We start from the raw sequence: 144,179 nt of genomic DNA on the forward strand, positions 1-144,179 counted from the left end.
ACCGAGGCATGGAACTGGCAGGCAATGTGCCCACGTTCTGCAAACTACTCAGAGTTAGACTTGGTCTTCAGTAGCCTTGCTCCGAAAACTCCTGCCCTGTGGGGCCTCCCTGGAGCTTTAACATAGAATGAGAGGCTCAGAATCACCAGATCAGAGCGTTGAAAAACAGAATCACAGAATCCAGGAATCTGATTATGGAAATTCTCAACAGTATTACAGGATCTTGTAATGAAATCAGATTCTTAGATTCCCTGGCTCATCACATTTCATTGTCAAAAGAGACCCTAAATGTTCTATGGTCACCCCTCCTTCTCTGCCCCTTCGCCAATGCATTTCCTTGCAACCCCTAGCACAGGGCTCCCCCAGCCCGCCCATCCTATAGCACTGTGGTTAGAATTGTCTTCCTGCCTCCTCCACAGCCCCCCTTCCATCTTTCAGCCCCCTCTGCTCATCTCTCCTCTTCCTACTTGCCTGCATAAATTAGCACCCCAGCTTCTGAACATCTGGTGACAAACAGTGGCACTGATTCTAAAAGGCTGTGTATTTCTTGTATGGATTTCACAGGGCCGTCTCTGAGGGATGGATGGGGAAATTTCATCTTCAAGCTGTTTGTTTGGCTCAGGGTTGCTCTAGTTCCCCTAAGCAGGCTCTGGGAGAGGGAACTTCAGCTGCGAAGGAACCTCATGCAGCTCTCAGCCAGGATCGGCCCCCAAAAGTTTGTATGAAAATAAAATCTGCTAGTGGGAACAAAAGACAGGTCATCCTGGGCACCCAGCGTTCGATGGAGAAACCCTGCCTGCAGCATCCTTGTGGGTGGTTGTCTGAAGCCCCTTGCATCCCTCCAGCAAAGGAAAGCTCACTACCTCCCTAGCTCTATGGGGTTTATCCAGGGCCCTGGTATAGAATGCACAATGCTCCAGCACCCAGGTGCTGACACTCTCTGTTGAGTAGAGTCAGAGGGGGCATTTCTTTTGACAGGGAATCTAACAAAAATGTAAAAGCCACCACTGTCTGGCCCCTAAACCCCACTTCTAGGAGCCAATCTTACAGCAACACTTGTGCAAAAGATATGTTCAGGGATCTTTGCTACGACGTCGTTTGTGATGGTGGCAAACACATGGAATCTCATTCAATGTCCATAAATAGGAGACTGATGAAATACATTTGGATACCTTCAGGCTGTGAAATACTCTGACTGTTAAAGAAAATGAGGTGTGTTTACTTGTGCTTCTTCTGACGTTCAGAAAACAACTTGTAAAACAGTCATATAATGGGAATATGTATGTATATGTTTATAATTCACATAGGCAAAACTGGTCATAGTGGTTACTTCTAGGGAGCAGGATTTTGGAGGAGATGGGTATATTTTAACCCTTCACTTTAGATACTACTGCATGTTTTTAAACTATGGAACATGTATTACTTTTTAAATAAAAATATAAAGGATATGGCGGGGCACGGTGTCTGACCCCTATAATCCCAGCGCTTTGCGGGGCCGAGGCGGGTGGATCACTTGAGACCAGGAGTTCGAGACCAGCCTGGCCAACATGGTGAAATCCCGTCTCTACTAAAAATATAAAAAATAGCCAGGTGTGGTGGTGCATGCCTGTAATCCCAGCTACTCAGGAGACTGAGGCAGGAGAGTCACTTGAACCCAGGAGGCAGCCATTGCAGTGAGCCGAGATTGTGTCACTGTACTCTAGCCTGGGCAACAGGGTGAGACCCTGTCTAACAACAACAACAACAACAACAATAACTATATATATATATATATATATATAAATACACACACACATATATGGATATTACTTCTTTACACTAGAGGGAGCACAGAAAGGCAAGGGCTGGCTCAGTTCATCCCATCTATGGGTTCACTCACTGAGATCCATCGGGCACTGGCCTACTCTGGTTTCCTCCTCCAGCGAATGTGAGGGACCTGCCTCGATGTCTCAATCCATGTTTTAGTTGGTTATTCCAGTTGCGGCTAAACTGAGGTATCCTGGTGGCCTAACACCATGGAGGTTGATATCTTGTGTTTCAGCAGCCCAGGAGGGCATGCAGGAAGGGGGTCCCCATGGGCAAGGTGGGTCCCAGCCTCCTGCCACCTGTGGCTCCTCTATTAAGCTGACTGTCCAGAATAGAGGTGGGCTAGGTCCACCTGCTTCTCTCTACCCAGGTCTGGCTGTGGTGTGTCTCCACTCCTGCTCACAGTTCCCTGAAAAGAAGCCATCCTACAGAACCATTGTCTAGGTGCATGGGGCTGGGGGTGGGTGGGAGATCCATGCTGGGGCCTGCAGGAGGTGGCTGTGCTCTGAGGAGGTGCAAGCACAAATGCACTTGGCCTGTCTGCCTCCACTGCCAACATCTTTTCTGGTGCTGATTAAGCCGCCATGCCTTAGGAGCAGCCAGTGGAGAGGTATTAGGTAGAATCTCATAAATGCCAGAATTTAAACAGCCCTGGGCACTACGTCAGGGCAGGGTGGGGAACGCACCCGGGGGCCTGGGTTCCTGTAGTGAGCAGGGACATCAAGAGTGCTCAGGGTCAGCTGGGCCAGAGTGGACCCTCTGGCGATGGTAAGGAGTTCGAATTTTATCCCAGTTGTGAAGGGAACCCAGTGGGTGAATGAGTGAGGCAGACAGGTGAGCAGGGGTGAGGATGTAACACAGTCCCTGCCTCCGGCTGGGGAGGTAATACCCAGGGAACTATGTGAGTGCAGAGAGCCCAGGACACTATGGGTTAGTGCAGGCTTCTGAAGGAGCCAAGGAGGCTGACCAGATGGGAAGCTCAGAGGAGGTTTTTCAGATAGTGGACCCAGTGGAAAAATGCACCAAATGTATAAACCAGCAATTTATAGAAGTGGAAACAGAAAAGGCCAAACAGCTCAGGAAGAGATGGGCAAACTCATTAGTAACCAGAGAAATGCAAATTAAAATAACAATGAGCTATCACCTTACATTGATTAGACTGGCAGGAATTAGAAAGCTGGGTTATGCCAAGTGCTGGCATGGGTGTGGCATAGAGAACCTCTGGTGTCCTGAGTGGGAGTGGTCACCAGTGGAACCAATCAAGAAAGCCATCTCCTAATCTCCCGGTTCTTATGCACGTGAAGTTACACACTGAAGAAGCAACAATTCTGCTTCTGGATATTTATCCTGAGACATTCTCTCAGGTCCCTTAGGCCACATGCAGTGTGTGAGGATGTGCTCTGCAGGCACCTGGGTGCCCACGACTCAGGTGCAGATGGACCTATTCTCACCAACCATCACTTGCCGGCTGCAGTGCAAGGCACGTGACCTCATTCCTTCATTGAAGAAAGAATCCCTTATTAATCCCCATTTGACGCTGAGGAGACAGGCTTCTCGGCAGGTGGGAGCCCTGGCCCAAGTCATGCAGAGAGTCAGTGGCTAAGGTGTGTGACTCTACCTCACCAAAGGCAGCCAAGGTCCCAGAGGAGCCCAGTCCTCAGTGGTTTTACTCTGCTCCCCATTAAGAGGGCAGCTTCTGCAGAGATGGAGGCTGTAAGTTCGAGTGGAATGTGGTCTTGCAGCATACACCCTGGTTATTTTTGGGAGCCCAAGTGTGAATCCTGGCTCTGCCACTCAGCAGCCAGTGCTTGGCAGGCTCAGGCTTCCCACCTGTGAAGTGGGCCCTCATGAGACCTGCCTCAGAGGCTTTGGTGAGGTTTCTTATGCCAAGCTTCTGGCATAAGAAATATGTTTCTTTCCCTTCTCCCCACTTTCCAAGTTCAGGGGGAAATCAGCCATCACCGCCCCACATTTAAATGAGGAAGACTTCTCAGATGGGGTGTGTCTAATCATGGAAGCCAGTTTTGCAAAAGTGAAATCTGGGCAAACTGAGCGCTCGTGCCTGCCGTGCAGCCTCTGCTAAGCGCCCATCCATCTCGGGGCCTCCAGCCCACTCACTGTTAAATGCAGGGGCTGGACCAGTTGGTCCAGGTGAGTAGATACTCTATGACCCAACCAATGCTACTTGGTCAGGGACCAGGAGCACTGGATGCTCTTGAAGAAATTGCCCAGAGTGGGGAAGAGGGGAATCTCAAAGAAGCATGGGATGATCCACACATTGACTCATGTGAGACATGTTGAAGGATTCCAGGCAGCCAGAGGCTGCATCCTGGTGCCTGCTACACCTCCAGCCCTGCTCTGACCCAGAGCCCCTCTCCCACATAACCCCCTTAGCAAAGCCAGCTGGAGCCTAGCATGCCCTGCCCTCCACCTGGGCCCAAATATATCCAACAGGGAAGCCTGGCACTGAGCTGCAAGCCTTCCTTGGATAGCAAGCTGGAAGCTGGGATGGGGATGGCGAGAACCTGAATCGTGAGAGAGGCAGAAACACAGAGCCACCCGATGTGGGGCTCACTTAAAAGAGTCCAGGCCCTGGAGCTAGCCTGCCTGGGGTAAGTCCTGGCCCTGCCATCTCACAGCTATGCACCTGGGCAAGTCCTCTTGCCCCCTATGTGCCTCCAAGGGACAACAGCAGTAACTGCTCGCTGGATTGTGCTGAAGATGAAGTGGGGCAGTTGCGGGGTGGTCTACACACAACACAGATAAGCCACTGTTACTATGACACCTGTGAGGCCACCCTCCCCAGTGCCAGTGGTGGGCAGCAGGGGCAGCAAGCTCTCAGGGTAACACATAGACAAAAATTGCAGATTCAGATCTATCAGGACCAAAGAGCTTATTCTGTTGGCATCAGTCAGGAGAGGCGAGGCTATGCTGTAGTGACAAAAGGCCCCAAATCCCAGTGGCTTAATACGACAAAAGCTTATTTCTCATGCATGCCACATGTCCAAATGGGCTAGCAGCAGCTTTGCTTTGTGCCATCCTCACTCGGGGAGCAGACTGATGGAGCAGTCACCATTGGGAACACCGCCAATCTTTGGGCAGAGGGGAGAAGAGAATGGTGAGTCACATACTTGCTTAACAGCCAGTTAAGTGTTGGTGTCTCATCACTTCCCCTTCCATTCAAACTGGCCAAGGTGTGTCACATGCTGAACCCCAGTGGGGCAGGAGGCACAGCTCAATTATATACCTGGAAGTTGGACAGACAAAATATCTGTGAGCAGTTCCAATGACTGCCACGCGGCCCAACCTCCTTTATTACATTATTTTTGTTGCTATTGTTGTTCTAAGGATGAGTATGCAGGAGCTCAGAGGGATTGAGGAGTTGGCCCCAGACCACAGAGCAGTCAGCGCAGAGCAAGAGCCATTTTCTCATTCAATAAGTATTTATTGGACACTCATGTTAGACACACACTGTTTTAGGCACTGGGGAAATTACACGAAACAAAGATCTGTGTTTAAGACAATTGTTATGCTGGTGGCAGGTGGGACACAGATGATAAGTGATAAACATAATAAGCAAGTGAAAGGGATCGTAAGTGGGAAGGTGGGAACAACAAAGCAGCAGGGAGGGGAGTTTGGAGTCCTGGAAGGAAGCAGGTGCTTTCAGTTCAAAATAGGGTGGTCGCACCTCCTTGAGAAGGTGACATTTGAGCAAAGACTTGCAGGAGGCAAAAGGGAGAGCCATGGGGATGTTTGGGGGAAGAGCATTCCAAACGGAAGGCCCATTCTGTTATTCCATCAACAAACATTTATTAGGGTCTGCTCAGGCAAGGCCAGTGCTGAGAGCTTGGCACACAGAGCAGAATAAAAGAATCTTTCACTTTGAATCCTTGGAGCCCAATGAGGAAGAAGAGAAAGACCTGATCATTAATGAATTTGTCATTTATTAATTCCCTCATTCATTGAATTCATTGACTCACTCACTAAGCATTTATTGGTATCCACAGTGTGCCCTCTCTGTATGGGGTGCTGGGGCCTTGTTGCAGGATCAGATATGGTCCCTGTCCTTGAGGAGCCCCCAGTCTGGTTGGGGGAGGCAGGAATAGATAGGCAGCTACTAGCCAATGGGAGAGAGAGAGGGGTACAGCGGTCAGAGATGCCCAGAGAAGGACTGTGGCTTGGAGAGCTGGGAGGCCTGGCCACATTTGGGGGAAAGACTGGGGAGGCCTGAGTAGGTGATGACAGTGGGGAGCGGGGAGATTTGGGAGATGGGATCAGCGGGACTTGGTGACTGATTGGATGTGCGTGCTGGGAGAAGGGGGAACAAAGATTGACTTTGTATGGGGGGTCCCACCTTGAGTTCTGAAAATCTGGAGAAGGGACCATTCTCTGGGATCGCAAATAGGGAATGCAGAACAATTCTGGTAGAAAATGCTGAGTCCAGACTCGGCCATGTGGGGAGTGAGGAGTCTGGTGGGAGAGTGTGCTGTATTATAGCAGGGAACGGGGTTCAAACCTAGGTCTGCCTTTGCCTGGCTACGTGATCTGGGACAAGTCAGAACTCAATCCCGTTCTGGGTCTTACTTTATCATCTGTAACTGGGAAATGATGAATATCTGCCTTGCAGAGTGCTAGGGGAAGAGGGCAGTTCTAGGGAGGTCAAGTAAGTGCTGCATCTGTGGTCACCAGCCCCGGCTCCTCCCAGGCCCAATTCAATCCTAGTTCTGGGGTGGGGCTGGGTTCTGGGTTTCTGTCTTCCCCAAGCTCCACTGTGAGGCTGGTGTGCAGCCAAGGTTGGGGACCTCTGTGGCATCTGCTGTGCCTGGTGCACCGAGGGAGCCTGATCAGTGGAGTTGCTTTTTTATTTTTATTTTTGATGCTACTATTTCTTGTACTATTATTCAGATGGCAACATCTAGGAGGCAAGTAGAGAGCTAGCTCTGGAGTGAGGTCTTGCTGGTGGCTGCAGACCCCTGATCTCCCATCATGTGGGCCACTATATTGCCAAGTGGGAGTCATGCTGCCTTAGGGCTTCTTGAGAAGGGGTCCCTGTGGACATCTGCTCAAAAATGGGTAAGAAAGGAAATAGATTGTGAAAACAGTCTCCACAACCCCCGTGAAACTAGGGGCTTTATTCTTCTCTAGGTAATTTAAAAGTTTTGCCCCCTGGTTGGGCGCAGTGGCTGTAATCCCAGCACTTTGGGAGGCCGAGGCAGGTGAATCACGAGGTCAGGAGATCAAGACCATCCTGGCTAACATGGTGAAATCCCATCTCTGCTAAAAAATACAAAAAATTAGCCTGGCATGGTGGCACGTGCCTGTAGTCCCAGCTACTCAGGAGACTGAGGCAGGAGAATGGCGTGAACCCGGGAGGCGGAGCTTGCAGTGAGCCGAGATCGCGCCACTGCACTCCAGCCTGGGCGACAGAGCGAGACTCTGTCTCAAAAAACAAACAAACAAACAAACAAACAGACAAGTTTTGCCCCAAATCAGAATGAAGTGTAATTACAAAATACAGGCCAGGCACGGTGGCTCACGCCTGTAATCCTAGCACTTTGGGAAGCCGAGGCAGCTAGATCACCTGAGGTCAGGAGTTCGAGACCAGCCTGGCCAATATGGTGGGTGGTGCACGCCTATAATTCCAGCTACTTGGGAGGCTGAGGCAGGAGAACTGATTGAACCCGGGAGGCAGAGGTTGCAGTGAGCCAAGATTGCACCACCGTACTCCAGCCTGGGTCACAGAGTGAGACTCGTCTCAATAATAATAATAATAATAATAATAATAACAAAATACAGGTAAGCAAAAACCCCACAAAACTCATAGGCCCACCACCTGGGAAAACTACTGTATACAACAAATTTCATGTAAATAGATTCATTACCTAGGCATATATATATATATATATATGCACACACACACATATACATGTATGTGTGTGTGTGTATGTAAGTATATCCACTCACAGCTGACCTTTGAGCAACACAGGTTTGAACTCCTTGGGGCCAATTATCCTCAGAGTTTCTTCTGCCTTTGCCACCCCTGAGACAGCAAGACCAACTCCTCCTCTTCCTCCTCCTCAGGCTACTCAACGGGAAGATGAGGATGGAGACTTTTATGACGATCCACTTGCACTTAACGAATAGTAAATATGTTTTCTCTTCCAATGAATAGTAAATATGTTTTATCTTCCTTGTGATTTCCTTACTAACATTTTATATTTTCAAGCTTACTTTACTGTAAGAATACAGTATATAATACATATAGCATACAAAATATGCATTAACTGAATGAGGATGGAGACCTTTATGACGATCCGCTTCCACTTAATGAATAGTAAATATGTTTTCTCTTCCCTGTGATTTTCTTACTAACATTTTATATTTTCAAGCTTACTTTACTGTAAGAATAAAGTATGTAATACACATAACATACAAAATATGCGTTAACTGACTGTTGATATTATCAGTAAGGCTTCTGGTTAACAATAGGCTATTAATAGTTAAGTTTTTGGGGAGTCAAAAGTTATACATAGATTTTCAACTGCAAGATGGGCCAGTGCTCCCAACCCCCACATTGTTCCAGGGTCAACTATACTTATAACTATTATATTTTTATTTCCACAAAAAATGAAACGAAACTCTTAAAGCCTGGATTCACAACCACCAAACTGTGCAGCAGGCGATTTACCCTTTCTGTCTCTCGTTCTCCACATTAAAATGATAACCTCTGCAATAGGCTGGTATTTATGTTTAAACAGTCAGATGTGGTGGGGCGTGCCTATAATCCCAGCTACTTGGGAGGCTGAGACAGGAGGATCCCTTGAGCTCAGGAGTTCAAGACCAGCCTGGGCAAAATAGTGAGACCTTATCTCTAAAACTACATTTTTTAAAAAAGTCGATTCTTGAAAGATATTTAAATAATATAAAAATCATCTTTTACGTCTCTCCATGGAATTACCATTTCCAATGCTCCTTGTTCCTTTGCATATATCCACGTTTCCAGGTGGTGTCATTTTCCTTTTGCCTAAAAGGCAGTCTTTAGAATTTCTTGTAGGTAGTGTGGGTCTGCTGATAATGAATTCTTTCACCTTTTGTGTGTCTATAGAAGTAACATCTTGTTTTCCTCTGGCTGTTTTTAAGATTTTCTCTTTTTCACTGGGTTTTGAGCAATTTGATTATGATGTGCCTTGGTGTGGTTTCTTTCATGTTTCTGTGCTTGGGGTTTGTGGAGCTCTGGGCTCTGTGGGTTTATGGTTTTCCTTAGATTTGGAACACTTTTGGCTATTAATTTTTCAGATACTTTTTCTGTTTCCCTAGCCCCTTCTCCTTCCCAGATCCCAATTCCTTGCATGTTAGGCTGCCTGAAGTTGTCCCACAGATCACTGATGCACTTTTTTGTTTAAAAGTTACACTTTCTCTGTATGTTTCGTGTTGGATAGTTTCTATTGCTCTGTCTTCAAATTGCTAATCTTTTCTTCTACAATGTCTAATCTGCTGGTAGCCCTGTCTAGTATATTTCTTCATCTCAGAACTTGTAGCTTTCATCTTTAGAAATTTCATCTCTAGAAAGCTTTTTTCATATTATATATATCTCAGCTTAACTTTCTGAACATATGGCATGCCGTTACAATGACAATTGTTAATGTCCTTCACAGCTAATTCTACTGTCTGTGGCAGTTCTGGCTTGTTTGGGGTTTTTTTGGTGGGGGGAGAGGGGAGACAAGGTCTCTGTCTCTCATCCAGGCTGGAGGGCAGTGGTATGATCATAGCTTACTGCAGCGTTGACCTCCTGGGTTCAAGAGATCCTTCCACTTCAACCTCCCCGGTAGCTGAGACTACAGGTGCAAGCCACAACCCTTGGCTATTTTTTGTATATTTTGTAAAGACAGGGTTTTGCCATGTTGCCCAGGCTGGTCTCAAGCTCCTGGTTTGCCCACCTTGGCTTCCCAAAGTGTTGGGATTATAGGCATGAATCACTGAGCCCGGCCCTGGGTTGGTTTTGATTTTTCTTATCGTGGTGTTTTCCTGTGCAAGCCTGGTAATCTTTGATTGAATGTCAGACATTGTGAGTTTTTCCTTGTTGGGTGCTGGGTATTTTTGAGTTCCTGTGAATCTCCTTGAGCTTTGGGGTCTTCTCTTTCAGAGAAGTCTGAAACCTTTTCGGGTGCCCAGGCTAGGACTAATCATTCCCCACTACGATGGCAAGACCTTCCTGAACAGTCTACCTGCTGCCCTGGCAATTGTGAGATTTCTCAGTCTGGCTAGTGGGAACATGTACTATCCCCAGCCCTGGGACTCTACAGGCAACCTTCTCTCTAATCCTTTCAGATGATTCTTCACTAGCCTCAACTAGTTTCCTCACACATATGCCCTGACCAGTGCTCTGCCAAATACTCAGGGGGACCCTCTGCAGGTCTCCAGAGCTCCCTCTCTCCTCGTCTCCTCGTTGGCACTTTGCTCTCTGAACCATGGCTGCCCCCGTCTTCCTGGGCTCCCAGGAGTTCTCTGGGCTCTGTGTAGCCCCACCTCCCCGGGCCACCACCTGGAAGCTCTCAAGGCCATAACTGTGTGACCATTGCATTCTTTGTTGCCTGAAATCCAGTTCCTTGAAAATCACTGTCTCAGGGATTTTGTCTGCTTTGCTTGTTTGTTTCATGTAAAAGCCTAATTTTGGCTGCCATGACACCATCTTCCCCAGTGATTCTGTGCCTTATTCACCTGAATTAAATTGAATTATTCTCCTCTCCTCCCTCTTCCCTTCTGCAAACTGAGCCTGCTAGGTCCCCTGGTTCGGGCCCTCCACTGCGCCTCAAGGGAGGCCACAGGAAGGTGGGATCACAAGGTTTGGAGAGCCTTGGGCATCAAGGGTCCCAGCAACTGGGAAGAAAGAGGAATGACTCATATGGCAGCGCTGTCCCAATGCCCAGTGGCATGTGCTTAGGGGGACATCTGGGAGCCCATCGGAGCCTGGCAGCAGACGTCTGGGGAAGGATTATTACCCAATCAGAGAGGAATGAAGTCCCAACCCCCAGGCCACAGAGCCATGAGAGATCAGGGCTGCATTTGAACCCAGGTCTGGCAGACCCTCATATTAACAGCTAGCAGGTACTGTTCCAAATACTTCATAGGCCTTATGGCATTTAATGCCCAGCACAGCCCTACCGAGTATGACTGCCTGGCTCAGTTTTGAGCAGGCAATACTGCAGAGTGATCGAGAGTGGCCTGGGTTTGAATCCTGCCTCTAGCTCCCTGATGTGGATGACCTTGAACCCACCACTTTGACTTCTCTGCCTCAGATTCCTCAGCATGACCAGGTGTTATGGGGTGAATTGTGTCCCCTGGAGAAAATTCCCTAGTTGAGGTCCTAACTCCTGGTACTTCAGGAAGTGTCCTTATTTGGAGATAGAGTTAATCAAGTTATTTAGAGTTAATCTAGTTAAAATTAATTTTAGAGTTAATCAAGTTAAAATCAGGTCATTTATAAGGATATCAGTCATAGTTCAATATGACTGCTATCCTCATAAAAAGAGGAAATGTGGACATAGAAATGCACACAGAGGGAAGACAATGTGAAGAGATGAGGATAGAGGGAGAAGGAAGCCTTCTGCAAGCCAAGGGTTCTCCCTCACGGCCCTCAGAAAAACCATCCCTGCCCAACCTTGATTTGGAATGGTGAGGAAATAAATTTCCACTGTTGAAGCCACCCAGTGTGCAGTACTTCATTACAGCAGCCCTAGCAAACAAATGCACCAAGGCTGACAGTAGCGCCTCCCCCGTAGTGTTACTGTGAGGATTACAGGAGTGCATATGTGCGGAATGGTTGGGGTAAGGCCTGGCACGCCCTAGCATGCAATCAAGGATGAGGGGGCTGAGGTCCAGGGAGGCTGAGCGGCAGTGTATGGATCACACCGCACGCAGTGTGTGAGCCCTGATCCTATGCTCCTGGCCACTCTGCTGCCCTGTCTAGAGTCTAGTCCTGGCTCTCTCTGAGGACACTTTGCCAGGATCCCTGCCACCTGTGCCCTTCGTGCCCTTGGTTGGTGCTCAACCATGTTAACTGAACATCCTTTCAGAGATCAAAGGAAAAAATGAACTAGCAGAGAGAGGCCCAGGCTGGCGGGAAAAGGATGTTACCCAAGGAGGTAATTACATATTAAGTGAAAAAGTCCACCCGAATGCTCACTGATTCTCTACCCGCATCCCTGATGGATGTGTGGCCCTGGCTGCCTTCCAAGGGCAACAGCTATGTCAGAACGTCTGCCACGTGAACACTGCCGCTGTCCAGGTGTGCCGGCCTGCAGGTGGGGACCAGCAGAAGATGTCCTTATGGAGAGAAGGGCCCACCTGGCACCTAATTAAGTGCTAAAGGACACATCCCGGGAGCTGAGCCTCAGTTTCTTCAGCTGTAAAATGGGTATCACTATTTTACAGATGGAGAAACTCTGGGACCTGCAGATGTTCCAGATCCTGTTGTCAAGTGGAATCTCTGCAGCCCAGTCCTCCTGGAGAACACTTGTGCTCAGAGAGGGTCAGAGCCGGGCTGCACAGCACACAGCTCTCCTTGGTCGCCCAGGGTGGGGAGGCAGAAGGAAGACAGAGGTCATTTCTGGGGGATGGCAGAGGGGAAGGAGGTAGGGTATGCAGATTCCACCGCTCTAGGGACAACCCCTGAAAGCAGGCCTCACTGGCTATGAGGGGAGGCCGAATTTGGGGGAAAATGTTGCCAGAAAGAAAAGTGCCCATAATCACCACAACATCTCAGCTGCCCACCCTGCCCCCATCTCCGCCCTAGAGAGAGGGACAAGAATGCCTCCCTCTGCAGCTCAGAGAGGTGGAGGCACTGGCTGCAGGGTGCACAGCTGGAAACAGCTGGGCAGTCCTGCCTGGACCAGAAGTCTAGAAGGTAGGGGCCTGCCTATCTTATTCAGCATCCAGAGCGCCTGGCACAGTTAAGGTTGCCAGATTTAGCAAATAAAAATATAGGACACCAGTGAAAATGGGAAATTCAGATGAAATTCAAATGAAGAATTTTAGTGTAGGTATGTCCTGTGGAATATTTGGAACACATTTATACTATATTTTGTTACTGTTGCTTATCAGAAATTCTAATATAACTGGGCATTCCTAGGTACAGGGAGAGACAAGAGCTGGTGGGGTTTGGGGTGGGGTGGGCGGGGATGGCCTCACATCAGACTGCCTTGGTTTGAGTCCTGATTCTGCCACTTCCAAGCCCATGACCTCATCAAGTTGCTGGAAACTTAGCCTTGGTTTCTTCCTCCATATTTTTTTAAAATAATAAATTTAATAGTTTCTATTTATTTATTTATTTATTATTTCAATAAGTTTTTGGGGAACAGGTGGTGTTTGATTTCATGAATAATTTCTTTAGTGGTGATTTCTGAGATTTTGGTGCACTCATCACCCGAGCAGTGTACACTGTACCCAATGTGCAGTCTTTTATCCCTCACCCCACTCTCACCCTTTCCCCTGAGCCCCCAGAGTCCATTGTATCATTCTTATGCCTTTGTGTCCTGATAGCTTAACTCCCACTTATTAATGAGGGCACACAATGTTTGGTTTTCCATGTCTGAGTTACTTCACTTAGAATAATGGTCTCCAATTCCATCCAGGTTGCTGCATATGCCATTATTTCATTCCTTTTTATGGCTGAGTAGTATTCCATGGTGTATATATCTATATTACATCTTCTTTATCCATTCGTTGATTGCTGGGCATTTGGACTGGTTCCATATTTTTGCACTTGTGAATTGTGCTGCTATACACATCGTGCTGCTATACACATGTGTGTGCAGGTATCTTAATAGCACCTACTTTACAGGGCTGGATTCCATTCAGTAACTCTTCTAATGCCCTCAGAACAGGGCCTGATGCACGGGGAAGACCTGAGGATGTGCTCCTTATTTTTATTATTTACTAAATTAGGGTGATCAGGGGAACTATAATTACTTGCTAGCAGTGTGTCTAAGGCAGCAGTTCTCAAGCTTTTGGATCTCAGGACCCTTTAACGTTTAGAAAAATTAGTGCAGGCCTTGAGCTGTTGTGTATGGGTCTGTCGTATCTATCCATATTTACAATAGTAGAAATTAAAACTGTGAAAAAATTATGTATTAATTCATTTGAAAATGTTAACGAATCTGTTTACATAAATAATACATTTTTCATGAAAAATAGCTCTATGTTTTAAAACCAATAAAATAATATGAAAGTGAGAAGTGACCTGATTTTACATTTTTGCAAATCTCTTCACTGCCTGGCTTAATAGAAGTCAGCTGGACTCTCACATCCACTGTTGCCTTCATTCTGCTACAATATCATGCCACGTGTAGCCCTGGGAAACTCCACTGTACACCTGTGAGGGCATGAGTGTGAGAAGGCAAATATCTTCCTATTGCTATGAAAATAGTTTTGGCCTTTTGCTCTCGTGATCCTCTGAGAGACATCTTAGGACCTCACTTTGAGAATCACTGTCTAAGGTCTATTTAAGGCAGGGGCCTCTCCAGCCCCTGATGCCCTCCTGGCTCCTGCTGGGGCCGGGGCTGAGTCCAGGCTTGCAGAATCTAGTGGTGGCGGCGTGGTTAGTTGGTGGTGTGCATTTGCAGCTGCTCTCTGATCCAATAGCACTGGAGAGGCATGCGTGGGACTTCCCTGCACTTTACAGTGAGGACACTCTGGCTCAGATGGTGAAAGGGCCAAGAGTGGGGGCTGTGCAGGGCGCATGCTGCTCTGCGTGAGGCAGGAGGGAGCCTCAGAAGGGTGCTCTCTTGGGCCTCAGAGGTTGTCTCTCTTCATGCTCAAGTACCTCTTGCCTGATGTGGCCTCTTGGGGGAGGTGGCATTGGGTGTCTCTGCAACCTACACATCCCCAAGTCCACGCCATCACCCTGCACCCAACACACCCTCACCCGCCTGCCTATCAGCCCCCCGCAATCCACACACTGGGGCCTGCTGCCAGGCAGGTGCAGGGACTGCAGGTGAATGATGAAGGTCAAGCCACGGGCGCCTGGGTGAGACAGGTTTGCCCTGGCCTCCCTGAGCCCTGGTCTGTGGCCTGGGTCTGGATGGGTGTGCATTATGTGCATGTGACCTCTACCCCTGGGGGTGGCCCATGTGCGTCTCTGAAGCCTCTCGCGGGGTCTGTCAGAGCTTTGTCCCTCCTTTTGTGAGCGTCTGCTCACTCCCGGGGCTGTATGGCTCCTTCTGGGTCTCTTGCTCGGTGACTCTCTCTCTTTCTCTCTCTCTCTCTCTCTGTGTGTGTGTGTATGTGTGTGCACTGCACATGCGTGGTGTGACACTTTCTCTGGGTCAGGGCAGCTTGCCATTTCGGGGGCTAAGCTGGGGAGTGGCTGCAGAGCTCTCCCTTTGTCTCCAGCACATTCTTCTAGGGCCAGAAGCGTTGTTGTGGCAACTGGTGGCTGCCCTGTCAATGGGGCAGATGTGCCTGTGACCACGTCGAAGGGGCTTGATCTGTGTCCACTCCCCCACTGGCCCCTGGGCAAGCAGGCAGCCCTCAGGACAGACCCTCCGCTTGTCCTCCAGCTCCTCCACCCAGACGCCTGCCCAAGCCCACCGCCTCTGAGCCTGGCTGGGCCCAGGCAGGGGGCCTGGCGAGTCTGGGAACAGGCTCCGATCTCATTCATTCTCATTCAACAAATATTTATTAACCCCAACTGTGTGCTGGCACTGGGAACCCAGCAGCCACAAAGACAGACAAAGTCCTGCTCTCATGAAACTTAATGACCATATTAATACGCAAAGCTCACACTTCCACACCCTCACGGCATGCCAGGCACTATGTTTAGCAACTTACATATATTAACTCATTTAATCACTGTGATAATCCCATAACTCTTCCCATTTTACTAATGATGAAGTACAAGCACAGAGATCTTAAGTTATTTGCCCCAAACCACACAGCCAGTAAATAAAGCCAGGAGTGAATCCAGGGCATCTGGCTCCAGGGTCCATGCTCTTAATCACTATACTGTATAGCCTCTAACAAATTAGAAGTATCATTTCAGATAGTGGTAAGAGCCACAAAGGAACAAAAATAGTGGGTGAGGGGGTGCTGGGAGCCAGGTTGGTTGTGAGTATATCCTGAAGTGTTGGCATTTGACATGAGCCCTATTAACAAGAAAGAGCCAGCTATTTGATGATGATGAGCACATGATGCTGAGGGAGCAGCATGTGCACAGGCCCAGAGGCAGGGTGGAAGCTGGCTTGTTAGAGGAACAGAAGGAGGAGGGATAGGCTGGATCCTGGATAGAAAGGGGCTCAGTGCTGTACCAAATGAACTGCCGGATCCCACAGCCGTGTATTTCTTGCCTGTGGATATTCCTGACCAGCAGGTTGACTTTCCTCCAGGTGGTGAGTCAGGGACCCAGAGCCCTTCCTTCTGTGGCTTCACAGCTGGCACCCCATGGCCCACATAGGTAAAGAGTGTTGGGGATGTTGACGGGCCAGGAAGTGGAGTGCATTGCCTCTACTCCATCATCCAGAACCCAGTCACATGGCCCAGAACGAGAGGATCTGGGAATGGCAAAAAGCCAGCCAGACTCAGTCCCATAAATGGCTGGTGGTTGTGCAGACAGAGAGAGCTCAGATTTGGGTATAGTTTGAGGTTGAATCAATGGGACTTGTTGATGGATGGAGTAGAGGAAGACAAGACCCATGACTGATTCCAGGACTGCACAACTGGCAGGGTGAGCAGCTGAGGCTCGAGGACTCCACACAGCAGAATGGCTGTGTCCCCACCATAGCATCAGTGCTAAGGAGCTCTCCTTTTGTCCTTTGATTGAGTTCTGGGAAATCATTCCCCTCCTTGTCCTCACACCCTTTGCTATGTAGCTGGGCAGGTCCTGCTGGGAAGAGGTGGCATCTGCTTCCCTACACCTTGAATCTGGACTGGCCTGGACTTGCTTTTGCCAGTAGGACATGGAGAACTAATGTAGTGGTGGTACTGAGCTGGGGCCTCAAGAAGCCTTGCAGCATCTGCTCCCACTTTTGGAGTCCTTCCCCTCTGATGGAAACCAGCTTGGGCCAGCCTGCTGAAGGATGAGACCATGTGGAAGAGGCCCTGGTTGTCCTAGCAGAAGCCACCCTAGAGCAGCCTATAGACAGCTGACCCCAAAATATGTGGAAGATTCTGCTAAGCTCAGCAGCGCCACCTACTTGACCCACAGCTGACCATAGGTGTGTGAGAGAGCCCAGTTGAGACCAGAAGTGCCTGGTGCACCCATGGACTCATGAGCAAAGATCAATCCATAGTGTCTGGAGGTAGTTAGTTTGGGGGTAGTTTGTTATTCAGCCATAGCTCACTGACACAATTCCCCAAGCAGAAAAGTAGCCTGGTCATCGAGCCTGGGACATGAGTTCCAGTCCTGTGCCTGTCAGTGAATTTTCATGTGGGTGGGCCCTGTAGCAGGCTCTGGAGCACCATCAGGGAGTGTGGTTCTGATTCTAGCAGGCCAGGAAGAGAATGTGGGCAAGGGCTGCATGTGGGTGGCCCTGGGTCTCATCCTCCCTGCAGCAGCATGAACAGACTTTTCAGAGGAGTCTTCAGAAGAGTTTGTCAGGTGGGGGAAAGACAGGTGAGTGCTCTGGGCAGAGGAGACAGCAAAGGACAAGATGTACAGACAAATGGGACCACAATAATTCTGTGCTGGAGACAAATAGGGTGTGGTGATGAAAGAGAGGGCATGAGAACTGCAAGAACCTCATCTGGCAGCGTGCTTATCTCCTAAGTGGCACCATTGCTACTGCTGTGCAAAAGCCTGCCAGCATGGCAGGTGCAAGGTCACTGTGGGATAAGGAACTTGGACTTTACTTACAGGACAATGGGGAGCCATGGCTGGTGGTAGGTATGGTGTGAGTTGGTCTGGCCAGAGCTTGGAGGCTGGCTTGATGGGGTATGAGTGGAAGCAGGAAGACCTGGAGGAGGCCTTGGCATTCTTTCAGATTCTCACCTGAAAGAGACAATGGTGGCCAAAGAAGGTGATGGGCAGTGAGAAAACTCATGAGATGCCCCAGGGAGAAACTGCCAGAGCTTGGCAGCCTGTTGAATGTGCCTGGTGACGGGGAGGATGTTGACTATGGCAATCTGCATCTGGCATGGACAGCCTGTGTGGTCCACAGCCTGAACCCTTTATCTCCATCTTCCTCAAGCCTCTGTTTGAGGTGGTGGAAGGCTCAGGTGATGATGGCTCAGATGATGTGTGACAGCCCAAACTATAGCCTTCCTTCCCTTGCTGGGTGGTGGGGCCTTGAAGAGGTAATTTCTCTTCCCTGAGACTGGTTGTCATTTGTGAAGTGGGAGCAAGAGGCTTCCTAGGGTCTCAGGAAACATGTCTTAGACTTGCCTTGAAGTGTGCAAGGGACAGCCCCACCTCAGGTGGGAAAAGCCTCCACAGGACGGTCCTGACCTCAGGTGGGAAAAGCTTCCCCAGGGGGGACTGTCCTGAACTTGGGCGGAAAAGCCTCCCCAGGACTGTCCTGACCTCAGGTGGGAAAAGCTTCCCCAGGACTGTCCCTTGGTCTCATCCTCAGGTGGCCCTGGGTCTCATCCTCCCTGTGGCAGCATGAACAGACTTTTCAGAGGAGTCTTCAGAAGAGTCCCCAAAACTGTCCTGACCTTGGGTGGTAAAGCCTCCCCAGGACTGTCCTGACCTCGGGTGGAAAAGCCTCCCCAGGACTGTCCTGACCTTGGGTGGGAAAAGCCTCCCCAGGTCGTTCTGACTTAGGTCTTGCTGAGGGTGCCTTGCCAATTGGCAGGGCACCCTCTGCAGAGAGGTTCAGGCACTGGTTCACCTCCTCAGGGCCTTTGGGAAAGTCCAGTTCCTGCTCCGTGAAGCCCTGAGCTAGTTTTAAACTCAAGTCCAGAGGCTGCGTGTGTGTGTGTATGTGTGTGTGTGTGTGTGTGTGTGTAGGAACTTTATCCCTCTTAACACTTTCCCTCAAATTATTTTGCTGCCTCCATTGGTGCACTATGTTGGTGCAAGGCCATCCCTGGGAGACACACGTCCTGGACTTGGTTTTCTCTCTGCCAAATTTGCTGTGTGGCCTTGAGTAAAGCCCTGGCCCTCTCTGGGCCTCAGTTTCTCCAGCTCTAAAACAAGAGATGGGTCCAAGTCAGAGACTGTACACTGGTGGGATGAAGGCCAAGTTCAGCCTGCAGTCATGTTTTGCTTCATCCTCATGGTGTTTGTCAATGTACTGAAAAAGTGGGATATTTTACTTAAAAACCTGGATGTTTGTTCTTTCTTGAAAAATCAGAGGATCTGACCATGAAGAGGCCCACAATCCCATGTGGCAAAAATGCCCTTGTGTTGAGCAGCTTACTTTCTGAGACTGGGTTCCTGCCAAGACCCCAGACATCTGGTTTCTCATCACTATAGTCCTGAGCTTTCTGATGTTTTTGGTTCAGCCTCTAACGATTTTGGCCTTTGTAATGTCAGTTTTGTTGAAAAGCCACTTTAGGAATAGACCAAAGGGGCTGGTGGATACCTCTGCCCAACGCAGAACCAAATATTTATTACCATAAGCCATGTTTGAAGAATCCCATAGTTGTGGAGAGAATAGTGATAATAATAATTAATAATAATATTTAGCATTCGTCCATTGCTTTGCAACTCAAAGTGCCATACAGTCATTACCGGGAGGATCCTCACAACAGCCCTGTGAGGTAGGTGTTATTATTCTGATTTCACAGGTGGAGAAACTGGGGCTCAGAGCACAGCTGAACAGGGCACCAGAGAGAGGGCAGGCCTCAGAGCTGGGAACCCACAGTGAGGGAGGACACAGGGATGACTCTTCTGAGACTGTGTTTATGTAACTATCATTGAACACTCATCTGGGGAGGCTGGTCAGAATCTCCCCCATTCCCAGGTGCCAAGGAGGCCAGAAGCAGAAGGGTTGCAAGGTTGGGAAGCCATCCTGCTCATGGCAGATCTGGTAGGTTTTCCAAAGCAAAGATAAAATGGGACCTGCGGACTCCCAAGAATCTGCTCACTTACCTATCTGTAGGTGTAACTACCTCACTCACCCACCCACTTTCCTATCTATTCATCCATTCATCCACTCACTTATCTATCCATCCACCCATCTGTTTATCCCTTCATCCATCCATCTACCCATCCATCCATTTATCCATCCACCCACCCACCTACTTATCCATCCACACATCTACCCATTCACCTACCTTCCTACTCACACATTCATCCATCCCTCCATCCATTCACTCCATGGTCCCTTCACATGCCCACTCCTCCAGACACCCAAGTAAAAGAAAAATGGAAAAAAAGTTCCAAGGGAAGAAACGATGCAACCATCCAGTCACTTTTATTTGCCCATGCTGTGATCCAGGCTCAGTGTGGACATTGAGGAGTCAGACACAGCCTAGATACTGAGGGGCTCCCAGCAGGTGGGGCCATGGGGCTGTGCTGTGGTCTCAGAGGTGTCTGGTTTTCACCCATGGGTGTGGGGACAGAATTTAGAGGTGTCTTCTCTTGGTGGTTCAACACAATCACACACAATCTCTGCTGTCTGCCTCATACCACCAGCCCTCACATGCAAGCAGAGACTCTGGGGAGCAGCAGATGCAAAGGCACTCAGCTCCATGCCTGAGACCTGATCTCCCAGGCACATGGACAGAAACAGACACTTGGGTAGCACAGAAACACACAGACACATACAAGTAGGGCGGAGGCGCTGCAAGGCGCAAAGTCACGTGACTACACTCAAGTCCCTAAGGAGATACAGTACACACACACACACACACACACACACACACACACACACACACACACACACCGGAAATGCAAATGGAGACATATTAGAACACCCGCAGCCTGCTAGAGGACAACTTCCTAGGCTGAGGCTCTGGGTGTAGCTGGACCCAAAGCAAAGTGGCCTCGTTCGAACCTCTCCCTGCTGCTTGGCCTTGGGAGTAGGATATCCAGGAAGCCCCACTGGGCCCAGCTGCTCATCGGCCCCTCACCCCACCTGCTTTGGGTCCCCTCATCTGAGGGCTGCATCTCACCTTCCAGGACATGCAGGCAATGGCTAGTGTCTTGGTGAGGTGTGGGGCTCCCTGAACTGGCCTCTGCTGCATGATGATGGTCAAGTCCCTGTGAGGGGCACGATGACCACCCACCACAGTGACTCATTTCGAGGCCCCCACTCAGTGGCCCTGCTTGAAAGGCCTCAGCTTAACAGGCTGAGGCTGGGGATTTGATTTCTTTCCCGGCAAACATGGATGAGATGATGCCTCAACCCCAGGCATCCAGGGGCAACTTGTGCCCACTTGGCAAACAGAACTCAAGAATCCAGCTGTGCAAGGGGCCCCATGGGGCCTGACGCCACAACCAGGCATCGCCCCTCCTTACCCCGAAGTGAGTACCAGAATTAAGAAGAAGCACAGGCCGTGGAATGATACAGCAGACTCGATATAAATAAAATATTCATATAAAAATAGTCTCTTACAAAATATTCTCTCTTATCCGGTGGCTCACTTTCCGAAAGATGGAAACTGCTGGGAATTTATTATTATTTTTCCTCTCTATGTATTCCAAACTGGATTTTTCTAATGGTGAAGTTTGAACTGGGGAGGGCAAAAGGATGGAAAACATACTCTGGAAAAAACGTCTCCAAATCTGGACCAGCTTACATTTCTGGATAAGTAGCAGCAAACAGCAAAAAAAATATAAATGTGTGTGTGTGTATATATCTATATATGTATAAAAGATGTCTGCTCTTGTACTTAAACATCTAGTGCTGCAAGGGGGGGGGTACTTGCAAAATCAACTAGTAGAAATATGTGCATAAAGAATAGTTATGTACACTTCTACATGGCTCCTTGTCCTAGCAACAAAATCATCCTGCTAGGAAAGCAAGCAGTCCACTTTGATTGCAGAAAACGGATCCCGACGAGGTGGAAGAATTCTTTTTAATTAAATAAATTAATATTATTTTTATCAGAATAAATTGTTAAATATTGCTATGATGAGGCCCAGGGGTCCAGAGTTCCTGCTGCAAAAGGCTTCGCTCCAGCCGCGGAGGGACCTGGGCTGTGTCTGGGGAAGGGTGGAGCAGCATTGGGTGTGGAACAGAATAGTTGAGGGCTCTGAGAGATTTTTTTCCCCCACAGATGCCTGCAGGAAACCCAGGAAAAGTACCCTCCTCAGCAGAAAAGACAAGCTCAGCATTCCTGCGGTTCCCTGTGAAGATCCAGGCAGTGACCTGCCAGGGAGCCCGCAGCTTGGTAACGGTCCGGTCCTCCCAGCAATCTGACTTGCAGCGGGAGGGTGGTGTGCACACGGGGCTCACTTGCACGTGTACATCTCCGTGCGCTCGCTGCACGTGTTGCACTTGACATAGCAGCACCAGTGGAACTTACAGTTGCACTGCCACACGCGGGCGTACTGGTGGGTGTTGTAGCCACGCCCACAGCACATGAGGTCACAGCCGCTGGCCTGGGGAGCCGTCTTGTTGCAGGCGCGGCCCTGGGTGCCTACACTGCCTGTCACCGGGTCCTCTTCGCAGTAGTTGGGCGACTTCTCGATGTACACCAGGTCCGTGTCCATGGGCTTGCGGTACGACAGTGGCTTCTTGATCTTCAGGAAGGTGGGCCGCTTGTTGCGGCTGGCACGGACAGGCTCCACGTGAACGGCCTCGTTGTACTTGTCCTTGAGCACGTAGCCCAGCTCCCGAAACTGTGGCAGTGTGGTCCAGCATGTCTTGGTGGTGCACGAGCCTGACACGCCGTGGCACTTACATTCCAGCTTCATGTTCTCCTCCAGGATCTGCAGGGGAGGGCAGGGAAGAGCACAGCACATGTCACTGCACGCCAAGGCCAAGTGCAGCCCCCAGCTCCCCCCCACCCCTGCCCCACCTATCTGGGTCTGGCTTTAGTTTTTTCTTTCTGGCGTAGGAAACTCAGACCTGGATTCCAGGCCCTCTCACTCCAGCCTTTGTGCTGTGCAAGCCACTTCAGCCCTCTGTGCAGCAGTTTCCCCATATGTAGAATGGGGATAACGATAGTGCCTAACTGTACTCATACAATGAAATACCATACAGCAAGGAGAAAGAATGAATTGCTAACACATGCACAAAGAATGGATCTTTAAGAGGTAATGTTGAGGGAAAGAAGTTGGACACCAAAGAGGACATACTTTATGATTCCATTTATATGAAGTTCAAGAATTGAATAGCAGATGTTTTTCATTTAAACTTTATTCACCTACAAAGACAGTGGACTAGAGTTGGGCCATAAGCCATATTTTGCTTACCTTTGTTTTAGAATAGCCCAGCAATAAGAGAAGGCAATATTTTACCCAACACCCAGAGTACAGCATATTCAGGTTATTTTCAGTGTACTTTAAAAAATTGTTTTTATTCCTTTCTCTCACTTTTCTTCCTTCCTTCCTCCCTCCACCCCTTTCTTCCTTTTTCAACTATAAAGAAATATCTTTGGGACTAAAGCTTCTCTTCCTTCCTCCACCATCCTAAGTCACGAATTGAGCTCCTACTGTGTACAGGCACAGAGATGGGGATTTCCCAGTGAGCACAGTTGCTGGGTCACCGTGTGTGAGCATTTTTATTATCCTTCATTCAGACTGTCAAATTGCTTTTGCTTGTTATATCATGAAAGAATGAATGGAGGAAGGGGTAAGTGAGTGGACATTTATTAACCCTCTGCACACACACTGGGCCCATGCTTTTATGTATGCCATCTTATTAATTCCATGAAGCTAGTATGATTGACTCCTTTTTACAGAAAAAAAGCCTTGAGGCTAAACTAAGTCTCAGAGCTGGTCTGTGAGACATTCTGAGGCAAGGAGCTTGGAGCTGAGGGGCGAACTGAGTGCCTGCTGGCCACTTAGTTCCCATGTGATGCTTCTTCTCCAGGTCTCAGTTTCCTTAACTCTAACATATAGTGAAGACAATTCCATCTTTTTTGAGAAAATCAGGGTGCTGGAAGAGAATCAGACATTCAAAAAACTCACTAGTCTTGCCTCTAGCCCTGGGCCTGTTCAAGATGCTGGGGATAATGAGGTGACAAGATTAAGTCCCTGTCTCTGAGAATTGGGTCCGTGTTCAGGGTCCTCCTAGCCCTAAGAGCTCTGCTTCCAGGAGAGGTGACCAGTGTTTGGTCAACGGAACCACCAGGGAGGGACAGCCACCACATTTCAACCTCAGTATCTGCAATCAAATGAGCCAGTGATGCCACAGGCATCCAAAGTGTTCAGGAACAGGACCGGCTGGTTGAAGGCTCTGGTTCCAGAACACCTGGCATCACAGAGTACCTCCTGTAGGCAGCAGTCTCCCAGGACCCCCCCACATGCAGCCCATGCTGGATGAGCAGCCACTTCAAATGCAGGCTGCGTTCCACAAATCTGTGTCCCCAAAACAACACAGATATCTCTTTTGGTTGTCAGTGAGGGGATAGTTCCCAAATCTCCAGCCTGCCTTTCTGCCTTGGCTTAAGAAGCAGGAGAAAGAGCAAAGGCTTGGAGGTGTGATGACACAATTGGGGGCAGAGTGAGGCAGGTGTTTCTGATGCACTCAGGCCCAGTTGAGCTGGAGGCTTTGACATAGAGATACCTGGGAGATGCTCAAAATGGATTCTGACAATACTGAGTGTTGGCGAGCATACAGAGCACCTGGAGCCCTCAGACACTGCTGGAGACATGCAAACGTGGTACACGTATGTTAGAAAACCGTTTTCCAGTATCTACTAAGGCTGAGGATACACATGCCTCTGACTCAGACCTTCCATTTCCAAGACACATACCCTAGAGAATCACACTGTGTAATCAAAGGAAACAGGTTCAAGAATGTCCACACAGCAATGTTCATAATCGCTCTGACCTGGGCACCATCCAGATGACCATCCACAGTGAGTGGATAAACCACAGCGTGTGCATTTCAATGGAACACAATAGAGCAATGACAATGAACAGCTCTAGCAAGCCACACTGACAGGGACTAACTCAGAAACACAGTGTGGAGGGACAGAAGCAAGCCAGAAATGATTTCCACAGAGTGATTTCATTTGGATCAAGGTCAAAGGCAGGCAAAACTGGATAGTATTGTTTAGGAGCCCATCCACCAATAACAAGACAAGGTTATTCCCAGGGCGGAGAGGGGCTGTGGTTGGCCAGGGGCACCCAGCTGTCTTCTGGGGGTCCTGGCAATATTCTACTCCTTGATATGGGTTATGGTTACATGGATCATGCTTTGTAACTATTCTTTTAAATGAACAGGGATGCTTTGTGTACCTTTTTCACATAAGTAATATCTCAATTTATAAAAATGCAATGGATACAATCAATGGCCAACAAGCACATGAGAAGATGTTCAGCAGCACTGGTCCCCAGGGAAAGGCAAATCAAAACCACAACGACGTGCTCCTTTACACTCACTAGGAGGCTAAGACAATAACAAGTGTCGGCGAGGGTGTGGAGCCATCAGAACCCTCCTGCACTGCTGGTGGGCATCTGAAATGAGGCAGCCACTCTGGAAAACAGTCTGGCAGCTCCTCAGAATGTTGGACACAGAATGTGTGACTCAACAATTCCACCCCTAGGGGTATGCCCAAGAGAAATGAAAACATGTCCACAATAAAATGAGTACATGATTGCTCATAGCAGCATTATTCATAACAGCTAAAAAGTGAGCAGAATAACTCCCTCAACTATTAATGGATAAGCAAAATGAGGTATACAGTGGGATGTTATTCAGCCATAAAAAGGAATGAAATACTGACACACGCTACAACATGGATGAACCTTGAAAACATTATATGCTAAGTGAAAGTAGCCAGATGCAAAAGACCACATGCCTAGAATAGGCAGATCCATAATGACACATGGGAGATTAGTGGTTGCAGAGAAGAAGGGAAATGGGGAGTGGTGGCTAATGGGTACGGGTTTCTTTTTGAGGTGACGAAAATAATGTAAAATTCATTGTGGTGCTTGTTGCACATATCTGCGAATATATATTAAAAGCCATTGAATTGCATACTTTAAGTGGTGACACTGTATGGCATATGAATTATACCTCAGTAAAGTTGTTTTCTTAAAAAAGGCAATGGGAAGCCCCTGGAAGGTTTTCGTGGGAAAGTAATACCAAGGCTTGAATGTATTTCTACGTCTGTGATACTGAGGCCTACTACTGTGGTGGGCACTAAGCAATGGCCCTAGTGCAGAGAGTGGCTCCTGTGTCCTGGATGGGGGTCGCTACTCCTTCTGCCCCTCTTGGACCCCTGAATGTGGCCTCCCTGTTTCTCTGAGGCCATTGATGGCCTGACGCCATGGTGGTATTGAATGGGTCCCGATCAGCTGACATCCAGCCTACTAGCCCTGCACACTCTGCATTTTGAGAGCTGCAGTGACTGCATTATGTCCACATTAAGCCAGGCATAATCACAGCTGCCTGGCCAGGGCTGGTCACCAGACGGGCACCCAGCCCTCTCCCTAAGGCAGGGGACAACAGCAGAGGAAGTGTGTGAGGGACAAAGCTGCACTCTGCACCCTACTGCTTGAGGCCAGGCTTCTGAGCTGCCCGAGGGGACTTCTTCTGAGCTGACTTCCCCACTTGAAGAGCCTAGCCTCTGTGCTTCAGTGTCAGGAGGTCTGAGGGCTTTCAGGCTCAGGCTCTAAGATGACTCAGCTCCATGCAGCTTCCCAGTGACTGGCACACAGGAGGTGCGCAGAAAACGCCCGAAGGTAATTCACCAAGGGGGTGCATTCAAATCACTCCACAAGCAGTATGCCCCAGGCCCAAGCAATTGTCAGTGAATGTTCAGGGTCCCACAGGCCCTGCCAAGCTAGCCAGGCATCAACCCTCCATTGCTGGATATAGGTGAAGTCGAGAGGATTCAAGGAAAAGCCACGGCAAAGGTGGGGGACAATCGAGGGGCTTGGAGCAGCTGTCAGAATGTCAGTATTTTATATTGGTGGCTGCACCATTGGGTTGCAGGTTAAAGACCAGCTGCATGAGGCTGCTAGAGTTTGCCATTTTGCCATCTTGTGATGCTGAGATTTCACAATATATGAGAAAAATAAATGAGGAAGTAAATCTGTGAATCCAGGGTCTGGCCTCAGTAGGCCCTTCCAGATGGTTTGGCCAGTGGAAGGCACTGGCAGGAAATCAGAGGGCAGGAGGAAAGTTCTGGGAGATATTTCCCCTGCTTTCTCCCTGCTGGGCCCTTCAGGATGTCTGCACACCCCTATCAAAGGTCACAGCTCCTGTTGGGAAGTCCTCTCTGTACAGCCCCTTGATTCTAGCAGCTCAGCCTTCCCTGTCTTCAGGCGTAAGGAGTAACTGCTCCCCAGTGTAGCCAGCCCCAGGGTGCTGCACCAACTCTTTGAGTTCCTTTACTTTTGTCCTCTTTTATTAGCAAACTCTTTCTTTTTTAAAACAGCTTTACTGCAGTACAATTCACATACCATACAATTCTCCCATCAAAAGTGTACAATTCAATGGTTTTTAGTATATTCAGAATTGTACCACCATCATTACAATCGAATTCTGGAACATTTTAGTCACCCCACAAAAGAAACTCCATACCCATTGCAGTCATTCCCCATTTCCCCTTTTCCCAGTCCCAGGCAGCCGCTAATCTACCTGCTGTCTTTGTAGATCTGTCTGTTCTAGACAGATCTATTCTATAAATGGAATCACACAGTGTGTGGCATTTTGTGTCTCTAGCTTCCGTCACTCAGCATAAAGTTTTCAGGGTCTGTGCATGTTGTAGCATGTGTTACAATTCTTTTCCTTTTCATGGCTGAATAACATTCCATGGTACAGGTATGCCACATTTTATCCACGCATCCGTCGGTCATTGGACAGTGGTCTCTTTCTAAACTCTCCTTAATTTCCCAGTCTGAATGTGCCTGTGGCACCCAGCCATGACCACAGTGGATACACCTGGCTCCTCTGCAGCAGGGCTGAGCCGAGCCCCACCCTTCTGGCTCCCAGGCCCGTGCTCTTTCCACAGCAGCTGCCTCCACTTGAGCAAGCTCACCCCTTCCATGCCTCTTGGCCCTGCACATGCTGTTCCTTATCTGGAAGGCCAATCTTTATCACCATGACAGACGATGGCCCAACAATTCCACTACTGAATATGTAGCCTGCGGGGAGGCTTGTGCTTGTGCAAAATGTCAAAGAGCCTCACAGAGACCTTATCTGAAATATCCAAAGGCCAAAAGAATCTGAAGATCCACCAGTGGGGACTGGTTGTGTAAATTACGGCACATCTATGAGTTGGAATGCCCTATAGCGGCTAAAGAGAATGAGATGGCTCTTACTCACTAACCAAGGACACTGTGCAAGGTCCATGGTTAAGAGAGCAAAGCAAGGTGTAGAAAGGCTTACAGCATGGGAGCTTGTTTGTATGAGAAAGAAGACTCATACATGTATGCTTGTAAGAGCACAGGGTATTTGTGGAATTATATGAGGGGAATTGGTAAGAGCAGCTGTCTCTGGGGAGGACACCAGTGCCAGGGGACCAGGTGGACAAACAGGAGTCTTACTTTTCATGGGATTGTCTTTTGTAGTGTTTGAATATTCTGCCATGTCAGGAAAAAAGTCACCTCCTCACAAAGCCTTCCCTGATTGTCAAGATAGACAGTGACTCCTTCATGGTTTCCATGGCTGGCCTGTGCTGTTAGAGTCCTTGTCTCCTTAGCACTGTGATGACCTGCCTATACGTCAGCAGTCCCCCCAGGCCAATTGCCCTCCAAGGGAGGACTTGCTTCATAGCTACAAGTAGTAGTATGTTGCTCAAACTGGCTCTCGAAAGAAAAAACAAAAAGCCCTGTTACGTAGTGTTTCCCAATTTCTGAGAAATAAATTAAACGTTCCCACCATGGCTGACTTTAAGCTACCAACAGTTTAACAATTGACAAATCCTGAATATTTAGTAGTGGGTCTTCCAGCCCATAGGAGTGAGTTACAACACATCACTGGCCTGGGAGTGTGATTAGCACATAGCCTCTAGCTGTCAGATCCTTCAGGGTGTGGGGCCCTGCATCTGGGGACCAAGAGAGGCAGGGGTATAAAGGTCTGGCCATTTTAGCCAGAGGCAATCCAATGTAATGGGCAGGACCGAGTCCAGCGCTCCCCATCAAGGCTTTGCTGGGCCAGCATCCAAGTGTGAGCTCCTCCTCTTCCCCTTTATTCCTTTATACAGATCCCCAATAAATAGCTGGGACCTGAAACTCCATCTCAGCCTCTGCTTCCAGAGAACCCCACCGGCCACACTCCTCAGGCCAGGTCATTCACCTTGAAATCTCCCGCCTCTGATGAAGAGCCTTGTGTGCAAGTGGTGCTGCCTGGTGTTTGCAAGGGGAACAGGACCTAGGGCATGTCTGTCCACGTATGCATTCACTCATGCACCTGTTTTACAGTGAGGACCTACAGTGTGGTATTTGGCGTCACCTGTGCTGGGGAGTTCCCAGGAAGAGTATGACACAAGCAGGTGCTTCTCCGGTTTTCTCTGAGCTTCCGGTCCCCACCTTCCCTGAGTTTGCAGTCCTTGCCACCTCCGAGCTTGTGATTCCAAACCAGAAGTAGCTGTGGAATTAATAATTCCCCTGAATCTAATCATACATTGGTAAGTGCTATGAAGGAGTGAAAGCAACAGAGAAGGAAACTTGAACCCATGAGATGCTCCTGTGTGCATCTCAAGGAAGCCTCCCCCAAGAAGGCCAGGGCTGAGCTGGAGTCAGATAACAGGAGGGATAAATTAGAATTGGCCAAACTTAGGTAGATGGGGAAAAGGCATTTCAGATTGGGAAACAGAAACAGAGAACTGGAAGAGGGAGCAGGCTTAAGGAAGAGCACATGTTGAGCACATAATGAGGACATTTTAGGCATGGTGAGTGGCCAGAAAGAGGGGCATCTGGGGAGTAAAATGATCTTTTGGTGTTACCGAAATCTGACTCCAGTCAGCTCAGGCATCTACAGAGGATAATGTGAGTGAAGGGCCAGGCAGACTTCAGTCCCTTCTACAGAATAAAACAGTGGCTGAAACCAGCCAGAAGAGGGCTAAACATCTACAATTTTTGATATCTAAAAAATTGATTGCAAAATCACAGTATGGGAGAGACTGAGAAAGATTGAAAATGACCACAAGTTCAATATGAGCTAGGAGGCTACTGAAAAGCCAACACTCTGGGGCCATATTAACTAAGGCCTAATGCCCACAATAAAGGAGGGGATGGTCTTCCTATACAGTTTTCAGAACTGGACTATGCCTCAGCAGATGGAAAGAAACAGAGCATGTCTAGAGGACCCACAGTGAATGAGCTGGAGCTGCTCAGCCTGGAGAAGGCAGTTTCTGGGATCCCTAGTCACTACTCCACAGGGCCTGCAGGCCTGACCCAGGACAGAGTGAGCAGGAAGGACTGTGTATCCAGAGCACAGAGCTGGGACCCCAGTTGATGGCAGGAGTCACAGAGCAGTAGATTCCTGCTCAGTGAGAGGCCAACCTCCCCAACAAAGCTCACCAGGGCTCAAGAGGGTTGCCGGTGAGGTAATGAGCTCCCTGTCCTGGAATGTGTGTAAGCAGCAGCTGGGGTCTGTAAAGTGGACTCCTGCACCAGGTTGGGTGGGGCTGCAATCCAGAGCCTTCTCTGCCTCCCAGCCATGCCCCAAACCTGTCTGGAGCAGCAGGAAGGATTTTCTGCACCACTGGAGGGAGAAAAATCAATCTCTTTTTGACAGGTCCCCCAGGAAGTGCCAACAATGTACCAGGTGCTGCCCAGAGCCCGGAATTACTCAGGGTGGGGTTCTCAGGCCTGGGAGGGGACTGGGGAGAAACTTGGCTCCAGAAAATTCCTTGATTCATAATGCCAAATAGATACTATCGAATTTGGCACTTCTGGGCCTGTCCCAGACCCTCGGGCTGCCCAGGGGACCTGGGGGTGAACTTCCTGGAAGAAGGAAGGATCCTTGGGAGGGGACGTCAGACAGCAACCTCTGGCTCCCACAGGGTCCATGCCACATGGTGCTCCTATGACTGGAAGTGTCTGCCACCCTCCATAGCATTCTGAGGGGCATCTAATTTTAAAACCAAAGGCTTCCCAGCGTTGAACACACTGCTCGCTGTCATCCCTGCCCCCAGCACCCATGGCAGGCACTCTGAAGCACTGGGCGCTCCAGGATCGATCCTGCACTGCCCTACTCCAGGAATGTGTTCCCATTCATCTCCGCAGGCCCAGCCCAACCCAGCCCTCTACAGCCCTCCACAGTGCCACAGAGCCACCTGTCCCAGCCTCACCCGACCCCAGTCCTTATCTTGGTGCCTTGTTTTCCAGCAAGCCCAGTGAGACCTTGGAGCTTTGCAAACAGTGACTCCTCAATGAGGCCTTCCCTAGCCCCTGAAACTGAAGTAGCCCCACTGGTCATTGCTAAGGATGGGTGACTCAGACCAGTCAGGGCCAAACTGAAGTGAGTCCTGGGGATTCTGCGCACACAGAAGACAAGAGCTGTTGGTTATTTCCCACCAGATATGAACAGGAGGGAATGCAGGAGCCAGAGCTGTGGACAGGCATCGTGCAACCACATGGGGCAGAGAATGGTATCAACTAGGAAAGCAGAGCTGAGAAATAGGGGGCAAGGAAAGGATGCATGCGGCTGGGTCCTGGGAATATCATTTGCACCCTGGATCAAGCCAGACCTGAATTCATTAACCCAAGACCACTGTGTTCCAGGAACTAATGAACACCCTTTGCTCTTAAGCAAGCTTGAGTTGGGTTTCTATCCATTACAGCTTAAAGTACCCTAACTGGAACAGAAATCCTTTCATCTGGGTGGTGGAGGTGCCCTTTGTAAAGCAGATAGCCAGCCCCTAGTTGATGGGTTTTAAGCCACACATGGCATGGCACAGGTCTGGGGAGCCAAGGACTGGTTTGCCTAAAAAGCCCTTTGGAAGGCCAGGACCTCGAGGGCTGGAGCTCAAGACTCTGGGTTAGTTGAGTATCTGCTGCTTCCTCCCCTCTGGAACCCCTCTGAGGTTGGCCAGCCTGGCTCCTCTGCAGGGAGTGGTCAGTTCTGGACTACTTGTACCTCAGGTTATAAGCAGTGACCTGGGCAATCAGAATCAGTCTCCACGAAAGTATGATGTGGCCAAAGGCAGCCTGAAGCAGAAGGGCAGGCACTGTGGCAGAGTCAGGTCACCCAAGAAGCTCAGTTCAAATCCCATCCGTGCCACCACATGCTGGTGATGGCAGAAATGGCCCAAGGGAACATGGCACATGCTCTGGCTCTCCATTTCCTCATTGATGCTGGCCTACCTCTGACCACGGAGGCCGAAAACACAACACATCACCTGAAAAAAACAGAGATCCGGAAGAGCAACTTCTCCCTTTCTATCTTTGGATGCTGTGGTGTAAGAATGTGATTCCTGGAGCTTAGGCAGTCATCTTGTGACCATTAGGCAAGACCTATGAGGCTGACAAGGTGACAATGGCAGAATGGAAGGGTGAAAAGAGCTGGGGCCCAAGAAAAGACTATTGAGCCTCTGAAAGAAACCATATCCAGATTTTTATATTGCAGGAAAAAAACAAACTCCTATCATCAAAACCACTTTTGGCAATAGTAAGGCATTCTGTTACTTGCAACCAATGCATCCTAAGAGATTTGTTCCTCATTGTAAAGTAGGGACAAGTCCTCTGAAAGGGAACAGTGGGGATTAAATAGGAGAAGGCTCTTTGAGGCCTGGCACCATGTATCTCACAGAACTGGTGCCCAGCCTGTGGGAACTTTTCTCATTTTGAGCAGTGGATGCTGGGATGAGCGCGCACAGGGCTGGAAAGGCAGGGCAGGGAGAGCGGCGCTGTGGGGCAGAAAGAGCCGTCGGATGGAGGTCCTGCTTCTGTCTGTACACTGCTGTGTGCCTGCAGGCAAGTCCCTTTCCTTCTCTGAGTCTCAGTTTTCCCTACCAATGAAGGCACCACAGGGGGATCTCGGAGAGAAAAGACGGGGACAGAGGGAGACAAGGAGGGCAGGGGGAGGAGAGAAGCAGGTTGGCTGAAGTTGTCCACACTCTCTCAGATGTCCCTGGAGTGAAAGCCCATTTCTGTGCAGTGTAGCAGCTGCAGAGATGAGAGGAAGTGACCATTTCCCCCAGAGGTCATTAGGAGTTCCTGAGAGCCCTGCTGTTGAAGCCCCAGCCCTTCATCCTTTCTCCTGCCTTCTCCAACACCCAGGTCAACTCACCCCAGAATCCCTGTCCTATTGCAAACACCCTCCCAGCGCCAGAAGCATGTCTGTGCTGCTGCCGCCTGGCATGGCAACCTCAGGGCATCTTTAAGCAGCCCCTGCAATGGCTGCCTTTGTTCTCCCCTCACATGATGTGCTCCTGGTCCCTGCAGCGTCTTCTCCCATCCACATTGCTGGTACTGCTATCTCCTATGCTCAGACCCCAGCCACCCTCCCCCAAGCAGGAGGCTCGTTCCTGAACCTTCTCCAAAAAGATCCAAGCTGGCTGATCACATGGTAAAGGTAGGCCCCGGTCAAAAAGATGCACAGAAAGCAGGTGGGAGCTTTGCTGGGTATGGAGGCCCCTCACCCTCAGGCTGGAGGGCTGATGGCTTAGTTTTCACAGAAGGCCATGCCTGGGTCAGACTCCAGAGACTTGAGGCAGAAGATGGTCACCAAGTTCCGCTGGCTTCCTCTCCTGTGCCCCATGCCCCATCTGTTCATGTTTCTTGTCTCCAAGCACCCACCCTGCACCAACCAAGTGAAACACGGGTCCATCATCCTCTGTGTGTGGTGGAAGGTGTCCCTGGCTGCTGCTCACCCCTGCTCTACCCCGAGAGGCTGAGCTGTGTCCCTCCTTGCACTCCAGCTTCCCAGTGGCGGATCCCATAGGGACTGGAGGGCAGGAGAAGATACAGTCTGGATTTTTACACCCTGGACTCCCTGTCCATGTACCACATGGTGGCTGTGACTGTCTCCCTCTGCCTAGAACCACAGCGCCTGCCAGGAGGCTCCTTTTCCCCAAGCCACACTTTCTCCACTAACACTGCCCTCCAGGGCAGACAGAGCTCCCCACTGTTGCCAGCCCTAAGGCCTTTTTAGGATTCCTTAAATCCTGCCCACATCCCTGTAGTCATCCTTTACCTAAACTTTCCTCTGTTACCCCTGACTACACCATCTCCCGGACTCTGGCGGGCACACTGGGTAAGGGAGTCCCTCCTTGAGCCCCAGCTTTGTCTCCTCATGACATGGCCTCAATGGAACACACCTGGTGATGCAGCATCTGGGTTAAATGACCGAAGGTGGAGTTCCAGGGGAAGGAGGCGCTCATAATCACCGCTGTGATTATGTAGGATGGTGCCATTGTTCAAGGCTCTGCAGGAAATGTTGGTGTTGGTGTCGGGATCAGAGTGAGGACAATTTCTCGGCCTAGGGCTCAATGCCGGCCTCAAGCCCAAGCTGCTCAGTGTCATTTCTTCCTATGTGTATGCCCAAACCTCTCAGCAGACTGAGCGGTGCAAGGGCAGGATCCGTGCCCACCTCTAATAAAAGCCGCTGCCCCCAAGGTAGCTGCGGTGTCCAGTGCCTGACATGAAAGCACACAGAAACCTTATGAGGAAGGTTGACCATCATCAGCCCATTTCGCAGATGAGCAGACTGGGGAGCCAAGGGGTGGCAGTGCAGGCCACAATCACACAGTCAGGAAGCGTGGAACTGGTATTGGAATCCAGCCGTCTGGCTCTAGAGCTGTGATGTGGCCGAACAGAAGGAAGGTGGGTGGGCTAGGATGGCCTTGCTCCCTCGGTGATGGTCACCTGGGCTGGCTTGTGTAGTGGACACTGTCACATGCCACTGGGATCTGTCCTTCAGGACCAGACACTCCCTCTGCAGCTGCTGGGAGTGTTGCTGCTGATGGCTGGCAGCTGAGTTCCTCCTAGGCACTGCCCTCCCCTGATGGGAGCTGTCTCACCCAAGACCACTCCCCCTCCCTGGGCAGCCCGCCAGCCAAAGACTGGTTGGTGCTGGGTACAAAGGCCCATCTCCCTGCCTCCATGGGGCTAACCCAGCTCCAGGTTTCTCATGGGACCAGCATAAGTCCCTGTGGCTGCTGCATCACTGGCCAACTTCTCTTGATGCCCAGGGCTGCCTTTCTCACTGCCTTATAGGTGTATCTCCCCAGAGTCCTGCCCAGAACCCATCCTGCTTGCAAATGTCCAAACCAGGGACCCTTTCCAAGGCACTGAATAAAGACAATGTGGAGGTCAGTGGGCAGGCAGCCTTGGACCCCCAACCCCGGGAGACAATAAGTGTGGATACCCACACCAGGATAGGTGCTACAGGCTCCCATCCAGAGCTGCCACCACCTGCTCCCCTCCTGTTCCTGCTCCTGCTTCTCCTGCTCCTGATGATGTTCCTCCTCCTCCTCCTCCCCTTCTTCCTCCTCCTCAGGCTCCTCCTGCTCCCCCTCCTCCTCCTCAGGATCCTCCTGCTCTTCCTCCTGCTCCTCCTTCTCCTTCTCAAGCTCTTCATGCTCCTCCTTCTCCCCCTCCTCCTCCTCTTCCTCTGCAGGCTCCTCCTCCTCCACAGGCTTCTCCTTCTTCCCAAGCTTCTCCTACTCTTCCTCCTTCTGCTCCTCTCCTCCACAGGCTCCTCCCACTCTTCCTTCTCACAGGCTCCTCCTCCTTCTCAAGCTTCTCCTTCTTCCCAAGCTTCTCCTGCTCTTCCTCCTCCTCCTCCTCCTCAGGCTCCTCATACTCTTTCTCCTGCTCTTTCTCCTCCTTCTCAGTCTCCTCCTGCTCCTCCTCTCCCTCCCCATATCGATCCATCTTAGCAGAAAGCTGCATTTCAGCCAGCTGCAGCTGTATACCTCTGGGCGACTCAGATGAAAGAGCAGAAAAAATGGCTTTTTTTTCCTGTAAACATTTGAGGTATTTTCTTTTTGGTGCATTCTTTAAGTCATTCTGGATGCACCGACTTCAAGCAAATATTCCTGCCTGACATGGAGGGGATGGCAGGGAAAAGGCGCACCCCATAGGACAGGGCCCCTGGAATGCAGCCTGGGAGGTGCAGGAAGAGAGGTTTCCACTCAAGCCAGAGAGAGGTTTTCTGGTCTATACTGGGGGCCTTCTGAAACTCAGTGTTTGCCAGGTTACAACTGCTTAGATGCTCTCTATGGCTCCTGAGGTTAAAGCCCAGATTCCTCTGCCTGGCTTTCAAGACCCTCCATGAACTGGTCTCTGCCCCACTTTGGGGTATCATAGGAGCCCGAGAACTGTGGACACACAGCCCCTCACCGCAGACTCATCTCTTTCTAGGCTCCTACCCACCCAGTAACCTGTGCAGCCTGCACACAGTCACCCCCACCATGTGCTTACCCACACACAACCTCCCCAGGCACGGCCCCATGCAATTCCCCACAGGCTCACACCCTCACACTCATCAGCACACTCAAAGCACACACTCCTACACCTGTGCACACACTCATACACTCCCTCACAGGTATGCACGACCCATGTGCTCACACACAGGTGCTTCTCATGCTGTCCATCCCTACACAACATATGCACAGATAGCCCTTCACACACAGTCCTGCCCACATACTTCCCGGCACACAAGCTCACACACACACACCCCTTCAAACATGAAGGGAGCCCATATGGTGGTGGCTAGCAGATGGACCCACTGAACACTGGCATGGGGGGCCTGGGGCTAGGCCTCAGCTTTGCTCCCCTGTAAACTGGGGCATTTAAAGTAGCAAACCCATTTAGAGATGGAATAGTCGAGCCCCACACGGTGCAACCCCACACAGTGCAGCCTCTCCTAGATGCATTCTGGGTGCCTCTCTCTCATAAGTGACCTCCCTGCAGGCTGCTAGGTTGACTACGGGGCAGGGGTTGCCTTGGGCAGGCCTGTCCCAGAGTCTAGGTTAGTGGGGACTGTAGACTGTGACCTGGGGTGAGGCAATTGGGTGACCCCAACCACAGCATGAGGGGCAGGGACGCTGACAGCGGGGACATGGAGCCACTGAACCTATGTGCTTCTCCCAACTGCTGGAGCATCCTGAAATGGCCTTGGCAATCAGTCATACATTCACTTATTCATTCATTCACTCATTCACCTTTCCACTACACGCTAACTTAATCCCTTCCCTGGCTAGGCACTGAGGTTGGTGGCCAGGTGAGCAGAAAGAGGCAAGCCCCCAACTCCCTTGAAGCTTAAGCTCTGGATGGGGGAGGTGGCTGTGCTGTCAACTGTCACACGGGCATGAGGCTGATACCATGGCCCGGAAGGAAAGCGCAAACTTGCTCCCGTTCCTGTGGTCACAGCTCCCAGAAATTTCCCCCACAGCCTGGCTGGAAAATGTTTTTAAAACAATTTGAGAAATCTGAATCAGGCAGGGTAATAGACAGCATTGAGCAATTGTTTATTTTGCTCAGGGCGATAATGGCACCATGGTTTTTTTTCAGAAGTCCCTATTGATTTGAGATACACAGGCATGTGTGGGTGAAATAACAAGTTGTCTAGGGTTTTCCTTAAACCTTTCCAGTTGTGGGGAGCTGAGGAGAGAAAACGAGGTAGAGGACTTGGACCACAAGCTGGGGCTGCTGATGCTGGGGGTCGGGTGCACACTGGAGGTCAGGGGTACGCTGTGGATCAGGTGCACGCTGTGGGTTGGGTGCATGCTGGGAGTCAGGTGCATGGGGCTCCTTTTACTGTTCTTTCCATCTGTCCTCCAGGCATCCCCTGCTGCCTCTTTGACTTCATCTCCTATGCCCTCATTCACTCCATGCTGGTCACAGTGGGTTCCTTGCTGTTCCTCCAGCACCCCAGGCATGCTCCTGCCTCTGGGCCCTTGCACCTGCTGCCCCTCTGCCTTGGGGTACTCTTCCCCACTCTCCGCATGGCCCCTTTCCTCAGTGCTTCTAGCCTTTGCTCAAATCTCACCTTCCCTATGAGGCCCTCCCTAACTTTTGCCCTGGTCTTTCCCACCCCTGCCCTGGCTTGTTTTGCTCCCTAGCTTGCGTCAAATGTGACACAGCACACATTTTAGTTGTGTTTATCATGTCTCCCTCCAGAATGTCAACTACCCAGGGGCAAAGACCTGGTCTGTCCATCCCCTGTGGTGTCCTCAGCAGCTAGACCAAGAACATAGCTGGTGCTCAATAAATACTTGCAAATGAATGACAGAGCAGTAAGAAAGAAAGCGACTGGAGTGATCAGGTGAGGAAGTGACCTTGAGCTGAGAACCAGACATTGAAGAGGAGTCAATGAGACAAAAAGGGAGGAAAGGGCAGGCCAGGCAGAGGGAAGAGCATGGGCAAAGGCCGAGGGCAGAAAGAAGCAGGGAGCAGTCAGGAAACAGGAAGGAGGGCAGTGGGCCAGGCTGGAGGGTCGGCGGGGTCTTTGTCCTGATGGTTCTCGCTGGGGTCAGAGGAGCACATGTGGAATGGCATTGGAGAAGCTCGCTCAGGCGTCCACACAGAGGACAGACTAGAGACCTGAGCATAAAGGTCCTGCGATGCAGGAAGACGCAGGGTAGGGGCTCAGTCAGGCAGAACCAGAGAGAGAACGGGGAAGCATGCAGAAACCAGAGGACCGCCCGCCTGGCCAGCTCCCAGGGCAAGACCGCTGTGAACCCCTTTGGTGGTAAATCAGCTACAAACTGTGCATCTGATGAGGGCTGAGCCAGCGTCCACAGCTCCTGCTGGCCTGCCTGGCTCTGGCCAGCCTCATGGGGATGCAGAGCAACGGGACACAGAGCTAGAAGACCCAGAGCACGGGCCCCCTACATCAGTCCAGACCCTCCTCTCTTGGCCAGAGACCTGGGTTCTGTCAGGGACAACCCCAAAGATGGTGGACTTCAAAGAGGGATGGGACCTCCCCACGAGGCTAAGGGAACAGTAACACCAGAAACACACTCACACACAAATTTGCCCACGAATGTCAATAACAGCATTATTCATAATAACCAAAAGGTGAAACAACTCAAATGTCCATCAATGGATGAATGTGTAAACACAATGTTGTCTTTCCATACAATGGAATATTATTCAGCCATAAAAAGGAATGAAGTACTGACACATGCTGCAACATGGATGAACCTTGAGGACTTTATGCTGAGTGAAAGACGCTGGACACAAAAGACCACAGCGTGTATGCTATGTCCAGAACAGGAAATCCATAGAGACAGAGAGCAGAGGAGTGGTTGCCAGGGGCTGAGAGAGAGGGAATCAGGAGTGACTACTAGTGGGTATAGGGTTTCTTTGAGGGGTGCTGAGAAGTTTCAAAATTGATTGTGGTGACGGTTGCACAACTGTGAATACCCTAAAAACCTTGGACTTGTGCCTCTAAGAGGATGGATTGTATGGCATGAGAATTATATCTCAGTAAAGCCGTTTTAAAAAAAAAAAAAAAAAAAAAGACCAGAGACCCCATTGGGCCAGTGTCCCTAGGAACTTGGGCCATGGAGCACAGCTGCTTGTGCAATGCAGGGGCGTCAGCCCTCATGTGGGCATACAGGGCTCAGCCCTGGCTTCCAGATGGGCACAGCAGCATCCACACCCTCTCCCCAGGCTCTGCTTCAGAGTCACCTGCAGAGTCCCAGGCTTAGAATCTGCTGATGCCTGGACCCCACCCCCAGAGGTTAGGATTTCACTGGTCTCAGGTGTGGCCAGGTGTCTGCTATTTTAAAAAGCTTCTCAGGATTCTCATATGTGGCCAGGGGTGGAGAGCCCTGGTCATGTCCTCCATCCACTCTGGCAGTCCTGAACCCTCCAGTGGAACCTCCCACTGCAGGGCCTGTGCTGGGTGCCAGTAAAGTGAGGGTGATTGGACAAAGTCTCTGTCTTCAAGAAAAACCCAGGTAGTCAGGGAGACAACCAGACCAGTAGAAGGAAGACTGGTCCAAAATAAAGGCCTGTATGTACTGCCATGGGGCCCACGAGCAGTTGGAGGAGGTGACCTGTGGGGTTTGAAGGATGAAGAGGAGTTCACCACTGGAAATTCGAGGGAAGGGTGTCACCTGTGCCTGAGCAGGAGTGCAATGCCCTGGGGCTGGAAAAACCAAGGGAGCGGGTGTGGGTGCAGAAGAGAAGCTTGGTGCAGCAGTGACAGCCCCAGGTAAGAAAGGAAGGCAAGTTGGGACCTGAAGGGAGGGCTGGATGGAACTGCCATCAGACTGAGTGCTGAGAGCCAGGGGCCTTGCTCCTCCTGGCTGGAGCCCAGCACACTGCAGGGCATTACTGGGGGTGTCTGGTTGTGGGGGTGTGGGCAGTTACTGGAGGCCAAGTGGTAGCCTCTGATGAGAACGCCATTCTCTGCCTTGTCCCCTGAGGCCCCAGGGCACCCACTGCCTCTCAGCCCCGCCAAAACCCTTCTGTGAACACTTAATGTCAGGTATTCCAGGACCACACCAAGCCCATTCCTGCCCCAGGACTCCACAGCAGCTGATCCTTCTGCCTGTGACACCCTTCCTCCAGTTCCTCAGCTCTGGCTCAGCAATGTAAAGCCACCCTGGATAGCCCCCTCTCCACAGTGCCCCGCATCAGCCCCTCTCACATCCCCCTGTCTCACATCCCCCCGGCCACTTGAGGTACTTTGGGATGACTTGCTTGCTCTCCCCTCCCCTCCTGAATGTCAGCTCCAGAAACACAGAGCCCCCATCTGCTGTATTCGGGAGCATCTAGAGGAGGTCTGCCTCTCGGGAGACACCTAGCCAGCATTTTCTGAGTGAATGAATGAATGAATGAATGAATGAATTCACCCTTGCTCAGGAGTCTAGATAGCCATTCTTTCATGGTGGGTTATTGTAGAAGAGGCCCTGACTTAGTCCGCAGAAGATCAAGGCTGAAGCATCCCGGAGAGTCTCTGGGGCAGGGACACAGGTGACGATGCTCTGGAACATGGAGGAAGGATCCAGGAGCCGGCTCACACCTGGCTGAACATCCTCTGTGCCCTTGACCACCTCCATCTGAGCTGCCTGGGCCCCAGCAAGGCCCTGCCCAGGTGGCCAGCTACCGAAGAAGCCCTATGAACTTCCCATCCCAGACAGGAGCTCCCTGAGACATGAGGAGCAGCTCTGGCCTCTCCCGACTTGTGTTGCCGTCCAGCGTGCAGGAGCTGGTGTCCAGGAGGCTGGACTGGCCTGAACCAAGGTTCCACGCTGCCCTGCAACAGCTCCGGGACATGTGTGCAAAGACACCTCCTCTGAGATATTCTGTTCCTGCCTCTGGTAGGGTAGAGGTTTTCCAGCCAGGCAAATGGAAATACACCCTGGTTATCTCTATGCGTCTGCAGTTCCCAGCTGAGGGTGTGGTGGGGCCTCTTCCCCTGGGCAGAGCAGGTGGAGGGCATGGTTGAGAAATAACCAATTTCTCAGTGCTCTGAGTTACAAGGAGCTGCTGCAGGAGTGGAGACCCAGGGCCCAGAGGGATGTGGGTTTCTGTCTCAGCTGTGTGGCTTCGGGTCCTCACCCTCCTGCTGTCCCTGAGGTACTGTTAGCATTATCTAGGCCTGCTGGCTGGTGCATGTGTGGAGCAACAGTGGACCTGAAAGGTCCTCTGAAACCACGGTGTGCAGAAGGAACTGAAGCCTCCCACAGCAGAGGAAGAGGTTTTAAAGTCCCTTCTTCAAGCCGCAGCTCTGCCACCTGTTGGCTGGGTCACCCTCAGGATACCACTTAACCTCTCTGAGCCTGGTCCTTCAAGAAGAAAATCAGAGATTATGAACTACCTAAAAAACCATCTCAGGGCTGCTGTTGGGGCTGGCTCAGGCAGAGAACGGGAGGTACCCGACTCACAGGAGGGAGCTGGGAGAGGGCTTCAAGGGGACCTGGTTGGAACCCCCAAAGTTTTGCAGGACTGCTCTGGGCCAAGAATGCCAACTGGCTTAGGGACCCAGAGAGTAAAGCTGGGTCTCCCCAGCTAGTCTCAAAGGGCAACTCTCAGCTCGGATTCTGTAGATATGGAGTGGACTTTCCAGAAGGTAGCGAGCTCCCTATCACCAGGGTATTCAAGCTAGATTTAGATCTGCATCCTCCAAAACGGGAGCCATGAGCCCTATGCGTGCTTGAACTGTGGCTAGTCTGAATTGAGATGTGCTATGAGTGTGAAACAAATGCCAGACTTCAAAGACTTATTACAGAAAAATTAAAAAGTATCTCAGTATTTGCATATTGATTACATATTGAAATGATATGTAATCAATATCAGATAGATATTTGGGATATCTTAGATGAAATAAAATATCTTATTAAATTTAATGTCACCTCCTTTTACCTTTTTGATGTAGCAACTAGCAAATGTCATATGACCCATGTGTTTGGTATTATGTTTCTACTGGATGGTGCTGGTTGAAATCCTTGCTGCTCAAAGTGTGGCTCCTGGACCAGCACCATCCACATCACCTGGAAACTTGTCGGAAATGCAGAATCTCAGGCCCTGCCCCAGACCCACACATGGAATCGGGAGCTGCATTTCCACACACTCCCCAGGTGAATTTTGAGAAGCTCTGAAGAGCCTGAGGCTGGGGGTCTCAGAGGGGAGCCCAGATAGGGGGTGGGAGCAGATGGCCTGAAGCCCAGCCCGTATCAGGTGAAATATTAAGTCATTGATGCCTTTGGCCCTTAGTCATACCCTCAGCCCACGGCATCCTTTAAACCTAACCCTCACCAGGAAGTGCACACAGCTTTTAAGGAGAAGAGGGCAACTTTGCAAGGGATTCGGCTCTCTGGCTTAGCAACGAACGCTATCAGGGAATACACCAGGAGTTGGTCCACCTGTGGCTTTTTAAAGCCTGGGAAATAATCTCAGAAAACCACTGAAAAATACATCTGTGTGTTTTAAAAACAAACAAACAAAACTTAACCGACCCCTTCCCCACTCCACCACCAAATTCCTCCTTCTTTTTCTCTCTGAAAACTTGGCCACAAGCATTAAATGGCACTAAATATAGAAATGGTGAGCAAGTAAATCACTCAGAGGTGCCACATGTTGCCCAGGGCCTGTTTTACGGTTGAGTTGTAAACCATTGAGAGCGTGGAGCTGTAATTAAAATGCTGACAGCCTCCCAACTGCCAAGCAGCCAGGAGGGAGCAGGGCTGGGAACCAGCAAGCAGGGGTGCAGAGAGGGTGGTGCCCTTCCTAACGCTGATCAGCCCAGGTTCAATGTCCTCTGCAGGCTACCAAGACGCAGGCAAACCCTTCTCTTACAGGGAAGCAGGGCTCTGCACTCCCCACTTTCTAACACATCTCTCTGTGACCTCCTCTCCTCCCTGAGAGCCACACTGGCCTCTTTGCCTCTGGGCTCTGACCTTGCAATTCCCTCTGACTCAAATGCAATTCCCCAGATGGCTCATTTCCTCACTTCCTGTTCAGAACTTACCTTCTCCAGGAGGCCTCTCCTGATCGCCTAAAATAAAATGCCCCTGCTCCTGACATCTGTGCCCTCTCATCCTGCTTTGTTTGTTCATCATAGCATTTATAACTCTCTGGCAATAGATTCCATATATATATTCTATTATTTGTTTGTTGTCTCCCTTCCCCCGGAATGTCAGCTCCATAAAGGCAAGTACCATGTCTAATCCCAGAGCCTAAAACAGTACCAGATGCATAAATAGGTGCTTAATAAATATTTGTTGAATGAATGAATGAATGAATGCATGGATTTCCATCCTTTCTTTCAGCTGATCTGGTGATCTCACTGGGAAAATGTCCAACTTTCCAGTAGTGAGCTCAGCTTTTTACTCATCCATTCACCCAACCATCCTTCCAAATAGCTATTCATCCATCCATCCATCCATCCATTCATCCACCCATTCAGCCATCCGTCTATCCTACTACCCAAACATCCATCCAACCATCTGCTAAGATCTGTCCTTTTAACCATCCATCCATCTCTTCATTCATATTGCATTCATTCAACCAGCCTTCCCAATACTATCTATCCAGCAAATATCCATCCATCCATCTATCCATTCGTGCATGCATGCATCCATCCATCCATCCATCCATCTATATATCCATCCATTCATCCTACCACTCAGCCATGCACTCATCCAAACCAATCCCCAAATGGTTAGAGCTCCTATCCTGGGGTCCCATAGTCCCCTACACACTCGTCTACCAAATCCAGTTCATGTTGTCATATTTACATGCAGTAATTCACGCTTCTCCCTCTGTCATTAGAATGTAATCCCCCTCAAATTCAGAAATGGTATATTATTTATCTCAGACCTCAGTGCCTAAAACAGAGCTGGCATATAGGGATTCGGCTCTCTGGCTTAGAAATGAACACAATCAGGGAATACACCAGGGGCTGGCCCCCTCTAACTTTTTAAAGGCTGGGAAATAATCTCAGGCGTCAGTGAATGGTTGCTGAATGAATATGTTTTTCCTTTTCCCTTATTTACTTGTTCAGCGTTTCCCACTAGACTGAGCTTCCTGATGGCAGGAACCAGTTTTTAGTCATCTGTTGGTCTCTAAAACCTTGCACCTAAGGCAAAGAAGACACTCTATAAATTCTTAATGAATGAATAAGTGGATGAATACACAAAAGAGAGGAAATAGAGCCAGAGTGCAGCCTCTGGAGCTGGACTGCCTGAGTTCATATCCTGGCTCTTTGCTTATCAACTGTATGACCTTGGGCGAGTCGCTGAACCTCTCTGTGCCTCAGTTTCCTCATTTGTAAAAGGGAGACAATGCCAGACTGACCTCACGGAGTTCTTATGAGAATTTTAGGAATTCATGCATATGAAGTAATTACAACAGTGCCTGGAGTAAGACAAAAGCTGTACAGGTATAAAATATTCATGTGCTGCTGGCCCACTGGAATGAATATCGAAGGCACAGAGGGAAAAAGTTGGGAGGGAAGCTTCTGTCTGGGCCTGTGCTGTTCCCACAGGAGGCCTTCTACAGCAGGCACTCTAACTTTTCCCAGCCACACTGGGATCACTTGGCAGAGTACCAATATTATGTCAGGTGGCCATGAGTGCTACGCAGAAAAACAAAACGTGGAAGGGAACAGGAAGCAGCGAGACAGACTGGAGGGTGAGCTCAAATATACTGGTCAGGAAAGGCCTCCTTGAGAAGTGATATGCGAGCAAAGACTTGAGGAGGTGAGAGGGTGAGTGTCTGCAGGGAGAGCATTCCAGGCAGAGGGAACAGTAAGTGCAAGGGACCTGGGGCAGGGACATACCCAGTGTGTGTGAGGAGCCTCAGGGAGACTGCTACAGGGGGACAGAGAGAGCGAAGCGGAAGGAGACAGGGGTGAGGGAGGGGCCTGTGAGCCACCGTGAAGGCTTCTGCGTCTACTCGGGGTGAGATAGGAGCCATGGTGAGATCATAAGTGAGAGAGGCAGGGTTTAACCGACATTTGAAAAGCCTGCGGGGGCCCAAATTAGTTGGCTGGTGTGTTCCTGCAGGGAAGAGACGCTGACCCCTGGGGTAAGGGGACTGTCATGCCACTGCAGGGAAGAGATGCTGGTGGATAGGACTCTGGGGTAAGGGAATTGTTTTGCTACTGCAGGGAAGAGATGCTGGTGGGTAGAACCCTGGGGTAAGGGGACTGTTGTGCCACTGCAGGGAAGAGATGCTGGTGGATAGGACCCTGGGGCAAGGGGACAGTTGTGCAATGTCAGGGAAGAGATGCTGGTGTATAGGACTCTGGGGCAGGGGACTGTTGTGTCACTGTAGGGAAGAGATGCTGGTGGCTTGGATCATGAGCTCGGGGGGATAAGTTATTAGGTGACAGACTCTGGACAGGTGTTGTAGGTAGAACTGACATGTTGGATGTGGGGTGTGAAAGAAAGAAAAGTGTCATGGCCAAGGCCAGGGCCAGGGTTTGGCTTGCACAACTGGAAGGATGCAGATGCTATTTACTGAACCAGGGGATGGAGACAAAGGCACCAGCAAGTTTGTGGGAGAAAGATCAGGAGTTAGGCTGGGGTAGATGAGTGCTCATGGGCCAGTAGACATCCTGGAGCAGGGAGGCAGGGTGGCAGCTGGATGCACAGGACTTGTGTTTGGGAGGCAGGTCTGGGCTGGAGACTGGACTTTATGGACAACTTTAAAGGTCCTGGAATGTGGTGTGTACTTGGGTATGTGTGGCATGGGGCTGAAAGGACAAGGGCAGAGGCCCCCACTGGAAGTGGTTGCTCACAAGGACTGAAAGACCTAGGTGGACATCACCTATTTTGGCCCTCCCTGCTCAGTGCAGCAAAAAATCTCAATGGCGACCTGGACCGCTCCTTCTCTTGAGTCTGCTAGTACACTCTATAGCCAGCGAATGGACAAAACAGAGTTTTAGAGCTAGAACTGTCCTTTGGAATAAGATGTAAGAATTAAAACTTGACCATGGCTTTAAAATCACTACTACTACTGATACTAACAATGATATTCGTAACAGCAATGACTGCTTTCCAAGCACTCATCGTGCCTGACAGCATAGGACGAGGCACTCCAGGGGCATTATCTCATGCAATCTGCACAACAGCTCTGACAAGTACAAATCCTCACTGCCTTTTTTTCAATGAGGAAACTGAGGCTTGAGAAGGGTGACTGCCCAAGGGCACACAGCAAACAAGTGGCACAGTCAGGGCTCTGATCGGAGCCCTTTCCACATCCAGGTCATTCACACCCCCCTGCATGGTCTGGCCAGGAGCTCCTGACCTGCCTCCCATCCAAAACTCTCAGCCCAGCAGAGAACACCTCCGGGGGACTGAGCAGTACCCAACCAGAGCCTCAGCTGCCTCACCTGCAAAATAGGCACAATTACACTGCTCACCTGGAGGACAGCTGTGAGACTTGGCCAAGAAAAGATGTTGAAAAAAAAAAGGTCTTGCAAATCATAAAGTGTTTTACCAATGTCATGTTGGAATCTTTTTTTTTTTTTTTTTTTTTTCTGAGATGGAGTCGTACTCTGTCTCCCAGGCTGGAGTGCAGTGGTGCAATCTCAGCTCACTGCAACCTCTGCCTCCTGGGTTCAATTGATTCTTCTGCCTCAGCCTCCCAAGTAGATGGGATTACAGGTGCCCGCCACCTTGTCCAGCTAACTTTTGTATTTTTAGTAGAGATGGGTTTCTCCATGTTGGCCAGGCTAGTCTCAAACTCCTGAACTCAGGTGATCCACCCACCCTTGGCCTCCCAAAGTGCTGGGATTATAGGCAGAAGCCACCATGCCTGGCCTTGTTGGAATCTTTATTATTTCAAAATGCTACCAATCCATCTAGGTCCAAAAATACACACACACCTGCACACACACACAATTGAGAGCTAACAAGAGGCTGCACCAAGGATGAACAGAGCTTGGGTTGCAGAGTTGGGATGGCTGGAGGGAACCCTGGCTCAGATGCTTTTTACCTGGGCAACCTCAAGCACACCACTGAACTGCTCTGTGCCTTCAGTTTTCTTCATCTGTTAAGTAGGAATGACAATAGGCCCTTCCCTGTGAGATCTTTTACAAAGAGCACTTGGGATGGGACCAGCACATGGAAGGGCAGGCCTTGAGAGGGGCACACAGTGCCTTGCAGTGGGCAGCTGAGTGCTGGCCTCACTGCCCATGCCCAGCTGGCCGGGAATCTGTCCCTTCCCCACCATGGCATGGGGAGGCCCTGAGACCCTAAGTCCAGCTCTCCTGCCCAGGAGCCTGGGATGCTGCTCACATTCACTGCCCGGACCTCAGCTGCCCATCTGAGAAATGGAGTTACCAAGGGTCCCCAAGGATGTCGGGCCAATCAAATGGAGTAACCCCGGGAAAGCACCTAGAACCCCACCTGAGACAGAGCGAGAGCAAGTGCTTGCCACTGGGAGCAGCCTTGACAGTGTCTCAATGCACACTGAAAGGAGGTAATTTAAAGAAGTGCCTTTGTCAGGCAAGGAGTCCTTCCTAGGGACACAGTTGCACCTGGATTTCTCTTCAAAAGACACAAGTGTTGAGGATTAGGAAAAGTGACAGCTGCCAGCTCCTGGTGCCAGACCCTCCAGAACACCTCGTTTCTCCTTCCCTCCAGGACCACTCCTGCCCCTCTCCTCACCCGCCTTCCTCCTATCACTTGGCTTGCCTCCCTCCCTCTTCCCGGCAGATTTGATAACACCCAGGAGTCCCAGTCCCCCTCCTGAGGACAAAGGCGGCAATTGTCCCGGTGTGCGCCTTTTGACTTGGTCTCACCGTGGTGTAACTGAGCCCCTGACTCTACCTCACTTAGGGGGCTCTCAGGGCCTCGCCATGCTGCCCCCTCCCCATCTCAGGTGCGTTTCAAATGAGTTCCCAGCTGCAGGGCCAGCAGCCACACTGGGAATTCCTTCCAAGTTAAATCAGATGGCCAGCATCTGAGACCCCCTTGGGCTGGCAGGAGGCCAGGGAGGTGACAGGATGAGCTTCCACTGCAGCTAAGATCTTTTCAGGCCCCTTAGTAGTAGTACCAATGTCTCAGCCCTTACTGTGTGCCTGCCGCTCTAAGACAGTGATGTCCAACAGACCTTCCTGCCACCACGGAATGGTCTAGTAGGAAGTCACGAGCCACAGGTGGCTATCAAGCACTTGAAACATGGACTGTGAAACAGAATTTTTAATCTTATTTATTTGTAATTCATTTAAATTTAAGTAGCCCCATGTGGCTTGTGATCATATTGGACAGTACAGCTATAAGCAGTTTAAATTCTTTTAATCATGTAATCTTCATAATACTCTATAGCGCTATTAAGTGTCCATGGAGAAACTGAAGCACAGAGAGGCAGAGTAACATGGCCAAGGCCACACAGCTAGCAAGCAGCAAAGCCAGGAGTGGACTCCAGAGCCCACCTCACAGCACAGGGAGCACCTGCCTCTTGCCTGCCCTCTGTGCACGCCTGGGAATGAGAAGGCAGGGACAGATGCACCCAGCCCTACTGCCTGCGGTGCTCTGGTGGCTTCTTGTGACACGGCCTAGGATGTGTGCCACTTTATGTCACCAAGAGTATGCCAGGCCCAGGCTGGGCTCTGGGAGACACTGAGGAGAGTCTCACGACTGCCTGGAAGGATCGGGGGAGAAGAGAAGTCTCTCCCACTGCCGTTCATCAGGCTGAACAAGTCCAGAAACTCTGCTAAAACAGGAGGTGCCCTGGTCCCTGCACCAGGTGTGGGTATCTGTCTGGCCATCTCCTTGTCCAGTCTCATCCTGAACCCCCATGACAGTCTGGGGCCCCTCACCTGCCAAGGTGGTACACAGAATCCCCTCTTCTCACTCACAACCGGGTTCCTCCCTGGCCCTGATGTGTCCTCTCCCAGGCAGAAGGTGGTGGCTCAAGGACTGCCCCAAGGCCACAGTGACCAGAGTAGGAGAGGATGCACGTGTGCGTGCCTAGACAACCCACAACCCAAATGACCACATAGCGGGGCCTTCTGGGGGCTGAGGACTGTAGTCTCCAAATTCCTCAAATCAGAGCATCTGTGAATCTCAGGGTAACATCTTGGAATCACAGGGTTTCAGGATCAGGAGACTGTGGGGATAAAGGCATCTGAGTCCAAGACTCCTGGGGGTGGTAGCATAGTTTGAGGTTAAGACCTGGATCTGGAGCTAGGCTGCTTGGGTTTATATCCCAGCGCTGCACCTGCCAGCTGTGTGACATTAAGCAAATTTCTTAACCTCTCTGTGCTTCCGTTTTCTTATTTGTAAAACGGGGAGAACAGGGAATGTTAATCTCATGAGGCTACTGTGGGGATTAAATTAGTACATATATTTCAAATGCTGATATTAGAATCATGTCCATATTCTCCCAGCAAATGAAAACCTTCCCTCCACCTGTACCACCTGCTCTGACAGGGACCACATCCTGCTTCCTGATAGTAAGTTCCTTCTCACTTGAGCTGCCTTTTTCCCATATTCTTCCATCCCATGGGTCCTGGTCCTACCTGCCACCCTCCTAACCATACCACCCCCAGTCCTCAGGGACTGCAGGATGGTGACACCTTCCTGAGGCTGCTCCACTCACGGCTGAGCTACCTGACTCCTCCCAGGCCTGGGTGTTCAGCGCCTCCTCAGGGCCTGTCCTGGCTGCCCACGTCCATCCAGGTTGGGGGTGGGGTTGTCTTACCAGCCCAGAGAAAAGTGGGATGCCAGGGACCAGGCCGCATGAAGCTGGGGTCACAGACGTTTTCAGTCTCTGTGGGAAGGGCCGCCCCTGCCCCTACCCATGTGGCTTCTCTTATCTCATCCCCTTCCTCCCTGGGTACTGTCCACTGCTATCACTGTGGCATCACTGACAGGACCTGGCTGGGCTCTGCCCTTGCTGTGTCATTGGAGAAAACTGGCAAAACCTCAGGCCTCGTGGGCACCCTCCGCCCCAGCCTGGGCTGGTCCCCCTCCAACCTGTCCTTGGTAGCTTCCTCTCTGGTCTCGTCTGGGCTCCTTCCTCTGGGCCCATACACCCTGGCCTGGTCATCCCACTAAGATTTTCTCAAGCCCACCACGGACCTCCTGGCCCCTACCTCAGCCTCTCATCCAGCTCAGCTCCCCGGCCCTGGCCAGCTCTAGGGAGTGGAAGGGAGGTCTGAGCCAGGAGCCAGGCCCTAGGTGCAGCTCTTGCTTCTCCATTCCCTTGGTGTGTGGCTTTGGCGGGGCCCCTCCAGGTCAGGGTCTGTCTCTCATTGTTTAAATGCCCACAGAAGAGAGAATCTCCAGATCTAAAACAGTCTTACAGCTTTCCTTGGCACTGTCCCGAGGCCACCGTCCTTGACAGTGGAGGCTAGGGAGGGTTCCTGGATGTAGCACATAAATAGGCTGAAAAATGAACCCCGACCTAAACTTACACCGCATAGAAAAGTTAATTCGAAGCAATTACAGAACCTTTCAGACATTACGCTAACTGAAATAAGCCAGACACAAAAGGACAAAAACTATATGATGCCTCTTATGTGGGGCACCTAGAGCAGTCAGATTCAAAGAGACAGAAAGTGGAAAGGTGGGTGCCAGGGGCTGGGGTGGGGCGGGGGGACATGGGAGGTGGTTGTTTAACAGGGACCGTCTTCGTTTGGGAAGACGGTAAAGTTCTGGAGATGGAAGGTGGGGATGGCAGCACAACAGTGCGAGTGTGCTTAATGTCACTGGGGTGCACACCTAAGAATGCCTAACATGGCAAGTTTCATGCTAAGTATATCTTATCACAATTAAAAATAAATAAAAATGTAACATACAATTTAAAAAATAAATAGCATTAGGAGATATACCTAATGCTAAATGACGAGTTAATGGGTGCAGCACACCAGCATGGCACACGTATACATATGTAACTAACCTGCACATTGTGCACATGTACCCTAAAACTTAAAGTATAATAATAATAAAATAAAATAAAAATAAATAAATTTTCGTTGTTTTTTTAAATTAATGAATTTTTAAAAAAACAGGTCACAGAGTTAAATGCTAAACATAAAACTTTTAGGAAAAAAAATATGGCAAAATTTTTGGGATCTAGGGCTGAGCAAAGAGTTTTTAGATGATACCGAAGGTACAGTCCATTCAAGGAAAAATAGATACATTGGACCTTATCAATTAAAACTTATCAAAGTTAAACACTTTTGCTCTGTGAGAGACCCTATGAAGATGATAAAAAAGACAAGCTACAGACTGGGAAAATATATTTGCCAATCGCATGTCTGACCAAATACTGGCTGCTAGAATATATAAAGAGATATGCAAACTCACCAGTTAAAAAAGTAAACTACCTACTTAGAAAATAGGCAAAAAGACATTAACAGATGCTACACTGAAGAGGCTATCCAGATGGCAAATAAGCACATGAAAAGATATTCAACATCATTAGCCATTCAGGAAATGCCAATCAATACCACAATGAAGTATAACATACATCTATCAGAATGGCAAAAAAATTTTAAAAACAGTGATGTCACCAAATGCTGGTGAGGATGTGGAGCAACTGTATCACTCACACATTGCTAATGGGAATATAAAATGACACAACCACTCTCCCACAAAATGGAAAATGGCTTGGCACTTTCTTACAAAGCTAAACATACAGCCACCATACATTTGTGCTCTTGGACATTTATTCTAGGGAAATAGAACCTTACATTCACACACACAAAAAAACGTGTACACACATGTACACAGCAGCTTTATTTGTAATAGTCAAAACCTGCAAACAACCCAGACATCCTTCAACAGGTGAATGGCAAAACAAACTGTGGAGCTTCTGTGCCCTGGAATACTATTCAGCAAGGTAAAGGAACCAGCTACTGATACACAATACTTGAAGGAGGCTTGAGGGAATTGTGCTGAATGAAAAGAAACTCGTCTCGAAAGGTTATACTGTAAGACCCACCTATGTAACATTGTTAAAATAATGAAAGTATACAAGTGGAGAGCAAATTAGTGCTTGCTGGGGATTGGGAAGGGGAAGGGAAGTAGAAGTGGCTATACAAGGGCAACCTGGGGACCATTGTGTGCTCTGCATCTTGACTGTCCTAGCATCAGCATCCTAGTTGTGACGTTGTCCTATAGTTTTGCAAGCTGTCACCATTCGGGGAAAATGGGCAAAGGGTACACAAGATCTCTTCATATTCTACAATTGCATGTGAATCTACAATTATCTCAATATCAGCTCAAGTCAAAACCACGAACTCGGTTAAATCTGAATTTGAGATAAATGGCAAATCATTTTTTAGTATGTCTTGTGCAATAGTTGGGACGTACTTTTGTTTATCTCAAATTCAACTCTAAGTGGGAGTCCTGTATTATACCTTGCAACCCTGCTCCTGGAAATCCCCTCAAGAAAGAGCAAGAATTTGCCATATCATTTGTTCACTCAACATATATTTCTTGAGCACTTACTATGTGCCAGGCACGGTTCTAGGTTTAGGGGTGAACTTAGGCCATCACTACCCTGTGGTGCTGACCCTGCAGTGGGAGGCAACAAGCAATAAAGACACAAAGAGCTGTGCAAATGAGATCATTCTGTGCAGTGGTTTCACATGCAAGTAAAGTAGGGTGATGGAGAGAGATGAGACAGACAGCGGGGGAGGGAAGTCAGGAAGGACTTCCCCGTTAAGGCAACATCTGAGCCGGGAATTGAAGGAATACAAGGAGCTAGTTCTGCAAAGATTCAAGGAAAGAGCTTTCCAGACAGAGAAAGCAGCCTGTGCAACGGCCCTGACGTGCAAACAAGCTTGGTTGACTGCAGGAGTGTGTGGTTGGAAGGTGGTGTGTGTGGGCGAGAAGCTGGAGACAGGGTTGGGGTACAATGGTCCCAAGAACCCCATGTCATTCCCCAGCCCACATGTCAGACCTGGAGACCCTCCTGGGAGCAAAGGAAAGAAGCCCCTGCCATGGAAGAAACCAAGGCCCTGAAGGGCTGAGATGTGTCCAAGACCATTCCTGCTCCAAGTCCCCTGAGTCCTGGCTGCAAGTTTTTCCATTCGCAAGGGTGAGAACCCACACCTGTGCCCAGGGGCGGGGCAGGAATGGAGGGCACGGCAGACTGAGGATGCCTCCTCCCAGCCTGGCCTGGCCAGTCAGCTTCGGGCTGGGCGGGGCCTGGCTCCTCAGGCCCTCGACATGCCACCACTGGCCACTCTATCTGGTCAAATATGCAAGTGGCCCTCGGGACAGCAAAGAGGAGCATAGCTGAGCAGGCCTTATCTGGGCTCCGCCCCAGCTGCCAGGGGCTGGTCCCTGGTGTCCCCTGACTCACAGGCCTGCCTGCAGCCAGGGCAGGGGTGGGAATCCAGCTCCCAGGAGCACCCGGACCAGACGGGGCAGGGCAGGAAGGGACGAGACCGACACCCCTCCGTGTGCAAGAGGCTGGGCAGGGACTGGGAGGTGACTTTTCACTTCGGTGGAATTCCATCCCCCTGAGCTCACCTCCCTTGGAGCAAGCGGCGCATTCCAGCAGGGGCCAGCCCCGTCCCAGCTGGGCCCGCATCCCCAGGGCTGCCTCTCCTGGGCTAAGTCACCACACTCTCATGAAGGGGTTGCTGAGGGCCTCCACCCTCCTCCAGGCCTCCGGAGCTCCCTGGTGCACGTCTATCTCTGTACAGTTAAGGCCTCGAAAGCCTGGCCTGCCAGGTACAATATTATCATGGAGGCTCGGAGACCCCTGGCCCTTGGCTGGGTTTCGCAGCTGCCCAGGCTTCTCTGCACTCCTGCAGGAGGATGTCTGCACGCACTCACAAATGCACCCAGAAGGCCCAGGTTCTTCTGGTTCTCCTCCAACCTCCCTGACTGTCCTTCCCTTCCCATAGCCCTCCTGTCCCAGTACCCATTTGCCCAGGCTATGGCCCAGGCTCTCTCCTGCTTTTCCCCTTTAACCCTCCCATCAGGCAATCCTACAAACACCAGGGCTTCCATTACGACCTGCTCCTCCATGCCAAACACACCTGACACAGCTACCTATTATGCTTCCTAAACAGCCTCCGCAGCCATGCGCCCCGAGGCTCCTGCTGGGTTTAGGCACCAACCGTGGCCACAGCCCCTTCACTCTGTACTCCACTCTATCCCAGACAGGGCCAGAAACCTGCCCAAGCACTGCCCCACCAAAGCCTCTTCTGGGCACCTCTGGCCTAAGACAAAGTCCCACTCCTTGTTCTGGCATTCAAGGCCGTGTGTTAGGATCTAGCCCCCTCTGCAGCCTCGTCACTTGTCCTCCCCACCCTCGGCCACACGGAGCCCCCACAGCATGCTTTGTTAGGACTTCATGCTTTTGAACATGCCTGTGCTGCCTCAACTGCCCTCTTCCTTCCTGATGCCTCGTCCACCTGGACTCCTTATCCTTCAAAGCCCTGCTAAGAGTTCCCTTCTTCTGCCTAGCACTCTTCAGACTTCAAGAGGAAACAAACCACTCTTCCTCTGACCTCTTTTCTTCACTTTCTATATCACGTTTCTCCTACAGTATGTAACCCTGAATCACAATTTTTGCTTCTTGTACCTGATTCTCTCACTAGACTGAGCATCTGGTCTTGAGGGCAAAAACTGTGGGTAGTTAATTTCCTTGCTGCCCAAAAGGCAGGAAAGAAATTATTCAAAGCCGCAAAGATTCCACCATCCAAAGGTTTCAGCACAATGCTTCTGACTCTTCCCTTCCTCCCAGCTGAGGAGTCTATGATTCCACGCATCACACGCTAGGATGTGAACTTCGTATTCTGGGACCCCGACCTGAGCGGCCACTGATTTCAATCCAAAGTACAAAGACCCTGAAATGCCAATAGGGGAAACCATAATTCTAAAATCACCTCGCCAAAAGATATTGGCACCTAACCATTCTGATTCGGCCTGCAGACCACACAATTGATGAGACAATGAGGGAAAGAGGGGGATGTTCCGCAGCTTCCTTGCGGTGCTGCCCCTGCCCCATGGCCCACACCCTGCCGGGCTCAGACTTAAACTGGGGACCTGTGAGGGCAGGACGCCCCTGCAGCATTTATCCTCCCTCGACTGCCAGGGGAGTTGGGGGCTCCCATGCAGCCCTGGGGCAGCCCCTCATCAGGTCTGCAGAAGCCACATGGTGCAGACCCCCCCACTCCGGCCTCCCCGCTTCCCCTTCTCCCACACCAGCTGCCAACAAGCCCCAGAGCCTGTGGTCAGGTTGAGTCTTGTTTCCTCACGGCAGGAGTGAGGGAGCGGGTGATAAACACATCTGCGGGCCTTTCCGAGGCGCTCAGCCAGGAGCAGCAGTAGGCTGGCCCCTTTGCTCCTGTCGGTTCCCCAGCCCCGCCATGCGTGGAGCCCATGGCAGCCTGTTGGGAGGGGGCCTCTGGGGTGGGGTCCCATGCCGTCGAGTAAATGGCGTGTTGCAAAATCCTGGGGAACCAACTGGCACCGGTCAGAACAAGGAGTGGGTCATAGTCCCAGTCGACAGATGTGGAAACTGAGGTCGCAAGAGGGGCTGGAACCCACAGCAGCTGGCGGCTGTCTTTGTTCCTGCCCTTGTCGGGGCCCTTGGGGTGTCCCATGGCAGCAAGTGAGGGTCTGGCCACTTGGGGCTAGGCTGGAAGACCATCTCGCCGTGCTCTGGCTGAGTGGTGTGTGTGGTCACTGACCTAAGTCCCCACGGGTCAGCTGGTACCCTCTCTGAGCCTCCATTTCCATCCCTACAGCACAAAGGGGCGGGATGGGTGTGACTCAGGCCTTTCTCTGCATACACCGGGGAGTCCACAGTCCCACCTCTTCGCTCAGGAAATACATAGTGTCTGTAGAAGTGCTTTTCTAGAAAGCCATCCCCAAGGGTCCTCCCTAACCAGAGAGCACTGGGCAGGCAGGAGGATGTATGGCCCTCCACTGGGCTTTCCTGAGCTGGGAGGGCTGTTCCTGCTCAAAAACATCAGGTCAGGCCTGGCCTGCACTCCTCTCACACCCAGCTCCTGACCCCACTCAAGGTAGCCCTCTGCCTCCCAAGGGTCTATGACTTCTGCCCCTCTCCTGCCCCAGAACCATCAGAGGCTCCCCAGCAACCACAAGGCACTCATCCATTCACTCCATATATATTTGTAGAGTGCCTACTGTGTGCCGTGCTCTGCAGTGCTGCTGTGTCTGAGACAGCCCAGGCCTCTGTCCTCAGTATGCTTACAGTCTAGAGAGGGGAGAAAGCCACGGAACAAGGCAACCTCGGAGAAAAGGCTAGGAAGGAATGTAAAGGGAAACCTCTCTGGGGAGAGGACATCATGGCTGAAACCTGAAGGACAAGGACATGGCAGCCACAGGCAGATCTGGGGGCAGAACCCAAGGCTGCACTCTTTGGCCCCATGCTGCAGGGGTTCCCTTTTCAGGGGCTCACAGACTAGCCAGTGTGGTCCCTAACTGGCCCCCTGCCCCTACCTCTGGGTCTGTGTCCATTCCTCCCCCACTCACCAGATCTTGGCTGCTTCCACCTCCTTTCCCTGCCTAGCCAAACCTCACTCATCTCTCGAGGCCTGTCTCCTCCAGGAAGCCCACTGAGATTGGTCTTACAGCCTCTGGCAGTTCCCAGTGTCTGTGTTGCCCACAGGCTCACGGCAGTATGACAGAGCAACAGCTACAAGCCTCATGCCCAGTGGAGCTGTGTGGTTCACAGAACACACTCCCACGGGATCCACCCTGACCCTGTTTTGCTGCGGGCCACGTGCTATTCCCTCCCTTAATTCTCACCATGGCCCAGCCAGGGAGCCGTGGGTGAGGAAACTGAGGCTGGGAGAGGGAAGCCACATGTCCTCCTCCTGTCTGCCTTGAGGAAGTGAGGGCTTCAAGGCAGGAGGGAGCCTGGGACCTGGGACCTGCAGGGTGATCTGACCACAAAAACAGGGAGGAGGGAGCAGCTGGGACCACTGCAGGAATGTACCACCCTGGGCAGGAGCTCCCAGCCATGAGACTAGACAGGCAGGGCCTGGTAATTTCCCCCAGGACACCATCCTGGGGCAGACCAGGTGAGCAATCCCCCTGTGTGACTCACCAAGGCCACCTGGGAGGCTCTGACACACAGGATGTGGCCAGAAGCCTGAGAAGAGAGAGGAAGGGAAGGAGGGAGGGAGGGAGAGAAAAAAGGAGGGAGAGAGGCAGGAAGGGAGCAAGGGAGAAAGGCTAATTTGGTCCCTCCCAAGGATAAGAGTTCACATCTGTCCCTCTTTCCATCTTGCTGAGTAACATTCAATTCGTCTTAAGGGAGACTCAATTATCCAACCTCTTCAGTAACTGACAAGCTTCGTGCCATACACAAATCCTGACCAGCCACAAGCTGATGCCAGCACAAGCAGAATGAGGCTGAGGGCAGAGCCCTGTGGCTCCTCAGCAGACACCCAGCACCAGATGTTACAAACAAGCCATTTTGCAGCATCTCCGCGAGTGCCGCCCAGCTGCCCTCCCTGGCTTCCTACCTTTCGGCCTGCCTCGTTATTGTGCAAGTTCATGAGAGTCCGGGCATTCTGCTTGATCTCCCGGGCATCCACAAAGACCTTGGCGAAGCCGATGCCGTAGCGGATGTCGGCAGAGCAGCCACCCCACTTCCAGCCCTCGTCCCGGTGGTACTGGCCTTGCTTCTCTTTGTCACAGCCACAGTCGCTCAGGTTGCCCTGGGTACAGGCAGCTGTGATGGCGTGGGCCACGCCGGCGGCAATGATGGCGTAGGTGAATGCAGCCTCCCGGCTCCCTGTGAGGAGGAGAGAAGAGGAGACAAATTGGGGTCAGGTCCCAGGCATCTGAGAGGAGGCTGGGCCTGACTAAAGAGTGAGGCTGAGCTCAATGCAATGGCTCTCCAAAGCTCGACTGAGTACCCGTTCCTAACTTCCAACAAAGCTCCCTCTTAGGGTGATGAGCTGAGCACCTCCCATTACGCACACATCCATTCAACTCCAGAACCTGGGGAGTCAACTGGGCAGTAAAGGAGGAAGGTATGTGGGCTGGTTGCCCAGGATCTTGAAGGCCAGATGTGGGGGACCCCTCTAGCCCATCAGTCCCCACTCCCCACTCCCGAGCACACTTGATGTAACCATGTAGCCTGCACACGTGCATAAAGCTCACAGCATCGTAAAGCAGCGTTTCCCCAACACCCACAGAGGGCACTGGCTCTGGGGCCAGAAGGCCTGAGTTTAAATCCCAGGAACATCAATCCCTGGCTCTGTGACTATTGGTCAACGACTACTCCTCCCTGAGCCTCAGTCTCTCTGGCTGTAAAATGGGGACATATCATTGGTACCTTTCTCATGGCAATGAGGGAGAACAAGAGTTTGTCCATGGAAAGCTCTTGGCCCCATGTTTCGTTCATGGAACCTGACTGCACCCCACCTCTTGTTTTTGTGGCCACTACTACTCCTTCTGTGTGTCAACTGCTATTTCAGATGTCCATCCCCTCCCTTCGTCTGTGGCCCCCTCACTGGACTGTGAGTGTCTCCAGTGGAGGGGCAGGGTCCTGAGCATCTGGGGGGCAGTAGACAGCGTGGGACAGGCAGTCACTCAGAGCTGGCCTAAATATGGTGCTGCCACCTCGCCTCTTAGCCTCTTAGCCTCTCTGGGCCTCAGTCTCCTCACCTGCAAAATGGGTTCAAGGACTATGTCTGCTTTACAGGGTGAAGACTGACCAAAGCAACCTATGGGAAGCCCTGTGTGTGGTATAAGCCCTGAGGAGCACTGGGCAAGTTCACTGTCATGGAGCCTGGGTGGGTTTCAGGGAAGGCACCTGGAAGAAGAGGCCCTGGAACCCAGAGCACGCAAAGGGGGGCCAGAGAAGGTGTTTCAGAATGCCAGGATGGAGACGGCTTAAGCAGTAAGTGAGGAGGTGGATGACTTGCTCCAAGTTGCTTCCAGCCTCAGGTCACTCTGTCCCATGCTCAGGGAGGTCCTTCCCCACCCACCTTCTCATTCGCCTTGGGACCTCCCTCCCTAGGAGGGGGAGACAAACACAAACAACTTGTCCCCCTACCCCATCGCTGCCCTCCCACCCTGCAGAAGGTAGGCCTGTCCACCTGCTGGACTGGACAGCTTCCCCATGCCAAGGCTGGCTTTGCCATGGCGTGCCATGCCAGCCCACCCATGGCGTCCCTGCTAACACAGAGGCTCTGGAGCCAGAATGCTTGGGCTCAAGTCCCAGCTCTGCCACTTACTGACTGGGACTTGGGCGAGCTCCTTCTCCTCTCCCCACCTCAGTCTGGAGAGTGCCAGTGCCTACCTGACAGGAGCTGCTGAGAAGGTACAGGAGAAGGGGGCATGTCAAATGCAGAAATGCATAGCCAGTGCCTGGCTCCACAAACATGAAACTTGGCACCAAGGGGAATGGAGCCCCTAGGGAACTCAGCTCAACTTTGGGGACCAGGAAAGGATATTATTTTAGCACCTACTGGGCTTGCAACTCTCTGCATTTGTCATTTCCTTAGTACTAGAAAACATCTCTGAGGGGGCCAGGCATGGTGGTTCATGCCTGTAATCCCAGCACTTCGGGAGGCTGAGGTGGGCAGATCACTTTAGCTCAGGAGTTCGAGACCAGCCTGGCCAACATGGTGAAACTCTGTCTTTGCTAAAAATACAAAAATTAGCTGGGCGTGGTGACACATGTAATCCCAGCTACTTGGGAGACTGAGGCAGGAGAATTGCTTGAACCTGGGAGGTGGAGGTTGCAGTGAACCAAGACTGTGCCACTGCACTCCATCCTGGGTGACAGAGCGAAACTCCATGAAGAAGAAGAAGAAGGAGAAGGAGAAGGAGAAGGAGAAGGAGAAGGAGAAGGAGAAGGAGAAGAAGGAGAAGGAGAAGGAGAAGGAGAAGGAGAAGGAGAAGGAGAAGGAGAAGGAGAAGGAGAAGGAGAAGGAGAAGGAGAAGGAGAAGGAGAAGGAAGAAAACATCTCTGAGTAACACATGCCCATCAGAGGGACTAGCACAGGGCAGAAAGGACAGGGGAGCCATGGGGCACAGGCACAGGCTCGACTTCTGGTCCAGCAATAAAACACAACAATGCTTTTGCTGCATGAAATCAAGAAATGCTGTGTAAGATCTGCATGCTGGCCGGGCCACAGGAGGACAAGGGAAGCTGTCTCAGCCGCAGGTTGAAGACAGAACTGCCAGCAAGATAGGTGGGAATAGACGCATGTTGCTGAGCTCTGCCAAGGAGGGAGCTTTGGGATTAAGCCCATGAGGTGTCAGGAGACCAGGCTTTGAGTGCTGCTGAGGCAGGGCCTTGGAAAAGAGATAGAGCCTCATGGATAGATCCTCGGGCAAAGAAACGGCAGACAGACAGGAAAAGTCTGCACCTGTCCCCACCCTCCAGCAAAGTTAGACAGGCAGGCAGGTCCACACCAGCCAGCGCAGGAGGTGGGCAGGCGGGGTTGGAGGAAGCCAGAATCTCCCGGAAATCAATCGCCACTTCCTGCATTTGCATAGATTTGAGGCTCAAATATATCCCCCTGCATGCTCCAAGGGCTCCAAGGCAAGTGGGAAGACTCACCCCTGGTCCAGTGATTCCCCGGGACCCTAGAGGAGCAAAGAGAAAGCTCTCCAAGCCCAGGTACCAGCTCACACTCGAGAGTGTCAAACTCACAAGAAAACCAAACCCTCAGGGAGACAGTCAATATCAAGAATAGACCCTCAAGGACATGAGATAAAAGGACAATCAAATGGATGGCAGGGAAGAAATCTGTTCCACTGCTTTCTAGCTGTGTGACCTTGGGTGAGTCACCTAACCTCTCTGTGCTCCAGTTCCCCCACTGTAAAATGTGATGATAAAAATTAACACTGGTAGAGCACTTAGCACAGAGGTTGGCATGAGAAAGTGGCCCCAAATGCTCCAATTATAACAATTCTTATCTATGATGGAGGTAACAAGTCTCTACAAGTACAAGAGGGCTGAGAGGTAAGGAGTAGGGCTTTTCATTTACAATTGAAGACACAAAGGCTTTTGGCTTGCCTGGGACACCCAACATGTGGGCAGCAGAGCTGAGCTGCAGACCCGGCCTCTGGGCACCCCATATAGACCAAGAACTGCCCCCAGGGATGAAATGATTCCCAGGTGCAGTGGGCAGGCACCACCGGCAGGCTCCAGCCATTGACGGGAGACTGTGTCCTCTTTATCAGACCAAGAATGGAGTGTGCGAATTGAGGCGGGGCAGAGAGCCTGGCCTGTCCTCAAAGACTGGCCCCTCTCCCTTGGCTTCTCCCTGGGGGAGGGGCAGGTGGCAGAGGAGGGGGCTGCCAGCCCAAGACTCCTGTGGTAATTTCGTGTGTCCTCTGCTCTACAGCCTAGTGGTGACCGTCCCTGGGTCTCTCAGTCTCTGGAGCAGTGCATGATGGTGCAGATGGTGAGAAATGGACAGCTAACCGCTGACGGCTTCCACCCACTCATCCTTTCCATCCCACCCCTGAGTTGGGAAGGGCAGCTGCACCTTGGGGCGCATTTCACCCCCCGAGCTCCAGATGGACAGCTTTCTTCCCCACAGCCCAGAGTGAGGTCTTATCAAGTGCCATGGCCTTCCCCTCCCTACCAAGCTGGGCTTCCTCAGCACCCACTGACCCTGAGAAGTGAAGGCTGTAGTCAAGGCGCCGATGAGGGCCAGTCATTCTTGGCTTCAGAGCTTTCAAGGACCCAGGTACTGGCTGGTAAAGTCCAATCCTTCTGGATGTGGAAGAGTCACTTTTGACTCTTGCCATTAACTTTGACGTTGGCCTTACCCGCCCACATTAGACTGGGATGATCCAATCCCACTCCACCCCCACACTACCATGGAGGAAACTATCCTGAGCATCCAGCTGGCAGTGTGACTAATGTCAGGGCTGTTAACCTCTTTGACCCTTCATCGCTTCCTCTGTGAAATGGGTACAATTACACAGCATCTATGTGTCTAAGTGAACTGAATTACAAAACAAGGGGTGCTGAGCAGTGCTGAGCACAGTGCCTGGCATGCCGCGAGTGCTCAGTAAACATCAGCCATTGCGTTGCGGTTTTGTTGTTGTTACTGTCACTGAGTCCCATTTCACAATGTCCTGAAGGTCACAACAGAGAGGCAAGTATGTGAGGCTGATCTAGTGTTTGTCTGCCCAGCCAAATTTAAGGTTTACAAGATGACAGGGACCATATCTGTCACTCCCACTGTCTCCAACCTCCTCCAAAATGTGTGAGGGGTGAGACAGACCTGAGTCCTAATTTCAACCCTGCCAAAACTGTGTGACCTTGGGCAAGTCACTTAACCTCTCTGAGCCTCCATTTCCTCATCTGTTATTAGCACCTACCCTGTAGGAAGAGGTAGACATCACCTGGCACCTAGCAGGTACTTAAACAAATAGTAGTGAGCATTAAAATTATAATAATTGATGAAATTATAGGTGCCACTGGGTGGTACAGAGAGGAACTTGCCCTGCATCTGTTTTATCCATGGCCCTTATTGCTCCCTGCCATTTTAGACTTAGCTGCTGATTATCTGTTCCCCATACCAGCCCTACCACCATGACCCCTGCCCCTCTAGGATATAATTGCTTTGAAGATAAGCACTTTGTCATGGCCCTTGCTGTGTCCTTGGGGCCTGGCACACAGTAGGTACCCAGTAAATAGCAGTGGAATGAATAAATGAATGAAAGAAAGCTCTGATTTGGTCTCCACAGACTGTGTGCCTTCAACCACATGGTCTTTCTTGGGTGCTTTTTGTTTGCCAGACTCCATGCTCAGCACTTTAGAAGAGGATGCCCATCTATTCCCTAGGAAAACAACCCTCAAGGGATGTAATAACAGCCTTTCTGTTTTACAGATGGGAGAACTGAGGCTCCAAGAGGATCCAACCAGGCAAGTGTGGAACCTGTGATAAACTCCAGCCCCTTATAGCCCATCTCCTAGCCCATTCATCAAAACAAGACTGCCCCAAGGCATCAGCACAGAGTTAGCCAGACACTTGGGTTTTTTTTTAAGGAAGATGGGAAAGAGTAGACAGAAGGTAACATTTGTTGGGCACCTACTAGGTTCCGGACCCATGCTTGGTCCTCTGTGAAGTGTTTCACAACATTCCCCAGTGTAGATGTCATTCCCCATGGTTTTACAGTTGAGGAAATGGAGGCTCTGAGTTAGAGTGATTTGCTGAGGTCACCCAGCTAGAAACTGACCAGAACTGGGATTCAAGGCCCAAGTTGGGCAGTGTCCTTCCTCAGCCCCACCCCAGCTCCCTTCCTGGCCCACCAGTGCATGGAAACCCCAAGGTTAGAGATTCTTCTGGCTTAAGACATCAACTCTTGTCAGAATGCACTTACTTCTAAAATGAGATGGCATTCAGTTGTTATCAATTAAAACTTATCAATAAATAATTTATCAAAACCATTCAAATCAGATGGCTTGCTGAGCTGAGAACAGGGTTTGATGGTAGAAAGTAGAAAAGCCCCCTGGAATCTTAAAATAAATCTCAGACTCCATCCATGTCTGCCTCCTTTATTCATCCTAGGTAAGGTAGGGAAACTGAGGCTTGGGGAGATGAGGTGACTTGCCCAGGAAGAGTTAGGATGCAAATCTGGAGGTCACCTGCTGTGCCTAACCACTCCAGAGAACTCCCTTGGACCCTGGTCATGCTCACTGCTCCGAGAACAGCCCTTCTCTCAGCTGTATGGGGAAGCCCTTTCATTCAGGTGGGTAATTTCCCGAATGCCATCTCATTTATCTTAGGAGATATCTGCAAGGGTGGTCTGTTCTATTGCTGTGGAAATGGGATGAGATCATATGTCCAATGACATATAGTACATAAAAAGCTGAGCAAAGACATACAAAATGTTTCTTATTCACCAGGCTCTGTTCTAAGCCCTCAATATAGATCTACAATATATGGCAACAACGTGTGAGGTGGGGGCCGCTATTATCTCCATTTTACAGATGCGGAAACTGAGGCCCATGTGATACAACCTGTAAGGATTCAAACTCGTACAGCTGGCCCCAGAGTTTGACCCACTCCCTTGCCTCAAGGTCTTGATAACCATTCCAGTCCTACTGACTCCAGGCCTACATTCTTGCTCAGATCATCCATGTGGAGCCTGTGAGTGAACCCTGGGCTTGGCCACCATGGCCTGTGTGCCCTCCAGGATCAGATCCTCCACCCCCGGCAGTGGGGACAGCCTGCTGTGAAGGACCTGCCTCTCCCTCCTGCCCAGGAGCAGAGGAAGAACCTCCCTCAAATCCTGCCCTCCCCTCCATCTCCCTGAGCAAGCCGTTTGTTCCTTCACTCATCAGATATTTTTTGAGCATCTACTATGTGCCAGGCACTGTTCTAGGGCATGAGGAAACTCAGATGAGGAGTTCAGACATGGCTTTGCCTTCGTAGGACAGGCAGTAGGATCATGCCACTCCGTGGCAGCCGAGGACTTTGAAGAAGGTGACACAGGGCAGTGATGGGAGTCGGGGACATCTGGGGTGGTGCCTTGAGTGGGGAGGACATGAGGCTCTCTAGGGGCAAAGAAGGCATCAGGCCAAGGGGTAGCCTGAGTGATGGCCCTGGTGTGGTGTGGTCAGCTAGTGGCGGGAGCAGGTGAGCCAGGGCGGCACCGGAGGAGGTGAGGCTGTGGGCGGGTGTGGATTCTGCCAGCCCTTCCTCTCCCCAGAATCAGAGAAGAGATTCCTAGAGCCACAGAAACAAAGCCAGGGGGCTCCTACTGGAATGACAGCTTCAAGGAGAATGGGAGACTTGCTCAAGGTCACCAGTGACTCAGCAAGACCAGAAGATCCCCTGGCTCCCTCACCTCCCCCACGCCCTCCTTACCTCTCAATCCACCCACATCTCCAGGTAAAGTTTTCATCCAGAAGCCCAGAGACCTTCCCTCCTGGGATATCCCAGGTGACTTCAGCTCAGAACTCAGATAAGACAAAACCCGTCAGTCCCTCCTGTCTACTTCTCATTCACTGGGGGAGCCCCAAGCAAGGACTCTGCCTCTCTGAGTCTCAGCTTCCCCATCTGTGAAGTGGGAACCCTTAGGAGGACATTGCCAAGTTGTGAAAATTAAATGAGACCTCTGTGGAATGAAGCCTCTATGGAGCTCCCAGAAGGTGCTGGATAAAGAACGATACATATTATCACTGAGATGAAAATGGGGAGCCCAGCTGACGCCCTCTGTGGTTCCAGCTCCATAACGATCCCAGCGGGTACAGAGGAAATAAACTGATGTCCAAGCCTGCCCAAAAGATTCCATTCCACCGCCCTGTGCAGCCACTGTAAATGGTTTGCACCGGAATATTATCTGGGTGTATTTACGGTATCTTACTGGAAACCACAAAGTGCATTGTATTTTTTTTTCTTTTGCTATTTAAAGCCAATGGGTCAGAGAGCAAGCAATCTGCAGTGACACAAGCTGAAATATATGATTTGGAAAATATACAGATGGAAAAAGGTTGCGCTTGCCAGCCCCGTGGCATGGCAGTTCATAGCCCCTCTGGGCTCAGAATGCCACATGGGGCTGTCTCATCAAGAGGAACCAGGGAGCCTCTCAATGAATAACTGGAAGATTTGGGGGTGCAGGGAGCCATGTCTGGGTGGAGCTTGGTAAGGTAACAGGCCCACAGCTAGGGAAACTGGGGAGGGGTGTGCGCAAGCCCCAGCCTCTGTCTTTCTCCATCCAAAGGTCTCTCTTCCCACTGAGCAAGGCCAGAGCACACTGCCGACCACTTGCCAATGGTCAGCATGTACTCCTTCTTGGCTTCACGCCTTTGCACATGCTGTTCCCTCAGACTGCAATTGTCTTTCTTATTCCATCTGCCTGCTAAGCGGCAGTGAATGTAGCCCAGGAGGTTTTAAAGCAGAGCCCTGGAGGTGGATAAATCTGGGTTCACGTCCTGACTCCCTCTTCCTGGCAGCGGGACCCTGAATGAATTAGCTCACCTCTCAAGGCCTCAGTTTCCTTATTTGTAAAGTGGGAATACAAAATGTCTACCTCCCAGGGTTGTGGAGAGGATGAAATAAGCCAATGCACATGACAAGCTCAGCCCGCACTTGGTAAGGGATCAATAAACAGTAGCTCTTACTAGATGCATTATTGGCTAGCACCATATCCATCAAGCCATGGCTCCCAAGTTCCCTACTCTGAGGGGCCTCCCAGATGTCCCCTCCCTCCACTTGTGGCCCAGCACCCTGTCCATCCTTACTTTGTATTGAATTGAATGATGAGTCTCTCGCCGCTAGGTTGTGGAGACCTGGATTATTTATCTGTGAAGCCTCAACAGTTGAATGAATGAATGAATGTGCATGTGAAAGCAAGTGTGTGTGTGTGTATGTGTACGTGTGTGTGTGTCTGCATGTTGCATGCGCACGCACGCCTGCCTGCCTGCCTGTCTACCATATGAAAGCTGGGAAGAGAACATTATAACAAAAGACTCATCTCAGAGAATAGTGTCAGGAGAGCTAAAACCCAGGATGAACTGAGGCTTGCAAAAAAAAATGCAAACGAGACAAAAAGTCCTTTGTTAGCTGCATTCTAAGCAAGAATAAGGAAAGAATAGGTCTTTTGCTTGGGCAAGATGGCGCATTGTTAAGAAATGGCAGAGAGAAAATGGAGCTGGCCCGCCCCTTGCTTCTGTCTCTCTCACTGGAAAGGTCTTCAGATCCATCCTTCTAAGCATTCACCAGCTCACCAGACATGTGTTGCACTCTCACAGCCCTAGATGGGTAAAATGATGGAGTCCTTTTTGCAGAGTGTGGGGATCCCCAGACATGGGACCCTCAGCCCAGGCAGTCACCTTAGCTGCTCAAGTCTGCCCAAGAGAAGTGGTGACAAATTCTACGGAGGCAGAAGCCCAGAAATGCATCACAGTTTCCCAGATTGTAGACAGAGGAGGGTGGACTCCAGGGGTTGACTCCTAGGTCATTTGTGCCCATCCCTGGAAAAATTCCGGCAGGGGGGTACCAAACAGGAGATCGTGAGCATGTGGAAAAGAATGCACCCATCCCCAGGAGCACATGGCGGGAAATCACCATTTCTTTGCCGATGATAATGCTGGAGACATAGCAACGTTCTGTGTGTGCAAAGAATTTGATTATCTTCCTACATCCTGTCTCTCCTCTGATTAAATACCTCTGACAACTTCCCCCCCAAGCAAACCCCCTGAGTCTGGTCCCAAAACCCTGCAGGATGCCTGGTCCCACCTCTTTCCCCAGCCTCTTCTACCCTCCCTACCCTACGCCCTGCAGTCCCTCGTGCCAATCCCTCGTGCCAAGCCACTCTGGATCCCAGGGCTCCTGTCTGCGTCGCCCTGCCAAGCCCTTCCTGCTGCCACTCCCCTTCCCCTCCTGGGTTGTGGACGGCCCCTACTTCAGGTGACCTGTGCAGGCAGCTTCTGTGCTCATCTCCCAGTGCTGTTTCTCTTCCACTAGATCCTCAAAGCAGCCCTGACTCCCCAGTTTGTCCTCACCAGAGAGCAAGTGCCCCAGATAGAGCCTGCACCCCAGCATTTACTGCAGAGATTCTAGTAAATATCTGTGGGATGAGGACGCGAATAAATAAGTGGACACACAAGTGGGGGAGTCTTATCCCATGAACATTTAACTTGCATAAATTGAACCAAATGTACCAGAAAAAAATTAAAATATTATATACTTATATTGTGAATATATAATCTTCATTCTATACACTGTGTTGTCGTATATACATTTTACATGTATGTGCATGCTTTCCTGTACTTGTATGGAAACTCAGGCATTCTGAATTTTATGCATGACTGAAGGGACTTTCAATGGTAATGTGGATTAGAATGGATTTCGCTGCCCATGGCAATGTCCGAAGCGAGGATGTGCCTCTTCTGTACCCTTGGGGAAAGATATGGAAATTGGTGGTGGGTGGATTATACTTTTTGGTAGATTCCAAGTTGACCTATAAACCACATTCTGAGTATGGTCAAGCTGTGAGGGTCTCCAGGGTGATATTCCCCAGTGTGTGTGCCCCTAAGAGCAGCTCCACTGGACAGTCAGTGAGTCCAAGGATGGAAATGAGTGGACCCTCCAGATTGAGTCAGCTCAAGCTGCTGTCTTATCTACAGGACGTTTCAGCACCTTTAATATGCCAGCAGGCACCCTGACTCTCCAGGAGTAGGGAGTATAACATGCTGAGTTCCCCCATTTTATTGCCCAAGGGAATGTCCTTTTCTCCCCACGGCAGCTGGCAGTAGGCAGCGGGTGGAGCCTGGGAACTGGTGATCTGCTGAGCAGACCCTGGGCACAGCTCCTCTTGAATTATGCCATAGGGGTCTTTCCTAGGCACTAGACCTGGGTCAACATTTTTATCCCATTTTGAGCCAATGCAGAGATGGACAGGATAGCTAACAGGATGGCTGATCAAATTGACATTAAAAAGATCTTGATGAGTGAGACTGCCCAGCTAGAATGGAGCTCAATGAAAATGTGCAGACATGAATGTGTAGTTTTGTATTTGGGATGAGAAGTGAACAGCCGTCACTCACACAACAGAGAAAATGGAGCACCTGCTGTGCATGAGGTGCTCCCCAGACCCGGCATTCAGAAGACAAACAAGGCCAGGCCTGTCCTCAAGGGTTCAGAGCAACTGGGGCCACACAAGGTAGAAAGGAGCTGGCCTGCCTGGGGGCCATACACTTCTTCACGTGTTCCACGAGGACCCAGTGTGTGCCAGTCCCCAGGACACATGCTGGTGGTCTGGGGAGAAGAGGATCAGCAGATCTGGGCTCCATGGAGCCTCATGATGGCAGAGAAGACTAATGTCAGATGGGTTCTTGCAAAAGTAAACAAAGTCACTACCAAAAGTGGTAAGTGCTGTAAAGACAACAGTGCAGGGTGCCCTGTCGGGGAAGGGTGGAGGGTGCTGTCTTGGGCAGGATGGTCCAGGAAGGCCTTCTGGAGGAGGTGGCCTTCGAGTGGAGACCTGCACATGCAGGAGAGGACAGGTTGCCCACCGTCACTCAGCTGCTTCTCCCAAATACCCTCTGTGCCATCTCCTGCTGCAGACAGGAGTTGGGGCAGGGGGCTGCTCTGGTACCTGTGATGTCCCTACATCCACTGAGCACCTCCACAGGGACTGTGCCTTCCATGTGCCAGGCACTGGGTCAGAGGCCCCTGCTCCCTCACAGAGCTGCCTTCTGGCCAGAGAGACAGACAATAATAACAACACAGCTACGATGTATGGGGCACTTCCTGTGTGCCAGGCACAGTTCTGAGTGCAGTAAGTAACCTCATCCTCCCGCCACCTGTGAGAATGGTGCCATTATCACTCCTGTTTGGTCAAGGCCCACTGTTGGTAAATGACCAAGCAGGAAGCTTCAGGGCTGAACCACTACGCAGCGCTGCACAGATGAGCAAGTTAGACAGAATACATCCTGAAGTAACAAAGTGACATAAAGAAAATGCTACACAGTAAGAGCGGACAAGGACAGGCGGTGTACACTAGAGAGGGGGTAATGAAGGCTTCTCTGAGGGGCTGACAGGTGAGCAGAGGATAGAAAGACAGAGGGAGTGAGCCAAGCTGGCAAAGAGCATCCAGGCAAAGGTAACAGTGAGGGAAAGGCCCTGAGGTGGGAGGGACTTTGGCAGAGGTCCACAAAGGAGCAGGGGATGGGTGTGCGTTTTATTCTCAGAACAACAGGAAACCGCGGGAGGGTTTTACACAGCAGGATGCCACGCTCAGAGCAACACGGAGAAGATGTCATACTGGATGGCTGCATGGGTTGCAGGATGAAAGGGAGGAGGTGGAGTGCATTTGGAGGTTGATGTCATTGTCCAGGCAACAAGTACCTGAAGATGGCGGTTTGAATCAGGAGGTGGTGGTGAAGGTGGTGAAAACTGGACAGATTGGGGGATATAGTTTGGAGGTAGAGTCAAAATGGTCAGCTTAGGCTGGTAATCACTAAGAAAATCTAGAGCATGGGTCCCGGGTTCCTTGAGCTTGTGTTCATATGACACGGGCACACAGGCCTCCTGGAAGCGGGCAGGGGATGTCATCCAATGGATAACAATGTGCCAGGCTCTTACATCCCATATCATGTAATGCCACTACCACCTAGCAAAGTGGGTGTGTGGCTCCCCCATTCTGCAGACTGTCAGAAAGGTGAAGTACTCACTTAAAGTCATCTGCAAGGTAAGGGTGGGGCTGGGATACAAACCCGGCCATGTGACTCTGATTTCAGTCTCACTTGGCAGCCCCACATCTGCAGCAAGACAAGGGGTTCTCAAATACATGGCAGACTTGAGAATCTCTGGCAGGATCCCACAAATAGAAGAATCCCTCTAGCAAGGGGGGACTCACAACTGATTTCAGCTCTGCCACAAAACAGCCACATGATCTTGGTCAGCCTCTGCCTGACTCTAAGCCTGTTTCCCAGGAACGAGATGGAGGTGGACACACTTTCTTTCAGGGGTGCCAAGGACCCAATGAAGTGACGGATGAGAAAGGGCTGTCTTGGCTCCTGGTCCACACTGATCCTCAGTGAAAAGATACAAGATAGAGTGAAGCCTCCCACAGCCCACTCACCCTGAGGAACCCACTTACCCCGAGGAACCCACTCATTCCGAGGCATTACCTGGTCTAACCCTGGTTTCCCTGCACTGTGACTACAACCACACTGGCCAAACCCAATGGGAGAACCCACAACCCAACAGAAAAATGGAGAAAAAGCATGAAGAGGTAACTCATGGAAGAGCGAACATGCACAGCCAGTAAATACAGGAAGAGATTTCAACCTCATCACTTCTCAGGGAAGTGCAAATCAGGATGCTGTTGAGATTGTCTTTCTCACTCACTCACCGGGCAGACATGCAGCTGGCCAGTCCCAGTGTTGGAGCTGTGCTTCCAGCAGGGGAGGAGCTTGGCACAATAGCAATTCAATCCAACCCAAATGAAGTCATTTACTTTTGGGGAAGATCTCCATATGATACATTAGACATAAATAAGCAAGGGAATGGGAAACTCAAGATTCAAGATAGGGAAAGTGTAGCCAGGGAGGGAGAGGCAGGGGAGACACGAGGGAGGGTCACAAACGTGGATGACAAGTTGTGTTGGGGGTAAATTCGAGGGAGGTCACAGTATTATTTAAGAAAAAAATGGCCAGGTGCAGTGGCTCACACCTGTAATCCCATTGCTTTGGGAGGCCAAGGCAGGATTGCTTGAAGCTGGGAATTTGAGACCAACCTGGGCAACACAGTGAGACCCGTCTCTATAAAACAACAGAAAAGAATTAGCCAAGTGAGGTGGCGTGTGCCTGTAATCCCAGTGGAAGGATTGCTTGAGCCCAGGAGGTGGAGGCTGCAGTGAGCTATATTTGCAGTGCTGCACTACAGCCTGGGTGACAGAGAGAGACCCTGTCAGAAAAGGAAAGAATGAAAGAACGAAAGAACGAAAGAACGAAAGAACGAAAGAACGAAAGAAAGAAAGAAAGAAAGGAAAGAAAGAAAGAAAGGAAAGAAAGAAAGAAAGAAAGGAAAGAAAGAAAGAAAGAAAGAAAGAAAGAAAGAAAGAAAGAAAGAAAGAAAGAAAGAAAGAAAGAAAAAGAAAGGAAGGAAGGAAGGAAGAAAGGTGAGAGGGAGGGAAGGGAAGGGAGGAAGGGGGAGAGAGAGAGAAAGAAAAAGAAAGGCGGAAAGAAAAAGAGAAAGTGAGAGAGAGAGAGAGAAAGAAGGAGAGAGAGAGGGAGGGAGGGAGGAAGGAAGGAAGGAAAAGAGAGAGAGAAAGGAAGGAAGGGAGAGAGAGAAAGAAAGAGAAAGAAAGAAAAGAAAGAAACAAAGAAAGAAAGAAAAGTAAGAAAGAAAGAAAGGGAGGAGAGAGGGGAGGGAGGGAAAGAGAGAGGAAGGGAGAGAGAGAGAGAAAGAGAGAAGGAGAGCAAGAAAGAAAAAGAAAGAAAGAAAAGAAGGAAGGAATGAAAAGAGAGAGAGAAAGGAAGGAAGGAGGGGAGGAAGAAAGAGAAAGAGAAAGAAAGGAAAGAAAGACACAGTAAGAAAAGTAGAAAGAAAGAAAGAGGGAAGGAAGGAGGGAGGAAGGGAAAGAGAGAGAAAGAAGGAGAGAAGAAAGAAAAAAAGGAAGGAAGGAAGGAAGGAAAGAAAGAAAAGTCTAGAAGGAAGTGAAGGCCTTCTTAGAACACCCCCCCAAGGTAGCAGTTGGTCAAACTGATGTGGGGCCACACAGCCCACTCAAATAATCCCTGGCATTCAAGGGTCTTGACAGCTAGCCTGCCATCTCACAGGGGACTCCCTGAGCCACCATCTCCTGAGGCTGCACGCCCCTGCTTACTCCCTCCATAGCTCTCACACGACCACGCCTTTGCTCTGTTGTTTCCTCTGCCTGGGATCCCACTCACTGATAAATTTCTCCCCACCCTCCAAGTCCCAGATCAAGGGCCATCTCCACTGTCCAGACTCCTCCCTGCATCCTGAGGTCTCACTTCTGAGAGCCCACCACACTCCCTACGCCTCTCCCTAAAGCCTGAACCATGCTGCACTCTGCTCACTCATTGCTATGGACTAAGTCAATACCTCAGAGTGTGGCTGCATTTAGAGATACGAACTTTATAGAAGTATTATAATTAAGTTAAAATGAGACTGTTAGTGTGGGCCCTAGTCCTATATGACTCGTGTCCTTATAAAAAAGGAGACCAGGACACAAGAGATTCCTGGGGCACATATACAAGGGGAAAGGCCATGTGAGAACCCAGGGAGAAGGTGGCAAGCCCAAGAGAGAGGCCTCTGAGAAAGTAGCCCTGCTGACACCTGGATGGCAGGCGTCCAGCTTCTGAAACTGGACAATTCATTTCTGCTGTTTAAGCTACCTGGTCTGCAGGGCTTTGTTCTGACAGCCCTAGCAGACTAGTACACTCGTGAGCAGTTCCTCTCCCCTGAGAGATGGTCTGGGTGGGGCTACCAGGCTGGGCCAGAAAAAGCACTGTTGCCCTTGGCCACTGTGATTAGTTTGGGATGGGCACACAACCAAAAGTAAAGCCCCATTAGCTGGTCCAATCTGAGTGAATCTTAGAACTTCTGCAAGTGCTGCTAGAGAAAAGCCAAGGCTCTTCCTGGGGGTACTTAAACCTGGAAGGTGTGGCACTGCAGGTGCAAAGGCCATCCCGCTGCCCCAAGAAGTGGCCCTGGGGTTGCTGGATGCCAGTGCTACCTCTGGTCCAGTCCATTTTGAAAGTCAGCACCATGCCCTGGCTCTCCAGTTCCTTAGGCATACATAAGTCCCCCTTTCACCAAAGGTGGCTTGAATTGGGGTTCAATTTCTGGCATGCAAGGGGACCTTGCCTGGTACCTGCCCATTGCTGCCCCTCAGCTCTATGCAGGAAAACTGAACACTCAGAAGGGAGCCAGGCATGCAATGAAGAACTCTTCCTCTTCAGTCACAGAGCTCCAGCTGGTCTCATGTCCACTCTGAATACAAGATTATGCTTCCCAGCTTCCCTTGCAGCTAGATGTGGCCATGTGACTAAGTTCTGGCTAATGATATGTAAGCAGAAGTATGGGGTGGAGCTGTGGGAAGTTTCTCTTTAAAGGCAGACAATGGGTCCTGGTGCTCAAAGTCAGGACTTAATGGCCACAGCTCCAAAGGCCAGATCCTTACCCCTGCAGGACAGCCCTTGTTAGCTGGTCATTCCCAGAAAGTGGCAACCCCATGGGGGTGAGAGCACTGAGGAGGAGCCCAGTGACCCTAATTGTGATGCTTGCTTCTTGATGTCCTGGAGCAGGACACCTGTCTATATATGACGAAACCTAAGCTCAGGGGCGTTTCAGACTCTCAGGGCTCTCATCTTGACTCATCTTCCTCTTCCCACTGCCACTACCCTAGAAGTCCAGACCAGAGTGACTCCCTCCTTCCTAGCAGACCTTTAGGTTGTCACCCTCCCTCCCTCTTAGCTGGCCCTTAGTTTGTCACCCTCCCTCCTTCCTAGCTGGCCCTTAGTTTGTCACTCTCCCCCCTGGCTGGTGGATTTCAAAGCAGGTATCCATGGCTATCACTGAGGCTGAGCCACCATCACCTCCTTCCTGGAAGACTCAACCAGACTCCGGACTCCCACTACCAGCCTACCCTGCAGTTCATGCTTTTCCCAGCAGCCAGAGTGATGCTGCTAAACCCAGAGTCGGATACTGCCCCTTCCTTATTGTCTCCCCTCCAGAAGGTCTCCATTCCCATGAAGGGAAATCCAGATCCCCTGCCCTGGCCTGAGGGATGCTGCACCACCCAGCTCCTGGCACCCTGAGCCTTCCGCTTCAGCCTTCCTCATTCTACTCCGGCCACCCCAGCCCCCTCGCTGTTCCTTAAGCCGCCCCCAAGCACGTTCCACCTCAGGGCCTTTGCACCTACTGTTCCCTTTGCCTGACATGCTCTTTCCCCAGGCATGCCCATAGCTCACCTCCCTCACAAATACAGAGCCATTCCCTGGACACACACACTGGAACAGGAGCCTCCAGCCACAGTGGACACCCAATAACTTGGTGAATGCATGAATAAATCAACAAGTATTATAATGAATGAACTTATACTCACTCTTTCATGAATCTTCTAAAATTCCTATAAGGTTGAATGGATTCCTATTCCTGTTAGGGGCTATGGATTCAACCAGAGACCTGACCCTCATTGGGAGTCCTGAATGCAAGTCAATGCATAATATATGCATATCAACATATATTATGTTGCCACTTTTGTGGGCCAAAAATCATTTCATAGTGGCAATTTCCTAAGTTCAACCTATCCTCTGGCAGTCACTCCCACACTCAAAATCCTCCAACGGCTCCCACTCAGAAATTCAAACTTGTTAAATTGACCCTGTATACCTCCTGGATCCAGCTCCTATTTCCTTCCAGGCTCCCCCGACCAACTGCCCTTCATCGTTGTCCCAAGGATTTTCTTGGGCACCTCTTTTTGCTGGAATTCCCCCAGCCACCTCTGCCTGCCAAGCCCACTAGAATGCCTCTTGCCACTGGCCTCTGCTCCTCCCTGGTGTGCGCTGGCAGCATTCCTTCTCAGCCTCACTTCTACAACCATGGCCAGCTGGGGGCTGCTCAACAGGAGGGGATCCTTGTCCAGGCACTGCCCTGCACTGCAGCCCTCCTGCTCCACCCCAGACCTCTGTGGGGACTATTCCAATGCCAGCTGATATACTGACTGTTCTGAGACTGAAAGTTATACTGGAATGAACCCAGTCCTGAGAGGCCCTGCCGCTCACTTGACTTGACTTCGAGCAAGTCCCTTTTGAGCCTCAGTTTCCTCATCTATAACATCTTATATATCAGAAACCACAAATTTAAAACAATGCTGGAGCCCATGCCTGGGTCCCAGGAATGGTGTGTGTGTGTGTGTGTTATCTGAGTAGAAGAAAGCACAAAAGCCACAAGTGACAAGCAAGGGGAGGCTCACAAGACAGATTAGGCAACCTAAACTGGAGTCTCAGTGTTGATGCCACTCACTATGTGACCCGGGACAGTCCCATTCTCTCTCTGGGCCTCTGTTTCCACCTAAAAAGTGAGCCCTGGGCTTGGGAAGAGGGAGAAGCAGGGCAGATGGTGCAAGGCAAAAGTCTACACAACAAAGACCCTGGAAAAGGCTTGCCTCTGGAAAGGTCCTCTGCCAGCTTCACCAGTGACCCAAATGTCACCCGGTGACATTTGGGTCACTGGTTGCTGATTTGCACCTCTGTCGATAAAGTATTGGGATGGTATGGATTCAACCAGAGACCTAGCCCTCACTGGGAGTCCTGAATGCAAGTCAATGCACCTGCAGGACCCCATACTGAGATCCTGTCTACTGCTCTGTAAGGTGCAAATAAGAAGGCACTCACAGAATATGGTGACAAAACCAGGCCTGCTGCAGAGATGGGTAAGTCTGTGCTTCCTTCCAAAAGGCAAGGGGAAGAAAGCATTCAGTGGTAAGCATGGGAGTAGAGCCCGTGCCCTCATGAAGCTGACATTGCAAACCAGTTCAGAATGGATTCAGACAGTGTGAAGTGCTTGGCTGATGGGATGGAGTTTTGAGGTGAGAGGGGACATTCGACAAGGTCGAAAAGGTCTAGAACACCTGGACAGGGTCAGGGGTATGGGGCTGAGGAAAGGAGCTAAGGCAGAAGAAATAGCTGGTGTCCAGTGCGGTGTGTTTGGGAAAAAGGACAAGGCTGAGTGAGCAAGGTGAAGGGGGAAGATGGCAGCAGAGGTCAGCAGCAGCTAGATGAGCAGTGGGGATTTCATTCTGATGCAAGAAAGCCTCCAGAGGGGTTTAAGCAGTGCAGTGACATGATCTGATTTCCATGTAAAAGGATGATCCTGCCTGCTGGGTGCAGAAGGGACTGCAGGATGGCCAGGAGCAACAGGGCAATGAGATGGGAGAGCATGGGACAGCCTGGGAGCCCAGATGTGACAGTAGTGTGACCTGAGGAGGAGGTGGGAGGGATACCCAAAGATATCCAAGGCTGACCTGGCTTTCAGGGAAGTTCACAGTGCGGAAGCCAGCCTGTGGCAGTTTCTGGTCCCCTAATGCACATGCACACAAGCCAGAAGACACACAGTTTGGCCTCCTGCCACTGACCAGGGCCTCCTGGAGACCAGCATTGCTCTCCCTGACCCTTTTCCACCAGACTTTTGTTATCATTGCTTCAGAAGTCAAATGTGTGGCTCAAAACTCTGTGTGTATGTATGTGTCTGCACGCACCATTCCCATAAAACAGTTGCAAAGTCAAAAGTCCACAGGGGTCAAGCGGATCATGTCACAGGAATGCACAGGCTGGGCAGCAGTAGGGAGTGGTGGCGACTGCGGCAGTGAATGGGTTGCCCATTCACTGCTTCAACTAAAGGGAACTGTGTTCTCAGTTTCAGGTCTTTGCAACACATGGGCACACATGTAAATTATGAGTAGATCTGCCAACTTTTCAAAGGAAACCAGAAATTCCTATATTATAGGTGAAACAACAAATTTTAAAATTTGGGCTTCAATTCAAAACACAACATCAGCACTGTATCAGAGGTTAACATTTGGGTCACTGGTTGCTGGTTTGCACCTCTGTCAATAAATGATTTAGGGGGTATGGATTCAACCAGAGACCTGACCCTCACTGAGAGTTCTGAATGCAAGTCAATGCACCTGCAGGACCCCATACTGAGGGACATTCTAGCACGGGCAGGTGAGGGAGTTCCAGAGGGCACCTGAGGGTATTCTGGTGTCCCTATAGCCTGTAAGACTCTGCTGGGGTGTTTGGGTGAGCACATACCCACTTTGAGCTCCTTCCCGAAGACGGTGCGCTCTCCAAGTGCAGAGCAGTTCCAGCGGCCATTGCGGAACTGAAACTGACACTCGTCCAGGCCCATTTGCGAGCCTTCTCCTATGACGATGATGGCGTCGGGCCGGCTCTGGCAGATCGCCCGCTGTCTGGGAGCCAGGCCTGGGATCTTGTTACAGATGATGCTTGCGCCCAGAGCTACCACTGAGGAGAAGCCACTGGAGGGAGAGACACAGAGAGATGGAGCATTAGGCCAGCAAGGGGGCATGGGCCTAGGAACCCTTCCTAGGTGTCCAGCACCGGCCACCCCACTGCCCCCAGCAGTGGTCTCCCAAGTTTTTTGATCCTGCACCCCTAACTCATGTCCATTCGGATAGAAACCCTATAATTTCTACATAGGCTCTTGTATCAATGCGTATACCCAATATCAGTGAAATACACACACACTTGATTTTTGTTTTAGAAACAAAAAAAGATGATGTATGTTACAAACATTATGTTGAGTGAAAAAGGCAAGTTGCCTTTGAGTTTATGGTAGGATGCAATTGAGATGAAGTTCAAAAACATGCAAAAGAAGCCCTATATTGCTAGGGAATCATCTCTTTGGTAAAATTGTAAAGGCAAGCAAGGAAATGATGACTTCAAAGTTTCATGCAGGAGGTGCCTCTGAAGGAGTGATGGGTGCGCAGATGTTCATTAAAAAAATCTGTTTTTTAATGTATATGTAACATATACTCTCATGTATGTATATGTTTTATTTTTGGAAAAAATCCTTAAAAAGTAATTGTAAGTAGAACTCCTAGTGTTTTCTTCCTGCTGTCAATGGAGTACACGTATCCCACTCTGGGCATGACTGGCCTAGAGGATGTGTGTGACTATTACTAGGAGAATTCCTATCTTCCTCAACTATTCACTGATATATATCGGATACCTATCATGTGCCATGTACCATGTTAGGAGACAGCTGTGTACCTGACAGGCAAAGCCCTGCCCTCAAGGAACTAGGGAGGGTGACAACACAGATGTCACAAATGAATAAAACAGGCCATCTTGACAGTGATATGTACTATGAAGAAAGTAAAGGAAGATGCTGGGATGGCAACTGGGGTGTGGGGATGGTGAGGAAAGTGAGGGCCACTTTAGCTGAGGTGATCAAGAGGACTTCCTTGAGGAGGTGACATTAGAACAGAACAGACATCTGAATTGCCGGGAGGCATCTGTGGGAAGATCTGGAGAAGGGTATTCTATGCAGAGGGAACAGAAAATGCAAAGTTCTAGGAGACAAGTTTGGGGTCTTCAAGGAATAGAAAGAACCCATGGAAACTGCTACAAAACCAGGGCTTGAGATGCAGGGAGATCCTGGGGAGAGGAGATGGCCGAGGGCTGGCATTTTCTCAGGTGCATCGGGCAGCACCAGGAAGCACTGAAGGGTGTAAGCAGGACACTGACATGACCTGGTGGTCCCCGCTCCATGTAGGAAAGACCTGTGGGGTGCCAGAGCAGGAGCAGAGGGACTAGGCAGATTAGGGTTGGTGGTGGTTTGGCTTGGTGGCAGTGGTAGGGCTGCAGGTAGAGCCACTGGGCAAGTGCCTCGTCCTGGGGCTCAGCTGTGGGCAGTTTTCTGGAGTTGCAATTTGTTAGAGTGAGGTTCTCCTGTACCAATAACTCGAGGAGGTGACATGGACCCATGCCCTCCAAGCGCACAACTGATCACTCCTGCCATTTCCCTAGGCTCCTGCCACGTGCCAGTCTTCTCTCTGCAGTAGGCACTCTGTCCTTGCTGGCTCCTCTCCCTGGAAGCGCTCTCAACCCTGATCTTCACAAGCTTGGCTTCTTGCCATTATTCATATGACCTCAAAGGTCACCTCCCTGACCAGCCCAGCTAAGGGAGCCTCCCTCCCCTCCCTACCCCTAATAAATTCCCATCACAATCTGTTTTGTTTACTGGATATTCTTGATTACTCATGGTCTACTGAAATGTTTTCATGTCTGCATTTTTAATTTGCATGCTCACTTGATCACTTGTCTTCCTCCTGAGAGGATGAGCTCCCTGAAGGCAGGGAGGCTGTCTGCTGGTTCACTAAATGACTACTGAATAAATGGATTGTGGTACTTCAAAGCTGTGGCTCCAGGTGAGTACCTATTACACAGCAGGTGCCCCCAAATAAGCATCAAATGCATCAGTAAACTTGGGCAGTCTCCCTACTATGTGCCAAGGCAGTATGGTGGGTGCTGTCACAAACAGCGGCTCATGTGACTTTTCCACACAGCCCTGTGGGGCAAGAATCATCACATCCGTTTCACATATTTGAAAATTGAGGCTCACAGGTTGGGACCTGGAAGAAGGTTCTCAGCTAGCAAGTGTTGGAGGTGGGACAGCCTGGCTTTGCATCTGCATCTCAGCGCTAAAACAGAGTCTAACACACACTAGAATGCTGGGAATGTCTGAGGAAGATGCAGCATGAGAAGATTAAGTGGAGATGTTTTGGCATCATTTGTCAAGAGGACCCTCTGAGCACCTAGCTGGCCACCAGGAAATTTCTACACCAGCAGAGAGCGGACAGGTTGGCATACTGGGACCAAAAATTCATAGATGCAATAGACTAGCCCCTAAGAGTCTGGCCTAGGTTCTCATCTAAGCTTCCTTCACTTATTAGTTGAGCGATCTTAGGCAAGTTTCCTTCCCTCTGCACTTCAGTTTCTTCATGGCCAAATTAGGGTATTGATAACTAGTCCCCACCTCATTAGCTGCTGTGAAAATCAAATGTGCTAGAACATGGAAAGTGCTTAGAAGGTGCCAGGCACATAGTGAGTGCCCCATAAATGTGGTGGTGGTGTTGTAATTATCATTATTATTATTGAATCTGATTGTTGCAATAGGCTAGTGCGGAGTCACCTGAACTATCGGAGTAAAATAAGAATACCACAGATGCCCCACCATCAGCCAGAAGCGGGTAGAGCCCAGTCACATCTGGGGAAATGGAAAAACCTTTTAGGGACGTTGAGACTTCACCCCTCATGCCCACTATACAGATGAACAGCCGGAGGCGCAGGGAGCAGCACGGCCTGGCCCGAAGTCACCTGCAACTCCCACCTCCCAAACCTGGACCTCTCCCCACCCCAGAGGGCAGCTTGGGGCGGAAGGCCAGCGCCCTGCAGGACTCCCTTCCTCCCTCCCTCCCAGGCAGCTGGGCCCCCGCAGGGCCAATCCGGGGAGGCCGCGGCGCCGGCGGGAGGGCGGCCCGCGGGCGGGGCGGCTAGGGGAGGTTATTTTCTGCTGTTTTCCCTTTCTCTTTCCCCCGCCACCCGGATCCCTCCTCCCCGTTTCTAATTAAAAAGGAGATAAAGCCGCACGCGGCCCGAGCCAATCGGCCCGACTGGCTTCCTGGATGCTGGATGTGCGCGGGGCGGCGGGGCGCGGGCCAAGATGAAGATTAAAGCAGGGGAAAAAAAGAAAAGCCACCCAGACGCGGGCGAATCAATAACACTTAAAACACACCGGCAGGCTGGCGGTACTGGCGCGAGCCCCGCAGCCGCCTCTCCGCGGCTGGTCGGGCTGGCTGCCCCGGTCGGCTCTGCACGCACCTGCTAGCGGCCGCGGCCCGACAACTTGCGAAATCCCCGCTCTAGAGACGTGGACTGGGGAAGTGACGGCGTAGGGGGGTAGTAGTGACAAAACACAAAGGGTCTGCCACACACATCCCCTCGCCGCAGCCCCTGCGGTCCACCCCTCCTCAAAAGGGATGGTAGGGGGTTCACTGCTGGGGGCTGGAGGGGCAGGGTGTGTGAGACCTACTAAGCGGGCCCTTCAGCGCCAGAACCTCTATTCATGCCCAGACCCCCCCTCACCCCCACCGCTCCGAGCCTCACACGCGTTGTCTCAAGTACAAAGGGTGACCGGCTTTACACAAGCAGCTCCAGGACGCGTCCCGAGCTGCCCCCTCCCACCTTCCAGCCAGAGCGCCCCCGAGCCCCACCCCCACAGAAATGCTGGGTGAAGCCGGAGGGCTGCTCGCGCGCCCGGCCGCCTCTGCTGCCCAGTTGCAGGGGGCGGGGTGTCCCGCCTCTCTCTAGCGCTTGTCTCCCTCGGTGTCTCAGGCCGCCTTTCGTCCCACCTTTGTGTGTGTTTGTTGGGGGTGGGACGTGCTGTCCCCTTGGCCCGGGAAGGGGCTCTGGGAGTCTAAGGGTCCCTGGAAATTGGGTGGTGCCAAGGTTCCGAGCGGCAGTTTATGTTTTTGCCAGCAAATGTCCTTCCTCCTGGGTACCTGTTCCCTGTTTGCACGGACCGGCCCCGCCAGCCATCTGGGGACTGCCCAGTCTCTAGGAGCGGCTGTGCCGCGCCTCCTTAGAGAGTTCCTCTTGGGCTCCGGGGACTGAGCTCCTCGAGATTGGCTGTGGTCCTGGCTTGATGTTCCTGCTAGACCTGCTGTCCCTATGCCGAGGTCCGAAGGGTCCCCGGGATGGGCTGAACCTTTGCAGCAGCTAGCCCTCCCCCAGAGTCCCTCAGGCTGGAGCGTCCCTACCGGCTGTCTCTGGTCCTGGGGGATTCCAGACTCAGACGTCCTCAGGATGGCCAGTCCCCCTGCCTATATCTCCTGGGGTGTCCGCCTGCGGGGGGCCTTTGTGCGCCCACCGCTCCCACACCGCAGCCACCTGGCCTCTCAGAGAAGCTGTGGAAGTTGGTGGCCGGCAGAGGCTCGCAGGCGGCACACCTCCCTCCCCGGGCCGTGCCAACTTTGTCGAGACACGCGCGGAAAGGGCGCAGGCAGCCCTTACCCGATCCGGAGGTAGACCATGCCCAGGCTGAGAAAGAGGTGGCCCAGGCAGCGCCGCGCTTTCCGGTTCATAGTCCCGGTTGGCCGCCGGGGCCGCGGGCCGGGCTGTGCTGATCCCGCGGGCCGGCCCCGGCGGGGCAATCAACATAGCCCGCCCGGGAGGCGCGAGCCGAGGCGTCCCCGGGGCCGTCTGTCGGTGCGCCCGTCCGCGCGCTCGGCGCCTGAGCCTCGCCAGGAGCGCGGGAGCCACGGAGCGGGAGGAGGGAGGGAGGAGCGAGCGCGGCGTGGGGCGACGCCGGGCTGCGCACGAGCGACCGGTGCAAGTGTGCGAGACGCGGGGAGTGCGGGGGCGCTGCTGCCTCCCGCCCCCGCCCCTCCCTCCTTTCCCCCGTCCCTCCCCCGCCCCCTCCCCCGCCCGCCTCCCCGGAGCGCCCGCCCAGAGCCCCTGCGCCCGCGGGACAGGGCCGCCTGCACCAGGCGCGCGCTCGCGCCTTTCCATGCGCGCTCCCGGGGGCCCCCTCCCTGCTCTGGGGTGCAGGTGGGAGGCTGGGGAGCACAGCCCGGTTGGAGGCGGTAGGAGCCCGCTCGCCCCCCACCCGTCACTAACTTGCAGATTGCAGGGCGAGTGGGCGTCCAGAGGCTGCCCTCGGGTGGAGTGGACCAGACTCGGCCGAGAGCCCTAGTGCCTTGGTCTGCTGCCCCGCTCCCTCAAGCCCGGAACAGGGAGCTGGGGCTGACTGGGCACACCCCAGTTCCCCAACCCCAGCTTCAGGGGACGGCGCCCCCTTTCGCGGAGCGACGGGCGGACTGGCTCAGGGTATTTCTTCCCTACCCCCACCTATTCGAGGGTGGCGACAGGGGGTGCCCAGGTTGGGCAGCCTCCTCTGGGATCCTGCTGTTAGCCGACAGACGGAGTCGGGCTGAGGCCCAGTAGCCCCACGCGGAGCAGCAGTGGGGCGCCTGAGCCGCGGGAGTGTGAGGGGCGCAGCTGGCAGCTCAGAGCGCGCTCGCGGCGACACCAGGCGGACGCGGCGGGTAGTGCACCTCGGCCTCGCTCCCGGGAACAGAATGCTTTGAGTGCCCTGGCCGACCCGAGGGGGCTGACCCCCTTCTTTGGTGTACACCTCATCCAGTGAGCTAGGGGGAGTCTAACTGTCCCTGGAAATTGGGTGGTGCCAAGACTCCGAGCGGCAGTTTATGTTTTTGCCAGCGAATGTCCTTCCTCCGGGTACCTGTTCCCTGTTTGCACGGACCAGTCCCGCCTGCCACCTGGGCGATGCCCAGTCTCTAGGAGCGGCTGTGCCTGCGCCTCCGGAGAGTGTTCCTCTCGGGCTCCAGGGACTGAGCTCCATGGGAGCGGCTGTGATCCTGGCTTGGTGTTCCTGCTGGACCTGCTGTCCCTATGCCCGGGTCTGGCAAATCTGAACTCAGGTTTCAGCTGAAGACACTGAGGCTCAAGGAGGTGAAGGTGTTTGCCCGGAGTCACCAGCTAGCGAGTGGCACAACCATATGGGAAACAAAGTATGCCCAACTGTAGTAACCTCCTGCACCCAGCCCTGCCTATCCTTCAAGATTGCCTTTCTAAATTACACACACACACACACACACACACACACACACACGAAAGCCACCATTCAGGCATTCATTCATATTCCATATTCTGTGCCAACCACGATAGTGGGCACCGTGGACACAAGGAAGAAGAAAGGCAAGAGTCTTTCCTCTTGGGGCCAGGAAGGAGACAGATCATAAGTGAACAAGAACAGAGTTGCAGACAGTAGACCATTAAGCAGGGTGATGGGAGAGGGAATACTGGGTGTTGGAGGGTTAATTTTAGATCTGAGGAGGTGGCATTTGAGCTGAGGCCTGAAGGACACAGCATCAGGGGTCCAGCACTGCAGGAAGGGGACCAGCAGGTGCAAAAGCTCAGAGGTGGGCATGAGCCCCAGGGAGGAGATGGTGGGCTGTGATAGAGAGAGAGAGAAGGCCTGAGCTTGAAGGGAGATGGGGCTACACAGATCCACAAAGCTGTGTGGGCACGTCAAGGAGCTTGGATTTCAGTGGTGTGTTCAGCTGGGGACATTGGAGGGATGAAGAAGGGGGTGACTGATCTGATTTGTGTGTTCAAAAGCTCCCCGTGGCTGTCCTATGGGAACACACTGTGGGAATGGGAACAGGTGAGTAAAGTGCGCCATCAAGCAGACCAGAGAGGAGATGGCAGTAGGGGTCCAGGTGAGACATTGGTAGTTTGGGTTAGGGTGGTGCTCTTAGAACATGACCACAGAATTATTTGACACTCCTCCCATGAAGAAGTGGGTTCTCTGTGCTCTCCCTATGTGAATCCGGGTGGGCTTGTGATGGCGTCCACCAATAAGATGTAGCAGAAGTGATGCTCAAAAATTACAAGTCTTCGCGATAAAAGACAATGCAGTCTTTGTTTTGTTGGCTGGAGCACCAGTGCTGGGGCCCTGAGCCACTATGGAAGAGGCCTAGAGGCCACCATGCTGTGAGGAAGCCCAGGCATAGGCAGAGGCCACCTGTGCTTGCTACAGCCCACAGTCCCAGGTGAGTTCAGCACTGGAGTCACCTTACCCAGGTGCCAGAAATGTGGGTGAAAGTACCTCCATCATTGTGTCATGCTGGCTTTGTGTCTGCCAAGTTAAGCATGGTGGACAGTGGCCGTGTAGTATCCCCAGTGTACCCTGCCCAACTTCCTGAGCCCTATAACTTGTGAATATAATGATTGTTTGACACCACTAAGTTTGGAGGGGATGCTTGTTACACAGCAGTTGTAACTAGGACAATAAGGGTGGAAGTGGGGTGCAGAGAGGAGAAAAGGACCCAGGATACGGGGCCTGTGTCTTGCACAGACAGGACTTGAAAGGATTCAGGGGAGGGGGGAGGGGTAAAGAAAGAGAAGGAGGAATGATAGGTGACCCCGATGTTGGCTGGAGTATTTGGGTGAATGGAGATGCCTTGTAATGATCTGGAGATGGTTGGAGGAGCTAAGGGTTTGGTAAAGGAAATCACAAGGTCTGTCCTGGCCATGTTCTTCCCTCCTGCATTCTTCCTCCTCCTTTTCCTCCTCTTCCACTCTCAGATGTAGTCAGCACAAGCCCTGAGCAGTCTACCTCCAAAGAATCTCTCAAATATGACCTTTATTTTCTGCATTCACCATCATTCCTAGACCAAAGTTTCACTCATGTCACGAATGCTGGGGTGTACTTGTGACCCGATGTCAGGCCAGGTGCTAGGCACATACCAACAGCTCCGTGCAGGTGCTGGGTACATTGGAAGGTGAGAGAGGAGGAGGAGGAAGAAGAGGAGGAATATGGGAGGGAAGAATATGGCCAAGACAGATCAGTATATCAAATAAATCCAGTCTCTGCCCCTCCCAGAGCAACCCATCTGAGGACCGATTTCATTATCAAACACATAGGTAGCACTATTACATGCCAGGCACTGTCATTTACAGCCTCAGCATGTCAACTCACTGAATCCCCTGAAAATGCCAAGGGGTAGGTGCTCCACTTGTTGATATCATTATCACAGTCGTCATTATTTGATAGAACGAGGAAAGTGAATCAGGGAGGGATTAAATAAAGTATCAAATTCCCACAGCCAGTCCATGGCTGAGCTGGGCTTCGAACCTAGAAAATACTGACTTCAGCATCTGCTCTTAACCCACCCCCCAGCCCCATTAGGCTGCCCATCTAATGGAGGAGGGGGAAGGACTTGGGACACTCCAATAGGAAAGAAGGTGTTAGGCACCAAGATATGTGGTGTGCAGCGGGCTGTTGGAACACAGAGGAGCTCCTCATCCAGTCTCAGTGGATCAGGGAAGGCTTCCTAGAGGAAGTGTTCCTAAAGTGGGATCCTAAAAGAGTGAGTTGGTATTAAGCAAGTAGAGTTTTTGAAACCAAAGGAAACAGGGCCACAGAGGTTCAAGGTGCCTGGATATTGGGGCGTTAGAGGGAAGGAGATATGCAGGGAAGAGGCCCAATAGGGAGTCTAGGGACACAGGGCATATTAAGGGGGGCAGGGGTGTTACATGATCAGGTTTTTGTTTCAGAAGGTTCATGGTGGCTGTCATGGGAGCCAATAGAGGAGGAAGCAAGAGAGGAGGGCAAGTCAGGGGGTCTCAATAGTTACCTGTGGGAGAGAAGGCTTACCCTGGACAGACGGTGGGGAGAGAAGGGGGTGGATTTGAGACTGAGTTTGAAGGCAGGATAGACAGGATGAGGAAGGCCTCCAGGACAGTGTCCTGTCCTGTGACAGTGTGGCTGGTGAAAAAAATACAGACTGGGGACCCTGGGGGCAGGAGGTCTCAGGGAGTGAAACTTAGTTTTGGACATGCTGAGTCTGAAGTGTCTGTAGGTCACTGAAGGGTGACTGGTGCTCGGGGAGAGGCTTGGGGCTGTCACTTCTAGGTTGGATATCCCCAGCTAGAAGTGGGCAGACATTCAAATCAAGGCAAGGAGAGGATGCCCTGGGAGACCAAGAAGGATGAGTGGGGAAGGCCCAGTGCAGAGCCCCAGGAATTCAGCATGATTTAAAGAATCAGCTGGGGAAATGGAGTGACTAAAGGTACCAAAGACAAGCCTGAGAGGCAGGGATTTCATCAGACAGTGAGAGAAGGAAAAGGAATTTATAGTGTTTGGCTTCACAGGGAAGGAAGGAGAGGCAGAACTAAAAAGGGTTCCATCTTACCAGCCTAGCATGGTCTAGCTCAAAATTACCTTTACAGCCTCCACTTTCCCCAAACACTTGTGCCCATATCACAACAAATTAGTGGGTTGCCACTAGCATTTACAAAAAGAAATAGATCAGAAAATAACAGGGGGCATTATGCATAAGGTTCCAACTGTGTGTGTGTGTGTGTGTGTGTGTGTTTGTATTGGATGTGTATGTGTTTACATTCTGGGTTAGGATTTTTTTAAAAGTTGAGAGACTACTACTGCTACCTGTTTTCCTTTGCATATGTCTAGAATGCCTTTAGCTGTTTTCTACCTGGTAAACTCCTAACTTATCCTCCAAATCCCACCCAAATGTCAACTCATCTGAAAAGCCTTCCTTGATCTAGATTACTCCTATCCTAGGCACTTGGTGTCTTCCTCATTCATTCAGTCATCAAACATTCATTGAGGATTAAACCGTGCCGGGCCCTGGGCTGGGTTCACTGCTGGGGTACAGCAGTAAACACAATAGACATGATCTTCAAGGGGACCACCTTTTAATGCATCTCTTCCTCTGGGCTCCCATCCTTCTTGTGCTGATCTTGGCAGAGCCCTTCCCACCCCAAATGTTGTATGGCCTCACTCCCCTCCCTCCTCCATCAGAACATAATCTCCTTGTGGGAAAGACACTGTATCCTTCATCTCTGTCTCCAGCACCCAGGACAGGGCTTTCATCAATGTGAGGACCATGGCTTGGTAAAAAGAGTTCAGACTTTTGGGTCAAATAAGTCTGAGTTTGAATCCCAACTCTGCGACCTACTAGCTTCGTGATCCAGAACGGTTTATTTTTAACTTGTTTGGATTTCTGTGGGCCTAATAATGTTCAGGTAATTTAATCCTTCACCTGACTGGGAGCTCCTCCAAGGATTCATTCCAAAACCTGGAACCTAGTGTGAATAACGGTTTCATGACTGTTTCAATGGGACCCACTGCAGAAAGTTCTTCTTTGGCAGAGTCATGCTAGCCTAGAATTTTTCTCCCCATTTAGCTCCCTCTGCCTGGATTAAGAAGTGAGAAGGATACCTCTTCAGCAAGTACTGTTCCTCTTTAAGCCAAATCAACCATACCTGGGGCAGGTGCACAGTCAGCCGGGTGCTTTGTCGCCCCCTGCTGGATACAAAAGGAGATAGCTTAGATCTCGGCCGCAGCAATAATCACTAAGGGGTATGGAGTCCTGCTGTATACCAGACACTGCAGTCAGTGAGGGCTCTAGAGGGGTCCACATCCTGGCTCCACCGTTTATTATCTTTGCGATCTTGGAAAAGTTACTTAAATCCCTCGTTGCCTCAGTTTATCTGTAAACTGGAAACAGTAATGGTTTCTACCTCCTTGGGTAGTTTTGAGGTTTGAGATACTACACGTAAAGTGCTTAGCACATTGTCGGGAACATAGCCAGTGCCGTGTACACGCTTGTAAATTAAGTTAAGAGAGAGGCCACCACCACCATTGGTGCTGCCACGGATCAAGAAAGGGTGTTTGTGTTTAAGGCGGTCTCCAATGGCGGGTCCCCCAGGGTGAGATTGTAGAGACTTTCCACCTGTGTTTGGTCCCTCCGTTTTCTGCATTGATGCTTAGAAGAAAACTTTAGCAGCACAAACCATAGCCAAAGCTTTAGGTACTGAAGTGTTTGGAGCTGCCGGGAGCACTGTACTGGGAGCATCTTTTTCTTTTCTTTTCTTTTGAGACAGAGAGTCTCGCTCTGTCGCCCAGGCTGGAGTGCAGTGGCTCGATCTCGGCTCACTGCAAGCTCCGCCTCCCGGGTTCACGCCATTCTCCTGTCTCAGCCTCCCGAGTAGCTGGGACTACAGGCGTCCGCCACGACGCCCGGCTGATTTTTTGTATTTTTAGTAGAGACGGGGTTTCACCGTGTTAGCCAGGATGGTCTCCATCTCCTGACCTCGTGATCCGCCCGTCTCGGCCTCCCAAAGTGCTGGGATTACAGGCGTGAGCCACCGCGCCCGGCAGGAGCATCATTTTTGTTGAATGAATGGATGAAGGAAAGAAATACTCTCATGTGGGAAAATTCTCAGAAGAAAATGAAATTCAGAGCTGTGACACAGAGCTGCTCCGTAGGGAACCTCAGGTAGTGCGACCAGAGAAGGCTCTCTGAAGAGCTGAGAACTGAAAAATGAAAAACACCCTTGAAGCTTCATTTTGCCTCCTCCAGAAGCCATCCCTGGCCAACTCCTCCAACAGGATATTGACCTCCACAGCCTCTGTGCTAGCCCCTGTCCAAGCAGCCACCATAAACACCGCAAACACCACAGCCTCTCCTGTGTGTTTGTCTGCTCCCCATCCCCTGACATGGGCACCTCCAGAGGGCACCCAGAGCTGCACACCCAGTGATGATCACCAGACCCCGGGTAATCAGCCCATGGAGAGCAGAAGAGTTGGAAAGAAGGAGAGGTGGGAAGGAGGTGGCAGAAGTCATTAGGATGTCAATTGTAAAGGCCTGTATGCTTCATCCTGTAGATGGGAAGGCACCCACATTGTCAGAGCAGGGCTGTGATCCAGTCCCATGTGGGTTTTCACCAGTGAGATCAGCCTCTATTTTTTTGTGGCTATCCAGCATTCAACTCCTGTGACTGGCACCATGGTGTCTGCTTGGGGAGCCCCCCCTCTGTGCACCAGGCTGGTAGGAGGTTGTGCTGCCTCCGATGGAATCTCTTCTTCCTCCTTCTGCCTTGGAGCTGTTGGCCCCCAGGTCCTCTCTCCCAGGATTAGAGCAGGCAGGGCAAAAAGCTGGGGTCTGAAGACTACATTCCTACAGCTGGGGAGCAGAAGGAACACAGAGACCATCCATCTGCTCAAATAAGGAAACAGCCTCTCTCTTTGCACTGTGATAGCATGCACGATTTACTGAGGACCTAGTATGTGCCAGGCTGTCTGATAGATGCCTTATATTTCTTTGCTGCTGGCAGCACTTTTCCCAGATGGCTGTATGGTTCACCCATTACTTCATTCAAGCAGAATATCACCTCCCACATCGCTGCCCCACGGGGGTGACCCCTGAGTACCCTGCGCTTTCATGGCACTGTATAGACCACCTCTTACTCTGGCTTTATTTATATGCCTAGAATGTATCAGTACCCCCCAACTTTACATTGTTTATTTGTTGACTTTTGTTTGTCTGTCTTCCTCATTGCACTGTCAGCCCCGCAAGTAGGAATATTTGTTACTTAACAGCTGCTTTTCCTAGAATGATGCCTGGAACATGGGCGGCCCTTGATGAATAATTGTTAGACACATGAATAATTGGATGATTCTCATGCACTCCTCATAAAAACCTCATTTTCCAGAAGAGAAAATTGAGATGTTGAGGGGTTAAGTTGCTTACCCAGCATCTAGTTGAGGGTCTAGCTGAGTGTCTGGCACTTATGTTAACACACGTCGCCAATTCCCTTTTTGTCTTCTCCCACATCTCCTCACTCCTGCCAAGAATAGGCTCCTTTGCACTGATTTCGCCTACATAGATTTCATCTCCATCCCAGGATTCCTAATACCCACTGCTATGCACGAGGTGGGCCTCACCGAGGCCAGTGATTCAGTGTTATCAAGGAGGCGGGAGGTGGGGACAGAATGGGTAAGGCCAGAGCATCCTGACTGGGAGGAGCTGGAACATGGGCCTTGGGGCTTGAAAATTGGTGTCTCCCTCCTCCTGCTGCCAAGGTCCTATTGACTCCCCTGCTGAACCATCAATCTGTTTGTGAATCTGGGGGCCAAGATTGTGGAAGAGGCTACAAAGAGACAATCCATCCTACAGGTGGGGAGACTGAGCCCCAATGCAGGCCCGAGAGGCTCCAAAGGCACATGGCCAGGTAGGGGCAGAGTTGCATATGAAATACTGCTAGGGCACTGGGGCAACTCACCCAGCTTTGAGTCTCGGCTCAGCCTCTTGCTGTGTGACCTTAGGAAAATGATGAACCTCCCTTAGCCTATTTCCTTATCTGTATGGAGATGATAATAATAATAATGCCATCTCATAGGTTACAGCAATCATATACATAACACATTCACATTTAGCAGAGCATCTGGCACATAGCATGCACTCAACACATGATAGTTATTTGATGATGATGATTACGGCGATAATGATGTGTATTGGAATCCAGCCCTCTAGGATCAGAGGAATCTTAAAGATCATCGGGGCCACTGTTTCTCAAACTTCTATGTGCATCCAAATTACTTGGGTATGAAACAGATGCCCAGGTCCCCCTCAAGACCTCCCAAGTTGGACTTCCTGGCAGAGGTGGAGGGAAGTCTATCCCATCTCCACTGAGTAGTGGCCAACTGTGCTCAAACCTCTCTCAGGGAGAGCGGCTCACTCATCCCAGGGGAGCCCCTTGCATTTGGGTACAGTGGTGACTGGGACACTTCTTCCTCATACCAGTGAGAAATCAGCTGATAGAGGTTAGAGGGATCAGAGAAGGGAACAGTGGGTCCTCACTGTTCCGTGAGCCTTGATTTCTCCAGCTCAGAAATGGAGTAAGGCATGCCAGCTCTACATCTCTGTCTCTTCAAAAGGGGTCTATGGACTCCCAGGTTTCCAAGAGAGGCATGCTCAGGGCTCCAAGAGTGAGAATTTTAAAATGGTCTTTTTTTTTTTTTCATTTTAACATGAATCTAATGTCCTCATACTTCAAACTATTAAGATGACCTCATTATAACTGAGAACCGTCCTCTAATTAACTTTCCTGTTTGAGTTTGCATTTTTGCTTATGGTCATAAGGTTCCCAGGAAAACCACTTTTGTGATTTGGAGCCCAGGAGAAGAAAGCAGTAATTCATTGAAGCCCCTGCCCTGTGTGAAGAAAGGGTTAGGAGGAGGTGGGCTGGAGGAAAGGGGTTGGGTGGTTTGATTCATCTCATGACAGAGAGTGATAGATGGTGTCAAATTTAATGGGCTCCATGTGGTAGTAGTTGACACCATGGTCAGGCTACAAGCTGCCACTTGGCTTCAGCAAAGTAACATTCTCTGGCATATGTCAATTATCATTCATTTAAAAGTTAGATTTTGTAGTGTTTATGTTAGTTTATATTTCATCTGGAACTTGCAGATTTTAACAACATAAGAGCCTACGCTTAGTTTTATGATAGTACATACATATCTAACCAATGGTGTAATAAAAATTAGTTAAACCACCATTGTGTGTGTTTATTGGCCCGGGGGAGTAGTGTACAAGTGGCTTCCCCTTTCAAAGAGCCCACATATCCCTCAAGCTTGAGAAACAAACCCCTGTTGATTTTGAAGGACCTCTGCATTCTCATGGTCTGTGAGCCCATGGATGGATCATCAGGTGGATGGGATTGTTTTAATTGAATTTGAGGTAAAGACCACTGTGAGGCCATTTTATACCAAATACCACCCGGTGAATATGTGTGTGAGTGTGTGTGTGTGTGTACTTTAGGTTCTGCTGGCACCAGGATCCCCTGCAGGAGGGCTTGTTAATGCTCAGAGGGATGCCCACTGCCCAGGTTCACATTCAATCCATCTGGGGCTGAATGAAATGCACCCCAAAATGTGCATTTCTAACAAGTTGCCAGGTGATGCTGATGGCCACGCTTAGAGATCCAGAAGATCATCATCTGTGGGCTGGGAGGCAGGACTCAGGTCCACTGGCCTCTGTCCAGCCTGCTCTGGAGTCCTGGGTAAGCCCCTTGTTCTGGGTAAGCCTCTGGAGTCCCTACTTCCTATTCCTGCAATAAGAAGCTGGGACAAGTCAAGTGCCTCATCCAGGACCAAGCATAAGCTCTGACACCTGGTTTGCCATTCGGAGTCTAAAGCCTGGTGTCTTATCAGTGAAGTTTTATGTCCACCCAGGAAACCTCTGGAGCAGGAGGGCAGTGGCAGTCTTAGCTCCCTGCTTTGGGGAGACGAGCTGCGGAAACAGAAAGGCACACTCCCACTCCAAATCCCATCTCTGGCCCTGTGACCTTGTGCAAGTGACTGGTCTCCAGGGCTTCCCCTAGTGTTGTAGGGTCACTGAGAAGTCCCTTCTGGAAAGCACCTGGAGCTGGTGGGCCCTCTAAGACTCATCTGTGTGCTCCCAGCCACACTTTGCCTCACCAGCCACTGGCCAGCTGCCCGTGGGCTCCTGGTCACCTCGGGAGGAGAGCACTTATCACCATTCCACCCCCAAGGTCTTCCTCAGGATAATCTCCGGCCCGGGTGATTCATCTCATGGGCTGGGCCCTTCCTTTCGGGCCTGAAATATCTCCCTCCCCTCACCATTCCTGGGTCATGCCTGTGCCCCCAGCCATGTGACTTCCTCTGGGGACTGGCCCTGAGCCCCTGCCCTCCTGCCAGCCCTCCAGTCTCTAGCTAGCGACCCATTCTGGGCCTGCCATATCAGGCAGGGCTCAGCCGGGAGGGAGGAAGCCCACAGCTTGTTGTGCTGGGGAAAAAGTGCATCCCCACGTCCGGCCCCCACCCCGGCCCAGCCACACCTCTGCCTTCAGTGGGCTGGGCTTCCGGCACACATCCTGGCATGTCCTGGCCTGTTTATCACTTAGTTGCCACCTGGCGCTCTGCCCCTTATGCACACACATTCCCTGGGAGGCTTCTGGGGCTGGAGCAGAGGGGTTGGCCAGTATATCCCCCAGCTTTAGGGAGGCTGCCTTTTTCTGGAGCTAAGGATGGCTTTTTGGAGAAGACAGATCTGACCACATATCCCAGTTTCACTGTGGAATTGCTGTGTGACTTTAGGCAAGTGAGTCCACATCTCTGGGTCTTAGTATCTCTGATTTTTAAATAGAAAGATAAATACCTCCATCTTCAGTTGTTGTGTGGATTAAATAAGATAATTACAAACACACTGATGCTTGAACCCCACCTCCAACCACTTAAATCAGAATCTCTGTGGAGCATATAAAAAGCTTTCAGGGAGGTTCTAAGACACAGCCAGGGATGGAACCCACTAATATGGAATACTTAATGGCTGAAGCTCTGGACTAGACCAACATGGATTTGAATTCTGGATCTGTTACATAATTATGGAGGCTTGATAGATTATTAGCCTCTCAGAGCTTCTGTTTACTTGTGTGTAGTATGGGGATAATAGTAATTACTTCCTAGAACTGTTATGAACATTAAATGAAGTAATAGTTATTAGGTACTTTGCACACAGTGACCATTCCCTAAGTAAGTCAGGTGAGGAGAGGACAAGCCCTTCATTCACCAGTTTACACAAGGCAGCTGGCTCTGTGACTGGTCCCTAGATGGCACTTCAAATGAATATCTGTAAATGACTAAGTGTAGCTGTTTTCATTATTGTAGACTAAAAAGTAGTGAAAAATCTCAATTATCCTGAAGATAAACTTCTTTCTGTCTTGTGACTGACTTTAGAAACTACATCTCCCAGCATCCTTTGCAGCTAGGGGCAGCCATGACTTTGTTCTGTTGAAAGAGATGTAGGTGGAAGCCCCTGGGCTTTCAGTTCCTTGAGTTTCCCCTTCCTCTGGCAGCCATCTTGAGAAGGATGGCCAAATGGAAAACAAGAAGGAACCTGGGACATGATGGCATGGTTGAGCTGCCATAGTAGCCCCACAGCCTGCCTCTGGGCTTTTTTTTTTTAAGTGACAGAAAAATCTATTATTGTTTAGGCCTCTGGGTTGGGGGATTTTTGTTTCTAGTGGAAGAAAAACAGATGCATGGGGCCTCCTCATTGTCCTACTTTCTGTTCTTAGTCCTCAGTGTCCAAAAAAATCTGGAACCAGTCACCTGAATCACTAATTCCTTCCTTAGATCTCTAGGGCTGGGTTAGAGGCACTACAGGAAACCTGTCCAACCCTTAGTCTGACCCCTTGAGGCAGAGTTAGCCCCAAGTCCTGTCCAGGCTCCTCTGGCAGCCCCAGAAAGTTCAAGTAGAGAGAGTGACTCCCTCCTTCCCTGGATGCCAACACCCAAGTCCAAAATCTCACAGCTGCTATGGGTCTCCTGAGCTCTCCCTCTGGAGTCAGGCAAATATTTGTCAGAATCTTGGCTCTGCACTGATTTGCCATGGGCAATGTGACTTTGAACAAGCCTTAATGTTCCTATCTATAAGGTGGGTCTATGGCAATCAAGAGATAAATCTAAATAAGAAATTCAGAAAGGGACGCAGTGGCTCTTGCCTGTAATCCCAGCACTTTGGAAGGCCGAGGAGGGCAGATCACTTGAGGCCAGGAGTTCAAGACCAGCCTGGCCAACATGGTGAAACCCCATCTTTACAAAAAAACAAAAAGATTAACCAGGTGTGGTGGTGCCTGCCTGTAATCCCAGTTACTCAAGAGGCTGTGGCACGAGAATCACTTGAACCCAGGAGGCAGAGGTTGCAGATCTCTGCAGTGCAGAGATCATGCCACTGGCACTCCGGCCTGGGTGACAGACCCAGACTCTGTCTCAAAAAAAAAAAAAAAGGAAACAAAGAAAGGGAAAAGTCAAGGCATGACTAGAGGTGAGCAATGCTAACAAACCAACCCAGAACTAGGATTAAATGTTCAAGGGAAGGGAGGTGGCAGAATATTACAAAGTCTGTGAATATTACAGACCTTGGCATTATAAAATCAATAGCGCTGCTAGGAGCGGCAGTGGCTTATGCTTGTAATCCCAGCACTTTGGAAAGGTGAGGCAGGCAGATCACTTGAGGTCACGAGTTCAAGGCCAGCCTGACCAACATGGTGAAATCCCGTCTCTACTGGAAACACATACAAAAATTAGCTGGGCATTGTGGTGGGCTCCTGTAATCCCAGCTACTCGGGAGGCTGAGGCAGGAGAATCGCTTGAACCTGGGAGGCGGAGGTTGCAGTGAGCCGAGATTGTGCCACTGCACTCCAGCCTGGGAGACAGAGCAAGACTCTGTCTCCAAAAAATAATAAATAAATAAATAAATAGAATCAATAGCCCAACAGCAGTATGTTAGGTGTGAGCATGATAGAAAGTGTGAAGAACTTAACTTTCTCATTCTTTATAACAGGGAAAAATAAATGCTAGGATTTAAACATCTAATTTAGGGGGGAGATGGCCCCTAATCTCTTAATGTTCTCCACAAACCTGGAGTGATCTTGTAAAAAATATTCATTTTGCTAATAAATCAAATATGTAAAGTTAACAACTGCTTTTATTTCACTCAAATTTCCTTTCCTTTGGTTAAATTCATACGGAAATATGCTTCATAGATTTTATTTTTTAAATTGACATATACAGTATAATCTCATTTTAATAAAATTCCTTTCCTTCCTTCCTTGCACACTGCCTCTCTTCTTTCCTTCCTGCTACCCATCCTCCCTCTCTTACGTCTCCCATCCTTTCTTCCACTCCCACTCCTCCTTCCAAATATATACCTAGAGAAACATCTGGAATGATGTTGCCTAATATTAATTCTAGGGTTTGGGGCACTAGGGTTTGTAGTGATTGCCCGCCTGTCTCCATTTTGGCAACATTTTGCTATATAGCTTGAATGGTTTATAAAAGCACTTATCATTTTAATAAAGACAATATAATACTTTTTTCCAAAAAATTATTCATATCCATTTTATAGGGTTCTCTTGAGCACTGAATGATATGACCAGGAAAGCACCTGGCACACTGTAGCAAGCACAAGTCCAAGATGGCCCCGAGATTTCTTTCCAGTGATATACATGCCCTGTACATGCTGGTCCTTCTACCTGAAATGTTCTTTCCTTCTCCCTTTAGCAAATTTCTACTCATCCTTCAAGACCTAGTTCAACGTGAAGAAGTTCCTGACACCTACACCCAGCCAATCAGACCTTCTCTCTGGAGACTTAACGGGGACAGCAGAAAGGGTTAGCGTGCATTCACATAGCAGCAGTGCCCAAGGGTAACTGTTCAGAGGTCTTTGGCACCAAGACTACCTGGCACAGCCCAACTCCTGCTTTATTGAACTTTGTCTTCAGGCTTCCTGTATTCCACCACCTCCCCGGTATCCTTCCAACAAATTGTTTTTATTTAAAGTGGCCAAGTCAGTTTCTGCAGCTTGCAACTTAAGTACACAACTGTTGCCCTGTCTCCCCAACATTGAGTTCCAGGCCCTCAGAAGTTTGTGGAATGAATTGTAGTCATGCGGAAGGTCATTTTAACAGGCCATCCTTCCTGCGACCCAACCTCCTGAAGGATGGGGCAGGAGACAGATACCTGTGCTGCCTCTGTGAGATGTCTGGGGTTGGAGGGCAAGGCACACACGGACAGTTCTTGCTTGCCAAGGAGCTCTGCCCATCTTGGGGAGGGCAAACGGCTCCAGAGGCTAGACCACGTGCTCAACGCCACACAGCCAGCGGAAAAAGCAGAGGGCCAGGCGTTTTTGCAAACATGCTGGTTTAATCCTCTGTGTGCGCCTCCATACACAGGGTCCTGACCTCGCTGTCCGCTCACTCGGATATCCCTTGCGTCCACACTCCGCCTTACACACAGAGGGCGCTCAACAAGTGCTCACTGGACCCTAATCCTCCCGCCGGGCCCGGGCCCGGGCCCGGGAGAGCAGAATTAGCAACAGCTGCATTTTGCAGATGGGGAGACTCGGATGTGAGAGGGCTACCCCAGGGCATCCAGTTGTGATGTGGGGGTCCCCAGACGCGTCGCCAAGTCAAGATATCCCAGAGCTCAGTTCGTTCCTCAGCCTGCGCCATGCCCACGATGATGGAAGATTTTGCAAGACCCCTCCTGGGTCGTTTCGAACACAGCTGCCCCAGAGCTGTCGGGTAGGTGAGGGGGAGACAGGTGCACGAGCTGACCTCCTTGGTGACCAAAGAAGGGGAGCGAAGCAGGCCCGATGGAGCCGACCTGTACCTGATGCAACCCGCTGTGGGCCGAAATGGGGGCTAAGCCAGATGGAACAAACGACTCCTCACCCGAGCCCGGCGCGGCGAACAGGACATCCCGCGTTATTCCACCTGCGAAAGAGGGCGAGCGCGCGGGCCGATCGGAGCAGAGCGAGAGGGCGGGGCCAAGCGGAGCGGACGAGCCGAGGGAGTGGGGCGCAGCCGAAAGTAGCCGAGTGGAGCCGAACAGAGACGAGGCGCGGGTCGGGTGGAGCCAAGCGGAAATGAGTGGAGCCGAGCGGGGCAGGGTGGAGCCGAGCGGAGCCGAGAGGGTGAGAAGCGGGAGGCTGAGCGGTTCCGGCCGTCTTGAAGCGGTGGGAATTGTTGAGGGCTGGTCTGTCGCTCTGGAAATGCTGTCATACTGTCACTTTTGGATTCCGCCGTTTCCGTCCCAACGGAAAACTAGGGCTCCTGGATTCCCATGGCCCGAGTTGTAACCACCGACGAGAATCTTTTTCACTGGCGGCCTCGGCGTCGGCATTTTATAAAATGAGAGCGGAGAGGGCGGCCGAAGACGGGTGTGCGGAGCCTTAGGCCTCCCGCTCGGGTCCGCTTTTCGTATATTCGGGTAGGATCGGATGTGGTGTCTTCCGCTGAAGTCCCTCGGCTCCAGTTCATCTGGGAGCGGGTGGGGGTTCTGGGGAATGTCACTTTAAAGACTTTGCTTTTGGGGAACGGTCCTGGCGCCTCCTGTGTAGATGCTGCCACTTGAGGTCTAAAAGAGTGTCAGTGCGTGACGCAGCGGACTCCGGGGAAGCCTGGTCTGGATCCCGAAGTCCAGCTCGTTTACCTGCAACAGGCGGGAGGTCCCTGCAGCCTGGCTGTGAAGGAGTTATACACGGGGGGCTGCGCCTCTGCCCTTATCAGGGCAACCTCACTGAGCCCCACTGTTTATATCTGTAAGATGAGGAAAGCGATGCCTTCCTCTCAGGCTGCTGTGCAGCTGGATGGGGTGGGGGCTCTGTATTTTGACAGTGTTATCATATAGTCATATATGGGAAAATGTCCTTTTATTTTAAAATAAAAACATTTAGGTACCAGGCACTGTTCTAGGCAGTGGGGATATAGACGTGAACAAATCAACCAGTAATGCCTGCATACATTCTAGTAGGAGCTGCTGATCCAGTGGTTTGGCACAAGACTTCAGGCAGTGAACATGGGCATGAAGCATTGAGCCCTTAGGTATCTGATCCGTTGTCACCCACCGTGCCTGTGTGCTTACTGCTGAATTACTCTAAAACACAGATCTGATCATGTGGCTTAGTTGCCAGCGCTTGTGAGATAAAGACCGTCAGGAGCGGGCCCTAGCCTACTTTTCCAGTTGCATCTCCTCATCCCTTCTGTAAATTTTCGGGAACCCCTGGCCACTCACTCCTCCCAGTACGTTCCTCTGCTGTGTATTTTCTAAGTGCTGAGCTCAATGTTAGACACGAGATGGCGCCAGAACTGTACTGAAAGCTTTCTCTAATGGCCGCGGAGTACTCCCCTACCTGTTAACTGGCTTGGTTATTGGAACCTTTAGAAAGACCCTTAGACAGCCCATATATTTTTTAGTATAATTCTCAATGAATTTTATGTATTTAATAAACTTTCTAGATATAAAAAGGAAACTTACTGCCCCAAGGGTTTTGGTACCATCATCTACTCCTCAGAGAGCAAGCCAGGCCGTTTTACTCAGAAGCTCATTAAGGTTCCTAATTCACTCACAGTCTCTTCCTACAGTGTTGTTGCCGGGATGCTTTAGGGAACTTGGCCAAGGTAGGGGAAATTCCCTTCTCTTGGTTGGGCTCTGATCTTTTAAACCAAGAATGATTTTTGTAAACCAAAAATTTGGGGAAATTTTCCCCAAAGTCCCATTTTCTCCCCAAGCTAGTATTAGGTAAAAATCAGATATTACCTGCCCTGGTTTCTCAGCAAAATGTATTTGAAATGTGTGAGATTGCAGGCACCTCCCTATCTGAGGAGGGGCCACAAAATGGAATTTCATCCAAAATTAAAACAGATGTGACCTGGTCTCTGCTGGCATCCTTTATAGATGAGTTTCCTACAAAGACAATCTATTGGGGTGGGGAAAAATCTTAGAACGATAGAAGTAGTTAGTATTTCACCTCACTTTTTAAAATTTATTTGTGGCCGTGTAATGTAGTGTACACCATGAGTCAGTTGTATACATCAAACCTGTGTTTTTCCATGACGAAAAGATTGCTAGAGGACAAATGCCAAGAGCTTTGTTGGTTTTCCCAGGATCTTCTAGCCAAAGGGGAATCACTGGAACCTGAAGGGACCTCTCTAGGAATGTCTTATGTAGGTTTTGTCTTTTCATATCTCAGCCTCAGTTTCTTCGTCTGTAAAATGGTGCTCTCAATGCTTTCTTCATGGAGTTGTGAGAACACAGTGAGATCTTGTGTGTAAAAAGGCTTTGAAAGCTGTGATGCCAGGGGCAGGATAAACAGGGCTCCTGTTAGACCACACAGCATCTTTGGGCACTGTGGAAATGGCACCCCTTTCTCCTGGTGGATCCAAACCCGTGACAGGGTACATGACTTGGTAAGTTGAGCCTTACCGGATTTCAGTCCCACTTGCCCGTTTGACCAGGCACCCTAAGGCAAAGTCTGCACAGGGTTGTGACAACCCTGTGGATCAAGTCCAAGTTCATACAAAGGAGCCTACCCTGACTGCCTCTCCCATTCCCACACCCTGTGTTTCTACCAAACTGAAGCCATCAGTGTTTTGAAAGCAAAAGATCATTTCACCCCTCTGTGCCATTGTATGCACCTTCCCTTACTCTAGCTGCTCTTGGTGAACTCCTACTCAGTCATTAAGACCCCACTTAAGCAAGTCTTCAAGTCTATCTCATTTGATAACTTCTCCTTTTATGTCCCTCCTCTTCTTCCATCTGAGTACACTCCTCTATCCTAGCCATGATGCAATTATCTTTTCTGTTCTGCTTCTTCTGCTAGTTTTGGACAAAGATGAAGAAACAAATCTAGAGACTGGATGACCTTGGATCTCAGGTAAGTCCATCTTCAGCATGTGAGCTTGTTAACACAGCAGTTTCTTGTGAAGAGTGGTCACTCTGGGAAGAAATTGCCAGACTGTGGAGCTGCTCAAGGCCAGACAGCATGATTCATTCACCTCTTGGTGCCTGGCTTGCACCATGCCCAGGGCCTGACTGTTGGGTGCTGGTAGGTAACTGTGGACTGATTTACTGACTGTGTCTCATAATTGCCTTCCTGCCCTAGCCTTGAACCAAAGCCTTGGAGATGAAGGAACTCTGGGGGTGAATGAGGGAAGAGTAGTTGGTATACAGACAGGATGTTCCAGCTGCAAGAGGAGAGGAATGCAGGAATTGTCTTTTAAATTTGTTACCTGCACCTGAACTGCACGTATTCCTTATCCTTGTGAAAAATAAAAATAATTGCAGATTAGGCTGAAATTCAGCCCTCACAGAGGTATCTGCTGTTCTAAGTGGATCAATCTCTGTATGTGGTTTATATGTCTATTAGTGTACATGCTAGCTGCTGTGCCAGAAAAGCTTCCAAATCTCAGTTGCTTAACACAAAAAAGTTTATCTCTTGCTCAACACACAGTGTGATGTGGTTGGGAGGTGACTCTGGGCAGCTGTTCCAGAAGGTGTCTCAGGGTCTAGGCTGAAAGTAACGCTCATCCCTTGCTTCTAACCTGTGACAGGAAGATTGAGTGGGACATTTTAGGGGCTCAGCTAGAGGTAGCATATACTGAGTATTGCATATTCCAACAGCCAGGACTCAGTCACATGGTCTTAAAGTAACTGCAAAGGAGACTGGGAAGTGTAGTATTCTTATGTGGGGAAGATTTGTGAGCATCAAGCAGATCTTGCCACAATAGTCATGAGTATCAATAGGTTATATATTGTATTACATGATGGCATGAGTAGGCAGTAGAATAAAAGTGGTTGAATTTTGGGTATACATTATTTTGGCTGTAGAGTAGGCAGGGCTTACTGATGGATATACATGGGGGATAAGGGATGAAAGAAACCAAATCTGATTCCTGAGTTTTGGCATGTGCAACATGGGGGTTTGTAACACTGGATTCTTGACAGAGAGGAAAAGAGACTTGGATCAGGAAAAGTATTATTGGTGGTTTTTTTTGTTTTTTGTTTTTTTTGGTGGGAGGAGTTCTATTTTTCCATAGTTAAGTTTGAATTGTCTATTAGATATTAATGTGGAGAGGTCTGCAAGCCACAGGAGAAGACAGGGAAGTAGATCTACATTTGGGAGGCATAGGCATGTGGACAATAATGAATGCCAGGAAGAGGGTGCAGATAGAGAAACATGGAGAGCCTTTCTGTGAGTCCTGGGGCACATCAATATTTAGAGATGGAGCAGAGGAGAAGTCTATGACAGAGACAGAAAAGAACATCCAGTTAGGTAGATGGAAAACGAGGTAAATGTAATGACATGGATATCTGAGAAGAGATGATTTCAAGAGAAAGGTGGGGCCACCTTGCACTGAAGACCACTAAGGAAGTGAGCAGGAGAGTAACTAAGAGGGAACCATTAGATTTGGCACCATGAATGTTACTTGAGGCTCTCAGTGGAACCAGTGTCCTGTCCTTCAGATGCAGGAAACAGAAGCCAGTTGGATGCATTCTGGGAGAATAGGAGTTGAGGAAATGGAGGCAACAGCCATAGATAGATACTTTTTATGACTAAAGAGAATGAGATGAAAGGATACCCACCCAGGGTATTAACACTGGTGGGCTCTGAGATACGGGATCACGCTCATTTAGGAAAGTCTGTATATTGTTCTCATTTGTGGCCACTGAACTCTCTGTTTTGCTACCATGCAAATCAGCTGTGAATTGGAGATATATTTTTTTAAAGTATAGAACTAAGACTCTTGGACTGCTGAGGGGCACTGTGTGTGTGTGTGTGTGTGTCTAGGCATGCTCTCAACACTTGCAGAGGCAGTTCATGACCCTGTCTTAGATTTTACTTCTGGCTCATGCAGAGCTTCCTGGACAGCCTCAGGTGAGAGCCTAGGGCCTTGTCATGTCTTTCCTAGCATACTTATGATCCTGAGTATGCATGCTATTCCTATGCATGCTTAAAGCCCCCCATGGACATTTTGTTCCCTGGATTTTACTTTTTGAAAGCTTTTTTGGTTAGCTTGTTATTTGATCCACGCTTATCACTGCCTCAGGCAGCTGCAGTATTAAACACTTGCCATTGATGATTTTTGATGAATGCCTGTGGAGAAAAGGCCTTTCACACTGCAGGAAATCTGAGTGAGATAAAATAAAGAGAAGACCTTTGAGTGGCACTTTCTTAGGAAAATTTAATCCAGACAGATTAAATAAGGACAGTTCTCTAGGATTGGGGTGTTGGATGTGTTTCAACCTGTTCTTCCTCTCCAGTAGCTGCTAGGTTGCAGATTTTAACTGTGATTACTGATTTTTGATTTTCAAAGGTACTGTGCAGGTGGGATAAAGGAGTAAGAATAGAGCAATTTATATGCCAAAAGAAATGCTGTCCTTACCAGTATTCAGCCATTTTCTTGAATAAATGCTCTCTGGATTGTTATAAGATTTTGGTTAATTTCTAGAGTTCTGAAAGACTTGATTTCAGTATTATTGCCTGTGTTCCCATTGCTTTTATGGAGTAGGGGAGGTTTAGAGGTCCTTATTCTGCCATTCACTTCTGACATCACTCTAGCTGCTATTTCTAGTAACTCCATTTCCTGTCCAGTCCTCTTTGTGCTTACTCTCTGTTCTATATACTTTCTCTTTCATCTTTTCATCTTCCTTCTGTTTATTTTATTGGCTTTCTGCATAATGCAAGATCATACTTGAAATTACTCAAATGTTATCTTCCCTGAATCATTTATTTCTGCACTAGTTGCCTTACAATGAGTACTTTTTCAGCTAGGGAAGAGTTCATTTGCAATTGAGCTCTCAATAGTTCTAGAAGGTGAGACATGAAACATACAATAGGACAATTCTGAACAAGATTATTCCTGAGTTTATTGAAAGAATATTCACAAGGAAAAGCTCTTTGTACAATTTATTTCAAAAGGAGGGGAGGGAGACTTGAAGCCAGGTACATTCATCTTCAATAAAGCATTGACTGTGGAGAAAGGAAATGAATATAGTAAAATTGGAAGCCAGTTTTTATCTGAGCTCAAAGCTAATTCCTCCAAGGAAAGCAGCATCTCATAGTTATTTGAGGGCATTTGAAATGTAATTTTGATACAGTTGAGAGAAACTGTGCTAGCAAGAAATACTATAAACATAAAAATGTGGGAAATTATTAGTTCAACCTATGCATGTGTAAAACTTTTTTAAATATAATAATATGGGACAACTTTCAGTTATAACAAACTTCATAAGACATCAAGAGGTTCATAGTGTAGAGGTTCCTATAAGTGTAATAAATGTAGGAAGGCCTTCGCTAGAAAATTCCACTTCATTGTGCATAGAGAAGTCATACTGGAGAGAATTTCTATGATTTTAATTAAAGTAAAAAGCCACAGTACCAGAGGTTAAAATTCTTTAGCCACCCAAAATTTGTAGAAATGATAATCCTGATCAATATAACAAATATGACAAAGCTTTCTTCAGTGGATCATACTTTATTGTATATCAGAAGAATCATACAGGAGGGGAAATTAGATTCCTATAGCTGCCAAAACAGATTAGCACAAATTGGGTGGCTTAAAACAACAGAAGTTTATTCTCTTACAGCTTAGGAGGCCAGAAGTCAGAAATAAAGGGATTTGGGAAGTTTGTTCCTTCTGGAGGCTCTCAAGAAGAGACTGTTCTATGCCCTTCTCCTAGATTCTGCTGGTTGTCAGTAATTTTTGGCATTGCTTGATGTGTAGCTATATCACTCCAGTCTCCATCCTCACATGGCTTTCTTCTCTGTGTGCGTCTCTGTCTCGTCTACTCTTCTTGTAAGGAAACCAGTCATCATATTTAGGACATATCCTGATTTCAGTATGACCTTATCTTCAATAATTACATCTTCAAATACCCTATTCCAAATAAGGTTACATTCCAAGATTCTGGGTGGATGTGAATTTTTAGGGGGAGGTGGACACTATTCAACCCACTACAAACCCCATGAATGTAGTAAATGTGAGAAACCTTGTACCTGTAGCTCAGTTTCTGTACAACAATAGTAAGAAGTCCTTTGAATGCTAGCAATGTGGGCAGTTCTTCAACTATAAATCATCCTTCATTAGTATTGGAGAATTCACACTGGAGAGAATACAGTATAAACTGTAATTAGTGTGGAAATACTTTTCAAAATAACTTCTCTTTTACTTATGTAAAAACTCCTAATACTCCTAAATCTTGTTAATATAGTCAATGTATTAAATTTTTTAGATACCTCATTAACCACAGAGAATGCACATTGAAGAGAAACCTCATGATTATGTCACAGAGCCTTTAGCTGTAAAGACCTCATTTAGAGATCAAATAATTTACACTGGAGAAAACATCAATTTATTACATTCATCAGAATGTATAAGAGTTCATTAATTACTTGGCATGTAAAAACTCATGCACGTGGATAAACAACATTTGAGAACTCATACAGGTGAAAAGCCAGTTTGGGAAAATCACCTGGAAAAGAAACTTTGTAAATCACTAAATTCATCCTGAGTACATACTGAATTATTCTATTAATTTGGAAAATTTGGAATTCATGTAAACATATTCTAATAAATTGATATTATCCAATTTATACCAAACAATAAATTGATATTATCCAATTTATACCAAACTAAAAAGAAAAACTTATAAGCTTATAAGCTTTAAGCTTTAAGATTCTTCAGTATAGTGTTTATAATTTTTTGCATAATTTAAATTAATTCAGGTAGCAGAATAAAAATTCAAATACACTGGAAAGGAATAGGAATATGATAGGGTATGATTCAGAGTCCCTACTGTCATAGTACCTTACTTTTATTTTTCAAACCAACAAGTTAGAAGGGAAACCTATTTATGAGGGTCACATACCATATTTTATCAACTCAAACTTGTAATGAATTGTGAGATATGCCATTATTTTGTGTACCACTAAGACTTAAAAAACCTCCTAGACTATGGTATTTCATTGATTATAAGATGCATCATGATTCAGAGGTGTTGAAATGTGGGGGTATAAGTGAACCCTACATATGGAGTCTCTAAACCATATGATAATTCAGTAATATTTCATTAGGTAGAGGGAAAAATGCATTGGATTTGAGCCCAAATTAACAAAATCTAATCTTTTCCTCTCTACCAAAAATCTTGTGCTGAAATAGTAATTGCACTTATTTCTGTAATATTTTGCTTCTTTTCAGAAATCTTTTTTGGTATTTCAGCATCTGTAGGGATGGTATACTAAGAATTGATCACATTTGGTTGTTGAGGGGCCAGGATGGCTGATTGGAAGTAGCTGCAGTCTGTGGCACTCACAGAGAGGAATGAAAGGAGCAAATGAGTTCAGCACCTTCAACTGAGATATTCGGGTTTTCATATTGGGACTGACTAAGCAAATAGCTTAACCCACAGAGAATGAAAAGAAGCAGGGTGGGGTGATGACCCACTTGGGAGCAGCACCGAGCCAAGGGAACCCCCACCCCCAGCCAAGGGAAGTGGTGAGTCAATGTGTGACCCTTCCCCAGAAATTACAGTCATCCCATGGATCTCTGCAAGCTGTGGATCAGGAGATCCCCTCATGAGCCCACAGCACCAGGGCTTTGGGCTCGATACATGGCCTGTGTGGAGTCTTGGCAGAGTGACCACTCAGGCATACACAGAGACCCAGGAGTTTTGCATACTCCAGCTCCAGGATCTGTGGCAAGGCAGGAGATTCATCTGTGCATGTCCCTAGGAAGGGGGCTGAGTCCGGAGAGCCAAGTGGCATCATTCTGCAGGCCCCATTTCCATGGCACCTCACAGGTTGAGACCCAATGGCTTGGAATTCCAGTCAGCCGGCAGCAGTAGGCTGGAGTCTGCCTGAGTCGGGACCAAGTTCCCAGGGGTAGGGGTGGCTGCCATCTCTGTGGTTTGGTAGACTCAGTTGTTTCAGCCTGCCAGCTTTGAAAAATACAGGTGGTCTGAACAAGGAGGGGATCCCCACAGGACAGCACAGCTGCCTTGCCAGATCGTGGCCAGACTGCGTTCTTAAGCAGGACCCTGATCCATTTCTTCTCACTGGGTGAAACCTTCCCGCAGGGGCTTCAGCCACTCCCGCAAGTGTTCTATAGACAGAGCTCTGATCTCTCCCCCCAGGGAGAGCTTTGACCCACAAAGCTCCAGGGGGAGGGGTGGCTACCATCTCTGCAGTTTGGTAGACTCAGCTGTTCCAGCCTGCTGGCTTTGGAGAATACAAATGGTCCAGATGAAGAATGGTCCTCCCCAGCTCAGCTTACCTGTTCTACCAAAGGGCAGTCAGACTGCTTCTTTAGGTAGGTCCCTGATCCTGTTCTTTCCCACTGGGTTAGACCTCCTAGCAGGGGTCTTCAGCCACCTCCTGCAGCCACATTCAGGCTGGCAACAGGTCAGTGGCCCCAGAGTTGGAGCTTCTGGAGGAAGGAGCAGGCTTCCCTCTTTGCTGTTTTGCAGGCATCACTTGTGATACCTCCAGGTATGGGAAAAACCGAGGCAACTAGGGTCTGGAGCGGACCCCCAGCAAACCACAACAGCTTTACTGAAGAGTGGCCTAACTGTTAAAACAAACAGAAAATAACAACATCCACAAAGACCTCATAAAAGTCAGCACCCTCAAATATTGAAGGTAGATAACCCCACAAAATGAGAAAAAATCAACGCAAAAACACTGAAAACTCAAAAAGTCAGTGCGTCTTCTCCTCCAAATGACCACAACACCTATCCAGCAAGGGCATAGAATTGGGCTGAGGCTGAGATGGCTGAATTGACAGAAGTAGACTTTAGAAGGTGGGTAATAATGAACTTCACAGAGCTAAAGGAGCATGTTATAACCCAATGCAAAGAAGCTAGGAATCATGATAAGACAATGCAGGAGCTGACAACCAGAATAGCCAGTTATGTTTCTCTCCTTTAGAGAGATTTAGAAGTCCTGGCCACAGCTATTAGGCAAGATAAAGAAATCAAGAGTATTCTAGTAGGAAGAGAGGAAGTCATATTGTCTTTGTTTACAGATGACATGATCCTATATCTAGAAATCTCCATTGTCTTGGCCCAAAAGCTTCTAAGCTGATAAGCAACTTCAGCAAAGTCTCAGGATATAAAATCAATGTGTAAAAATTGCTAGCATTTCTATACACCAACAGCAAGCAAGCAGAGAGCCAAATTATGAATGAACTCCCATTCACAATTGCTACAGAAAGAAAAAAATATCTAGGAATACAGCTAACAAGGGAAGTGAAGGACCTCTTCAAGGAGAACTACAAACCACTGCTCAAGGAAATCAGAGAGGACACAAACAAATGGAAAAACATTCCATGGTCATGGATAAGAAGAATCAATACAGTGAAAATGGCCATACTGCCCAAAGTAATTTGTGGAATCAATGCTATTCCCATTAAACTACCATTGACACTCTCCACAGAATTACAAAAAACTATTCTAAAATGTGTATGGAACTAAAAGAGAGCTTGAACAGCCAAATCATCCTAAGCAAAAAGAACAAAGCTGGAGGTATCACGCTACCTGACTTCAGATTATACTACAAGGCTACAGTAACCAAAACAGCATGGTACTGGTACAAGAGCAGACACATAGACCAATGGAACAGAATAGAGAACTCAGAAATAAGACCACACACCTACAGTGATTTGATCCTCAACAAACCTGACAAAAACAAGCAATGGGGAAAGATTTTCTATTTAATAAGTGATGCTGGGAGAACTGGCTTTCCAAATGCGGAAAGTTGAAACTGGAACCCTTCCTTACACCATATGCAGAAATTAACTCAAGATGGATTAAAGACTTGATGTAAAACCCAAAAGTATAAAAACCCTAGAGGAAATGCTAGGCAATACTATTTAGGACATAGGCACAGACAAATATTTCATGATGAAAATGCCAAAAGCAATAGCAGCAAAAGCAAAAATCAACAAATGGGACCTAATTAAACCAACGAACTTCTGCACAGCTGAAGAAACAATCATCAAAGTGAATAGACAGCCTACAGAGTGGGAGAAAATTTTTGCAATCTATCCATCTGACAAAGTTCTAATGTCCAGAGTCTACAAGGAACTTAAATTTATAAGAAAGAAAAAAACCCATTAAAAAGTGGGCAAAGACATGAAGAGACACTTACCAAAAGAAGACATACACATGGCCAACAAGCATATGAAAAAGAAGCTGAACATCACCAATCATTAGAGAAATGCACATAAAAACCACAATGAGATACCATCTCATGCTAGTCAGAATGGCTATTACTAAAAAGCCAAAAAACAACAGATGTTGCGAGGTTGCAGAGAAAAAGGAATGCCTTTACACTGTTAGTAGGAGTGTAAATTAGTTCAACAGTGTGGGGATTCTTCAAAGATCTAGAGGCAGAAATACCATTTGACTTAGCAACCCTATTATTAGGTTTATACCCAAAGGAATATTAATCATTTTATTGTAAAGATACATGCATGTGTATGTTCATTGCAGAACTATTCACAATAGCAAGGACATGGAATCAACGTAAATGCCCGTCAACGATAGACTGGATAAAGAAAATGTGATACATATACACCATGGAACACTATGCAGCCATAAAAAGGATCAGGACATAGATGAAATTGGAAGCCATTATCCTCAGCAAACTAACACAGGAATAGAAAACCAAATGCTGCATGTTCTCACTTATAAGTGGAAGCTGAATTATGAGAATACATGGACACATGGGGTGTGGGGAACAACACACACTGGGGACACATGGGGACTGTCGTGGGGACAGGGGGAAGGAGAGCATCAGGAAGAATAGCTAACGGATGCTGGGCTTAATACCTAGGTGATGGAATGAACTGTGCAGCAAACCACCATGGCACACATTTACCTATGTAACAAACCTGCACATCTGGAACATGTCCCTTTGAACTTGAAGAAAAAGAATTGATCACATTTTCCTGGTTTCTCATATATTGAGTATTTTGAATTATAGTTAGACTTTGTGATTTGTTCTTGGTCCTGGCACATAAATCTTGAGATACCCTGTGTACTATGATTAATTATTTTGAATACACTGCACTAACTCATCTTTTAACATATTTTTAGTTTTAGTTTTTATATATATATACTATGTACCCATAATAGTTACAGTATATATGGGGTACATGAGATATTTTGATACAGGCATGCAATACATAATAATCACACCGGGGTGAATGTAGTGTCAGTCACCTCAAGCATTTATCTCTGTGTTGCAGACAATCCTATTAAAAATCAGAAATGAGATATTCCAACAGATGCCTCAGAAATAAAAATATTATAATTGACTATTATGAAGAATTATATACTAACTAACTGGATAACCTAGAAGGAATGGATAAATTCCTGGAAACATGCAACCTACCAAAACCAAATCAAGAACAAATAGATATCCTGAACAGACCAGTAACAAACAAGATTAAATTAGCAACCAAAAACTTCCCAACAAAGAAAAGCCCAGGGCCAGTTGGCTTCACAGCTGAATTTTAACAAACATTCAAAAAGGAATTAATGCCAGTGCTTCTTAAACTCTTCAAAAAATAAAGCAGGAATCCTTCAAACTCATTTTATGAGGACACCATTGCCCTGATACCACAGCCAAAGACATCACAAGAAAAAACTCACAAGCCAATATCCATGATTTATGTGGATGCAAAAATCCTCAATGAAATACTAGCAAACAGTTTCAACAGCACATGAAAAGTATTATACATCAAAGGCAAAGATGGTGGGTAGGAGACAGGGCTAATGTGCAGCTACCAAATGGGTGGACAGAACAGCATGTGGAGACTGACACTGTGATCTTTTGCTCCAAGAACCATTGCAGGAACATATCAGGAAAACCATAAGAATTCACAGATCCTTTGAAAGAAGTGACACGCCACTGAAAATTCTGTGAAACAGGTGAAAACCTATAGGTTCCCAAAGTGTGAGAGCGGGGAAAACCTCCCTCTGAACACACATCCCCATTGGGGAATCTGAAAGTCTAGATCATGAGAGAAGGATTTAACTTCTTGTACCCTGTCAGTGGTTATATAAATTAGTACAATCATTATGAAGAACAGTTTGGAGGTTCCTTAAAAAACTAAAAATTAGAGCTACTATATGATCCAGCAATCCCACTGCTAGGTATATGCATAAAATAAAGGAAATCAGTATTTTGAAGAGATATCTGTGCTCCCATGTTTATTGCAGCACCATCACAATAACCAAGATTTGGAAGCAACCAAGCCCAGGGAAGCCATCCCTGACTATATCTCACAGGGACCCTTGGGGAAGGCAGACAGTGGAATTGGGGAGGGGTTGTGGGGCAAAAGAAGCTCTCAACTTAAATTGGTAGTGATATTGACTGGGCACAAGTTTTCTTGAACAGAGTCTGGGGGATGAGCAGGATCTGCTGTGGGTATGAATGAGTGCAGGAACACAGGAGCTGCTGCCAACAGAGCGGGCAGACAGAGAGGGGTGAGGTCCGAAAGTTGTGCTTGCTTTCTCAGCAGGGTAGCTCATGGCCTGGCGCAAGGTCTGAGTGGGGCACTGTGGGCATGACACCAGCCTCACCAACTGCATAGGAGCTGGGTCAGGCCTCTTGCTACCGGCTACCCGCAACTTCCCTGGTGAACTATATGATACAGCAGAGGCAGCCAAGATCCCCTCAGGAACATACCCCATTGGCCAGATAACCATCCCCCACCCCATTATCTACAGTGGTTGTGGCAAGCCCTGCCCAAGGAGAGTCTGAGCCCAGACCTGCCTAACCCTGCCCCCACCTGATGGCATTTCCCTACCTGCCTCAGTAGCCGAACACAAAACATAGAAACTCTTGGGAGTTTCATGGCCCTGCCCATCACCTGAGAAACCTGGTATCCATGGCTGGGAGATCTGAATACAGATCATGTCACAGGACTCTGCAGACACCTCCCAGCACCAGCCTGGAGCCTGGTAGCCCCCCTGGGTGGCTAGACCCAGAAGAGAAATAATCATGGCAGTTCAGCTATCAGGAAGCCCATTCCTAGGGAAAGGGGGAGAGTACCACATCAAGAGATCATGCAAAGGGACAAGAGAATCTGAACAGAAGGCCTTGAGTTTCAAACCTCTCTGCTGAAATAGCCTACCCAAATGAGAAGGAACCAGAAAAGTAATTCTGGTAATATGACAAAACAGAGTTCTATAACACCCTCCAAAAATCACACCAGCTACCTAGTAATGGATACAAAACAAGAAGAAATCTCTGAATTTCCAGATAAAGAATTCAGAAGGTTGATTATTAAACTACTCAAGGAGATACCAAAAAAAAGGTGAAAATCAACTTAAATAAATTAAAAAATATATAGGATGTGGTTGAAAAAACCACCAAAGAAAGAGATATCATAGAGAAAAAACAATCACAACTTCTGGAAATGAAAGACACACTTAGAGAAATACAAAATGCAGTGGGAAGTTTCAATAATAGACTAGAGCAAGTAGAAGAAAAAACTTTAGAGCTCAAAGACGAAGCTTTCAAATTAATCCAATCAGACAAAGACAAAAAGAAAAAAAATTGAAAAAAATGAACACAGACTTCCAGAAATTTGGGATTATGTTAAATGGCCAAACCTAAGAATAATTCATGTTCTTGAGGAAGAAGAGAAAAGTTTGGAAAACTTATTTGAGGGAATAATTGAGGGTGACTTCTCTGCCCTTGTTAGAGATCTAGACATCCAAATACAAGAAGCTCAAAGAACACCTGGGAAATTCTTCACAAAAAGATCATTACCTAGGCACATAGTCATCAGGTTATCTAAAGTCAAGATGAAGGAAAGAATCTTAAAAACTGTGAAACAAAAACATCAGATAACCTGTAAAGGAAAACCTATCAGGTTAACAGCAGACTTCTCAACAGAAACATTACAAGCCAGAAGGGATTGGGGTCTCATCTTTAGCCTCCTGAAACAAAATAATTGTCAGCCAAGAATTTTGAATCCAGTGAAACTTAAGCTTCATAGACAAAGGAAAGATAAAGTCTTTTTCAAGCAAATTCTGAGAGAATTCATCACTACTAAGCCAGCACTACAAGAAATGCTAAAAGGAGCTCTAAATCTTGAACAAAAGCCTCAAAATACACCAAAATAGAACCTCCTTAAAGCATAAATCTCACAGGGCCTATAAAACAATAATACAATGAAAAAAAACAAGGTTTTAAGGCAACAACATGATGAATAGAACAGTACCTCACATCTCAATACTAATGTTGAATGTAAATGGTCTAAATGCTCCACTTAAAAGATACAGAATGGCAGAAGGGATAAACATCCATCAACCAAGTATCTGCTGTCTTAAAGAGACTCACCTAACACATAAGGATTTACATAAGGTAAAGGTGTGAGAAAAGATATTCCATGCAAATGGAAACCAAAAAGCAGGATTATCTATTCTTATATCAGACAAAAAGCAACAACAGTAAAACAAGACAAAAAGGGACATGATACAATGATAAAAGGAATAGTCCAGCAGGAGCATATCACCATCCTAAATATATTATGTACCTAACACTGGCACTCCCAAATTTATAAAGCAATTACTACTAGACCTAAGAAATGAGACAGACATCAACACAGTAATAGTGGGGGACTTCAATACTCCACTGACAGCACTAGACATGACATCAAGACAGAAAGTCAACAAAGAAACAATGGACTTAAACTTTACCTTAGAACAAATGGATTTACCAGATATTTACAGAACATTCTACCCAACAACTGTGGAATATAGATTATTTTCTTCAGGTCATGGAACATTCTCAAGATAGACCATATGATAGGTCACAAAACAAGTTTCAATAAGTTTAGGAAAATTGAAATTATATCAAGTATCCTCTCATACCACAGTGGAATAAAACAGGAAATTAATTCCAAAAGGAACCCTCAAAACTATACAAATACATGGAAATTAAATAAAATGCTTTTGAATGATCTTTGAGTAAACAATAGGATCAAGATGGAAATTAAGAAATTCCTTGAGCCGAACAACAATAGTGACATCAAAACCTCTGGGTTGTAGCAAAAGTGGTGCTAAGAGGAAAGTTCATAGCATTAAATGCTTACATTAAAAAGTCTGAAAAGAGTAAAAATAGACAATCTAAGGTCACACCTCAAGGAACTAGAGAAACAAGAACAAACCAAACCCAAATCCAATTGAAGAAAATAGCAAAGAATAGAAAGAAATTGCAAAGAATAAAAAAGAAATAACAAAGGTTAGAGCAGAACTAAATAACAACAAAAAATACGAAAGATAAAACAAAAAGCTGGTGCTTTGAAAAGATAAACAAAATTGATAGATCATTAATGAGATTAACCAAGAAAAGAAGAATACCTAAATAAGCTCAATTAGAAATGAAATGGGAGACTGGGCATTGTGGCTCACGTCTGTAATCCCAGCACTTTGGGAGGCCGAGGCGAGTGGATCATTTGAGGTCAGGAGTTCAAGACCAGCCTGACCAACGCGGTGAAACCCCGCCTCTACTAAAAATACAAAAAAATTAGCCAGGCATAGTGGCACATGCCTGTAGTCCCAGCTACTCAGGAGGCTGAGGCAGGAGAATCACTTGAACCCAGGAGGTGGAGGTTGCAGTGAGCTGAGATCATGCCATTGCACTCCAGCCTGTGTGACAGAGCGAGACTCCATCTCAAAAAAAAAATAAAAATAAAAAAGAAGAAAAGAAATGGGAGATATTACAACCAATACCACAGAAATACTAAAGATCGTTCAAGGCTACTATGAATACCTTTATGCACACAAACTAGTAAATGTAGAGGAGATGGGTAAATTTCTGGAAATATACAACCCTCCCAGATTAAATCAAGAAGAAGTAGAAACTCTGAACCAAATGATAACAAGTAGCAAAATTGAAACAGTAATAAATTGCCAACAAAAAAAGTCCAGGACCAAATGGATTCACAGTGGAATTCCATCAGAAGAAGAGTTGATACCAATCTTACTGAAATTATTCCAAAAGATAAAGAGGGAATCCTCCTTAAATCATTCTGTGAAGTCAGTATCACCCTAATTCCAAAACCAGGAAAGGACATAACAAGAAAAGAAAACTAAAGATAATATCCCTGATGAGCGTAGATGCCAAAAATCCTTAACAAAATACTAGCTAACCAAATCCAACAGCATATAAAAAAGATAATACACCATAATCAAGTGTGTTCCATACCAGGGATGCAGGGATGGTTTAACATATGCAAGTAAATAAATGTGATACATCACAAAAACAGAAGTAAAAACAAAAATTATATGATCATCTCAATAGATGAAGAAAAAGGATTTGACAAAATCCAGCATCACTTTATGATTAACACTCTCAGCAAAACTGGCATAGAAGGGACATACCTCAAGTTAATAAGAGCTATCTATGTCAGACTCACAGCCAACATTATACTGAATGGGGAGAAGTTGAAAGCATTCTCCTTCAGAACTGGAACAAGATAAGGATGCCCACTTTTACCACTTCTATTCAACATAGTACAGGAAGTCCTAGCCAGAGCCATCAGACAAGAGAAAGAAATAAAGGACATCCAAATTGGTAAAGAGGAACTCAAGCTATCTCTGTAGATGAAATGATCCTATACCTAGAAAACCCTAAAGACTTATCTAAAAACCCGCTAGATCTGACAAATGAATTCGGTAAAGTTTCAGGATACAAAATAAATGTACACAAATCAGTAGCACTGCTATGCACCAACAGTGACCAAGCTGAGAAACAAATCAAGAACTCAATCTCTTTTACAAAACAAATTTAGGAATATACCTAACCAATGATGTGAAAGATTTCTACAAGGAAAACTACAAAAAACTGCTGAAAGAAGTCATTGATGACACAAACAAATGGAAACACATCCCATGCTCATGGATTGGAAGAATCAATATTGTGAAAATGGCCATACTATCCAAAGCAATCTACAAATTCAATGCAATTCCCATCAAAATAACAACATAATTTTTTCACAGAATTAGAAAAAAAATCCAAAAAATTCATATGAAACCCAAAAAGAGCCCAACTACTCAAAGCAATCCTAAGCAAAAAGAACAAATCTGGGGGAATCACATTACCTGATTTCAAACTATACTACAAGGCTATAGTTTACAAAACAGCATGGTCCTGGTATAAAAATAGGCATGTAAACCAATGGAACAGAATAGAGAACCCAGAAATAAAGTGAAATACTTGCAACCAACTGATCTACAAAGCAAACAAAACATAAAGTGGGGAAAGGACACCCTATACAACAAATGATGCTTGGATAATTGGCAAGCCACATGTAGAATAATGAAACTGGATTCTCATCTCTCACCTTATACAAAAATCTACTCAAGATTAATCAAGGACTTAAATCTAAAACCTGAAATCATAAAAATTCTAGAAGATAGCATTGGAAAAACTCTTCTAGACATTGGATTAGGCAGAGTTCATGACCAAGAACCCAAAAGCAAATGTAACGAAGACAAATAGATGGGACCTAATTAAACTAAAAAGCTTCTGCACAACAAAAGAAAAAATCAGCAAACAGACAACCCAGAGTGGGAGAAAATATTCACAAATGATGCATCTGACAAAAATTCAGAATCCACAAAATCTGACAAATATTCAGAATCCACAAGGAACTCAAAAAAAATCAGCAAGAAAAAGAAATAATCCCATCAAAAAGTGGGCAAAGGACATGAATAGACAATTCTCAAAAGAAGATACACAAATGGCCAGCAGACATATGAAAAAAAATATGCTCTCAACATCACTAAGTATCAGGGAAATGCAAATGAAAATCACAATGAGATACCACCTTACTCCTGCAAGAATGGCCATAATTTAAAAATAAAAAAAAAAATAGTTATTTGTGTGGATGTGGTGAAAAGGAACACTTTTTTTTTTTTTTGAGACAGAGTCTCACTCTGTCACCAGGCTGGAGTGCAGTGGCACAATTTTGGCTCACTGCAACCTCCACCTCCCAGGTTCAAACCATTCTCCTGCCTCAGCCTCCCCAGTAGCTGGGACTACAGGCGTACACCACCACACCCAGCTAATTTTTGTGTTTTTAGTAGAGATGCAGTTTCACCACGTTGGCCAGGATGGTCTTGATCTCTTGACCTCATGATCTGCCCGCCTTGGCCTCCCAAAGTACTGGGATTACAGGTGTAAGCCACCGCACCTGGCCAAGGGAACACTTTTACACTGCTGGTGGAAATGTAAAATAGTACAACCATTATAGGAAACAGTATAAAGATTCTTTAAAGAACTAAAAGTAGAATTATCATTTGATCCGGCAGTCCCACTGCTGGGTATCTACCAGAGGAAAAGCAGTCATTATATGAAAAAGACACTTGCCCACACATATTTATAGCAGCACAATTCACAATTGCAAACAAAATGGAACCAGCCTGAGTGCACATCAACCAATGAGTAGATAAATAAATATGGTATATATACACCATGGAATACTACTCAGCTGTAAAAAGGAATGAAGTAACGGTATTCGCAGAAAACTGGATGGAGTTGGAGAACGTTATTCTAAGTGAAGTAACTCAGGAATGGAAAACCAAATATCATGTTCTCACCTATAAGTGGGAGCTAAGCTGTGAGGATGTAAAGGCATAAGAATGATATAATGGACTTTGGAGACTAGGGGGAATGGTGGAAGGTGGGTGAGGGATAAAAGACTACACCTTGGGTACAATATACACTGCTAGGGTGGCAGGTGGACCAAAATCTCAGAAATCACCACTAAAGTAAGCAAAAAAACACCTGTTCCCCAAAAACTATTGCAATAAATAAATTAATACATAAAACTCTAATTAGACTGATTAGGCAAAAAAAGGAAAAGCACAGATCACCAATCAGTAACAAGAGAGGAGACATCCTATAATCATTAAGAGATGATTAAAGATATCCAATATGTGTACCACATAATTAATTTGGAAAAAAATCTTTTTAATAGTGCTGAAACAATAGGATATTCACATGCAACAGAATAAAGTTGAACTCTTTCATCATACCATAAGCAAAATGAATTCAAAATGGATCATTAATTGATATGTTAAATCTAAAAGCACAAACCTTCTAGCAGAAACTATTGAAGTAAACCTTCATGGCTTTGGGCTAGAAAAAGCCTTCTAAGATACAATATAAAATGTATAAACAACAAAAGAAAAATAGATAAATTGAACTTCATAAAAATCAAAAGCTTTGTGCTTTAAAGAACATTATTTTAAAAAGCGAAAAGACAACCAAAGATATAACTGAAAATATGTGCACACCATATATCTGATAAGGGACTTGTATCCAAGGTATACAAAGAGCTCTTACAAGTCAATAATAAAAAGACAAATAACCTAGTTTTTAAAAATAGGTAAAGGATCTTATCTTAATCTGTTTGGGATGCTATAGCAGAATTCAATGAACTAGGTGGCTTATAAACAACAGAAATCTACTTCTCATAGTTCTGGAGGCTGTGAAGTTCAATATCAAGGCACCAGTAGATTCAGGGACAGGTGAAGGTCTACTTCCTGGTCCCTTTCTTCTCACTGTGTCTTCACATAGTGGAAGGGTTGAGGAAGCTGTCTAGGAACTCTTTACTAAGGACACTAATCCCATTCATGAGGGCTCCACTCTTAGGACCTAATCACCTACTAAAGGTGCCATTCCTAATATGATCGCAGGAGGGGTTAGGATATCAACATATAAAATTTGGTGGGACACAAACATTCAGTCTATAATGTATCTGAGTAGACATTTCTCCAAAAAAAAATATACAAATGGCCCAAAAAAAGATGCTTAATATCATTAGCCATTAGAAAATTTCAAATCAAAACCATGAGATACCACTTCATAACCACTAGGATGATTATAATAAAAATAAATGGAAGATAACAAGTGTTGGCAAGGATGTGAATAAATTGGAACTTCTGTATATGAGGATGTACAATGCAACTGCTGTGGAAAACATTCTTGAGATTTCCCCAAAAATGTTAAATAGTTACTATATATCCTAACAATTTCACACCCAGCATATACTCATGAAAATTGAAAACAGTTGTTCAAAAAAAGTGTACATGATTGTTCACAGTGGCATTATTTATAATAGTCAAAAAGTGAAACCAACCCAAATAAGTAATAATTGATGAATAGAGAAATAAAATGTGGCATATCTATCTGAATCATTATTTTTCAGTAATAAAAATGGATGAAGTACATGCTACAACATAGATAGACCTGCAAACATAACGTTATGAGGAAGAAGCCAGCCACAAAAGTCCATTTATTGTATAATATCATTTGTATGAAATGTCCCATATAAGAAAATCTATGAACATGTAAAATAGGTTAGTAGTTGGAGGCCTAGACGGTTGAGGGGAAATGGGGAATGGTTGCTGAATGATATGTGGTTTCTTTTTAAGGTTATCAAAATGTTCTAAAATTGATTGTGGTGATGATTGTACAACTGTGTGAATATTTTAGGATATTGAACCCACCAATATATAAAAATGTACATCACACCCTCTTAAAATGGCATCAAAGAAACGTGTACTACTTAGGGGCAATTTAACAAAACATGTAAGATATTTAGATTGAAAACTTTCAAATTTACTGAGAGATTTTATTTTCAACTTTTATTTTAGAATCAGAGGGTACATGTGTAAGTTTGCTACAAAGGTATATTGTGTGATGCTGAGGTTTGGGGTACGACTGAACCTGTAATCCAGGTAGAAAGCATAGCACTCTAAAGGTAGTTTTTCAGCCCTTGCCTTCTCCCTCACTCCCTCCTCTAGTAGCCCCAGTGTCTATTGTTCCCATCTTTATGTCCATATGTATTCAATGTTTAGCTCCCACCTATAAGTGAGAGTATGTGGTATTTGGTTTTCTGTTTCTGCATTAGTTTGCTTAGAATAATGGCCTCCAGCTGCACCCATGTGGATGCAAAGGATATGATTTCATTCTTGTTATGGCTGTGTAATATTCCATGGTGTATTTGTCCCATATTTTCTTTTTCTAGTCCACGATTGATGGTCACTTGGGTTGATTTCATGTTTTTGTCAAATGGTGGTTCAGCTCTTATTTCTCTGGGAAATCTCCAAATTGCTCTCCACAGTGGCTGGTCTTAAAATTACGCTCCCACCAACAAGGTATAAATGTCCCTTTTTCTCTGCAGCCTTGCCAACATCTGTTATTATTATTTTTTCACTTTTTAATAAAACCATTCTGGTGTGAGATGATATCTCATTGTGGTTTTGATTTGCATTTCTCTGATTAGAGATGATGAGCATTTTTCATATGTTTGGGGGCCATTTCTATGACTTCTTTTGAAAAGTGTCTGTTCGTGTCCTTTGCCCAATTTTTAATGGGGTTATTTGCTTTTTTTGCTTGTTGATTTGTTAAAGTCCCGTATAGATTCTGGATATTAGGCTTTTGTCAGATGCACAGTTTATGAATATTTTCTCCCATTTGGTATGCTGTCTGTTTACTCTGTTGATGGATCTTTTATTTTTCTGCAGAAGCTCTTTATCTTAATTAGGTTCCATTTGTCAATTTTTGTTTCTGTTGCAATTGCTTTTGAGGATTTAGCTGTACATCCTTTGCTAAAGCTGATATCAACAAGGGTATTTAGGCTACTTCCTAGGTTTTCTTCTAGGATTTTTATAGTTCGAGGTCATAAATTTAAGTCTTTAATCCATCTTGAGTTGATTTTTCTATACAATAGGTAGGGGTCCAGTTTCATTCTTCTACATATGAATAGCCAGTTATCCCAGCACCATTTATTGAATAAGGAGTCCTTTTGTCATTGCTTATTTTTGTCGAATTTGTCAAGGATCAGATGGTTGTAGGTGTGCAGCTTTATTTCTGGGTTCTTTATTCTGTTTCATTCGTCTATGTATCTGTTTTCATACTGGTACGATGCTCTTTTGGTTACTGTAGCCTTATAGTATAGTTTGAAGTCAGGTAATGTGATGCCTCCAACTTTGCTCTTTTTGCTTAAGATTTCTTTGGCTATTCAGGCTATATTTTGGTTCCATATGAATTTTAAAATAGTTTTTTCTAGTTCTGTCAAGAATAACATTGGTAGTTTGATAGAAATACTGTTGAGTCTGTAGATTGCTTTGGGCAGTATGGCCATTTTAATGATGTGGATTCTTCCAATCCATGAGCATAGAATATTTTTCTATCTATTTATATCATCTCTGATTTCTTTCAGCAGTGTTTTGTAGTTCTCCTTGTAGAGACCTTTCACCTCCTTGGTTAGCTGTGCTCCTAGGTATTTTTTTGTGGCTATTGAAAATAGGGTTGTGTTCTTGATTTGGCTCGCAGCTAGAATGTTACTGGTATATGGAAATGCTGCTGATTTTTGTACATTGATTTTGTATCCCAAAACTTTACTGAAGTAGTTTATTGGTCCTAGGGGCCTTTTGGTGGAGTCTTTCGGATTTTCTGGGTATAGAATCACATCATCAGCAAAGAGAGATAGTTTGATGCTGTTCCTGCTTGGATGCCTTTTTTGTTTATTTCTCTTGCCTGATTGCTCTGACATAGTACTTCCAGACCTATGGTTAAATAGAAGTGGTGAGAGTGGGTATCCTTGTCTTATTCCAGGTCTCAAGGAAAAAAGTTCCAGCTTCTGCCCATTCTGTATATTGGCTGTGGGTTTGTCATAGATGGCTCTTATTATTTTGAGGTATTTTTCCATTGATGCTTAGTTTGTTGATGGTTTTTATCATGAAGGGATGTTGGATTTTACCAAAAGCTTTTTCTGTGTCTATTGAGATGATCATATGATTTTTGTTTATAATTTTGTATATGTGGTAAATCACATTTATTGATTTGCATATGTTGAACCAACCTTGCATCCCGTGAATAAAGACTACTTCATCATGGTGAATCAACTTTGTGATGTGCTCTTGGATTCAGTTTGCTAATATTTTGTTGAAGATTTTTGCATCTGTGTTCATCAGGGATATTGGCCTGAAGTTTTCTTTTTTCTTTCTGTCTCTGCTAGATTTTGGTGTCAGGATGATGCTGGCTTTGTAGAATGAGTTAACAGGTCCCTTCTCTGTGATTTTTTGGAATAGTTTTAGTAAAATCGGATCCAGTTTTTCTGAGAGATCTTCTTAAAGACCTAAATAAATAGTGAAGTATCCCATGTTCTTATATAGAAAGGCATCACGTTTCTGGAATTGCATTTCTCCCATATCAGTTTAAACATTCATTGCAAACCCAATCATAATCTCAGCAGAATTTTCTATAGAATTTGATAAGCTTAATATAAAATGTATTGGAAATGCAAATGATTTCATTATACAAACAATCTTGAAGAAGAATCAAGCTGGAGGACTTAAACCACCTTACTTCCAGTCTTGTTACACAGTGGCTCTAATTGCAACAGTGTGGTATTGTCAGGACAGACACATATATTAATGGAATCAAATAGATACCAAAGAAATATACCTCTGTGTGTACAGTCAGTTGACTTCTGGCAAAGGTACTAATGAATCCCATGAAAAAGAAAGTTTTTCAACAAATGATGTTGAAATAACAGGATCGATATGAGAAAAATGAACCTTGACTAGCACCTCACAGTATACACAAAGTTTAACTCAAGACAGTTAATAAATTTAATGGCAGAAGCTAAGAATATAAAGATTTTAGCAGAAAATATAGGAGGATATCTTTACAATTTGCATAGGCAGAGATTTCTTAAGACAGTGGTCCCAACATTTTTGGCACCAGGGACCAGATGCCTGGAACAGTTTTTCCAAGGACAGTGGTATGGGGGATGCAGGGATGGTTTGGGGATGATTCAAGCGCATTACATTTATTGTATACTTTATTTCAATTACTATTACTTACTATGATGGCTAATATTGAGTGTCAACTTGATTGGATTGAAGGATGCAAACTGTTGTTCCTGGGTGTGTCTGTGAGGGTGTTGCCAAAGGAGATTAACATTTAAGTCAGTGGACTGGGAGAGGCAGACCCAACCTCAATCTGGGTGAGCACCATTAATCAGCTGCCAGTGCAGCTAGGATAAAAGCAGGCAGAGGAACATGGAGGGACTAGACTGGTTAAGTCTTCTGGCCTTCATCTTTCTCCTATGCTGGATGCTTTCTGCCCTCAAACATCAGACTCCAAGTTCTTCAGCTTTTGGACTCTTGGACTTACACCAGTGGTTTGCCACAGGCTCTCGGGCCTTCAGCCACAGACCAAAGGCTGCATTATCGGCTTCCCTACTTTTGAGGTTTTGGGACTCGGACTGGCTTCCTGGCTCCTCAGCTTGCAGATAGCCTATGGTGGGACTCCATCTTGTGATCATGTCAGTCATTCTCCTAATAAACTTCCCTTCATATATTCATCTATCCTATTAGTTCTGTCCTTTTAGAGAACTCTGACTAATACACATATTCACCATAATGTAGAATCATTGGGAACCCTGAGCTTGTTTTCCTGCAATGGTCCCATCTAGGGGTGATGGGAGACAATGACAGATTATCAGGCATTAGATTATCATAAGGAGCACACAGCCTACATTCCTTTCATGTGTAGTTCACAATAGGGTTCGCATTCCTCTGAGAATCTAATGCCACCACTGATCTGACAGGTGGCAGAGTTCAGCTTTGCTGGCTCACCTGCCACTCACCTCTGGCTGTGTGGCCTGGTTCCTAACAGGCCACAAACCATGGCCCAGGGGTTGGGAACCCCTGTCTTAAGACACAAAAGCACTAGCCATAACAGAAAAAAGAAAAAAAAGATAAATTAGGTTTTATAAAAACCACATTTAATCATCAAAAGTCACAAAAGTATTAATAAGAGGCATATGCTGAGAGAAAATATTCAGAAAGGATTCACCTGCTTTAGACTTGTATCTATATTGTAAAAAGAACCTCTTAAACTCAACTATAAAAAGATACCTGGGCATGGTGGCTAACGCCTGTAATCCCAGCACTTTGGGAGGCTGAAGCAGGTGGATCATTTGAGGTCAGGAGTTCAAGACCAGCCTGGCCAACATGGTGAAACCCTGTCTCTACTAAAAATACAAAAATTAGCTGGGCATGGTGGCACCCGCTTGTAATCCAGCTACTTGAGAGGCCGAGGCAGGGGAATTGCCTGAGCCTGGGAGGCAGAGGTTGCAGTGAGCAGAGATCGCACCACTACACTCCAGCCTGGGTGACAGAGCAAGACTCTGTCTCAGAAGAAAAAAAAAAAAAAAAAGAACCACATGCCCTAATTTAGACTGACACTATTGATTTTCTGATGACAAATCTGTGAAAATATGTGACTGAACCAATTATGCAATGTTATGTACCTCACATTTATAAATAAGTATATAGCTGTATTAATCATGTGAAATATTCCACAACTAGCTCTTAACAAATTTCTTAGTAGAATTTGAACACTTGGACCCCATGACTGGGAAAATATCCTTGCTGACTTAAAGAAGACATGAAAGGTTGAACTCCTATGGAGAACCACCTGTTATGGTAGAAGTGAAGCGATGTCTTCTAATTATATCTGTAGAAAAATTATTCTAATCTATTTAAATTATGAATATATTTACCACTATTTTCATGTGCCTAAGAATGAAGAGAGAAGAAATTTTGCAATGTGGTCCTGCTAATAATTGATGACTCTACTCACTTAGACTAGGTTTTTCTGGCGTGAGTTCCAACTATATAAATATCTTCAGGGATTCAGAGAAAAAGTTTTAAATTCCATCAATGTCCTAAGAACAGAGATTGTTGAAAGTCTACTGTTTGGCATTCATTTCTCCTTGGTCTTTTAGACATGAACAAATCTGAAAATTTATTCAAATAACTGCATTCTCTCAATCACATGAGGAATTATATAATAATAGAAATAATAGTTGCAATTTCAATGGAGATTATTATTTGTCAGGAACTATCTATATTTGATACGTTTACTTAATTTTTTTGCATGCATACCATGATATGGTTTGGCTCTGTGTCCCCACCCAAATCTCAGCTTGAATTGTAGTTGCCATAATCCCCACGTGTCATGGGAGTGACCTGGTGGGAGGTAATTTAATCATGGGGGCAGTTACCTAATGCTGTTCTCGAGATAGTGAGTGAGTCATCATGAGATCTGATGGTTTTATTGCTCAGCACTTCTCTTTGCTGCCACCATGTGAAGAAAGACATGTTTACTTCCTCTTCTGCCGTGATTGTAAGTTTCCTGAGGCTTCCCCAGCCCTGTGGAACTGTGAGTCAATTAAACCTCTTTCCTTTATAAATTACCCAGTCTTGGGGAGTTCTTTATAGCAGTGTGAGAATGGACTAACACAGTAAATTGATACCAGGTAGTGGGGTGCTGCTGTAAAGATACCCAAAAATGTAGAAGCAACTTTGGAAATGGATAACAGGCAGAGGCTGAAACAGTTTGGAGGGCTCAGAAGAAGACAGGAAGATGTGGGAAAGTTTGGAACTTCCTAGAGACTTACTGAATGGCTTTGACCAAAATGTTGATAGTGACATAGACAATGAAGTCCAGGCTGAAGTGGTCTCAGATGGAGATGAGGAACTTGTTGGGAACTGGAGTAAAGGTAACTCTTGCTACATTTTAGCAAAGAGACTGGCAGCATTTTGCCCCTGTTCTAGAGATCTGTGGAAGTTTGTACGTGAAAGAGATGATTTAGGACATCTGGTGGAAGAATTTTCAAAGCAGCAAAGTGTTTGAGAGGTGACTTGGTGCTGTTAAAAGTATTCACTTTTATGTATTCACAAAGATATGGTTTGGAATTGGAACTTATATTTAAAAGGGAAGCAGAGCATAAAAGTTTGGAAAATTTGTAGCCAGATGATATGATAGAAAAGAAAAACCCATTTTCTGAGGAGAAATTCAAGCCAGCTGCAAAAATTCTTGTAAGTAATGTGGAGTGAAATGTTAATTGCCAAGACAATGGGGAAAATGTCTCCCATGCATGTCAGAGGTCTTCACAGCAGCCCCTCCCATCACCGACCCAGAAGCCTAGCAGGAAGTAATGGTTTCATGGGCCAGGCCCAGGGCTTTGTGCAGTCTCAGGAGTTGGTGCCCTGCATCCCAGCCATGGCTAAAAGGGGCCAACATACAGCTCAGGCCATTGCTTCAGAGGGTGCAAGCCCCAAGCTTTGGTGGCTTACACATGGTGTTGGTACTGCAGGTGCACATAAGTCTAGAATTGAGGTTTCAGAACCTCCATGTAGATTTCAGAGGATGTATGGAAACACCTGGATGTCAAGTCAGAAGTTTGCTGCAGGGGTGGAGCCCACATGGAGAACCTCTGCTAGGGCAATGGGAAAGGAAAATTTGGGGTTGGAGCCCCCACACCGAGTCCCCACTGGGGCACTGCCTCGTGGAGCTGTGAGAAGAGGGCCACCATCTTCCAGACCCCAGAATGGTAGATCCACTAACAGCTTGTGCTGTGCACCTGGAAAAGCTGCAGACACTCAACACCAGCCCGTGAAAGCAGCCAGGAGGGGGGCTTTACCCTGCAAAGCTACAGGAGTGGAGCTGCCCAAGGCCACGGGAGCCTATCTATTACATCAGCATGCCCTGGATATGAGACATGGAGTCAAAGGAGATCATTTCAGAGCTTTAAGATTTGGCTGCCCTACTGGATTTCAGACTTACTTGGGGCCTTGGCCCTTTTGTTTTGGCCAATTTCTCCCATTTGGAATGGGTGTATTTACCCAATTCCTGTACCTGCATTGTATCTAGAAAGTAACTAACTTGCTTTTGATTTTACAGGCTCATAGGTGGAAAGGACTTGCCTCGTCTCAGATAAGACTTTGGATTTGGACTTTTGGGTTAATGCTGGAATGAGTTAAGACTTGCTGGGACTGTTGGAAGGGCATGATTGTGTTTTGAAATGTAAGGACATGAGATTTTGGAGGGGCCAGGGGCAGAATGATATGAGTTGGCTCTGTGTCCCCACCTAAATCTCACCTTGAATTGTAGTTCCCATAATCCCCACGTGTCATGGGAGGGACCCAGTTGGAGGTAATTTAATCATGGGGGCAGTTACCCACATACTCTTCTTGAGATAGTGAATGAATTCTTACGAGACCTGATGGTTTTATAAGAGGCTTTTCACCCTTTTGCTCAGCACTTCTCCTTGCTGCCGCCATGTGAAAAAGGAAATGTTTGCTTCTCTTTCTGACATGACTGTAAGTTTTCTGAGGCATCCCTAGCCCTGCAGAACTGTGAGTCAATTAAACCTCTTTCTTTTATAAATTACCCAGTCTCAGGCAGTTCTTTATAGCACTATGAGAACAGACTAATACATAACGTCTCTAGAAGTAAGTAATATGGTCCTTTGTATTTATAGGTGAGATAATCAGGGTTTAGATGTATAGGTGACAATTGTAGATCACACATTTAGTAAATGTCAGTTTGGGGTTTTAGTTCAAGGCATTTGACTTCAGAGTCCACACTTACCAACATCTAATCTCTTATGATTAAGGGTATTTAATCATACTCAGATATTCAGAAGGCTGATGTGGAATGATTACCTGAGTCCAGGAGGAGAAGGTTGCAGGTTGCAATGAGCCTTGATCACATACAGCACTGCACTCCAGCCTGGGCAACAAAGTGAGTGAGACCCTGTCTCAAAAAAAAAAAAACAAAAAAAAAAGAGTATTTGCCTGGCAATAAAGAAACCAAAATAAAGATAGCACTGAGATAATATAACTGTATACATAGCTATACCATTGATACTTATTGTATGAGGGGGTCTCATTTCCATGTCTGTGAAATTCTCCTGAATTGAATTCACCAAAAATAGTAGAGCTCTTCCTGTGTACTGTACCTGGAACTTTACCGGGTTTCTGCAAATACAAATGGAAACAACTCATTGCTCCTGCCTATGAAGAAGTAGAACTATGGTAAAAATAAGAAAATGCCTTCCCAATAATAGGGAGTTGTACTATGGAAGTAATGTGGAATCCCAGCAATGGGAATCATAGTCCAGCCATGATGGCGTAGTCATGGGAGAAGAGAGAGGGTGGGGATGGCTTCCAGGAGGGTGTGAAGAAGGGGTCCAGTACTGAAGGGGGAAAAGATGGATCAGGGTTAATTCATGTATTTTGATGATGGCAATAATGTTGGTTGAGATTGAAGGAAGTGGTAATATTTGTAAGAAAGAATTTTTCTTGCTTTTCTTCTTAGACATTCACTATGTGCTTATTTTCCCCATAAGATGAATAAATATAACAAACTTTCCAGTTTCATAGCCATAAGCAATGCTGCTTTCTCTGAAGTTGGCATTGGGATCTCTGCCAATGCCATGCTCCTTCTCTTCCACGTCCTCATGTGCCTTCTCAAGCACAGGACCAAGCCCACTGACCTGATCGTTGGTCATGTGGCTCTAATCCATATCATATTGCTGCTACCCACAGGGTTCATAGCTACAGATATTTTCGGGTCTCAGGATTCAGGGGATGACATCAAACATAAGTCAGTTATCTACAGGTACAGGTTGATGAGAGGCCTCTCCATTTCCACCAACTGCCTGCTGAGTGTCCTCCCGGCCATCACCTGCAGCCCCAGAAGCTCCTGTTTGGCAATGTTCAAAGATTCTCACATCACGAACCACGTTGCTTTCTCTTCTTGTGGTTCTTCCACATATCCATTAGGGAAAGCTTCTTAGTCTCCACTCTTCCGATCAAAAATGTTGCCTCAAATAGACTTACATTTGTCACTCAATCCTGCTCTGCTGGGCCCCTGAGTTGCTTCCTTGGGCAGACAATTTTCACACTGATGACATTTTAGGATGTCTCCCTTGCAGGGCTCATGGCCCTCTCCAGTGGATACATGGTGATTCTCTTGTCCAGGCATAACAGGCAGTCCCAGCATTTTCACAGCACCAACCTTTCTCCAAAAGCACCCCCAGAAAAAATGGCCACACAGACCATTCTTCTGCTCATGAGTTGCTTTGTGATTGTGTACGTTTTGGACTGTGTTGTCGCCTCTTGCTCAGGACTGGTATGGAACAGTGACCCAGTCCGTCATTGAGTCCAGATGCTGGTGGACAATGCCTACGCCACCATCAGTCCTTCAGTGCTAGTCAGTACTGAAAAATGAATGATCAAGGTCTGAACATCCATGTGGGAGAAGGACAATAAATCCCTAATTATTCAGTAATGCATAATGTCTCTTAAGATGAGCATATCCTTTTTAAAATGATTAATCCCATCATAGGGGATACGCTTTCTAGGTTCATTTAATCATATGGGGTTATGCTTTTTCTGTTAAGCCTATTTACTTTGAAACATGTTACTAAGAAGTATACAATAGACAATTTAACCCTGTAACTACTGAGATAACACAAGGATCTAATTCAAATCAGACATATAAAACTGGAGCTTTGAGTTTCAAATTCCAAACGACAAAACAGAGATGAGTGAGTGTCTGAAGATGGAGCTTGGAGCCACGAAGATGCAGGAAGCTGGGATAATAAAAAGGCACAGGGAGGCTGTGGGGTGGCTGTGGTTTCTGCCTCACATGTGGTCCACATGCTGATATTTATCAATGTGTGTGCTTTAAGTATGTATACTTTATTTTGTCACTTATAAACCAACAAAGCTGTTAATAAAATAGAAATTCTGAACAGAAATACAACAAATAAAGAGATGCATTTGGTAATCAAAAAACTTCCCACAAAGAAAACCCCAAACCAGAAGGATTCATCACTGATAAATTGTATCAAATGTTTAATGAAGAATTAATATCAACGCTTCACAGAGTCTCCATCCTCCTCCGCCCTCCACAACAACAAATGACTACCTCTCCCCATGACTCAGATCTCTCCAGGGTTCACAGGGCAAAGTCCCCCAGAAAAAAACACCTTTCAGAGTCCCAAGTCCCTGTCACTCTGCCCTAAATCCCACCAGCACCCACGGCCAGAAGGAAAACTTTCAAAATGTGAGTTAGAATACCATTAAAAAGTCAGAAAACAACAGATGCTGGGGATGATGTGGAGAAATAGGAACGCTTTTACACTGTTAATGGGAGTGTAAATTAGTCCAACCATTGTGGAAGACAGTGTGGCGATTCCTCAAGGATCTAGAACCAGAAATACCATTTGACCCAGCAATCCCATTACTGTGTATATACCCAAAGGATTATAAATCATTCTACTATAAAGACAACGCACACATATGTTTATTTCGGCACTATTCACAATAACAAAGACTTGGAACCAACCCAAATGCTCATCAATGATAGAATGGATAAAGAAAATGTGGCACATATGGAATACTATGCAGCCATAAAAAAGGATGAGTTCATGTCCTTTGCAGGGACATGGATAAAACTGGAAACCATCATTCTCAGCAAACTAACACAAGAACACAAAACCAAACACTGCAGGTTCTCACTCATAAGTGGAAGTTGAACAGTGAGAACACATGGACACAGGAAGAGGAACATCATACACCAGGGCCTGTTGTGGGGTGGGGGGTTAGAGGGATAGCAGTAGGAGAAATACCTAATGTAGGTGACAGGTTCATGGGTGCAGCAAACCACCATGGCACGTATGTACCTATGTAACAAACCTGCATGTTCTGCACATGTACCCCAGAACTTAAAGTGTAATTTAAAAATAAATTAATTAAAAAAAAAAATCTGTCCCTCACCTGCTTTACCTCCTCTACGGCTCTGCATTGTTATGAGAATAAAATCCAAAGTCCTTGTACTGTCCGCCCCTCTGAGTTCACCTCAACGTTACCCTTCATCCAATGCGTATAACATCTCAGCCTTGCCTTTCTCTTGGAATGGTGGTGAGACTGGGGGATATCCTTTGGGAGATGTGACTCCCCTTGTCGCCTGTATAGTGCCATGTCCAGGAGGGGCTGGTGAAGAGGCTCTCAACCAGGCCCGCCCTCAGAAGGGTTATGTGGCCTCTTCATCCCATGGTTGCCATGGGGACAGTTCTTGTCCTTCAGGAAGCAGGGAGAGCAGTTCCCTATTTTGAAGAAGGCTTGAGGGGTTTTCCTCCAATCCATGTTCCCAGAGAGGGGCAGGAAGCCTAAGGCCAGCTGCCCCTGCTGCTTGGTGTGTGACAGAACTGTGCCCACATTCCGCCAGCCAGGAGGGGCTGTTTTGAAATGCAGCTGTGGGAAAAAGCCAAACAAGCCAGGGCAAGGAAAAAAATGGCTGCCTGGAAGAAGAGGGTGGCCACTTCCTCCACAGACCTTGAATCCCACCCAGTGATAAAAATCCTACCCAGTGATAAAAATCCCACCCAGTGATAAAAACTCTGAGCTGGCCCTGCCCAGCCTCCATATGTCATGAGATGTACGGAAAGGGTGGAGCACAGAACAGGTGCTCCGCAGGCATCCACTGTCAGCATTTGTTACTGTCATTGCTATGACTGCCTGTTATTAGCGCCACTACCTGCCTCCTCACCTGGTTGATGCACTGGATGTCCAGGTTCCTTTGATCCCAACTTCTGGGATCAAAGCTGGGCATGGGCACAGCTCTTTCACATACCCAGCAGGCTCTGAGGTGGACACTTAGCTGGTCCTTGGATGGCGATGGTCCCCTTGACCCCTACTTCCAACACTCCTGCTGGGTTTTCACCGCAAGGCTGCTGGCAGCTGCTGGCCTTCTGATCGTTCAGAGTAGATAAAGGGTAGGATGGAAAGAGCAAAAAGAAAGGAGGGAGGGAAAGCCTGCTCAGATATCAACACTGCTGGCATCTGCCTTAGAGATTCCTGTCCTCCACCTTCCAGGCTCCTCCAGAAAAGCACAGAGAGGTTCTTGCCCACAAAAGGCAAAGCCATGGAGTGCAAGCATTCACAGAGTAGTAAATGGGTGAATGGGATGCGAGGCCTGGCTGGGCTGTAAGGGCAAGTCACTTCCCCTTTCCGGGCCTCGGGTTTTTCCATCTGTGAAATGGGTAAATAATAACTCCTTTATTCAATTCTTGGGATGAATACATATGTTAAAGGCTCAAGAAAGTAGCGATGATGGTCATCACCCCCACACATCATGTCTTTTGTGGGTATTTACAATTACTCCCCCTGAATTCAGTGAGTGGCTGTGGCTCAGTCCCATAAATACAACCACCAGTATTGGCAGTGGGTGTTTGTAAAGCCAACAGTCTCTCCCATCCATTTTCTTTTATTAGGAACAGCAAATAAAAGAATAAGAATTTCAACTTCACAGCCCATCACTCCACACTGTTGTATGACTTCAGCTACACAACGTCTGACCTGTGATTTTCCCAACTGGCCTTGGTGCTATGATCTTTTTAAGTAGACTTTGCTTAGCATCAAAGCCCAAATTCAACAGTAGTGGAAAGGACTTAGCAAAGCCTTGTCCCTCTTGCCCTCCCTTCTCCTTTGCATGGGCTGACAGCGAAGAGTAACACTGGTGGTGAAATGAATTATCTGAGCCTCCCTCACCTGCTCCCACCCTGGGGGTTCTAGGGCATTTTGCTTTTATTGCTAATCTCAGAAACAAGCTCAAGTTTTAAAAACATGCTTTCTTTTTCCATCAAACATTGAAGCAATTTATCTACTCACTCATTTGTACCCACATTTAAACACAGATATACCTGCTCCACGACCTCCATCACCTCCCTTGACTCCATTACTTACACTACCTCCATCAACTCAATCCTTTCCACCACCTCCCTTGACTCCATCACCTATACTACCTCCATCAACTTAATCCACTCCATCACTTGTCGCACCTCCATCACTTGACTGCCTCTATCACCTCCACCACCTCCCTCAACTCCATCACCTCCCTCAACTCCACCATCTCCACCACCTCCATCACCTCCCTTGGCTCTGTCATCTATACCACCTCCATCAACTCAATCCACTCCATCACCTGTTCCATGTCCACTATCTCCTTCACCTCTTCCAGTTCCACCATGTCTACATCATCTATCAATTCCACCACTTCCAATTCTTCCACCAAATATATTATTATGTCCTCCAACTGCACCACAATTTCCACAACTACGTCAATTACCCTTTCGACCTCCACCACCACCACCTCGACCTCTCCACCACCACTAGTTTCTACTACCACCTCTGCCTCCTTCACCTCCAACACCACCTCCACCTTCTCTGTTTCTGCTACTGCCACCTTCGCCACCTCTTCCACCTCCACCATCACCTCCATCTCCATCCCTGCCACACCTCCATGCATGGACCCATAAAATGTATCAAGAGCCTGTCTAAGTAACACCAAATTCAGCCACAGATTTTCTATTCGAGTCACAAGTATTTCTCCACAAAAGGCTGGAGGATTAAGGAATCTGTGGTGGCTTAGAAATGGAAAGGACTTTGAAAGGATCAAATTCAGTTCCTAATTTTACAGCTGGATAAATCAGATCCGCCTCTAGCACCACCTCTGCCAAGCCAAAGCCCTGGACACTCCTCCAGCAGGCCAGGCCTTCTCCCACTTCGGTGAAGTCTTTGCCCCAGTAATTCCTCCTACTGGGAAGGCCTCTCCTCTGGTTGAACCCTCCGCGCTGGGGTCCTCCTCTGAGCTCCCAGAGGCACCTGTGCGTTCCCATCCCAGCACGAGCCTCGGAGTAGCAGAACTATCTGCCTGTGTCTGTGTGGACAAGCAGACTGGGAACTCCTGGGAGTTGGAGGCTTGGTCTGAGTCATCTATGTCGCCGAGCACCAGGCAGGTGCCTGTGAGGGGCTACGCGGTGTGTGCTGAGTGGATAAGGAAAGGCTCCTCATTAACTGGGTCTCCCTTACCAATGTCACCTCCTCAGGGAGGCCTTCCTTGACCACCCATTCTCTACTCCAGTGGTTCTCAAACCTGGAGGGTTTGATAAAACACGGGGTTTCTGATTCAGTGAGGCTGGGGAGGGCCCCAAGAATGCGTGGCACCCTCTGAGAGCCACCGCTCAGCTCCATTGCCCTGGTTTCCCTCCCTCGCTTTGAAATGGTGTCTCCAGCGACTTCCTCCTGTCTAAGCTCCATGAGGGCAAAAATTTGGGGCTGTCTTGTTCTGTGCTCAGCGCAGAGGCTGGCGCGGCACTGAACGAATGTCCAGAGTTAAAAATAAAGGGATAGATGGTCCGCTGGGTGAAGGAGCCAGGAACATCCCAGAAGCCCAACTCGCTGAGTTCTGGTCCCTCAAACCTCACGAGCCTCCTGCGGTGCCCATGGCCACGGCCCCTTTAAATGTGCGCAGGGGCGCCCCGGCCCTCGGTTCCCTGGATGCCTGACCCAGCAGGGAAACAAAAACAAAAACAAAATCCTTCCTCTTGGGCAGCGGAGGAAACGTCTAGGAGCGAACGGAGGTGCGGCTACTGCGCAGGCAGAGGCGCAGGCGAAGGCGTGGCGGCCAGAGCGCAGGGTAACGGCGCTGAGCCCAGAGCGCGGAGCTGACGCGAAGCCACGCGCTGCCCCGGCCGCCGCCGACGCGACCTCCGGCGGCGCCGAGGGACGCGCGCCAGGAGCCCCGGCCGGGCGCTAGAAGTTGGAGCTCCCGGGCCCCCGGGACGAGCTTCCCAGGATTCCCCGACCTTCCCGTGCTGCTCGGCCTTGGCCGAAGCGTGCACGGCTCCGGGATCCCCTCGCCGAGAATCGGGGTCCCCCCCCACCGTCCAAATCGCCCCGCTTCAGGGCCCCGCCTCAGGGACCTGCCTCAGCCTTGGCGAGGCCGCGCCCTGGCCGTGTGAGCCCGTATCCCACTCTCACGGCGGTCCCCGGAGTGAGGGTCCCTTCCACAACGGAGAAAGACGTCCCTTTCGCAAAAGCGACTTGGTCGGGTCCCCAAACCCTTGCCCTCCACTCCCAGACGTCACAGACAGGCCTCGCTCCCTTCTCAGGAGCCCCACCTGACTGAGGCTTGGCTGGACACAATCCTGAAGCATGCAGATTCCAGACATGACCCCCAGCAGAAGCACACATCACTGTTTCAAACCTTTGGTGTGTCATTCGTGAAGGGATGAAATGACAGCTATTCAATCATAGTACTCCAAAGGTCCCTGGCTCTACCCTCCAGTTATTCTAACTCAACGGTGAGTTCTCAGCAGAGGCTGTCTTCTCTTGACCCTAGGAGACCCTGCCGTCTGCAGTGCTATTCGTGTAGCTAGTGGGTACCCAATGGAGTAGTTGTAGAAGGGGGGATGTAAGCTCCATGAGGGCAGCAGGGAAGGTGACGGCAAGTTCAGCCTTTTCTCGTGGTCGCTGGCTCATAGAAAGTGTATATCAGCAGCTGTTGGATGAATGAATGCACTGACCTGGACACGTCATTTGAGGAGCACAGGATTTCATTTGGTTGATTTTCGTTAGTTGGGCTGCGTGTAGAAGAAAGGTCTGTTCACTTTGTTTACAGAATGAATCTTTAGTGGAAAATCAAGGGGTTTTAAAGATTCTGGTGGAGGGCATAAGCCCAACACAAAGCACAGGAGGTGGGCTTCACATGGGCGGACAGAACCATCTGCAGCGTCCCCTGCAAGTGGTGTGTAGGAGACTCTGAATGGAAACAAAGTTTATCGTACTTTTTCTCCTTTTCTTTATTTTTGTCGTCTAGATTCGCCAAAACCACCTGTTGCTCCCAAGCCAAAGACTACCAGTCCACTGACGCCAGTGACCGCGCCCAAATTCCCTTCCTCAGCCAGGCTCGAGAGTCTTCACAGTCCAAACTCCATGTTCAGGGGTCCGAAGCCCCCCATTGCCCCCAAGCCCAGGCTGACCGCCCCAAACGAGTGGAGAGCCAGTGTGTACCTGAATGACAGCTTGAACAAATGCAGCAACGGGCGGCTGCTCTGTGTAGACAGGGGGCTTGATGAGGGGCCCCGGTCCGTCCCAAAGTGCTCTGAGTCAGAGACTGACAAGAATTACATTGTGGTCCCCAGGGCTCCGCTGAGGGAGGACGAACCCAAGGATGGGGGCAGTGTGGGGAACAAAGCCCTGGTGTCTCCAGAGGCCTCTGGGGAAGAGGAAGAGGAGCATGAGGAGGGAGGCGAGGCATGTGGCCTGCAGAGGATGGGAGCTGGTGAGGATTCAGCAGCGACTGTTGCCCCAGCTGCAGTATTGCTGAGTAGGGAGGGTGAGGAAGGCACAGACCTCACTCCTGAGGACCAAGGAGAGGGCTGTGGCGATGAGCCAGGGACACAGGAGCAGGTGTCCAGAAGTGAGGAGGAAGAGAAGCTGGTGCAGCCACACAGGGAGTGCAGCCTGGAGGACAGTGGGCCTTGGGCTGGAGAGGGGGTCTTCCAGAGTGACCTCCTCCTGCCTCACATCCATGGAGAGGACCACGAGCCCCCCGACACCCCCGGGGAGGCAGAGGAGGATGATGAGGAAGGCTGTGACAGGACAGACCCAGCAGGGGCACATGAGGGTTTGGGTCCTGACAGGCCCACTGAGGACATGCGACAGGATGCTGAGGACGCCAGTGAGGAGCCCCCTGAGAAGGAGGAGCCGGCCGGGGTCCAGGAGGCAGAGACGGCCACGGACAACCCTGAGGTTCTTGAGGAGGGATATGAAGAGGCCACAGGCGTCATAGGTGGGGAGCAGGTTGACCTCGGTGAACTACCTGACCACGAGGAGAAAACCAACCAAAAAGTGGCAGCTGCCACCCTGGAGGACCACCCACAGGATGAGCCTGCTGAGGAGAGCTGCCAGATCGTCCTTTTCCAGAACAACTGCATGAACAACTTTGTGACTTCCCTCACAGGAAGCCCCTATGAGTTCTTCCCAACCAAGAGCACCTCTTTTGGCAGCGAGAGCTGTTCTCCTCTTTCTGAGTCAGTGAAAAGCTTAGAATCAGAGCAGGCACCAAAGTTGGGGCTGTGTGCGGAGGAGGACCCCGTGGTTGGGGCTTTGTGTGGCCAGTGTGGATCCCTGCAAGATGGAGCGGCAGAGGGTCCCACAGCCCCTGATATGGTGGTCCTGCCGAAGGAGGAGGAGGAGGAAGGAGAGGGGAGGAGGAGGAGGAGAAGGAGGTCATTGTGGATGACATGCTGGCCAACCCCTAAGTGATGGGAGTGGGCCTGCCGGGAGGATGAGGGGGAGGAGGAGGAGGAGTTTGTGGGAGGAGTTCGTGGATGACACGCTGGCCAACCCCTATGTGATGGGAGTGGGCCTGCCGGTCTGGCAGCCCCTGGAGAAGGAGGGCAGGCTGCATTGGATGCCGTAGGTGGTTATGGCTCAAAAGAAGAAATGAACTGTGAAGGAGAGGGCAGCCTGGTCTCTGTGGACAGGAAGAACATCAGCACAAGGGCCCGGCCCCACTCTGGGAAGGTGGCCAGAAACCACCCCAGAAACTGCCCCCAAAGAAACCAGATCTGAGGCAGGTTCCTCAGCCCCTGGCATCGGAGGTGCCGCAGAGGAGGCAGGAAAGAGCTTTTGTCAGTGAAGGGAGCCCCTGGAAGCCAGCAGGGCCTTGCCAGCAAAGCCCAGGGCCTTCACTTTATACCCTCGGTCTTTCTCCATGGAAGGCCAAGAGATTCCTGTTCCCATCTCTGTGTACTGGGAGCCAGAAGGCTCGGAGTTAGATGACCACAGGATAAAGAGGAAAGAGGAACTTCTCTCTGTCGTGTCTGCGAGTTTCTCCCAGAGAAACCACCTTCCGTCCAGTGGCACCTCCACGCCTTCTTCCATGGTCGACATCGCACCTCCTTTCGACCTGGCCTGCATCACCAAGAAGCCCATCACAAAGAGCTCTCCCTCGCTCCTGATCGAGAGCGACTCCCTGGACAAGTACAAGAAGAAGTCATCCTTTAAGTGGTTCCTGGCACTGATGTTTAAGAAGATGGAGAGGCCAGGCATGGTGGCTCATGCCTGTCATCCCAGCACTTTGGGAAGCTGAGGCGAGCAGATCACCTAAGGTCAGGAGTTCAAGAGCAGCCTGGTCAACATGGTGAAACCCCATCTCTACTAAAAATACAAAAATTAGCCAGGCATGGTGGTGTGCACCTGTAATCCCAGCTACTTGGGAGGCTGAAACAGGAGAATTGCTCGAACCTGGGAGGCGGAGGTTGCAGTGAGCCAAGATTGTGCCATTGCACTCCAGCCTGGGCAACAAGAGTGAGACTCCAACTCAAAAAAAAAGAAGACAGAGAGTAAATTGCATGTGAAGGTGTCTTCCTCCAGGTCCCTCTTCAGAATCCAGCTGCCACAGGCCTTCTAGGAAAGTCAACCAGAGAAGCCTCAGTAACTCCCCTCAGCTTAAGTCTCAAACTGGGAAGCTCCAGGCTTCTGAATACCCCTCATCTCTCATCTTTTATAGAGATGACAAGAGGAAAGGTGTCCCCTTCAGCAGGACAGTGTCCAGAGTAGAGTCTTTCGAAGACCGCCCCTGACCGCCCTTTCTGCCCTTGCCACTGGCCAAGCCACTATCTCCTTCCCCAGCGCTGACCATTCAGACTATGAGAACATTCCAACCATGAACTCGGACTATGAGAATATCCAGATTCTGCCCCGGAGGCCTGCAGGGCTGGTGTGTTCAGGAAGCTGTTTGGAGATCAGAGCAGAGCCCTGTCCACAGCAAATGAAAATGATGGCTACGTGGACATGAGCAGCTTCAACACCTTTAAGAACAATCAGCAGAGCACAGACCAGGACGCAGAAAGGTACCTGACATTCTATTTCCTTTCTTGTTTGGTAGCTGTAACTATTCAAAAGGCAGCGTGGGTGTGGGGGACAGATGGACTTGCTTTCCAGCCTCAGGCTCTGTTTCCCACTAGCTGCACTGACTTGGGGTGAGTGGCTTTACATCTCTGAGCCCTAGTTACTTCATCCATGAAATAGGACTCATGCTACCTCACATTAGATATTTAAGAATATCAGAGTAGATATTCTATGTGAAATCAGTGTATAAAATGCAAAATATGGTACATGTAAGAGCATTTTTTTTTTTGAGACAGAGTCTCACTCTGTCGCCCAGGCTGGAGTGCAGTGGCACCATGTCAGCTCACTGCAAACTCCGTCTCCTGGGTTCAAGCAATTCTCCTGCCTCAGCCTCCCGAGTAGCTTGGATTACAGGCATCCACCATCATGCACAGCTAATTTTTATATTTTTAGTAGAGACAGGGTTTCACCATGTTGGCCAGGCTGGTCTCGAACTCCTGACCTCAGGTGATCCGCCCACTTTGGCTTCCTAAAGACAGCATTTTTATTTACATTATTTGGGGGACAGTTATATCTCCTCGGTAGATGGCTTTGTGACTCCACTCTCAGAGGGGAACCAAGAGAGAAAGTTTTGGAATCTTGCCAAACTAAATATCTTTTTTTTTTTTTTTGAGATGGAGTCTCACTCTGTTGCCCAGGCTGGAGTGCAGTGGAGCGATCTTGGCTCACTGCAACCTCTGCCACCCGGGTTCAAGTGATTCTCCTGCCTCAGCCTCCCAAGTAGCGGGGATTACAGGTGTCTCCCATCGCACCTGGCTAATTTTTGTATTTTTTTAGTAGAGACAGGGTTTCACCATGTTGGCCAGGCTGGTCTTGAACTCCTGACCTCGTGATCTACCTGCCTCGGCCTCCCAAAGTGCTGGGATTACAGGCATGAGCCACCATGCCTGGCCCCAAACTAAATATCTTTCACCATCAGGAAAATAGCCTAAATTGAGATTGATACTTTTTATTGAGTAAATATACACTGTATTCAGTAAGGAACTAGAAACTAAATTTTATTTGAATTGTTTAAGGAGCTAATGGTGTGGCTTACGCCTGAAATCCCATCACTTTGGGAGGCCGAGGCGAGTGGATCACTTGAGTTCAGGAGTTTGAGACTAGCCTGGCCAACATGGTGAAACCTTGTCTCTACTAAAAATATAAAAATGAGCCAGGTGTGGTGGCCGGCACCTGTAATCCCAGCTACTCAGGAGGCTGAGGCATGAGAATTGCTTGAACCCTGGAGGTGGAGGTTGCAGTGAGCCAAGACTGCGCCACTGTACTCCAGCCTGGGCAACAGAGCGAGACTCAGTTTCAAAAAAAAAAAAAAGAGCTAATGGTGCTGTTACAGGAAAGCGGTCCCAATCCAGACCCTAAGAGGCGGTTCTTGGATCTTAAGCAGGAAAGAATTTACGGTGAGTCTCTACAGTGCCAAATAAAAGCAACTTTATTAAGAAAGTAAAGTAGTGAAAGCACAGCTACTCCATAGAAAGAGTAGGGCGTTCCTGAAAGAGGAGGAATGCGTCCACCGTAGGTACAATACTTTTGTGTGTGTGTGTGTATATGTGTGTTTGTATATATGTGTATATATATACACACACACAAGCATTGTATATATTTTATATGCACATATAAAATATATATACATAAAAATATATATTTTATCCTATACATATATGATTAAAAAGATTCTTGGGAGATGTGCTCTGCTACAAGGGTTTGTGATAAAGGATTAATTTTTTTAACTAGTATATTTTGCAAGAATTAATATTATTTTTAAAGCAAAATTAGGAATGCCTTTGTTCTCCAGATATCAGAATATCTGGACACTCCCAAGTCTGGTCTGTTTAGTAAACGTTATTAATTTGTTCCCTTAACTGTAAACATCTGGAGGCTAGGAATGTCTAACCTTTTGGGAACGCAGTCCAGCAAGTCTCAGCCTCATTTTCCTAGCCCTCACTCGAAATGGAGTTGCTCTGGTTTGAATGCCTCTGACATATCTCCCCCCTCCCTTTACAAAAGGACCCTTAATCCTGGGGGTTGCAGAGGGACGAAGATTTGTCTTCTCTAACTTTTTCAGGCTGAATAGGGGCGATGATATTCCTGCCTAAATTAGGGTCTCTTGCATTCAGGGTAGGGAGAAGCTCAGTTAGGGAGCGTTGGTATATTTAAGGTTGTTTATAATTCCCGAGTTCCGACAAAAGGTGATGTCTGGAAGATTAATAAGTGTTCGATGTAAGAAAGCATTGAGTGAGCTTGTCTTGCATTTCTACACAAAGAGTACAACTGCAATATATTCCACAACAGCAAAGCAAAATAAGTAAAATTATTCCAAGTAAACTAAACAGGGGCAGGAATATCATCGCCCCTGTTCAGCCTGGGTCCTGGCCCAAGAACTGGGCAGTTGTTGGAACCAGGCCGATAAAGGGTTGACTGATAGCGCATTCATGGCAGAGATATGAGTGTCTAAAGCTTTCTTTTTTTTTTTTTTCTTGAGATGGAGTCTCTGTCTGTCACCGAGGCTGGAGTTCAGTGGCGCAATCTCTGCTCACTGCAAGCTCCGCCTCCCGGGTTCACGCCATTCTCCTGCCTCAGCCTCCCAAGTAGCTGGGACTACAGGCACCCGCCACCACGCCCAGCTAATTTTTTGTATTTTTAGTAGAGACGGGGTTTCACTGTGTTAGCCAGGATGGTCTCAGTCTCCTGACCTCATGATCCACCCGCCTCGGCCTCCCAAAGTGCTGGGATTATAGGCATGAGCCACCGTGCCCAGCCGTCTAAAGCTTTTATAGTCTGGGTAATATTATGTGAATAGTCTGGAACATACACACAACATTCGGTTTTGATTAAAGCACAAGATCCCCCCTTGGGCTGCTGTTAAAATGTCCAAAGCCATATGGTTTTGTAAGACTACCTGCCTAATCGGAGAAGTTTCCTCAGGAGGGTAAGGGCCTGGGGTGTGTTATTGAAAACTGCAGCCGCAGGCTTCAGTAACAAGGCTTCAACTTGTAACTCGATACTGATTGTAGCTACCTATGGGGAAAATACAGCCATTGAATAGAACCATTTTGTTGCCTATGGTGAGCTTTCACAATTTCCCAGTTAGATGGGAGAGAGTCCAATTTGATGAGGATAGATCTCCGGAGGTAAGGATGACCACATGTACACCTTTTAGTCCAGTTATAAGCTAAGTATGGCGAGCCATGAGTTCTGCAAGCCCATAACCATCCCAAGGAGAAGGGTAGGCACTTATTTTTGATAAGTTATCTTGCCATCCCATCCACATTTGGTCTGTTAAAATAAGGGTCTGTTTACATTGTTGAGGTGACAGCCATCCCATATTATGGTTCCAGTTTGGTGGTGACTGTTGTGCCTTTTAAAACATAGAGGTGCTTTGCCTGATACCTGCACTTGAACAGCTGTCATTTGCCCAAGTTCATTATGTATAGCATAACCTAAAGTTGGGGTGGAGTTTAGCTGTTTTTTAATTAGATTAAAAAGGTGCTGTTTTGTTTCTTCATAGGAGGGGAAGGGGCTAAGGCCCATGCGGCTATGATACATGGGAAAAGAGGGGCTATGTTTATAATGTTTAGTTTTCCAATCATAATAAAATCCCCATAAACTTAGGTTGGCCAGTTGAATATGCCAGGGCCACCCGGAAGTGGAGGAAAGGAGCAATTTTCCACGTACCCAACAGTTTGATTTTGTAGAGAGGCCAAAGTCTGTGCCCACTCAGTAAATAAAATACTCTCTGCCTGATTCCAACTTATACCCAAAAGTAGAATGCCAATCCATATCTTTATGTTACCCATCTCTTGTATTTTTTTTGAACAGGAGTTGGAGGTCACTGATTGGCTTACAGGAATAAATGTGATTAGTCTTTCGTGTTCCGTCGGCCTGTGGGACTTTTTATAAGAGACGAGTTTAATTTGAGATAGGTGGACCCAGCTGTTTATTTTCAGAAGTTTAACTGCAGTTAGTGTACTTAGGATAACTTGATAAGGTCCCTTACATTTTGGGGAAAGTTGATCTGCTGGGGATCTTTTCTTTCATGTTTTCAATAGGACCCAATCTTCTGGCTGGTTGTAACAAAATTCTCTTTCTTAGTGAGGGAAGGGAGTATTTGATTTCCATATTTAAGGAGTGCTTTTTGCACTTATCCTAAGTTGATTACATAATTTTTAGCTTGAAAGTATTTATATTTATTAGGAGGTCTGTAGTTAAGAAAGGCCTTTCATACATTATTTTAAAAGGGCTGAGCTGCAGATTTCCCTTTGGGGTCACTTGAACTCGTAATAAGGCTGCAGGTAATAAATACAGCCAGGTTTCTGATATTTCTTGTCATAGTTTAGCAAGAGTTCTTTATATTTTCACCTTTCCATAAGTTATTGGGGCACAGGTGGTATTTGATTACATAAGTTCTTTGGTGGTGATTTGTGAGATTTTGGTGCACCCATCACCCGAGCAGCGTACACTGCACCATATTTGTAGTCTTTTATCCCCCGCCCCCTCCCACTCTTCCCCTCAAGTGTCCAAAGTCCCTTGTATCATTCTTATGCCTTTGTGTCCTCATAGCTTAGCTCCCACAAAGCAGTGAGAACATATGATGTTTGGTTTTCCATTCCTGAGTTACTTCACTTAGCATAATAGTCTCCTGTCTCATCCAGGTCACTGCAAATGCTGTCAATTCATTTCTTTTTATGGCTGCATAGTATTCCATCGTATGTATATAAAAAATAAACTGTGATTATATATAATAAACTGTGATATATATATATCACAGTTTGGTAATATGGTATTATTTGATATATATTATATATATAAACTGATATATATAAAATAAACTGTGATATGTATATATCACAGTTTGGTAATATGGTGTTATTTGGTATATATATTATATATAATAAACTGTGATATATATCACAGTTTGGTAATATGGTATTATTTGGTATATATTTGGTGTGTATATATATATGTATATATACACACATACACACACACACACACACACACACACACACATATATACCAAATATATATATATCACAGTTTCTTTATCCACTCAGTGATTGGTGGGCATTTGGGTTGGTTCCACAATTTTGCAATGGTAAACTGTGCTGCTATAAACATGTGTGTGCAAGTATCTTTTCTGAATAATGACTTCTTTTCCTCTGGGTAGATACCTAGTAGTGGGATTGTTGGATCAAATGGTAGTTCTGCTTAAGGAATCTCCACACTGTTTTCCATAGCAGCTGTACTAGTTTACATTCCCACCAGCAGTGTAGAAGTGTTCCCTTTTCACTGCATCCACACCAACATCTAATTTTTTTTTTGTGGTGGGTTGTCGGGGGGTTGTTATGGCCATTCTTGCAGGAGTAAAGTGGTATCACATTGTGGTTTTGATTTGCATTTCCCTGATCATTAGTGATGTTGAACATTTCTTCATATGTTTATTGGCCATTTGTATATCTTCTTTTGAGAATTGTCTATTCATATCCTTAGCCCACTTTTTGATGGGATTGTTGGTTTTTCTTACTGATTTGTTTGAGTTCCCTGTAGATTCCAGATATTAGTTCTTTGTTGGATGTATAGATTGTGAAGATTTTCTCCCACACCATGGGTTGTCTGTTTACTCTGCTGACTGTTCCTTTTGCCATGCAA

At 48.2% G+C, this 144,179-nt stretch overlaps 1 protein-coding gene and 2 pseudogenes across 2 annotated transcripts; 2 read left to right on the top strand and 1 right to left on the bottom strand.

Moving 5' to 3' along the window:
- Positions 1-21,262: 21,262 nt before the first annotated feature.
- Positions 21,263-82,526, bottom strand: WNT7A (Wnt family member 7A). 2 transcript variants are annotated; one of them, XM_024245070.3, is made up of 4 exons: positions 82,184-82,526; positions 77,399-77,625; positions 57,642-57,913; positions 21,263-22,621 (listed from the first exon to the last, which is right to left on the bottom strand). In XM_024245070.3, exons 1-4 carry the CDS (start codon positions 82,252-82,254, stop codon positions 22,142-22,144), a joined length of 1,050 nt encoding a protein of 349 aa, XP_024100838.1. In that variant the 5' UTR covers positions 82,255-82,526; the 3' UTR covers positions 21,263-22,141. The 2 variants fall into 2 exon arrangements, with proteins under 2 accessions (XP_024100838.1, XP_054407234.1); XM_054551259.2 differs by lacking the exon at positions 82,184-82,526 and adding an exon at positions 81,931-82,171.
- On the top strand, positions 128,114-129,012 carry PONPYGV1R-PS1832 (vomeronasal 1 receptor ponPygV1R-ps1832 pseudogene; annotated as a pseudogene).
- The window catches only part of LOC129058771 (FYVE, RhoGEF and PH domain-containing protein 5-like), a 15,010-nt pseudogene continuing 6,267 nt past the window's right edge, over positions 135,437-144,179 (top strand).

This window comes from Pongo abelii, chromosome 2, assembly GCF_028885655.2.
Source record: "Pongo abelii isolate AG06213 chromosome 2, NHGRI_mPonAbe1-v2.0_pri, whole genome shotgun sequence".
NCBI lineage: Eukaryota > Metazoa > Chordata > Mammalia > Primates > Hominidae > Pongo > Pongo abelii.

Excerpts from the sequence above, each read along its gene's own strand:
- WNT7A (XM_024245070.3), bottom strand. The coding sequence starts at position 82,254 with ATGAACCGGAAAGCGCGGCGCTGCCTGGGCCACCTCTTTCTCAGCCTG. Across the intron at positions 77,626-82,183 it reads ATGGTCTACCTCCGGATCGG|TGGCTTCTCCTCAGTGGTAG; the intron begins GTAAGGGCTGCC and ends CTCTCCCTCCAG. Across the intron at positions 57,914-77,398 it reads CGGGAAGGAGCTCAAAGTGG|GGAGCCGGGAGGCTGCATTC; the intron begins GTATGTGCTCAC and ends TCCTCCTCACAG.